This window comes from Schistocerca americana, chromosome 6 (genome assembly GCF_021461395.2).
Source record: "Schistocerca americana isolate TAMUIC-IGC-003095 chromosome 6, iqSchAmer2.1, whole genome shotgun sequence".
In the NCBI taxonomy this organism is placed as follows: Eukaryota; Metazoa; Arthropoda; class Insecta; order Orthoptera; family Acrididae; genus Schistocerca; species Schistocerca americana.
In genome coordinates this window covers 176080987-176225165 of record NC_060124.1, presented here as the reverse complement: position 1 = coordinate 176225165, position 144179 = coordinate 176080987, and positions in this window count along the sequence as shown.

Genomic DNA, 144179 nt, shown 5'->3' with positions numbered 1-144179 from the left:
ATGACCAGGTCCTTGTTCGCATTTCTCGTGCAGAAGGCTGTGTCGTCTGCGTACTGTGCAGTGTGCACCAGGGGGGCCGTTGGTGCGTCCGCAGTGTACAGACTGTACAAAACGGGCCCTAGGACCGATCCCTGTGGCACCCCAGCACGAATACGCCTTTTGGTGGAGGTGGCAGTTTCTACTTTGATGCTGTGTTCTGCATATCTATATAGCTGCTTCGCCGTCGTCCGCTACTGTCTGTAGGCCGGCCAATCAAGTTCCTCCGGATGGGTGTACCGCGTCGGTGGTGGTGGGGAGCGGGGGGTGGGGGGGGGGGGGGGGGGAGGGCGCGCCCGGCATCGAGACCTGGTGGCTATCCAATCTGTCTGCGGACGCCGCTGCCTTCAGATAGGAGCGTTCAAATGGTTCAAATGGCTCTGAGCACTATGGGACTTAACATCTGAGGTCATCAGTCTCCTAGAACTTAGAACTACTTAAACCTAACTAACCTACGGACAGCACACACATCCATGCCCGAGGCAGGATTCGAACCAGCGACCGTAGTGGTCGCGCGGTTCCAGACTGAAACGCCTAGAACCGCTCGGCCACACCGGCCGGCCTCGGAGCGTTCCTGACGTATTTTGTCAGTTGTGGGATTCTACGCTGCACTGAGCTTCAAAACCGCTATCCCTGTTTACTGTTAAGGTATCTCCACTGCCTCTTTAAAGATCGAGTCCCAGGAACCGTTGGCGCTGCACAGCTTCTTCGTTTGTTCGAATTCGAAGGTGTGTCCTTCGATAATGATATGTTCTGATACAGCGGACTTGTTTGTCTGTCCTAGTCGTACGTTCCTGATGTATTCAGCACAGCGCTGGGTGATACGTCGTCGTGTGTGTAGGATAGCCACCGGGTTTCGACACCGTTTCGCGACACGCCCCCCCCCCCCCTCCTACCACCACCGTCGCGGTACCCCCTTCCGGACGAACGTGATTGGCCGGCCTACAGTAGCGGACGACGGCCAAGCAGCTATATAGATATGCACAACAGAGCATCCCGACACTTCGCCAACAGCGAATACCGCCTTTACAGATCGGGAACGACTTCGTTAGCGACCCCGACGCGAAAGCCAGCGTCCTGGCTGACGCATCTGCAGCGAACTTCACATCGGTGGCCGACGTCATCGACGACGACCACATACGGCGGGTCCACGAGCAACTACCAACCTTCCGCGCGCAAGGGAGGAAGGCGACGTTATCGAGCCGATAACGGAGGAGGAAGTTGCTGTGCAGCTTCGCTCGCTGAACCCCAAGAAGGCTAGAGGCAGCGATGGCGTCACAAACCTCCTGCTGAAGAACCTTCCGCCGGGATTACACCGGCAACTTGCCGATGTCTTCAACGAGATTCTCCGAACAGGTGTCTACCCCTCTGCGTGGAAACACGAGGAGGTCGTGGCCATTCAGAAATCCGGCAAGGACCCATGCCAGGCATCGAGCTACCGACCCATCAGCCTGCTCCCGTCCGTCTCGAAAGTTTTCGAAAGGCTGTACGCTAGAAGACTGATGCGACACGTCACCCAGGAGGGCATCATCCCGTACGAGCACTTCGGGTTCCGAGAAGAGCATGCCACTTCCCACCAGCTCTTGCGGAAGGTAGAACCGGCGATGAGGGCACTGGAAACAAGGGAATACTTTGGGGCAATGTTCCTCGACGTCTCCCGAGCGTTTGACTCGGTGTGGCACGACGTTTCGAGTTCAAACTTTTTGAACAAGGGATACCGACGTCCCACGTGACGTTGCTGCAGTTGTACCTGTCTGAACGAACCTTCCACGTGAGGGCTGACGACGGTACGTCCACAGACCGCCAGATACGTGCAGGGGTGCCGCAGGGGTCGATTCTCGGCCCCTCGCTGTACACCCTGTATACTGCCGACGCACCGAAAGTGGCAGGAGTCGAACTGGCGCTGTACGGGGATGATACAGCCCTGTTCACTCGCAGCATGAACGCCCAAGTGCTGAGAAACCGCCTCCAACGCGGGTGCGACGCCTTGGGCTCGTGGGCAACAAAGTGGCGGCAGAAATTCAACGCCACAAGGAGCCAGGCAGTCGTCTTCACCCGAAGACTTCTGCCGCCAGGGCTTACGCCAGTCGCATCAGATCCGTGATGGAGAGCAAATAGGTCGCCTTCGCGCCCTGTATCCGCTGCTAAACCCCCAGTCGTCATTGTCACCGCAACACGGCATCGCGCTTTACCTAACATTGGTTCGCCCACTGTTAGAGTATGCAGCAGTGGTCTGGGGGAAAGCCGCAGATGCTCACATTGTGACCCTGCAGCGGATACAGAACCGCGCCCTGAAGACTGCTATGTATCTTCCGAGGCGCTTCTCGACGCGCCAACTCCACGAGGACACCGGGATCCTGCCTCTCCTAGACAGGTTTCGCGCCATCTCCAGGAAGTTCTACGAGAAGACGGGACGCTCCCGCAACCGGCTCATCCGTGGACTGGGCCAACAACCTCTTCACAGGCCAACCACGCGTTGGCCTGACCTGCTGAGGGATTAAGTTTTACTATGCCCTCAACAGAGTGAGTCTTTCTCTTTTTAAGGTTACACCAGCTAGGACCAATCAACAAGAGTGGTAATATATCTTTCTCACTTTTACAGGAACAGCAGGAATGACAAATTTTGTCTAGACTGCACCACCTCGAGCCAAGGATAGGCTCGTCTTTTCAGCGTCAGCCCGACACTTCGCTAGAAGATGATGGGTACGAAACTCATTGAAACGTTGCGACAAGACGACGCCACCACTCGGCTGATAACCCGAGAAGAATTCATCAGTGGAATACTCCGAGAAAGACTGAAATCGCATATCTTACTGCATTACTTATAATGAATCTTCGTTCGCTTGTAGAAATACAACTTAGGTAATCTTATGTTTACTGTGTTCAGTTTTTCGCTAATCATTTCTTCTCCTGTCCAGTTTTCCTACCACGACAGTTGCCGGACCACTCTGTAGCCGACCTCTCCTTACCGTTGTGTATGAAGTCGTACACAACAGAGGTGTTTCCGTATTTTTGTCCAACCCCTGTAAGATAGTCAATTAAAAGGCGGAATGGGAAGAAGAAGAAAAAGAAGAAGAAGAATATTTATTGACAGTGATGTTCCGCTCGGTTACTTTGACGTATTGTGAGAATATATACTTATATGGATATGGTGTCTGTTCTTTCGGACATGTCCGAAAAGACAGACACCATATCCATATAAATATATAGTTCTGGCAATATCGGCCGTGACTTCCTACTTCTGTGCGGATGCGCATATGTTCCCCGAGCTCTTACGGGACTTGGTTAGAATGTCTTCCACGAGTAATGAGTGTGTAGGGGTGGGACACTACGAATGTAGTGTGTGGATATGCAAGGTGGGAATGGGGGTCTCGCGGGAGGGGTGCGCGGGATAGTCCCTGAAGTCGCGCTATCCTCTGTGCCCTCGGTGGCTCAGATGGATGCCGTCACGGTAGCTCAGCGTGTTCCGTCAGAGGGTTAGCTGCCCTCTGTAATAAAAAAAAACTGAGTTAACCGATCAACGACGAATTGAAACGGGTGTCTTACGACGTCCGCCCCGAGCAGATGCAACGAACGAAAGCGAACAAAATGCGACAAAAAAAAAAAGGATGGATAGAGCGTCTGCCATGTAAGTGGGGGATCCCGGGTTCGAGTCCCGGTCGGGGAACGCATTTTCACCTGCCCCCGTTGATATATATCAACGCCCGTTAGCAGCTGAAGGTTTTAATGCAACTGCCGCGCGGGATAGCGGAGCGGTCTAGGGCGCTGCAGTCATGGACTGTGCGGCTGGCCCGGGGGAGGTTCGAGTCCTCCCTCGGGCATGGGTGTGTGTGTTTGTCCTTAGGATAATTTAGGTTAAGTAGTGTGTAAGCTTAGGGACTGATGACCTTAGCAGTTAAGTCCCATAAGATTTCACACACATTTGAACATTTTTATTAATACAATTCTAATTTAGTATTGTGAGAATGTCTCCATGTGAAATACATTTAGGAATGTTCCGCGATATTCAGAGCGAACTGTCCTTCATCTGACAAGGGATTAGAATACGTTTTGCAACAAAAGAAACAGCCTTCTGTCTATTACTCCTAAAAGTTTTTCGTTAAGATCTTGAAACAACCTGTAAGAGAGCGCATACATCGCCGCAGGGCCACGCACCCCACCTGTCGTATCGGCAGCCGAAGGCTGTGAGTCGGTGGCGGGAGGGGAGCGGCGGGTGTCTCTTCCTCTTTAAGGCCGCGTGTCGCCGCCTCCGCTGCAGAAGGCAGCGAGCAGTCGCCCGGCCGGCCGCGTAATTTATTTTTCGTTCTCGGAGAACACGCTGAGCGGAGCTGCGCCGTCCGGCTGTGATTCATACGGGCGCGCGCGCCTCTTGTCTCCGCTAATTGGCCCGCGGGTGGTCTCTCTCGAGGAGCTCGCTCCCCCCTCCCTCGGCGCCCGGTGCGTCGTCTGCAAAGCTGCCGTGTGTGCAAACACGGAACATTCTGCCAAAAAAAGAAAAAGAACACGTACGTATCTCTCCTTATTTTTAACTTGGCAGGATGGAAGAAAAAACCCGCTCACGCATCTGCTGTGAAATTCCTCGTGAGCGATTTCAGGGTACAAGAAAATCACTGGAAAAGCTGCAGTTGTTTCTGCTTCGACTTCGGCGCTGTCCTACAAAAAATTTCATAATCAAACTCTAAATTCATTGCGTACTGCAAAAAGTGACGAGTTACCAGCGATCTAATAACGAAAATTTTAATGAAGCTTCTGCAGCAGCTGTTTCGGCCATATGCCCATCGTCAGGAATACGAGCGCTCTGGATTTAAAAAAAAAAAAATCTTCTCCCCCCCCCCCCTCCCACACAACCAACCCGTCGCGATAATGCCGTAGTACATCGGCCTTATTTCGGAGAGGAAAAGACTAAGTTTCGTCAGCCTGCCATATCCCGTAGAAGCCAGCCATGGAGAGCTGTCAGGCGATGCAGATGTTTACTACGTTACGGTCTCTGTTATAAATAGTCCAAGCTATTTCCTGTACGATTTAACGGGTCAGTCGAAGTGCAATAACGTGTCGTAGTGTTCGTAAAAGCAGCAGTGCATTAGTGCACCCTTGTAAATGTCTCTATTGCTATCTTGAAAGAAGATTTGTCTCCGTAGCACACTTATCATGAAGCTGTTCTACGACAACAACTGAACACCGAGAATGAAGCGATAGGTAGTTGGAAGGATGAGTGGTAATATGCTGGACTAATAAAAGCATTACTGTCAACAATTTATTAACAATAAGGAGGAGGAGCAGATAACTGTGTAAAGTCTCGTCGACAACGATGTCATTAGAGACGAGGCACAAGCTCGGAATAGGGAAGCACTGAGAAAGGAAAAGGCCGCGCCCTTTCGATGAAACCATCACGGCATTTGCCTTAAGTGATTTAGGGAAAACACGGAAAACCTAAATCAGGATGGCCGGAACGGGTTTCAACCTTCGTCTCCCAAATGCGAGTCCAGTTTGCTAACCACTGCGCCACCTCACTCGGTATTAAGAATGAGAATCATCAAATAAATAAATAGTAAACTCTTAATGTGGAAGCTCTTACTGGTTCCTGAAAAAAACACCATGCAAGGCAGAATGAATAAATAATTCTCCACCAGAGACAAATACAAGCTTAATAACAACCTGAATGCCCCACGGCAATATTAAAAAACATAGAATCCTAAAAATTGAAAAATGATCAAGGCCTCCTGGTAAATGAATAAATAATAATTTTAAAAAACAATATTTACAGCCAACAGCCAATAATACTTTTACAGCAAGTAGGGCACATCTACTTCTACATCTACATGGATACTCTGCAAATCGCATTTAAATGCCTGGCAGAGGGTTCGTTGAACCACGTTCACAATAATTCTCTATTATTCCAATCTCGTACTGCGCGCGGGTAAAACGGACACATATACCTTCCCGTGCGAGCTCTGATTTCCCCTATTTTATTATGATGATCGTTTCTCCCTATGATGGCCTGCGTCAACAAAATATTTTGGCATTCAGAGGAAAAAATTGGTGATGATATTTCGTGAGAAGATCCCGTCGCAACGAAAAACGCCTTTGTTTTAATGATGTCCTCCCCAAATCCTCTATTATTTTAGTGAAACTCTCTTCCCTATATCGCGATAATTCTCTGAACTTTCTCGATGTACTCCGTCAATCCTACCTGGTAAAGATCTGATACCGCGCAGTAGTATTCTAAAAGATCGGACAAGCTTAGTGTAGCAGATCTGTTACATTTTCTAAGTGTCCTGCCAATAAAACGCAGTCTTTGGTTAGCCTTCCCCACAACATCTCCTAATGTACTTTCGAATTTAAGTTCGTCGAGGGAACGGTTGTGTTTCATTGTTAAGAATAGAGCTGTTGCATCAGCATACTCTGGAAGGAACCTAACTGGTGTACAGTCTGGACCAGAAGACTTGCTTTTGTTAAGTTATTTAAGTTGCTTCACTACTCCGAGGATATCTACTTCTACGTTACTCATGCTGGCATCTATTCTTGATTCGAATCCTGGAATATTTACTTCGTCTTCTTTGGTGAAGGAATTTAGGAAGAGTTAAAACTGCTATTATCATACACAGAATGCGAATGTGGAATATAGGCGAGGTCCGCAGGGGATTAGAAAATAAATGTAAGCCGGAATTCGCCGGCAACGGCTGGTTACAAGGTAGAGACTGAAAATCGCGTCACGATGGTACTGAAACGTCCCCTTTGAACAATTATACATGACTGTCCTTAAACTGACACACAATATTTTTAGCGCAACGCAATCTGACTTTCAAAAATCCCTGCAAAAGAATGGCCCTGAGTAACATTAAACTATACCTTTCACAAATCACTTACCTCACAAAAATCTTCATTACTCGAACTACTGCAGTACAGCGAGCGCCACTACTGCCAGCTAAACAAAAGATTCAAACTACGGAAGGCACTAACTACTGATAGGAATAGTTAGCAAATGAAAGATATTAATAGAGAACAAACAATGTATTTACCTTGATAGTCATAATATATATAGCAGTTCATGACAAATTACAAAACTCCGCCATCTCTCTCCCCACATCCACCACTGCTGGCGGCTCACCTCCAACTGCGCAACGTTACGCGCTGTTCGCAGCCTGCTGCCTAACACTACAATGGCGAGTATTACAACAATGCAAACTAGACACAGACAGCACACAGCACAGCCAGTGATTTTTATACATAGGTGGCGTTACCAATAAAAAAACCTAAACAGCCTACTTACAACAATGCAAACTAGAAACAGACTGCACACAGCACAGCCAGTGATTTTTATACAGAGGTGGCGTTACCAATAAAAAAACCTAAACAGCCTACTTACAGTACTAACGAAGACTTATTTTACACTGCGCAACTCAATTAAAGGAGCACATTTTCGTAACCCTGTAATTGTCTCCCACGGCCACGCGTAAGTATAGAATTCGGGTGAAAGGTAGGCACTTCTTTTGTAATGGTACAAATTGCGACGTTACCATCAGGCTCGGCGATGCTTCGAACAGCAACGAGTCGACACATGGTTTTCAAAAGGCCACAGCTCAGACGTTCATGCGAAGAGTAACGTCAGTTAACGATGTCACATTGGCCCAAAATTTCACCACAATTCTGCCCAATTGCACCACGAACATGCCATACGATGGCAGGTTCGGTAACAAGCGCTCGTACCCAAATTTCACCCCTTCTTTTGATGCCTCTGCGGTGGAGGTCAGAACAGCGACACGCAGCGTTGAAATTACTTGGTTTTCTTATGGATGGCCAATGAAAACATTTCAGACACACCGTCGCTCAGAAGCGATACAAGAAAACGTCAAGGCATCGCATAATCGCCATCAATGAAACTCCCCTTCCCTTGGGCAATGATTCCCACACATTTCTCCGTTGACAGTGTGAGGAGCAACAAGAGGAAGTTCTTGACTTTTTGACACTGCTGACACCTCCCAGACGTTTCAGCCCTTCTCTAAGGACATCATAGGCCAGCAGCCACACTGAACATGACCGCACTCCTTTGGAGTGCAGGGGGACTGCAACTTCATCATTCGATGAAATTGAAATGCGATTCAAAGCAGCAAAGGGTGCTTGTACTTTACCAGGCCTCCTGTGTCAAGCCCTCTTGTGGCTGTGTGTGTGAATCGTGCGACACTGACACATGTGTGAATACAGTGGCTAAGTACTCCCAGATCAGCAACGTCCTCAGTGGCACCCGTCCACATTTACTGACACTTTTAAAAACATGCCTTTACAGAGAGACCCTGCAAATTGGTCCTAGGCGCCTGCAGGCACGCAACCACTTCACACCCCTCCAATCCCAGTTGCCTGCCTAGAGGTGCCTAGGACCATCTTACTGTGCTGATTCTACACTAAAAGATGAGCACATACACACCTTGTCACTGCTATGTCTTAGGTCAGGCTTCGAAGGTCGCCTGACCTCCTGTTACTTCTACACCATCTGCAGCGTTCCTGAATGACCTGTGTGTCTCTTAAGCGACTGACTACTGTTTTGTTCGTTGAGCTCATTTCTGTTACCTGCGTTGTCTTTCGAATTTCAGGCGCCTATTAAGATTCATTAGTATCATTATCCTCATTGGATCGCAAGCCAGACTGCTACACCGTGTCTCCTCTTCATCAATGGGTATAAAAGCTGATGCGAGGCCAACACGAGCAGTCTCACCATGCATATAGTGTCCTCAGTCTGAAGCCTTGAAACGTCCCCTTTGAACAATTATACATGACTGTCCTTAAACTGACACACAATATTTTGTTAGCGCAACGCAATCTGACTTTCAATAATCCGTGCAAAAGAATGGCCCTGACTAACATTAAACTATACCTTTCACAAATCACATACCTCACAAAAATCTTCGCTGCTCAAGCTACTGCAATACAGCGAGCGCCACTACTGCCAGCTAAATAAAAGATTCAAACTATGGAAGGCACTAACTACTGATAGGGATAGTTAGCAAATGAAAGATATTAATAGAGAACAAACAATGTATTTACCTTGATATCACCATATATAAATATAGCAGTTCATGACAAATTTCAAAACTCCGCCATCTCTCTCCCCACATCCACCACTGCTGGCGGCTCACCTCCAACTGCGCAACGCTACGCGCTGTTCACAGCCAGCTGCCTAACACTACAATGGCGAGTATTACAACAATGCAAAGCAGCCACAGACTGCACACAGCACAGCCAGTGATTTTCATACAGAGGTGGCGTTACCAATAAAAAAACCTAAACAGCCTACTTACATAGCCCCCATGCTCCCCACAAAAAAATTTTACAAATTGGTTTGGGCAGTGGCCAATACAGATTTGAAAAAATTTTTCATAATTACAATAACAAAGAAATCAAATGCACACACTTATTGATACAATGTTGGTCAAAAGCTAAAAATTTCTCACAGTCCATAAAGACAGTCCAGATTGCTCATCACAGTAAAAATGCAGAGTTTTTCTCAAAGTCTGAGCAGTAAAAGAAAATGCACACAGAAGTAGCGGATTTCCATGCAGTCTTGAAGAAGTAGTGTTGTCCTTCCAACGGAAAGACAGTGCTGACTCTTGACATGCATACAGGTAATGGGCCACAACAGAGCAAACCCACAGCAGAGTCAGTCGAAATTTTGAAGAGTATTGGTAGGTAGGTCATCACAGAGCAGACCCACTGTAGTCCTGGTAGAGATTACGGTATTGGTGGGCCACCAGAGGTGCAGACCCACTGCAGTCTTTGTAGAAATAATGGTATTGATGGATCATCAAAGATGTAGACCCACTGTAGTCCTTGTAGAGATAGCAAGCAGCCATCTGTTGTGACTGCAGGTGCACAATCACCATTGAAGAGTCTTGCGGATAATATAGCAAGTCCATAAACCACCACTTGTGCACTCACAAAGTTTTCGGAACTGTCCTTAGAACCAACAATGCTGTTATCCAGTCCCTTGCTGAATTATCAACATACGTGCAAACACTAACAGTCCCAACTTCTCACATATTGTCCATATACTATGACCAACAGAAACGTGTGCAGCGAAATGTAACTAACAAGTTAATAATATCATGAACTGGTGACAATTACAATTTTATAACATAAGAATACAATAACAAAGGTACAAAATACATCATTAAAGAACATAACAATACAGATAACATTTGTAATACAGGCTTTACAACAGAATAGAAATAAACATATACATCAGTGGAATTATGACATGAGTACATACATAAAAGATCACAATAACTTTTGAAACATCATCTTCACACATGAGCATTAAACAGAACAGAATTAATAATGTCTAACATCTTTACAAAGTAAATAACATATTATTAACGCCAATTATATTCGAGGATAACAGTATTCCTCATCATAGTGAATGTAGCTTAATATTAAAAGAAGAAAAAATTCTATGAAACTACACAGAGACAGGAAGAAAAAAAATACACAAGGGTACACAAACACATAGTGGGATAACACCAATAGGAAAGGACAGGGTTCGTTTTCAGTGTAACATTTGGTACTGCAGTCCAACCCAAAACTTCATATATGTTTCCTCTTATTTCATCCTTTGTTTCCACCAAAAAAATTCTATCTAAGCATGCTTTCTGTATTTATATGTTCACACATTTCTTACCTCAACATTTATTTCCAAGAAAATCCTACCTAAACCTGTTTTGTGTACTTTTTTTCGTATAACTTCTCAATGCATTTCTTCCAATTCATCACAACTCATTCTCTTAGAGGCTACCCCCTCTTAAGCTAACTTAAATCTATATGAAACGTCCCCTTTGAACAATTATACATGACTGTCCTTAAAGTGACACACAATATTTTGTTAGCGCAACGCAATCTGACTTTCAATAATCCGTACAAAAGAATGGCCCTGACTAACATTAAACTATACCTTTCACAAATCACTTACTTCACAAAAATCTTCGCTGCTCAAGCTACTGCAATACAGCGAGCGCCACTACTGCCAGCTAAATTAAAGATTCAGACTATGGAAGGCACTAACTACTGATAGGGATAGTTAGCAAATGAAAGATATTAATAGAGAACAAACAATGTATTTACCTTGATATCATCATATATAAATATAGCAGTTCATGACAAATTTCAAAACTCCGCCATCTCTCTCCCCACATCCACCACTGCTGGCGGCTCACCTCCAGCTGCCCAACGCTACGCGCTGTTCACAGCCAGCTGCCTAACACTACAATGGCGAGTATTACAACAATGCAAAGCAGCCACAGACTGCACACAGCACAGCCAGTGATTTTCATACAGAGGTGGCGTTACCAATTAAAAAACCTAAACAGCCTACTTACAGCCTCTACTCGTGATTGGAAAGTATCGCTATCGCACGCGGACTCGTTTTTCGCTACGCTGTTGCTACAATAACCATTTTCGCTGTATTGATATTTCTGTTACCTGCATTGTCCCTCGAATTTCAGGCACCTATTAAGATCCATTTGTATCATTATCCTCATTGGAGCGCAAGCCACACTGCTGCACCACGTCTCCTCTTCATCGATGGGTATAAAAACTGACGCGAGGCCAAAGCGAGGAGTCTCACCATGCATATAGTGACCTCAGTCTGAAGACTCTACTCGTAATTGAAAAGTATCGCAATCGGACTCGTTTTCCGCTAAGCAGTTGCTACAATAACCATTTTCGTTGTCTTGATACCTCGTTTAAACTCTGACCGAACATCTGCTTGAGTTTCCTGAAATTTTTCTAGTTTGCCCGCATAATACCTTCAAAGCCATCGATAGGTTACCTTGCCTTGATCCACTGCACATAAACTTTTCTTCACTTACATTGTCGAATTCGACGTCCTACATTTCACCATATATTTCTGAAAAACTTACAAGATAAATTCAGAAGATGAAGAAAAGGTTTAACGACCCACCAATGTCGAGCTCATGGCACAGTCTGCGACTGCGAAAGATGTGGAAGGAAAGCAGTCCTCCCCTTTTGAAAGAAACCATGCTCAGGCACTGAGATAATCGATCTAGTGAAACCTGGAAAACCTAAATTTGTTTGGCCGGACGGGGATCTGTACCACAGTGCCCCCGAGTAGCAGCCAGTGTCTTACCGTTGCACCACGTTGCTACATAGGTTGACTTCACAAACTGAACAAAAAGCAGTTCCTATTAGTTTCAAAACATTACAACTCAAGGGTTTAAATTACGTTGTGTACGAAACCATTGTTCCTATAAATGAAAGAAAGTTATACTATGACGTGCCATAATTACCGATGCTATTGCAGAAGCTGCATAAGCTGTGTTAGGAGGGAAAGTGGTGGGAAATCGATTTAGCGTTGTGAAATGACGTGTAGAGGTTTAGCAAAATCATCTAGCAAACCAAGGTAGACAGATTTCAGCTCCATCCATCCTAGAAATGAATCCATTGCCTTAACCTCATTACCCAGTATTCGGTAGTTAATTTCGAGTGATTCTAGACCCATATCGGCTGTGAGGTACAACTGATTTATCCACAACAGCACTAACTCTGTCACGGTAATTTCTTGAAGATTTAAGTTCTATTCTTCTACAGGAATATGACACGAACTAGTTTGCCATAGCGGTGTGCTAAATTTCATGAGACGCTTTAATACAGTAAAAAATCAATTTACTGAAAAATAAGTTTGAAGTCCACACACATTCCCGAATCAATCGTGTAGTCTGTAGCCGTGTGGCATCGCCCGCTCTGCCTGTGAGTGGACATGTGGCCGCTTTTTCAGCAAGGTCCGAGCAGGCACACGGGGGGAGGGGTTTATTAGTTATTGGGAGCTCCAACGTTAGGCGGGTGATGGAGCCCCTTAGGGAAACAGCGGAAAGGTCGTGGAAGAAGGCCAGTGTTTACTCTGTCTGCTTGCCGGGGGGTCTCATTCGAGATGTGGAGGAGGCCCTGCCGGCGGCGATAGAGAGCACTGGGTGCACCCGAGTGCAAATTGTTGCTCATGTCGGCACCAATGACTCCTGCCGTTTGGGTTCAGAGGTCATCCCCAGTTCGTACAGGCGGTTGGCGGAATTGGTGAAGGCGGAAAGCCTCGCTCGCGGGGTGGAATCAGAGCTAACTATTTGTAGTATCGTTCCCAGAACCGATCGCGGTCCTCTGGTTTGGAGCGGAGTGGAAGGCTGAAACCAGAGGCTCAGACGATTCTGCGGAGATCTGGGGTGCAAATTTCTCGACCTCCGCTATCGGGTGGAGAAATGTAGGGTCCCCCTGAATAGGTCAGGCGTGCACTACACGCCGGAAGCGGCTACAAGGGTAGCGGAGTACGTGTGGAGTGCACATGGGGTTTTTTTAGGTTAGAGAATTCCCTCCCTAGGCCCGACAAGACGCTTCCTGAGACGCGGCAAGGTAAGGCAAAATGCAACAGGGAATTACAATATTAATGTGCTAATAGTAAACTGCAGGAGCGTCTATAGAAAGGTCCCAGAACTGCTCTCATTAATAAACGGTCACAACGCCCATATAGTAATAGGGACAGAAAGTTGGCTGAAACCAGTCATAAACAGTAATGAAATCCTAAACTCAGATTGGAATGTATACCGCAGAGACAGGCTGCACAGTGAAGGGGGAGGCGTGTTTATAGCGATAAGAAGTGCAATATTATCGAAGGAAATTGACGGAGATCCGAAATGTGAAATAATTTGGGTGAAGGTCACTGTTAAAGCAGGCTCAGACATGGTAATTGGATGTCTCTATAGGCCCCCTGGCTCAGTAGCTGTTGTGGCTGAACACCTGAAGGATAATTTGGAAAATACTTCGAGTACATTTCCCCACCATGTTATAGTTGTGGGTGGAGATTTTAATTTGCCGGATATAGACTGGGAGACTCAAACGTTCATAACGGGTGGCTGGAACAAAGAATCCAGTGAAATTGTTTTAAGTGCTTTATCTGAAAACTACCTTGAGCAGTTAAACAGAGAACCGACTCGTGGCGATAGCGTATTAGACCCTCTGGTGACAAACAGCCCCGAACTATTTGAAACAGTTAACGCAGAACAGTGAATCAGCGATCAAAAAGCGGTTCCTACATCGATGATTTCAGCCGTAAATAGAAATATTAAAAAAGGTAGGAAGACTTTTCTGTTTAGCAAAAGTGACAAAAAGCAGATTACAGAGTACCTGACGGCTCAACACAAAAGTTTTGTCTCAAGTACAGATAGTGTTGAGGATCAGTGGACAAAGTTCAAAACCATCGTACAATATGCGTTAGATGAGTATGTGCCAAGCAAGATCGTAAGAGATGGAAAAGCGTCACCATGGTACAGCAACCGAGTTAGAAAACTGCTGCGGAAGCAAAGGGAACATCACGGCAAACATAAACATAGCCAAAGCCTTGCAGACAAACAAAAATTCCTCGAAGCGAAATGTAGTGTGAGGAGGGCTATGCGACAGGCGTTCAATAAATTCGAAAGTAAAGTTCTATGTACTGTCTTGGCAGAAAATCCTAAGAAATTTTGGTCTTATGTCAAAGCGGTAGGTGGATCAAAACCAAATGTCCAGACACTCTGTGACCAAAATGGTACTGAAACAGAAGATGACAGACCAAAGGCCGAAATACTAAATGTCTTTTTCCAAAGCTGTTTCACAGAGGAAGACTGCACTGTAGTTCCTTCTCTAGATTGTCGCACAGATGACAAAATAGTAGATATCGAAATAGACGACAGAGGGACAGAGAAACAATTAAAATCGCTCAAAAGAGGAAAGGCCGCTGGACCTGATGGGATACCAGTTCGGTTTTACACAGAGTACGCGAAGGAACTTACCTCCCCTTCTTGCAGCGGTGTACCGTAGGTCTCTAGAAGAGCGTAGCGTTCCAAAGAATTGGAAAAGGGCACAGGTCATCCCCGTTTTCAAGAAGGGACGCCGAACAGATGTGCAGAACTATAGACCTATATCTCTAACGTCGATCAGTTGTAGAATTTTGGAACACGTATTATGTTCGGGTATAATGACTTTTCTGGAGACTAGAAAGCTACTCCGTAGGAATCAGCATGGGTTTCGAAAAAGACGGTCGTGTGAAACCCAGCTCGCGCTATTCGTCCACGAGACTCAGAGGGCCATAGACACGGATTCACAGGTAGATGCCGTGTTTCTTGACTTCCGCAAGGCGTTCGATACAGATCCCCACAGTCGTTTAATGAACAAAGTAAGAGCATATGGACTATCAGACCAATTGTGTGATTGGATTGAAGAGATCCTAGATAAGAGAACGCAGCATGTCATTCGCAATGGAGAGAAGTCTTCCGAAGTAAGAGTGATGTCAGGTGTGCCGCAGGGGAGTGCCATAGGACCGTTACTATTCACAATATACATAAATTACCTTGTGGATGACATCGGAAGTTCACTGAGGCTTTTTGCAGATGATGCTGTGGTGTATCGAGGGGTTGTAACAATGGAAAATTGTACTGAAATGCAGGAGGATCTGTAGCGAATTGACGCATGGTGCAGGGAATGTCAATTGAATCTCAATGTAGAGAAGTGTGATGTGCCGCGAATACATAGAAAGATAGATCCCTTATCACTTAGCTACAAAATAGCAGGTCAGCAACTGGAAGCAGTTAATTCCATAAATTATCTGGGAGTACGCATTAGGAGTGTTTTAAAATGGAATGATCATATGAAGTTGATCGTTGGTAAAGCAGATGCCAGACTGAGATTCATTGGAAGAATCCTAAGGAAATGCAATCCGAAAACAAAGGAAGTAGGTTACAGTACGCTTGTTCGCCCACTGCTTGAATACTGCTCGGCAGTGTGGGATCCGTACTAGATAGGGTTGATAGAAGAGATAGAGAAGATCCAACGGAGAGCAGCGAGCTTCGTTACAGGATCATTTAGTAATCGCGAAAGCGTTACGAAGATGATAGATAAACTCCAGTGGAAGACTCTGCAGGAGAGACGCTCAGTAGCCTAGTACGGGCTTTTGTTAAAGTTTGGAGAACATACCTTCACCGAAGTGTCAAGCAGTATATTGCTCCCTCCTACGTATAACTCGCGAAGAGACCATGAGGATAAAATCAGAGAGATCAGAGCCCACACGGAAGCATACCGACAATCCTTCTTTCCACGAACAAAACGAGACTGGAATAGAAGGGAGAACCGATAGAGGTACTCGGGGTGATCTCCGCCACGCACCGTCGGGTGGCTTGCGGAGTGTGGATGTGGGTGTGGATGTGGATGTAGAATGGCAAAACATTTCTACGTTATTTCTCCACAGTTCCCTTTCTCCCAGGAGTTCCATTACCGTGAACAATGAAGGAGAACTTGTGTGAAGTCTGCAGTCTGGGAGAAGAGAGGCAGAAGTGTAGCTATGAGGGCGCGTCGTGATTCGTGCTTCGATAACTCATCCGGTAGATCGCTTGTTGCCCACGATGGGCAGAAGTCCTAGGTTTGTGTGTGCGTGTGTGTGTGTGTGTCTGTATCATTGAATTTAACTGAAATATATCTAACTGTGATACTGCCACACCCCTGCCACCCGTTTCTGGATTAAATATTGAAAGGGTCCTATAGTCCCCTTTCATTGTCACTTTATTTGCTTTCCAGTGCACTTTGCATCCTACAGAACAATTCGGGTGTTTTCGTTGCTAAATTTCGTACCGGAGAAGACTGAGCTATGATTCAATCAAGCTGTAGCCTACTTCTTTCTACGATTTGCAAGCATCATGTGGTAGCTATGTTGGTTCTTTTCAGACTTGCAAATGCGTCTGTAACGACATTATAAGTCGTCCATGTTTTTATATGTAATTCAACTCACTACTGTGATTTTATAAAATGTTTATCCCTTGTTCTCCTATTCCAAATCTCTCTGGCATGCGTGAATTAATGAATGTGGGTGTGTTTCATTTTGCTGTTCGGTGGTTTAGTCTGCCGCAGAGAATCAGCGGTAGTCTTATAGAATGACCAACCCTTGTAGTTTTCAGGTAGGCAAAGAGGATTGTTCCCCTTGTGTGAAAGTTACCGTTATAGGCTGGTGGCGGAAGCCTCATCTGTGGGTTTTCCTGGCCACGGGATCGTGTGGGAGAAGTTTTTACAGTGAGATGGTCAGTCTGCTTCCAGCTCTCCGAGGGTCTGCAGCCGAGCTCTCTTCGAAAAAGGATGAGTTGATTTAACTGCGTGGCGCGTTGTCTCATAGTGAGAGGGGAGCTTTTAGCTTTTGGCCTCGAGTTTTGTCTTAAAGATTGTTTTGCTAGGTCGCAGTAAGGAATGCAAGGCTTTTGCAGACTTTCAGTTTGATTCCTATTGCAGACTTTGGTACATAAGAAGAACGTAGCACAAAGGTGTTCCATATGTTGAAGCGATCTCACGTAGGAAGTGCGCCCTCGGTTCAGTGTGAATGTTTGTGTGCCTGCGACTGCGTGTGTATACATTCTAATCTTTACCGAATCTTGATAATTTTTGCCTCTTTGTGAATTTTCTTTGTTTCATTACTATATGTCCGTTGGAAACCATCCACGTGAGTTAATATTAGGGTTTGTTGGTCCTCTGCCATTAGCCTTTGTCTATTCAAATGTGTCCTCTGTAAAATGTTAATTGTTCGCGACTGCGTGGTTTACTGATGCTAAAATTTGGCCGCGGTACTTAGAAATTGGGTCTCCGCGAATCACGTGGTCAAAGGAGTTAACTGTGAGCCCAACTTTCCGGTAGCTCCCTGTCTCGGTCCTCGAGTTTACTTATTGCTCTGATTTTGGAGTATTAAACACAGGGTTATTACAAATGATTGAAGTGATTTCACAGCTCTACAATAACTTTATTATTTGAGATATTTTCACAATGCTTTGCACTCACATACAAAAACTCAAAAAGTTTTTTTAGGCATTCACAAATGTTCGATATGTGCCCCTTAGTGATTCGGTAGACATCAATCCGATAATCAAGTTCCTCCAACACTCCGCACAGTATGTCCCCATCAATAAGTTCGAAAGCATCGTTGATGCGAGCTCGCAGTTCTGGCACGTTTCTTGGTAGAGGAGGATTAAACACTGAATCTTTCACATAACCCCACAGAAAGAAATCGCATGGGCTTAAGTCGGGAGAGCGTGGAGGCCATGACATGAATTGCTGATCATGATCTCCACCACGACCGATCCATCGGTTTTCCAATCTCCTGTTTAAGAAATGCCGAACATCATGATGGAAGTGCAGTGGAGCACCATCCTGTTGAAAGATGAAGTCGGCGCTGTCGGTCTCCAGTTGTGGCATGAGCCAATTTTCCAGCATGTCCAGATACACGTGTCCTGTAACGTTTTTTTCGCAGAAGAAAAAGGGGCCGTAAACTTTAAACCGTGAGATTGTACAAAACACGTTAACTTTTGGTGAATTGCGAATTTGGTGCACGAATGCGTGAGGATTCTCTACCGCTCAGATTCGCACGTTGTGTCTGTTCACTTCACCATTAAGAAAAATGTTGCTTCATCACAAGTTTCGCATTGAACGCATCCTCTTCCATGAGCTGTTGCAACCGCGCCGAAAATTCAAAGCGTTTGACTTTGTCATCGGGTGTCAGGGCTTGTAGCAATTGTAAACGGTAAGGCTTCTGCTTTAGCCTTTTCCGTAAGATTTTCCAAACCGTCGGCTGTGGTACGTTTAGCTCCCTGCTAGCTTTGTTCGTCGACTTCCGCAGGCTACGCGTGAAACTTGCCCGTACGCGTTCAACCGTTTCTTCGCTCACTGTAGGCCGGCCCGTTGATTTCCCCTTACAGAGGCATCCAGAAGCTTTAAACTGCGCATACCATCGCCGAATGAAGTTATCAGTTGGTGGATCTTTGTTGAACTTCGTCCTGAAGTGTCGTTGCACTGTTATGACTGACTGATGTGAGTGCATTTCAAGCACGACATACGCTTTCTCGGCTCCTGTCGCCATTTTGTCTCACTGCGGTCTCGAGCGCTCTGGCGGCAGAAACCTGAAGTGCGGCTTCAGCCGAACAAAACTTTATGAGTTTTTCTACGTATCTGTAGTGTGTCGTGACCATATGTCAATGAATGGAGCTACAGTGAACTTATGAAATCGCTTCAATCATTTGTAATAGCCCTGTATATCCTGTCCGGATTATTCAATTGTATGTGTGGTTTGTTATTTCACGTTAAGCGCGTAAGCTTGTATGAGTGGCCCTCGTTGAGGCGGTTTCTCCAAACCGAGGTTCAACTTTAAATGCAAGCGTGATTTTCAGATTTAGTCTTTTATTTGATCATTTCTCAACACAGCGGAACAAACCTCCTAGCTTCGTTGCATGTTGGTGTTGGGACTGTCCTTGGTGTTCTTTGAGTGAATGTGGGTCTGAACGCGAGTATTAAACCTTTCCCGTCCCCCTCTAATTTCGACCGCGATTCTAAATTAAGAGATTCTGTTGTGAATCGTATAGCGTTTCACAAGCAATCGTACGTAGTTGCCAGGCAACAGCAGTTATATCGATCTCTTAAGAAATAAATAATTTTGTTTCAAGCCTTATCCAGCGTACCGATGTTACGTCTCCTTTACCTACACCATTCACGTTGAGGTTTCCTTGTTAGCCCATCCATAGCGTTTCCATGCGCACAGGTCCAATAGTTAATGTCCCATTTTTATTTAAAACAAATTCTTTAGAGTAGGTCTTGTTTTCACGAATGTTGCTGGCTAAATGGTTCAAATGGCTATGACGACTATGGGACTTAACTTCTGAGATCATCAGTCCCCTAGAACTTAAACCTAACTAACCTAAGGACATCACACACACCCATGCCCGAGGCAGGATTCGAACCTGCGACCGTAGCGGTCGCGTGGTTCCAGACTGTAGCGCCTAGAACTGCTCAGCCACCCCGGCCGGCGAAATGTTGTTGCAAGCTGCTCTTCTTCTCAGTGTTACCACACACTTTAGTTTATTGGAATATTTGATTCATGTGAACAAGCCCTGGATCATACTAATAATTGCATCCCATTTTTTATGAGTGACATTACAATGAATGTTCTTTTATGAGCTTTTTCTGATGACTAAATTAATTATTTTTCCAACTCAGTCCAACCTCTTGTTTGTTGTGTGGCTAGAGATGGTGGCGACCCAATCTTTTACTTTGATTTTAATGTCAGATATCATTTACATATGCGTGTGGAAGTTTTAGCCATCAGAATATAGCACAGGGCTCTACTCATTTCATAAACACCACTTAAGTACAAGTCACTTACACATGCATTTACCTACGCCACCTACAATGTGCACAATGCATTGATTAACACTATGAAAGATGGTTGCTCTATCAGAGAATCCTCAGGTGGGGAATTTGCATTTTACCACTGAAAGATGTGAAATTTGGTAAGAGAGGCAACATCAAAGAGATGCTTCACACTGGGGGACAAAAGTCATAGGATAGCGGTATGCACAAATGCAGGGGGCGGTAGTGTCGCGTCCACAAGGTATAAAAGGACAGTTCATCGGCGGAGCTGTCATTTGTACTTAGGTGATTCAAGGGAAAAGGTATCCGATGGGAAAAGGTTTCCGACGGAAGTTAACAGACTCTTAACGCGGAATGGTAGTTGGAGCTAGAACCATGTGACATTCCATTTCGGAAATCGTTAGGAAATTCAATATTCCGAGATCTACAGTGTCATGTTGTGCCCAGAAGACCAAATTTCGGGCATTATCTCTCACCACGGACATCGCAGTGGCCGGCGGCCTTCACTTAACGACCGAGAGCAGCGCCGTTTGCGTAGAGTTGTCGGTGCTAAGAGACAAGCAACACTGCTTGAAATAAACGCACAAATCAATGTGGGACGTACGACGAACGTATCCGATAGAACAGTGCAGCGACGCTTGGCGTTTATGGGCTATAGCACAGACGACTGACGCGAGTGGCTTTGCTAACAGCACGATACTGACTGCAGCGCCTCTCCTGGCCTCATGACTGTATAGGTTGAACCCTAGACCACTGGAATACCGTAACCTAGTCAGATGAGTCCCGATTTAGTTTGTAAGAGCCGATTATAGAGTTCGATTGCAGCATAGACCCCACGAAACCATAGACCCAAGCTGTCAACAAGCTGTGCAGACTGGTGGTCGCTTTGTAATGGTGTGGGCTGTGTTCACATGGAATTGACTGCGCCCTCTTGTTCAACTGAACTTATTGTTTACTGGAAAAGGCTACGTTCGGCTACTTGGAGACCATTCTCAGCCATTCATGGACTTCCTGTTCCCAAAAGAAGATGGAATTTTAATGGATGACAGTGAGCCGTGTCACCGGACCGCAGTTGTTCAGAATTGGTTTTAAGGACTTTCTGGATAATTCGAACGAGTGATTTGATCAGTCAGATCGCCCGGTGTGATCCCATTAAATATTTATCGGACATAATCGAGTGGTCAGTGCGAGTACGAAATCCTGCACCGGCAACAGTTTCACAATTACGAACAGCTATAGAGGCAGCATGGCTCAATATTTCTGCAGGGGTCTTCCAACGACTTGTGGAGTCGATCCCAGTACGACACGATATTAGGAGGCATTCCATGGCTTCTGTTGCCTCGTTGTGAGTGTAAACTTCAGTTCATTTCAAGAAGCTTGAAACTGCACAAGCAACTAAATAAATCTCGACCTCATAATATTTACAAGCTTAGAATACGTACACTACTAGCCATTAAAATTGCTACACCACGAAGATGACGTGCTACAGACGCGAAATTTAACCAACAGCAAGAAGATGCTGTGATATGCAAATGATTAGTTTTTCAGAGCATTCACACAAGGTTGGCGCCGGTGGCGACACCTACAACGTGCTGACATGTGGAAAGTTTCCCAGCCCGCATCTCGTGGTCGTGCGGTAGCGTTCTCGCTTCCCACGCCCGGGTTCCCGGGTTCGATTCCCGGCGGGGTCAGGGATTTTCTCTGCCTCGTGATGGCTGGGTGTTGTGTGATGTCCATAGGTTAGTTAGGTTTAAGTAGTTCTAAGTTCTAGGGGACTGATGACCATAGATGTTAAGTCCCATACTGCTCAGAGCCATTTGAACTTGGAAAGTTTCCAACCTATTTCTCATACACAAATAGACGTTGACCGGCGTTGCCTGGTGAAACGTTTTTGTGATGCCTTGTGTAAGGAGGAGAAATGCGTACAGTCACGTTTCCGTCTTTGATAAAGGTCGGATTGTAACCTATCGCGATTGCGGTTTATCGTATCGCGACATTGCTGCTCGCGTTGGTCGAGATACAGTGACTGTTAGCAGAATATGGAATCGGTGGGTTCAGAAGGGTAATACGGAACGCAGTGCTGGATCCCAACGGCCTCGTATCACTTGGAGTCGAGATGACAGGCATCTTAGCCGCATGGCTGTAACGGATCGTGCAGCCACGTCTCGATCCCTGAGTCAATAGATGGGGACGTTTGCGAGACAACATTCTGCACGAACAGTTCGACGACGTTTGCAGCAGCATGGACGATCAGCTCGGAGACCATGGCTGCGGTTACCCTTGACGCTGGATCACAGATCCTGGGTGCACGACTGGCAAAACGTCATTTTTTTCGGATGAATCCAGGTTCTGTTTACAGCATCATAATGGTCGCATCCGTGTTTGGCGACATCGCGGTGAACGCACATTGGAAGCGTGTATTCGCCATCGCCATACTGGCGTATCACCCGGCGTGATGATATGGGGTGCCATTGGTTACACGTCTCTGTCACCTCTTGTTCGCATTGACGGCACTTTGAACAGTGGACGTTACATTTCATATGTGTTACGACCCGTGGCTCTACCCTTCATTCGATGCCTGCGAAACCCTGCATTTCAGCAGGATATTGCACGACCGCTTGTTGGAGGTCCTGTACAGGCTTTTCTGGATACAGAAAATGTTCGACTGCTGTCCTGACCAGTACATTCTCCAGATCTCTCACCAATTGAAAACGTCTAGCCAACTAGCAACTGTCTCGTCACCATACGCCTGTCACTGCTTTTGATGAACTATGGTATCATGTTGAAGCTGCTTGGGCAGCTGTACCTTTACACGCCATCCAAGCTCTGTTTGACTCAATGCCCAGGCGTATCAAGGCCGTTATTACGGCCAGAGGTGGTTATTCAGGGTACTGATTTCTCGGGATCTATGCACCCAAACTGCGTGAAAATGTAATCACATGTCAATTCCAGTATAATATATTTGTCCAATGAATACCCTTTTATCATCTGCATTTCTTCTTGTTGTAGCAATTTTAATGGCCAGTAGTGTATTATGAGGACCTCAAAACTGATCTACCCATGAACAAAGTTACTCTGTGGTGGTCAGGATTAGTTAACATTATCATTTATCTGACTCTGTGGAATTCAAGTCAATCTGCCTGTACGCATTAATTACAGTGTCTGTTTGTCTGTGCAGAAATCCGAAGAAACCCACGCAAATGAGGATGCGCTGACGAACCTGGGGCAGGGTAACTCATCATGTGTCTGAACGTCTAGTTCGTTATGGTTCTAACGTGCCGGAGCTACTGATTACGTCCTCCGCTATCGTCGTTGCGATACTAGCAGGACGGTGTTGGCCGCCATCAAGCGCGATGCTTACATCCCTCTGCCAAGCACTCCGACATGTGACCCCACTCTGCTAATGGAGACGACTGCTCCAATGAGAGGGCACCCCGCGAAGTACTGATACGTTCAGAGCCAAGTCCAGAAATGCTTTCTTTTTAATCGGTCAGCAACTAACCCCGGTCAGCAACTAGCCCTGGGCCCTTATTCCCACCACCCTCGGCTACCAGTCCTTTTCAAAGTTACGTTGACCTGCCAATGGTGTCAGTGTTTCCCCAACAAAATAACCCGCCGAGAAGAAGCGAAACGTTAAAAATCAATAACCTCGATTTCCTCCCCACTTTTCTAAAAAGACTTTGCACTATGTGTTACATTCATTCTCCTGACGTCCGATCTGTGACACCAGTCAGTGCCATCTCAAGCAAAAGCTATCATAAAAGACTGAGATCAAGACTAGCTGGCAACTCTGTGGTGTGTTCTGAACCTACATTATGTCAGAGCTGTATTGTAATCTTTTTTTTTTTTTTTTTTTTTTTTTAAACCGGAAGATGTTTATCAGCTGAATCCACTTTCCACAACATGGTCCTTTCGGCAGAGTTCCGTCGTCTGGGACGAATGCTTTCAGCTTAGCCTTCCAAATTGAATATGTGCAGTGCACTGTCCAATACGCCGGGCTCCAGTATGAGGCTAGCCGAGGCGACTTTTCCAAGAAACATGAGCGCAGCTATACCTTCACAGGCCCCTCACGGTTCTGCGAAACTTGCGTTCCCTCGCCCCACATGTCGCCACTCACGACGTGTCGCTTGCAGCTCCTGTCCTGTACCCGCAGTGATCCTCAGTCCTAAAGCTCACCCAGAAAAGCAATGAATATCACACCACCACGTTAAATCGAAGAACGTTGGGAAAGAGGAAACAAAGTCAATGCATACAATCACTGTATTCTTGTTAAACGTTTGTATTGGCAGAGCCTGTGTAACTCAACTCCCACCAAGCCAAATTACTTGCCAAATATGAATGAAAAGAGGTGAAATGGCTCTGAGCACTATGGGACTCATCTGAGGTCATCAGCCCCTTAGAACTTAGAACTACTTAAACCTAACTAACCTAAGGACGTCACACACATCCATGCCTGAGGCAGGATTCGAACCTGCGACCGTAGCGGTCGCGCGGTTCCAGACTGTAGCGTCTAGAACCGCTCGGCCACTTCTGCCGGCGAAAAGAGAAGAGCTGAATGACCTACCACTTGGAGTCCCGTTCAGCAACACAGATTCATTTCGCTAAGAAGTTAATTTGATATTTTGTTAGAGAAAATCTGAGAATGGTTTGTTGCATTCTCAGAGTAGTCCTTGAAATTACATCTGTTAACATAATATGATTGAGCCGTGCGCGACTCGTGTTCGTGTCGTTTATTACTTGACACCTTGTCTTTGTGGTACTGCCATCCCGTTTCTTATTCGATTTACTGGCGTCACTAAGTTGCTGGCCTGCCTTCCCATGAGTGGCAGCAGCAGCACTATTGATAAGAGCACTGTCGTACTATCTTTGGAGCGACCGCTAGTATATCCTAGCAGTGGTGCGCGGTGAGTTCAGTGGGGATGGAGCTCCAGTGAGGTCTGGACAGCCAGTACTCACCCGACCACTGGGTACACACACATGCACTGTTCGATGGAAGGAGACTTGAGCGGCGACGACCGTTGGTTGGTCGTTCAGTCGGCCATCTCATCAGGCGGGACGGAGCAGCAGTGAGGTCCGTACAGCCATGACTCACCCGATCTTTGCCGACACACATGACGTGAGTGCGGACAACCTTGGTTGGTCGTTCGGTCGGTCGTTTCATCGAACGACGTGTATTCGGTCGTCGACCGCTTCTGGGTTCTCTGTGTGTGTCGACTTGTGATTCGTCCTTGTTGTTCCACAGTAACTGGTTTTAGTAGTGTTAGAGTTGTTTGTGGAAGTGCTTCACAGAACCGTGTGTAGCTTGTGTGGTTTTGACTCAGTAGTTATTTTAATGCTGTCTGCGTGCTGGATGCAGTGAGTCGGTTGGGACGGAGCAGCAAGCAAGTCTCCAAGCCAGATAGGGGTTGCTGGCGGCGTGCACATGCTGTTGGCTCATGAGGTGCTAGCTGGGAGAGCGACAAGTTCGTTGTCCACTGAACTTGGACGCTGAAGTTGAGTGATCAGTTAATCTGTTATGAAACCTCAACTATTGTGACATCTCTTCGTTCATTTGTGGGTTGTTGCCCCCTTGGCCATTTGGGTTAGCAGCATCGTATGATGTGTTGGGGCCAGCGAAATCTTGCTGCCATCTTCCTATGTTGTGATTAATTATTAAATTGACTGTTACTTATCAGTGAAGTACACCAGCGGTTCTTTCTGCCCTGTGGCCGTTAATGTTCCAGTTACCTGCCCTGGTCGTTAGCGTAGTTTGTAGGCAATGTGCCTTTTCGTCGTCATGTTATTGCTGTCCAGCACGGCGTGTAGTTCGACAGCCTTTAAGTTGTTTGGTTCATATTTGCTTAGAGTGGTTATTGTTTCGCTGGCTGTTTTTAGACGCCAATTTCTGGACGCATAGTGCTGTTCGTATTCTCGTCCTTGGCCGATATCCTCTATCGTTGTGCCGTTGGTCGGACGGAAGGGAATTGGTTGAATCGTTGGTCGGTCCTTGGACCGTCCCTAGTTTGGGTTGCCATTCCATTACCTAACTTCAACTCTTGGCTGCCTGTCTTACTTCACCTTACGTTTGAGCTACCTTCCCAGGCCGACCATTGGAACACTTCTGAGTATCACTTGTTCTGTTTGTTTTAAATTGTGATTTTCATTTTAGTTGAACTATTGTGAGAAGCCTTTGGCTGTATATTAATTCAGTTTTTTTAAAATTTTACATAAAGGCCTTCAGCCGTGTTAAATTAAAATTTTAAGCATTGATTGTTTTAGAAAATTTATTTTTTATTCTTAGAAATTGTTCTGTCTGAAATTGTTTGTAATCAGGGCCCTAAGCCGTTAGTTGTTCCATGTGTTATGTGTGGCCTTCAGCCGAGGATTTGCGTGAACCTCTTAACAAGGCCTTCAGTCATGTGTATTCTCTAAAGTAATTTTTGTTTGTTTGTAAGAAGCAAGGGGTTTATTCTAAATTATTTATCTGACTTGTTGTTCAGGCCTTCAGCCGTTGTTTCAAATTTGCTCTTGGCCTTCAGCCGTGCAGTAAGTTAATGAGGTTTTGGACATTCTGTTGTAAGTTTAAAAAGAAATTTTCTTGCTTAAAAATTGGTTTATTAATGTGTCTTAATTATAGTTGTCCTTCAGACGTGTAGTGTAGGCCTTGTTTTCATTGCATGTCTTTTTTTAAATTTTTACCTTCTACTTTTAATTGCTTTTGATTTGTAAGCCAGGCTTTCAACCATTATTGTGTTGCTGTGGTTTTGGGGCCTTCAGCCCGGAAATCATCTCAAGTTTTCTTTAACTTGGCCTTCTGCCGTATTGTTTAATTGTGATCTTTTAAGCCATTGAGTAAATAAGTGGTTGTTAGAAAATAAAGTTGTGTGTTTGATTGTGCAACCCACAGTAACTGATTACGGTGCCATCCACAACCTTAAACTTATCCTATGCGCTCTCTGGTTACCTAGCAACCAGGTTCCAACGATGTATAACAAATTTTAAGAAATTTAATTTCTTGGCCGGTTTCGGGCACTTAATTCCATTCTTCAGAAGGTTATGTCTACTGCGTTATTTGCGAGTGTCAATAATAGAGTGCATACACCACAATGCCATGGTTTTAAAAAACATATGCAGGAGCAATAAGTAATACAATACTGAGAACGGTAATACAATAAGAGCTGTTACATGCCTAGATGCAGTTCACAGTGTGCGCGTAAAACTAGTACAAAGAAACGAAACTAAAGTGCAGACATCAGGCCAGAACATGAGCCAATCAGCCAATTGGCTCACACGAAAAGATATAGATGTTCGTTTTTCCCGCGCGCTGTTCAAGAGTGGAATAATTAAGAATTATTGTAAAGATGGTTCGATGAACCGTCTGCCAGACACGCAAGTGTGATGTGGAGAGAATCGATTTAGATGCAGATTTAGGTTTAGATTCGAATCACATCATGCTGTTTCAATTATAAACCTTTTAATACGAAGGTGTTGTATCGAAATGATAATACAAGAAATTTATGGAACTTTTTGACTAAAAGCAGGGATTGGTCGATGGGACACATATTGAGGCACTGTACTGGAAGGTAGTGTGGGTGGTAAAAACTGCAGAGGGAGACCATCGCTTGAACAGAGGAAGCAGGCTAACACAGATCTTGGTTGTAGTAGCTATCCAGAGAAGCTTGCACAGGATAGCGTGAGAGCTGCATCAGACCAGCTTCGGACTGAATACCACAACAACAGAAAAGGCAACAACAACAAAAGAAATAGCAGCGGCAACGCTACTATTGTTAATATGTTGCCCACTTTGTAATTATCCTTCTGTGGTATAACAGTCTAGTTTAGAACATTCGTCGAAGCTAAAAATTGTTCATAATAATAACTGATAATCGAACCACATCTTCTACCACAATGTTTTGTTAGGTGCGGCAACTTTTACATCGGCACTGCATAATAGCTGACAGTGTGGTGAAATGTTGGCATCAGTTGAAAACGAAACACTGCAGATGTATTGGTAGACTAGAAGTGGAAAGTCGGTCCTTTCACCATTTCACGGCGATTACCCACTTGGGAAGTATGCCAGCAATACACGTGTTGTGCGCATCACCCGAAGAGGACAGCCTCGTCATCCTCTCACAGCTGAGTCACTCACCTCCCGCCGACGGGCCCCGTCACGCCGGAACGCCTGCAGTGCATTCCGAGCGTGCCGGTACACGAAGCAGCGTCCTGCCGGCTGTAGCAATAAATCATAGTCGGAAATGCGAAAGAAAGTAACGTGAGGACAGAAAAAGGTAGATCCATACTCAGGATGTGAGTGCAGGGGAGCAGATTCAAAAAAATCTTGCGTCACTGCTCTAAGCAAGGTCCTAGGGGAGGCGATTCGCCATTGTCTACCTCCGACCTGCTGTGAAGTGTCAATCGTGTATGTGTCGCGTGCGAATAACGCCGATGAGAACATCTGAATTTTAATGCAGTAGCAACATGCAAAATATGTAAATATATACAGGGTGTTACAAAAAGGTACGGCCAAACTTTCAGGAAACATTCCTCACACACAAAGAAAGAAAATATGTTATGTGGACATGTGTCCGGAAACGCTTACTTTCCATGTTAGAGCTCATTTTATTACTTCTCTTCAAATCACATTAATCATGGAATGGAAACACACAGCAACAGAACGTACCAGCGTGACTTCAAACACTTTGTTACAGGATATGTTCAAAATGCCCTCCATTAGCGAGGATACATGCATCCACCCTCCGTCGCATGAAATCCCTGATGCGCTGATGCAGCCCTGGAGAATGGCGCATTGTATCACAGCCGTCCACAATACGAGCACGAAGAGTCTCTACATTTGGTATCGGGGTTGCGTAGACAATTGCTTTCAAATGCCCCCATAAATGGAAGTCAAGAGGGCTGAGGTCAGGAGAGCGTGGAGGCCATGGAATTGGTCCGCCTCTACCAATCCATCGGTCAGCGAATCTGTTGTTGAGAAGCGTACGAACACTTCGACTGAAATGTGCAGGAGCTCCATCGTGCATGAACGACGTGTTGTGTCGTACTTGTAAAGGCACATGTTCTAGCAGCACAGGTAGAGTATCTCGCATGAAATCATGGCGGTGAATCGAGGAAGTACAATACATACTGACGAAACTAAAATGAGCTCTAACATGGAAATCAACCGTTTCCGGACTCATGTCCACATAACATCTTTTCTTTGTTTGTGTGTGAGGAATGTTTCCTGAAAGTTTGGCCGTACCTTTTAGTAACACCCTGTATATCACGATAATGGACAAAATATGTAAGAAAGTATGTAAGAACACGAACATATATCCTTAAATATTTAACTTAAAATAGTAGTTTCAACGGGCATCAACATTTGAATTACTCCATACCCCATAGCCAACTATATTATATTAATAAGTATTGTATTATAATGTTCCACATATTCGTAAAGTACATTAGGAAGGAACATTCTACAAGCCTTAATTGTTTACTTTCAACGCAGATCTGAATAAAATAAAATAAATTTTTAGCCACATCAGTAGTGTTTGCGTTGTCTTCTCTAACCCAAGATCTTAATTTAGATGATAATTCTGACGCAAATGGAGGAATAACGGACACGAAGAGTCCCGAACACTTAACAGGTATTATTTGACAAACTTTCCTTGGCGCACACATTCCTATAAAAGTAGATCTGAACCGGTACAAGTCTCTAGTAGTCGGTAACTTCGGGCCAATAGACTTTTATTTGCCACAACGCCACACAAATCCAGGCTCCTTACTACACAATAATGGCTACCACAATGCTACAGACAGTACTGTTATACCAGAATGATTCACTCTGATTTGAAAGTTTCTAGGCGCTTCAATCTGGAACAGCGCGACCGCTACGGTCGCAGGTTCGAATCCTGCCTCGGGCATGAATGTGTGTGCCGACTTTAGGTTTTTTCGGTTTAAGAAGTTCTAAGTTCTAGGGGACTGATGACCTTAGATATTAAGTCCCATAGTGCTCAGAACCATTTGAATAATAATCACGTATTCCATAATCCACCTCAAAGTGCAACTAACTACGTTTATGGAACTAGAACGTGATTTTTAAAGATTAAGTTCTTCCTGATTTCAAGATTTATGATTGTAAGATATACAGGGTGTTTATAATTAAAGTTAACCTTTCAAAACGCTGTAGAACTAACGTCACTGGTCAGAATGTCGTCAAACTGCAACGGAATATTATCGGAGAAGGGGGAAAACGTATGGCCGATGAAAAAAAAAGTGTGAAAATTAATCGATAGATAGCGCTGTATGTGTCAGAATACGTAAATGAAAACACCTGTCTTGCGCACGATCCATTGAAATTCGTATAAACACACCGGATACACGGCTATTCCTCCTCTCGCGTCTGCGACTTTCGGCAAGACTGTCTCAATGTAGGATTGCGCTCTGTTTGTAAAGGTGTCTTACAAGACTGATTACTGTGCACACGTCGCTCTGCACAAGTTCCGGATATTGAAGGGTTTGGTCCGATGACTGCCGTGGGTCTGGAAAAAGTGATTCGGAAATTCGAAAAGACGGGTTCCTTTGGTTTGCAACCTGGCAGCCTTCTACACCTACGTCTACATGGATACTCTGCAAATCACACTCAAGTGCCTGGCAGAGAGTTCATTGAACCACCTTCACAATAATTTTCTATTATTCCAATCTCAAACACCGAGCAGAAAGAACAAACACCTTCATTTTTCCGTGCGATCTCTGCTTTCCCTTATTTTATTATGATGATTGTTTCTCCATGTGTAGATCGGCGTCAGCAAAACATTGGGGAGAAAGTTGGTGATTGAAATTTGCTGAGATTTCACTCCAACGAAAATTCCTTTGTTCTAACGATGTCCACCCCAAATCCTGTATCATGTCAGTGGCACTCTCTCCCCTATTTTGTGATAATACGAAACGTGCTCCTCATCTTTAAACTTTCTCAATGTATTCTGTTAATCCTATCTAGTAAGAATCCAGACCATGCAGCAGTACTCCAAAAGAGGATGGATAAATACAGTGTAGGCAGTAGATCTGTTACATTTTATGTGTCCCGCCAGTCGAATGCAGTCTTTCGGCTCCCTTCCCCCACAACATTTTCTATGTGTTGTTACCAATTTAAGTTGTTCGCAGTTATAATTTCTAGATATTTGATTGAATTTATGGCCTTTACATTTGACTGATTTATCGTGTAACCAAAGTTTAACGGATTCCTCTTAGCACTCATGTGGATGATCTCACACTTTTCATTGTTCAGAGTCAGCTGCCAATGTTGGCACCATATAGTTATCTATTCTGAATCGTTTTGCAAATTGTTTTGATCTTCTGATGACTAGTAAAGCCATCAGAAGTCTAGTACAGTTTACTGGACAATAAACGATAGCATTATCTGTAAACAACCTATGACGGCTGCTCAAATTGTCTCCTGAATAATTTATATGGATAAGGAACAGCAGAGGGCCTCTAACACTACGTAGGGTAACACCAGAAATGACTTCTATTTTACTCTATGATTTTCCGTCAGTTACTACGACCTGTCACCTCCCTGACTGGAAATCGTGAATCCAATCAGGTAACTTGCAACGGTACTTTCGCGTTCTCGCCAATACGGTACCAGAACGTTTAAATTCTACCACTGTAAAGACGGAAGATCCGCGATTCGGAATGTCAGAACTGTGCAGTAAGCAGCGGCAGGAACACCACCACAAAATCACGTAGCACTAACACTCCAAACCATCGACTCTCGGAGAGAGGTTTTAACCGTGTTCGACCCAATGGTAAAGTATCGAGCTATTTTTCTCCGAATCATACAGTTTGGGGGAAAGCAGTGAGAATAATTACTTTTGGAAACCTTTTATCAGACAAAGCCTGTTATAACAATAAACTGTTTCGCTTAATAAAACGGCCGCCAGCCCAAATCGGGCACAGTGTCTACACAAAAAGATGAAGTCAATTTTCGACACTGAATAAATAATTACTTTGACTTACTACGGTAACTTGGCAGTAAGTACTATAAATCCCACTTTCTGTTACTTATAGAATTTATCACTATACTTCAGTAATTACTTAAAGAACACACACACATATGTTTCAACAAGGATACAAAAAAATATTAAACTTAAAGCTATCATTCACATGATCAAAACTATTATTTAACAGGACTAAATTTCATTTCTTTAGGACTGTTATTTGTTAACGTTTTACTAACACCAATATTTGTCTGGCTTTCTTTGACATGGAGGAGCAACACGAACAATTACTGTTAAGATAGTTGCAGTTAAACAATTATGTTACTTTACTTTCAGAAATACTATTGAAAACTTATCCTCATGGCCATGCAAAGCGGTGGCCCTTAAACTGATACGTGCAAACTTTAGTATTTAATAATGATTTTCAGAATTTACTACCAAAACATTACTCTTGCCAGTAATTTACTATTATTCGAGCTTCAATAAACATCAGGATACTCGGAATAAATTCGTTTAGGTAAGGGCCCTGCTGAGGTAAACGACATACACTCCTGGAAATGGAAAAAAGAACACATTGACACCGGTGTGTCAGACCCACCATACTTGCTCCGGACACTGCGAGAGGGCTGTACAAGCAATGATCACACGCACGGCACAGCGGACACACCAGGAACCGCGGTGTTGGCCGTCGAATGGCGCTAGCTGCGCAGCATTTGTGCACCGCCGCCGTCAGTGTCAGCCAGTTTGCCGTGGCATACAGAGCTCCATCGCAGTCTTTAACACTGGTAGCATGCCGCGACAGCGTGGACGTGAACTGTATGTGCAGTTGACGGACTTTGAGCGAGGGCGTATGGTGGGCATGCGGGAGGCCGGGTGGACGTACCGCCGAATTGCTCAACACGTGGGGCGTGAGGTCTCCACAGTACATCGATGTTGTCGCCAGTGGTCGGCGGAAGGTGCACGTGCCCGTCGACCTGGGACCGGACCGCAGCGACGCACGGATGCACGCCAAGACCGTAGGATCCTACGCAGTGCCGTGGGGGACCGCACCGCCACTTCCCAGCAAATTAGGGACACTGTTGCTCCTGGGGTATCGGCGAGGACCATTCGCAACCGTCTCCATGAAGCTGGGCTACGGTCCCGCACACCGTTAGGCCGTCTTCCGCTCACGCCCCAACATCGTGCTGCCCGCCTCCAGTGGTGTCCCGACAGGCGTGAATGGAGGGACGAATGGAGACGTGTCGTCTTCAGCGATGAGAGTCGCTTCTGCCTTTGTTCCAATGATGGTCGTATGCGTGTTTGGCGCCGTGCGGGTGAGCGCCACAATCAGGACTGCATACGACCGAGACACACAGGGCCAACACCCGGCATCATGGTGTGGGGAGCGATCTCCGACACTGGCCGTACACCACTGGTGATCGTCGAGGGGACACTGAATAGTGCACGGTACATCCAAACCGTCATCGAACCCATCGTTCTACCATTCCTAGACTGGCAAGGGAACTTGCTGTTCCAACAGGACAATGCACGTCCGCATGTATCCCGTGCCACCCAACGTGCTCTAGAAGGTGTAAGTCAACTACCCTGGCCAGCAAGATCTCCGGATCTGTCCCCCATTGAGCATGTTTGGGACTGGATGAAGCGTCGTCTCACGCGGTCTGCACGTCCAGCACGAACGCTGGTCCAACTGAGGCGCCAGGTGGAAATGGCATGGCAAGCCGTTCCACAGGACTACATCCAGCATCTCTACGATCGTCTCCATGGGAGAATAGCAGCCTGCATTGCTGCGAAAGGTGGATATACACTGTACTAGTGCCGACATTGTGCATGCTCTGTTGCCTGTGTCTATGTGCCTGTGGTTCTGTCAGTGTGATCATGTGATGTATCTGACCCCAGGAATGTGTCAATAAAGTTTCCCCTTCCTGGGACAATGAATTCACGGTGTTCTTATTTCAATTTCCAGGAGTGTAGGTAGATCAAGGTTAAACACAAAGGTAAATTTAACACTTACATTCCACTGATTGAAGATGGATGGTTCACACTGTGATACACTTCTAAATAAAGTACTTTGGCTGTTACTAATGTCGAACGTGGCGTGAGGCTGTGCTGCGTAGTAACATTGCGCAGGTACGGCTCTTGATTTACATAGCTCCGTCATCCTCCTGGTGGCGACGATAAAATTACAATTTTTTTAGCTATTTATTGCCGTACTGCGCTAATCATGTAGAACACGTCCGAGGCCAAAAACCCAGTCTTGCAGGTAAATTCGGGGCCTCTAGTGCTTGACCAACATAATGCGTGTTCACCACTTACAGTGCAGCTACCGACTATATGAGCCACTTGCGCGCCATTTCTCACTCGCCGCCCCTCCACCTTTTTCATTCCGCCACAGAACGGAGTTCCGTTCTACCTATGATCCCTACACCTTTTCAATTTACACTTCTGCTTACAAAAAACCTAAGTATGAACCATCTACAATTGCATGATAGCATATACGTACAAAATTGACATAATTAATTACAGTTGTACTTGAAATATTACATAATTATTTACAAAACATGTTTTAATACATTTATTCCACGTACGTCAAAGAGGTTATTTTAAATAGATAAACTACACTTAACAAAATCTTACTCTCGTTATAGTATTTTCTTAATTTTTCAAAATTATTACGGAACAAAAAAAATTAAAATATACAAATTAATGGCAGTATTATGTTTACAATAGCATTACAAACTGAGACATTATTCCATAAGCACAATATCACTACAAGCCGCTTGTGTGCTACAGTGTAGAGGGAGGAAACGAACTGATTCGACGTCAGTGGAAATAGTGGCCACAGAAATGCAGGAGGAGACAAGTGATGGTGTGCAAACGTGTAGTGCACGAAGAATTGCCCAAACATTGAACATACCCTTGAGCACGGTGCGTAAAATTCTACGAAACATCTTTTCTTGCTATCCATTCAAAATTACCCATGTGCATTTTGCTTCCTGTTGACCTGCCAGCAAGAGAGACCTTTGCTTTAGAATTTCTTGCTCACATGGAAGTGGACAATGGTCGGCCTTGGAAGATTTTGTGGACAGACGAAGCCCCCTTCCATCTGACAGGATATGTCAAGAAACAGAACTGTCGAATAGGGGCAACGGAAAATCCACATGCAAATCAACCAGTACCACTTCATCCTGAAAAGGTCACTATGTGGTGCGTGTTTACAGCATCATTTATCACAGGGCCATATTATTTCGAAGAGACTGGTGCTTCTGGTCCTGGTACCTGTACCGTCACTGATAAGCGCTATGAGTGTCTTTTGCGTAGCCACGTCATTCCAGCTCTCCAACAGCGTGGTTGTGTGAATGGGATCATTTTTATGTAAGATGGCGCACCTCCGCACATTGCAAATCCAGTTAAGCAGCTGCTGAAGCGCCATTTCGGAAATGCCAGAATTATCAGCCGCCGTTTCCTTACAGCCTGGCTGTCCTGATCAGCTGATCTTAATCTGTGTGACTTCTGGCTGTAGGGCTATCTGAAAGATGATGTGTTGAGTGTTCCGACTGCAAACTTAGCTGCATTGAAGGTACGCATTGCGCAACACATTCTGAACGTGACACCGAAATCACTTCGATCAGTAGTGGAACATGCTGTTTCTCGATTTCAGCTTGTTGCAAAAAACCGTAGACAGCATATTGAACAGGTTTTGCGCCAGTCATACGGAAATTAATAATCCGATTTGATTTTGATTGATGCTTTTTATGCGATTTTTGGCTTCAGAACAATCGAAAGCGGGTGTTTCCCATCTGATGTGATATGACCTTGCCGTGGTGGACAGACAACTAAGAGTATCACACTTGTACACCCATGCACACTGAGTAGTACAGTTTAACGTCAACACCTTAGGCATTGTTGTATGATTCATTTGTCATTAGTAGTCGAACACTATTATATTATGATGCTTACAGCGCCATCTATTGCTACAATTTGTAACTATTTATTTTTGTTCTGCTATACGCTTTCCTCCTTCCCCGATAATATTCCGTTGCAATTTGACGTCATTCTGATCAGTGGTGTTATGTCTACAGCCGTTTGAAAGTTTAACTTTAATTATAATCACCCGGTATGTATCACTGACGTGAAAGCAGCGCGTTTGTGTGAATAGGAGTGTTGTGATGCTACTGTGTGCAGTTGTAGGTTTCCCTTGTGTAAAAAAGCATTGTTTGCTCTTTCTATAGAAACGTTAAGATCGATAAAGTAAATTTAATATTCTCATATTGGGAATGGAAAATTTGCAAATATTATTGTCATATTCCATTTTTCAAGTGAGAGGTCAGAACTCATATGATGGACTCTTTGTTCAAGAATACAAATGGGAAATGAAAACTGTAGATAGTTCGGTGGACTGTTGTTCATAAAATATAAACTGAGCAGCCAAAACATTATGACCACTGCCCAACGCGAGTTGGATGCCACCTGTTGGCGTTTCACGAACTGATACGATAAGGAAAGTACGCAAGCGTAGCAGAGACGGCTGGAGAATCATTCTAGAGAAGATGTGGATAGCAAATGGGGAAATCCACTGAGATAAGGGACTTTGACAAATAATGGATTGTTATTATTGTCATTACCCAGAGCCTGTGAGCGAATATCTCGAAAACGCCGAAGCTGGTCGTATGTTCACGTGCTACTGTCGTGAGAATCTACGGAAGGAGGTAGAAGGACAGTGAAGCTACCACTAGGCACTAAATGGTTGGACGTCCATGACCCTTTACAGAACATAGGGTTCGGGGGCTTGTCTGCTCAGTAAAGTAGAATAGATGGCTATCTGTGGCACCTCTGGTGAAAGAGCACACTGCTGGTGCACTTAAATGTGTTTCTGAACGAATCATTCAGCGCACACTGTTGAACATTGTGCTCCGTGCAAACGACTTTTACTTGTTTCTGTGTCGTCCCAACGACAGCGTCAGTTCCTATTGCAGTGGACAGGGGATCAGCGTGACGAATCAGCGTGACTGAACCGTGGAACAATGGAAACGTGTCACCTGGGAGGGGAATCACGTTTGTGACTAGACCAAGTCGATGATCGTGCCCATAAACGCCGTCATTCAGGGCGAACGCTGGCTCTACTGCTGGGAGCAGTATTATGCTGTGGTAGATCTCCTCTTGCGCTTGCATGGGACCTGTGGTAGAAATCGAAGACAACATGCCCCAGCGGACCCCTTGCATCCCTTGATGCTTGATATCTTCTAGAACGACGATGTCATCTCTTGCAGAGTAAGTGTACGTATCTCGAAGTCGGAATCGTGCTATAGTTTGAAGAGCATGATAGTGAAACCATATTGATATCTTGGCCAGCAAATTAAACCTGATGTGCATCCGATGGGACCGTTCTTGGTCGTTATAGGGCGCCATCATTGCGTACCTAAATCAGCGACCCATTATTTAGGAGAATTATGTGACCTGTGGGTAGACATGTAATGCCACACACCTCCACTATCCTACCAACGAACTGTCGGATCTGTGATACGCAGAATCAGTTACGTATTTCGTTTCAAAGACGGACAAACAAGCTGTTAAGCAGGTGGTCATAGTGTTTTGGCTCATCAGTGCACATACTACACTGCATCTGTGTGCCACGTGAAATTACCTGCGACGGAAGTTGTGTTTATGGTTATGGCCGTGTAAAAGCAGTTATCGTTGCAACTGAAGAATGATTCCACACATCAGCCAATAAATACTCGCCAACTGATGAGTCCTTGTTGAACTGTTACTACTGTTATTATTATCATTATTGTTGTTGATAGGATTGCTCATAGAACTCGTCACTCCAACTCCGACAGTCTATGAAGCGTTCCACCGCGATGTTCTTAGGAATCGTGAGAAGAAGCTCAGACTAATTACAGCGCGAGTAGCCGCATTGAAACAATCATTCTCGTGGCGATTCATACTTGAAAGGAAAGAGAAGAAACCCTGATAACTGGTACCACGGTAAGCACCGTCTGAAGTGCGATTCACAGCGGTTTGCAGAATACAGACGTAGGTGGAAGCTTTTCAGGGAGGATACGACAAGAAAACGTCCACAGAAGTGGTATACGAGCGGCGGGGATATTGCACCATTGTAACGCACGACCACGTACGACCTACGTCATATAGGGATCTTTGACTGGAAAGACGATGACGGTCCGCCCCCCACGCGCCCACTCTCTAGTCAACAGATTTGGCTCCGCGTGACTCCGTACTCTTCCCGTAAGTTGAACGCCATTGGGTTTGCTGCTAGTCTCGATTTTCTTTTATTACTTGTACGACTCGTTTCGGGAAATGATTCCCATTTTCAGTTTCGTTTTTCGTGTACTACGCCATTTATGGGTTGATGTTTACGACGTGTAATGTGCTTCATTGTTCTATTGCCTTTACTGTAACATGTAAACATTCACGATTAAGTAATTAATTATGGCTATTTATATAGAGTTAATGAGGAATTTGGAAAAAAAGAACAATTTTTTGGAGCCCACTGATGCAGGAACTCAAAAATATTAAACATAGCTCACATAATTTACAGTGCACAGTACACTTTGAAAACAGTAAACGTATATAAAGAAAACAGTCACAAAGATATTTTCACGTATAGCCTACAGAGATAATGCTACATATCGTCCACAGCGTACGATGTAGCCTACTATTGTTTCGGACTGAGTATATTTTTCTTACTTAATCTGAATGATTATTTGCTTTACATAATTTACGAGGTTATTTATTTCTGTGAATCACTATTTTATAGGCTTGTTTAATTATACCATCGAATCATATGAAGAAATCCTCTGAGTCACTTTCCAGTTTTTCATTTAATATTTTGTCTTTATATTTTTTGTTATGTGAATATGTTTCGAGTTCTTCCATCAGATCTATTTCATGATGTTTATTTAATCGGTGGAGTACTTTGATATTTTGTTATATTTGCAAATGGGTATCCTGTACTGTGTACGTGTGTGAAGTCTCTAACCTGCTCTGTGTACCTGGCGGGAAATCGCGGCCTGTTTGTCCTAAGTGGGAATCGGGGTATCACAGCATGTTATTTTATGTATTCCAGAAGGTGAATATGGATCAGATGATTATAAATCTTACTATGCATCAATTTATGTTGTAGTTTAATATATGTATAGCATTCAATTTCTACCTTGTGGTTTTTGAAGATTTTTACAATATCGTCTAATAAAATTCCAATATATATGATGCTAGATATACAGTCGTCTTGATCTTCTTTTCTGTAACGTGGATTGTATCTGGATCTTTTTTCACTCTGACCAGTTGAGTCAATTTTGGTAGCAGTATAGTTGTTGGCAGCTGCAATCTGTTTCACTGTATTTATTTCCTGTTGAATGTTTTCTTGTATCGAGGGTAGTTTATTTGGCCTGCGCAGCATTGGCCTATACACTGCCTGTTTATAAATGTTTGACCGATATGTAGTTGCAAAGATTACTCCGTTAGTATTGTATTTTTTCAATAAATTTTAAGTGTGCATGTATTACTATGTCTTTCGATATTTCTCTCGTGTTCATGTTCCACTGTAAATTAATTTTCTAATGTAGACTACTGAAGCAAGATAGAACGTCCACTTTGTCCTTGGGATCTCCTTTACTAGCAGTAATGTGTGATCTAAGTATCTCCCTCAAAGTTCAGTTTTCTGTAGGCAGCACTCTTGGTTGTTAAACAATTTTTGTTGCAAATGATCTACGTATATGTCAGCTATTGTACCAGGTATACATGATCCCAATGCTTGGCGATGTGGCTGCTTATAAATGTTTGGCATTACTGCAAAGTAGCTAAAGAGGCGAAGATTTGTACAGTGGAGGATATTCAAGGTGAATCACAAAGGACAGTAAGCACCCTAACAAAAACATCTACGTACATCTATACTCCGCAAGACGGTTTGTGGCACAGGGTACTTTCTGTACCACTGTTGCTGCCCTTTTTTCCTGTTCCAGGCGCGAATGGTTCCAGGAAAAACGGATGCTGGTAAGTCTGCATGGTATCTCGAATGGTTTTAATTTTACCTTCACGGTTCTTTTGGGGGAAATACAAAGGCGTCTGACTCTTCTGGGGACGCATGCTCTTAAAACTTTGACAGTAACTCACACCGAGATGCAAAACGCCTCTCTTACACCGTCTGTCACGGAGTTGGCTGAGTATCTCCATGAGTCGTCACTAAAAGAACCTGTAACGATACGCTGTGCTCTTCTTGAATCTTCTCTGTTTTCTCTATCAATCCTATCTCGTACGGACTCCAGACTGACGAGCAATGTTCAAGTATAGGTCGAACGTGTGCTTTGTAAGTCACCTTCTTTGTGGGTTGACGACGTTTCCTGAACATTCTTCCAATAAATCTCTGTCTATTATCGGGCCTTAGCAGCGCTTAGTTTTATGTAGTTGCTCCGTACACATACTCCTAGATATTTTGTGCAGGTGACTGCTTTCAATAATTGTTCCGCAAACGTGTAATTATCATTATTGAGTCTTTGTGCCTATTTATGGGCAATACGTTGCATTAGTTCGTGTTGCAGGTCAAATGCCAAACTCTAGAACCAATTCCCTGTTGGTCTTCCAGGATTTTGCTACAATTTTACACCGTTGCGACTTCTCTGCACACGGCATCTTCATCCGTGATGGGTCTCATGGTAATTTCGACGTCATACCTAGGTCACTTATATGTATTGTGAAAAGTAATTGTCCTATAACACTCTCTCGGCGTATGCCAGAGGTTACACTTACGTCAGAAGATTTCTCTCCGTTGAGAATCACGCACTGTGTTCTGTTTGAGTCAAAAGTCCAGTCACACGGTTGGTCTGCTATTGGGTACGCTCGTATTTTGTTCGTTAGGCACCAGTGCGGAACTGTATCGAATGTCTTCCGGAAATCAGGGAACACTGCATCTATCTCGGCTTCTGTGTATACTGCTTTCTGGGTTTTGTAGACCAACAGAGCGAACTGCCTTTCACACGAAATCCATGATGTGTTGAAAAGTGGCAGAAAATTTCGAATCGCTGTATTCACTACCAAGGGGACTACTTTGAAGGTGACGATGCAGAATAATATCTATGTGAGACGTCAGAAATACTGATAGCCTTGGGAGAGACAACCACCGCAAAACTCTTCCATATTGTATGCAAGATGCTCGAAACGGGAAAATAACCCTCAGACTTCAAGAAGAATATAATAATTCCAGTGCCAAAGAAAGTAGGTGCTGAAAGGTATGAATATTTCCGAACTGTCAGTGTAAAAAGTCGTGGTTGCAAAATACTAACACAGAGTTTTTAGAGTAGAATGGAAAGACTGGCAGAAGTCGACCGCGAGGAAGATTAGAGTAGGTTGCGGAGAAATGTAGGCACACGCGAGGCAATACTGACTCTACTACTTATCTTAAACATAGATTAAGTGAAGGCAACTCGGGTTTATATCATTTGTAGACTTAGAGAGAGCTTTTGACAGTGTTGACTGGAAAACTCTCTTTGAAATTTTGAAGGTAGCACGGGCAAAGCGCAGGAATCAAAAGGCTATTTACAACTTGTACAGAAATCAGACAGTAGTTGTACGAGTGGAGGGGCATCAAAAGGAAGAAGTTGAGATGGGAGTGAGGCATGGCTGTAGCCTACCCCCGATGTTATTTAATCTGTACATTGATCAAGCTGTATATCAAACCAAAGAAAAACTTGGAGGAGGAATTAAAGTTCAGGGAGAAGAAATTAAAAATTTGAAGTTTTCCGATGACATCGTAATTCTGTCAGAGTCAGCGAAGGACTTGCGAGAGAAGTTGAAAGGAAAGGGCAATGTCTTGAAAGGAGCATGTAAGAATAATATGAACAAAAGCAAAGCAAGGACAATGAAATATAGTCGAATTAAATCAGATGATTCTGAGGGAACTAGATTAGGAAACGAGAAAAGAGAGCAGATGAGTTTTGCTATTAGGGCAGCAAAATAACTGATGATGGCTGAAATAGAGAGGGTATAATATGTATACTCGCACTGGCAAGAAAAGTGTTTCAAAAGAAGAGAAATTTGTTTACATCGAACATACACTGAAGCGCCAAAGAAACTGGTATACGCATGCGTATTCAAATACAGATATATGTAAACAGGCAGAATACGGAGCTGGGGTCGGAACAAGTGTCTGGCTCAGTTGTTAGATCGGTTACTGCTGATACAATGGCAGGTTATCAAGATTCAAGTGAGTTTGAACGTGGTGTTACAGTTGGAGTACGAGCTATGGGACACAGCATCTCCGAGATAGCGATGAAGTGAGAATTTTCCCGTACGACCATTTCACGAGTGTACCGTGAATATCAGGAATCCGGTAAAGCATCAGATCTCCGACATCACTGCACCCGGAAAAAGATCCTGTAAGAACGGGACCAACAACTGAACAGAATCGTTCAACGTGACAGAATTGCAACCTTTCCGCAAATTCCTGCAAATTTCAGTGCTGGGCCATCACCAAGTGTCAGCACGCGAACCATTCGACAAAACGTCATCGATATGGGCTTACGGAGCTGAAGACCCACTTGTGTACCCTTGATGACTGCACGACACAAAGCTTTACGCCTCGTCTGGGCCTGTCAACACCGACATTGGACTTTTGATGAGTGGAAACATGTTGCCTTGTCGGACGAGTCTCGTTTCAAAGTGTATCGAGAGGATGGTGAAACGTCCCCTTGGAAACATTAAACATGACTGTGCTTAAACTGACTCACAATATTTTTAGCGCAACGCAATCTGACTTTCAAAAATCCCTACAAAAGAATGGCCCTGACTAACATTAACCTATACCTTTCACAAATCACTTACCGCACAAAAATCTTCGTTACTCGAACTACTGCAATACAGCGAGCGCCATTACTGCCAGCTAAATAAAATATTCAAACTACGGAAGGCACTAACTACTGATAGGCATAGTTAGCAAATGAAAGATTTTAATAGAGAACAAAAAACGTATTTACCTTAATAGTGTTGAAAAATCATAATATACATAGCAGTTCATGACATCCAGTCTTACAAATTTCAAAACTCCGCCATTTCTCTCCCCACATCCACCACTGCTGGCGGCTCACCTCCAACTGCGCAACGCTACGCGCTGTTAATATCCAACTGCCCAACACTACAGTGGCAGACAACAATGCAAACTATCCACAAACTGCACACAGCACAGCCAGTGATTTTCATACAGAGCGCTACGTGGCGTCACCAATAAGAAAACAGAAACAGCCTACTTACATAGCCCCCATGCTCCCCACAAAAAGTTTTACAATTTGTTTTGGGCACTGGCCAATACATATTTGTTGAAAGTTTTTTCACAATTACAGTAACAAAGAACTCAAATGCACACACTTACTGATACAATGTTGGTCAAATGCTAAAATTTTCTCACAGTCCGTAAAGACAGTCCCGATCATTCATCAGCCGGCCGAAGTGGCCGTGCGGTTAAAGGCGCTGCAGTCTGGAACTGCAAGACCGCTACGGTCGCAGGTTCGAATCCTGCCTCGGGCATGGATGTTTGTGATGTCCTTAGGTTAGTTAGGTTTAACTAGTTCTAAGTTCTAGGGGGACTAATGACCTCAGCAGTTGAGTCCCATAGTACTCAGAGCCATTCGAACCATTTTGATCATTCATCACAGTAAAACTGCCGTTTCCTTTCTCAAGTCTGAGCAGTAAAAGACAATGCACACGGAAGTAGTGGATTTCCATGCAGTCCTGAAGAAGTAGTGTTGTCCTTCCAACGGAAAGACAGTGCTGACTCTTGACATGCTGACAGGTAATGGACCACAACAGAGCAAACCCACAGCAGAGTCATTCGACGTTTTGAAGAATATTGGTAGGTAGGTCATCACAGAGCAGACCCACTGTAGTCCTGGTAGAGATTACGGTATTGGTGGGTCATCAAAGATGCAGACCCACTGTAGTCCCCATTGTAGTGTTGGGCAGCTGGATGTTAACAGCGCGTAGCGTTGCGCAGTTGGAGGTGAGCCGCCAGCAGTGGTGGATGTGGGGAGAGAAATGGCGGAGTTTTGAAATTTGTAAGACTGGATGACATGAACTGCTATGTATACTATGATTTTTCAACACTATTAAGGTAAATACGTTTTTTGTTCTCTATTAAAATCTTTCATTTGCTAACTATGCCTATCAGTAGTTAGTGCCTTCCGTAGTTTGAATATTTTATTTAGCTGGCAGTAGTGGCGCTCGCTGTATTGCAGTAGTTCGAGTAACGAAGATTTTTGTGCGGTAAGTGATTTGTGAAAGGTATAGGTTACTGTTAGTCAGGGCCATTCTTTTGTAGGGATTTTTGAAAGTCAGATTGCGTTGCACTAAAAATATTGTGTGTCAGTTGAAGCACAGTCATGTTTAATTTTTCTAAGGGGACGTTTCAATGGACGTTTACAGGTATGGAGACAACCTCATGAATCCATGGATACTGCATATTAGCAGGGGACTGTTCAAGCTGGTGGAGCCTCTTATGCTGTGGGGAGTGTGCAGTTGGAGTGATATGGGATCTCCGATACGTCTAGATGCGACTCCGACATATCGTTGCGACTTCTCTGCACACATCTTCATCCGTGATGGGTCTCATCGAAATTTTGACGTTATCCGTAGATCACCTATATGTATTGTGTAAATTCATGGTCCTATAACACTCTCTCGGGGTACGCCAGAGTTTACACTTACGTCAGAAGATTTCTCTCCGTTGTGCATTCCGACGGACTTGGGTAGTTTCAGTAGAACAATGCGACATCCCACACATCCAGAACTGCTCCAGGAACACTGTTCTGAGTTTAAGCACTTCAGATGGCCACCAAACGCCGCAGACATGAACATTATTGAGCATATCTGGGTTGCCTTGCAACGTGCTGTTCAGAAGAGACCTTCACCCCTTGTACTCGTACCTATTTATGGACAACCCTGCAGGATTCATGGAGTCAGTCCCCTCCAACACTACTTGAGAGATTAGTCAAGTCCACGCTACGTCGTGTTGCGGCACTCCTACATGCTTTCGAGGGCCCTAAACGAAATTTGGCTGGTGTACCAGTTTCTTTGGCTCTTTAGTGTAGATTTGAACGTTAGGAAGTCTTTCTGAAAGTATGTTATGGAGCGTAGTCGTGTATACCAGGTGATCAAAAAGTCAGTATAAATTTGAAAACTTAATAAACCACGGAATAATGTAGATAGAGAGATAAAAATTGACACATATGCTTGGAATGACATGGGGTTTTATTAGAACCACCCCATATTGCTAGATGCGTGAAAGATCTCTTGCGCACGTCGTTTGGTGATGATCGTGTGCTCAGCCGCCACTTTCGTCATGCTTGGCCTCCCAGGTCCCCAGACCTTTGGGATTACCAGAAGTCGCAAGTGTATCGTGATCGACCGAAATCTCTATGGATGCTGAAAGACAACATCCGACGCCAATGCCTAACCATAACTCCAGACATGCTTTACAGTGCTGTTCACAACATTATTCCTCGACTACGAGTACAGCTATTGTTGAGGAATTATGGTGGACATATTGAGCATTTCCTGTAAAGAACATCGTCTTTGCTTTGTCTTACTTTGTTATGCTAATTATTGCTATTCTGATCAGATGAAGCGGCATCTGTCGGACATTTTTTGAACTTTTGTATTTTTTTTGTTTCTAATAAAACCCCATGTCATTCCAAGCATATGTGTCTCTATCTACATTATTCCGTGATTTATTCAATTTTAAAATTTATTCTGACTTTTTGATCACCCGGTAGAACTGAAATTTGGACGATAAACAATTTAGAGAAAAAGGGAAAGGAGGCCTTTGAAATGTTGTGCTACTAAAGAGTACTGACGATTATATGGGTAGATCATGTAACTAATGAGGAGGTATTGAATAGAACTGGTGGTAAAAGAAATTTCTGGCGCAACCTGACTACGAGAAAGGATTGGTTGATAGGACGTACTCTGAGACCTGGTACAAGGCGACGCTAGTGAAAGTGGAAGGAAAGCAGGAGGCGACGTGGGCTGTGGCAGAGCCTCACAGTGGTTGCGGCAGGTCCGCCGCCGCCGCCGCCGCCCACGCGGCTGTAGGCCTGGGAAGTCCGGCCGGTGGGGCAGGTGGGCGCTGCCGCGTTCCCTGCCCTCCGCCGCCCACGGCGGGCAGCCGCCGCCGCGCCACACCCTCTCCGCTCCTCCACATACCGCGCCGCTGCGCCGCGCGTCTCTTCAGGCGCCCACTAACCACTCAGGAATGTCGCACCGACTGATGCAACGGTGCAACGGCACCACTCAGTCATCAGGGAGCGGCGTCAGCACTGGAGGTGAAGTTACCGTGTTATACGAAAACAGTGATCCGTTTCCCCTCCTACTACATAAATGAACGGGAAGAAATTTTTCTGCAGTGACGCACTACTAAGTCGGACACGCTTTTTGTTTCTTTGACTCATGAGTCTTCTGGTGTGGTGCGACCAACCGTGAAATTCTCTCCAGTTCCAAACTCTTCGTCTCAGAGTAGCATTTGCAACGTACGTCTCCATTATTTGCTGGATGTATTCCATCTCTATCTTCCTCTGCAGTTTTTGCCCTCTACTGCTCCCTCTAGTACCATGGAAGTCATTCCCTGATGTCTTAACAGATGTCCTATCATCCTGCTCTTCTCTTTGTGCCGGCCGGAGTGGCCGAGCGGTTCTAGGCGCTTCAGTTTGGAGCCGCGCGACCGCTGCGGTCGCAGGTTCGAATCTTGCCTCGGGCATGGATGTGTGTCATGTCCTTATGTTAGTTAAGTTTAAGTAGTTCCAAGTTCTAGGGGACTGATGACCTTAGAAGTTGAGTCCCATAGTGCTCAGAGCCATTTGAACCATCTGAATCTTCTCTTTGTCAGTGTCTTCCACATATTCCTTTCCTCCTCATCTTTAGCTTATCAGTCCATTCGTCTGTAGCACCACATCTGAGATGCTTCTGTTCTCTTCTCTTTCAGTTTTCCCACAGTCCATGTTTCACTGCTGTACTATGCTGTGCTCCAAACGTACATTCTCAGAAACTTCTTCCTCAAATTAAGGACTATGTTTGATACTTGTAGACTTCTCTTGGCCAGGAATGGCCTATTTGCCATTATTAGTCTGCTTCTGATGTCCTCCTTGCTCGGGAGGACGACGGTTAAATCGAGCGTCCGGCCATCCTGATTTAGGTTTTCTATGATTTCACTAAATCGCTCCAGGCAAATGCCGGGATGGTTCCTTTGAAAGGGCACGGCCGACTTCCTTCCCCGTCCTTCCCTTGTCCAATGAGACCGATGACCTCGCTGTTTGGTCTCTTCCCCCAAACAACCCAACCCCCTCCTTGCTCCGTCCGTCCTTGGTTACTTTGCTACCTAAATAGCAGAACTCCTTAACTTCATCTACTTCGTGACCATTCATCCTGATGTTAAGTTTCTTCCTGTTCTCGTTTCTGCTACTTCTCATTAGTTTCGTCATTCTTCGATTTACCTCAGTCCATATTCTGTATCCATTAGACTGTTCATTTCATTCAGGACACCACGTAATTCTTCTTCACTTTCACTCGGGATAGCAGTGTCGTCAGCGAATCGTATTATTGATATCCTTTAATTCCGTTCCCTGAACCTTCTTTTTTCCATCATTGCTTCTTCGATGGACACACTGAACAGTAGGGTCGTGAGACTACATCCGTGTCTTGCACGCTTTTTAATCCGAGCGCTTCGTTTTTGGTCGTACAGTCTTAGTATTCCCTCTTGGCTCTTGTACATATTGTATATTACCCGTCTCTCCCTCTAAACACTGCAGACGGGAACAGATATTATAATGTATCCAACAAATAATTGAAGACTTGCGGACAATATCCTCAATTATTTGTTGGATGTATTACAGGTTCAAAATGGCTCTGAGCACCATGGGACTTAACATCTGAGGTCATCAGTCCCCTAGAACTTAGAACTACTTAAACCTAACTAGCCTAAGGACATCACACACATCCATGCCCGAGGCTGTATTCGAACCTGCGACCGTAGTGGTCGCGCGGTTCCAGACTGAAGCGCCTAGAACCGCTCGGCCACATCAGCCGGGGGATGTGTTACAGTATTTGTTTTTCTCTGTAGTTTTTACCCTCTACAGCTCCCTGCCATGGAAGTTATACCCTGATGTCTTAAGAGATGTCCTATCATTTGTCCCTTCTTATTGTCAGTGTTTTCCGTATCTTCCGTTCTTCGCCGATTCTTCGGAGAATCTCCTCATTCCTTATGTTACCAGTGCACATAATTTTCAACATTCTTCTCTAGCACCACATTCAAGACTGTTCGGTTGTGCTCTGTTCCGGTTACCTAAAGTGCGTGATCCACTAACATGCAGTACTGTCTTCCAAACGCTCAATGTCAGAAATTTTCTTCCTCAGATTAAGGCCCATGTATGAAACTAGCAGATTCCCCTTGGCCAGGAATTTCCATTTTTTCTCTGCTAGTTAACTTTTTATGTCCTCCGCGCGTCGTCCGTCATGGATTATTCTGATTCTTGTTTAGCAGAATTCCTTAACTTTGTGTACGTTTTGATCAACAGTTTTGATGTGTTTCTCGCTATTCTCATTTCTGACACTTCTCATTCCTTCCGTCTTTCTTCGGTTTACTCTCAATCCATGTTCTGTACTTACTAGGCTGTTTATTTCTTTCAACAGATTCTCTAACTTTCCATCACCTTCACTGAGCATAGCAATGTCATTAGTGAATCAGATCAATGGATAGTGTCTTGAAAGGAGGATATAAGATGAACATCAACAAAAGCAAAACAAGGATAATGGAATGTAGTCGGATTAAATCGGGTGATGTTGAGGGAATTGGATTAGGAAATGAGAGACTTAAAGTAGTAAAGAAGTTTTGCTATTTGGGAAGCAAAATAACTGATGATGGTCGAAGTAGAGAGGATATAAAATGTAGACTGGCAATGGCAAGGAAAGCATTTCTGAAGAAGAGAAATTTGTTAACATCGAGTATAGGTTTAAGCGTCAGGAAGTCGTTTCTGAAAGTATTTGTACGGAGTGTAGCCATGTATGGAAGTGAAACATGGACGATAAATAGTTTGGACAAGAAGAGAATAGAAGCTTTCGAAATGTGGTGCTACAGAAGAATGCTGAAGATTAGATGGGTAGAGCACATAACTAATGAGGAGGTATTGAATAGGATTGGGGAGAAGAGAAGTTTGTGGCACAATTTGACTAGAAGAAGGGATCAATTGGTAGGACATGTTCTGAGGCATCAAGGGATCACCGGTTTAGTATTGGAGGGCAGCGTGGAGGGTAAAAATCGTAGAGGGAAACCAGGAGATGAATACACTAAGCAGATTCAGAAGGATGTAGGTTGCAGTAGGTACTGGGAGATGAAGAAGCTTGCACAGGATAGAGTAGCATGGAGAGCTGCATCAAACCAATCTCAGGACTGAAGACCACAACAACAACAACAACAACAACATCATTGATATCCCTTACCCTGTTTCGTCTATTTCCGTCATTATCTCTTCGATGTGTTGGTGAAACAGTTGGTTGAAAGACTACATCACTGTCTTAAACTATTTCACGTCCGAGCACTTCGTTCTTCATCTTCCACTCTTATTGTTCCCTCTTGTCTCTAGTACATATTGTATATTACCAGTCTTCCCTCGTGGCTTACTTCTATTTTTCTCAGAATTTCCAACGTCTTGCAACATTTTACATAGTCGAACTGTTTTTCTACGTCGATAAATCCTACGAGCGTGTCTGGATTTTTCTTTGGTCTTGATTCCATTATGAAGCACAACGTCAGAACTGTCTCTCTTGTGCCTTTAACTTTCCTAAAGCCAAACTGTTCGTCATCTAACAGTTTTCCAGTTTTATTTTCCTTTCTTCTGTATACTAGTTTTGTCAGCAGCTTAGATCTTAATCTGATTGGGCGATAGTTTTCTCACTTACCTGTCCTTGCTGTCTTTGTAATTTTGTGGATGATATTTTTCCTAATGTCTGATGGTATATCGCCAGTCTCTTACATCCATCAACTTGGATAGTCCTTTGGTTGCCATTTTCCCCAGTGACTTTAGAAATTCCGGTGGAATGTTTTCTATCCTTTCGCCTTATTTAATCCCAAGCATTCCAAAGCGCCTTTAATTTCAGAATGTACGTTGGATAATTCATCTCTTCCATATCGACACCAATTTCTTCTTCTGTCATCAGACAATTACTTCCCATAACAGAACCTTCAGTATATCGTTTCTCCCGATCTTTGTGTGTGTGTGTGTGTGTGTGTGTGTGTGTGTGTGTGTGTGTGTATGTCTCTTTCTCTCTCTCTCTCTGCGTTTGACGGTGGAATTCCGTCTGCATTCTTAATGTTGCCGCCCTTGCTTTTAATTCCACCGAAGGCTGTTTTAACCTTTCTATGCGCTGAATCAGTCCTTCGCATGATCGTTCTTTTTTACATTTGTTCCCGTTTCTCCTGACCCATTTCACCTTGGCTTCCCTGCACTAACACTAAACACCCAAATTTGTAGTTCGTCAAAGGTTGTATGTGGAGGGCGACGCCGAAGGAACTATGACAAGAAGAGGCTTGCTTTCCTTGTCTCATCTGAAGCTGACGATGGAAGCCGAAACCGGTCATTGTGAATTACATAGCATACGTTATCATGGCGGACATTCATGGTAAAGTGACGCAGGTGACCTCTGATTCGTTGCAGACTTAATGTCTTTAGTTAATATATTTCTGTAATGGAATGGGCAGTCTAGGCCCTGCCTGAACCACATGGAACTCCTTTGGTATGAATCAGAAAGTCGACTTTTCTCCAGATCCCAGCATCCAGTGTCACTCTATCTTCTGCTTTTCGGTTTTTGAATAAGAATCGACTGCCATTCCTCCACAGTCGTTCAAACACCTCCATGAAAGTTTCCTCGCTAGAGTTCACGCCGTCGAGAAGGCGAAGGGTGGACACACCCCACATTCATGTCCACTAACTGTTCCGATCAGATAGTATATATGCGAACGGGACCCAATAGAAAACGAAAACGTTGGAGGTCCGTGGATTACTCTCCAGCAAGGTGTATGTGTGAATCGACCATTTTGCGCTGACACCATTTCATATAATTGAAAATATACCGATTTTAACTCCATGGATCCATTATACTGATTTTAACTGCATGGATTCATTCTGTTGAGTTCAGTGCAGTTAATCTGTTTCCTTCTCACTAGTGCCGAAATAATCGTCGCAAGAGATTCGTAACGGAGATGATATTTTAAAATTTATCTTTTACTTTGCCGTTTCACTTGCACAATTATTTCTAGGATGTTACTAGTTTCGATAAATATTTCATCATCCTCAGACGTGTGTAGTGGTACAAGCCGTCCGTCGTATCCATATGAAACTACAACGACATCTACATGGATACTCTGCAAATAACATTTAAGTGCTTGGCAGAGGGTTCATCGAACCACCTTCACAATTTTCTATTATTCCAATCTCGTACAGCGCGCGAAAGAATGAACACCTATATCTTTCCGTACGAGTTCTGATTTCCCTTATTTTATCGTGGTGATCGTTTCTCCCTATGTAGGTCGGTGTCAAAAAACATTTTCGCATCCGGAGGAGGAAGTTGGTGATTGGAATTTCGTGAAAAGATTCCGTCGCAACGAAAAACACCTTTCTTTTAATGATTTCCAGCCCAAATCCTGCGTCATTTCTGTGACACTCTCTCCCATATTTCGCGATAATACAAAACGTGCTGCCTTTCTTTGAACTTTTTCGATGTACTCCGTCAGTCGTATTTGGTAAGGATCCCTCACCGCGCAGCAGTATTCTAAAAAGAGGACGGACAAGCGTAGTGTAGGGAGTCTCCTTAGTAGGTCTGTTACGTTTTATAAATGTCTTGCGAATAAAAGGCAGCCTTTGGTTAGCCTTCCCCACAAGGTTTTCTATGTGTTCTTTCCAGTTTAAGTTGTTCGTAATTGTGATACCTAGGGATGTAGTTGAATTTACGGCTTTCAGATTAGAGTGATTTATCGTGTAACCGAAGTTTAACGAGTTCCTTTTAGTACTCATGTAGATGACCTCACAGTTTTCGTTATTTAGGGTCAACTGCCACATTTTGCACCATTCAGATACTTTTTCTAAATAGTTTTGCAGTTTGTTTTGATTTTCTGATGACTTTATTAGTCGATAAACGACAGCGTCTTCTGCAAACAACGGAAGACGGCTGCTCAGATTGTCTCCCAAATCCTTTGTATAGATAAGGAACAGCAAAGGGCGTATAACACTACCTTGGGGAACATAACAGGATATGACATTATTCAGTAGTTCCATATGGTTGCGATTGCTTGCTTACCCAACTATATAGATAGTGAAATATTGGGCTTAACTAGTCAGTTATAGGAATAAGTGTGCAACTCAGAGAGCAAAACAAATGATAAATTTTGAAATCTCTCAGCATTGGGATTCTGTCTGCCTTTATATTGAGCCACTTTAATTTGGTTCTGAGACAAAATGTTGCAGAAAAAAATATGAAGGTAGAATTTCCATAATATTCTTCTGCATTGTAGGCCACGTCATATAGTAAAACGATGAATGAACATTTCGACCAGTAATGGAAGTTACCTCCATCATACTGTGTAGTTGTAGTTTTACATATTATGATGAAGGCGACTTGCAATAGATTCCGAAACGTTCGAACATAATTTTAGGTTATGAAGCGACCTACAACCCGAAAGAACTTTATGGACACTGATTGCGGTCGTTAAAGCTGAAGAACGATGGAATTTTAACAGCTCACTGCTGGATAATATGCTGTCATTGGTCAGCGCAGCTTGACGTCACAGGAGAGATAGCAAATGCGCGGACATCAATTCTACGTTGGCGTAAGCCGTCACTGTGATCTTGTTCCTCGGTGTGTGTTTCGTACTTATTATAACCAATTATACTTTTGAGCTCTTAAACATTTTGGAACAATTACTGCTCCAATCAATTAAGCTGGAAGCGATATAGTAACATGGTTAAAAATAGAAGAGGCTTTGGCGTGTATCGCAGTTGTGTATTTTTATCGTTTGTAATTACTATCTGATATTCTGAGTACTATTTTAACAATATTACTCTTCCATACAGGGGTACTAAGTTAGCGGAATTTCTTCTAAATTCGACGGTTTTTACACACTGTTCGGCGGGTTAAATTTTTGCATTTAGTGGTCAACAGATTTTTGAATGGAATTGTGGGTTGTCTGCAACAATATTTTTCTGTTTAACTCAATGTTCCATTATACAATTAGAAACTGTAATTAGTGTGAAAAATCCAATACTCGCAACGCTATAGCTCTAACTAACAATTACGATTAAATTATGACGAGGATACAATTTAACCTCCCTTCTTCCTACGAATCCATTTCGATGAAACGTGCAAATTACACAATACCTATGAAATATCACGCCGTCTATATATACCAACCAGCCCTGAAAGACATACGTTTGTTATTTGTATGCATGATTATCGTCACACGATTCGGCCATAGTCGTAGTGCTATTGAAAAATGGCTTGCTTATGTTTTCCTGTCAAGTTTAAATCCTGAAAGTCTACAAGGTCAGAAAATAACAAATAAATCAGAATACCTCTCAGTGCTTTGATTTCATTCTCTGATAACCGCTAACGGCCTCAACATTAAAAACTGTGAAAATAAATTTAGAAGAATTTTGGAAATTTTTCAGCTGTGACTGATTCTCCAAGGATTTTATAAAGGAGGTTGGTCTCTTTAGCAGTACAAGAAGTATGGGGACATGATACGTAATGACTGCTAGGGAATTACTTTTCCAGAGATTGATATGTTACTGCATTCAACGATATTTAAAGTAATGACACTCCCCTGAAATGTTAACGCTATTCTTTTTTCTGACTGCTTTAGGTGTTGAGGACAGAATTCAGTCTTCTGTCTCTACTGTCATCGATGTCTTTATAAAGGCAGAAGACTGCGCTCAAAAAAAATTAAAAATATGGTTCAAATGGCGCTGAGCACTAAGGGACTTAACATCTGAGGTCATCAGTCCCCTAGAACTTAGAACTACTTAAACCTAACTAACCTAAAGACATCACACACAGCCTGCCCGAGGCAGGATTCGAACCTGCGACCGTAGCAGTCGCGCGGTTCCGGACTGAAGCGCCTAGAACCGCTCGGCCACCACGGCCGGCACTGTGCTTCAGATAACGTCCTCTTTGTTTCTTACGAAACATCGAATCTGCCGTGCTGTGAAATGCTGTGACGAAACCTGTGGCGTCCAGAGTTCAAAAATAGACAAAGTAAAATGGAAAACTACGATTTTTTTTATTTTTGAATGTGTGCCCCTTGCTCATCCCTTGCTCCTGTAGAAGCAAGGTTATTAAAAGTGAGTCGAAGGAACGCACCAACTAAACTTTGAAGCCACGTTTACAAACACACAGCAGAGACGTCAAACAGTTGTAGCATTGCTAGCACTCCAAGCGGTTACATTTCACGTTGCAATGAACAGACGACGAACAACTCTTACGATCAAACCTACGGCGAGGCTCTAGATTTGATCATATTTGTTCCCTATTACACTGTCAATTTTCTTTTACATAAATATCTGACATTCAACTTTGACAGAGAAATATGATACTATAATACTGGCCTCAGCCGCAATGTCCGGGTTGACATCGTGTCTTTCCAGTGACGTCACAGCGGGCAGGCCGAGTTTCGCGCAGAAAACTGGAATAACATTATCTGATCAAAAATATGCGAACACCTATTAGTGGACATTGGTATGGGAGATGACCTTTCTGATGGCTTGAACTCTGCTGGGGACACTTTCAGTGATTGTAGAGGTGTCTGAATGTTTGTGACTGAACGGCAACCGATTGCTCCTCAGGAGCCGAAACCAAAGAAGGTAGTGATGTAGGACTCTGGGGTCTGAAACTGGGTCTTTAACTCATCGCAAAGGCGTTGCATTGGGTTCAGGCCTTCAGGTCGTGACTCAGGGCTTGCTAGTCTATTTTAGGAACGCTATTGTCCACAGACGCTACTTTGTTACGGAGTGCTCTGTCATGCTAATGCAGTCATGTTTCTGTACTATACGTAGTATAAAATGCCGTAAAATGTGATCATGTCCTTACGCGTTTAGCGTTTTGTTAAGGGCAGATGTATTTCAAAATTGCGGAAAAATTCGAAACTTTTTATTGCGTAATTTATTAGATTGATTCTTCAAGATTAACATCGCACACTTTCATAATCGAAAAGTTTTGATCCTTTACCGAGTAACATGAAACGTCTGACAGCTAGCAAAGCAAATTTTAAATCTGACTAGAAATCATTTCTCCTGGGCAACTCCTTCTCTTCCATTCACGAATTTATCTTTAAAAACTGATAGCCAGACAAAAAAGAAAAAAAAAACAAAAAACTTGTTTTTAAGTGTAGTTGCACGAGTGGGACTAAAATAATAATGTAAACATTAGTATTAACACTAACCATGTGTACATATCCTGTAAACTGACTCTTTACACATCGTTTCGATAAAAGAGTCGTCCAAATGATATTTAGAACATGTCATTAACTAACTAACTAACCAACTAAATATGACATGGTTCATCACTCGTTTCCAGTCATCCACTGACCAGTAGCGTCTCTCCTAGCACCACCTCCAGCGTCATTCAGCACTGAGCACAGAAATCTGTGTCTTATGAAGAGCTGCTTGATTCCTTCCGCTGATTTCATGCGATTTTATACAATCACCTCTCTGCAATGTTCGATGGTCCTTATTCGCCAGTACATGGGGCCTGCCTGGTTGTGGATTCGGCGTAATTGTTCCTTCAGGTTTGCGCTTCACAATCACATCGCTAACAGTCGTTTTGGGGAGCTTTAGAAGGACCGAAATTTCCATGACGGATATGATGTTCCGGTGACATCAGACGAGCAGTCCATGTTCGAAGCGACTGGGCTCTCATGGCCGATACACGCTGCAATCACTACTGACAACGCAACACTCCCCGCCTCTTTTTGCAGGCGTGTCCGGCTCTCGTGAAAACTAGTGGTCAGTTCTGCATTACGTGGGGCTGTCCGGATACGTTTGAGCAAGTAGTGTACATCTCCCTGATGAAAGCTTACAAATGTACACGAAATCCCGTTTTTATATGACTGCTGTGTGTATCAGGGTGATGTCACGAATTGTCCCACACAAAAAATATGAAGGCCCAGTGTGGACCTATGTGTATTTACAACTGCGTGTCACGGAATGAAGTCAACGACCAGCTCCTCTTTTGCAATATTTGTTGAGGCATTGTGCATAGAAGGATGATCAGCCCTGCTTCAACCGGTGAGACTAATATGAGCCCTATTGACGTCTAATTGCACTGAAAGAAACTCCTGATACGACCTCTACAACAGGTTCCTACAATTGGTAACTTCCCAACTTCTCAAACAGCGGACCTGAAACCTTAAAGTTTCAAAATGCGATTGTCAGTAATGAGATTTAAAATAGGCCGATTTTCACAAGTTCATTAAGTCTAGTCAGATCCTAGTTGCGTCCATTGTTCTCGCTAGCCTTATTCTTCTCTCTATAGCTGAGAAATGCAAAAAAAAGCTTCCGTCGAATAACGGGACTCACTTCTGTTGCATCAAAATTTTTGTCTTCCAAAACCAGTAGTATCGATAAAGTTCCTTAACTCCCAACACTTTTAAACACAGCTTTGTCGTAACTTATGCGTTGTAATTGTGGTCTTTAAGACAAACAGAAGTAGAACGCATAGGTGCAGGAGGAATTTTGTTTGCGGGTACTAAAATCATATTAAAACAGTGAAGAATTTCCTATTGCTGTTCCGCAGCCGCATTAACGTGTTCTGTTACTAGAACAGCTGCGGGTCGGAGAGGCTACAGCACTTAATACAACGGCTGTGGACAAAACAAATGAGCGACACAGACCACGCCGTTTATCTGTAGCCTAAGAGCAGAGCGAGTGTCGGCAGCGCGACGGACAATGGCTGGAGATACGAAAGACACAGGAACGATAGTAACAGTACCAGGACGATTGTAAGACGGAGCAATGAGGAAGTCAGGATGCTCTGTAGCGCACGCGATACGCTCTTGAACGCCATTCGTTGATAATGGAGTAACGGGCGAAGTTACTTTTCGCAGTAACAGCCATACATCACTGGTCATTGTTGAGGGTAAATAATGTTTTTTTGTTGTAATAAATATGGGCCATGTAGTATCATTTAATGACCGAAACTGTTGCCATATCGGGTGGTTACAATGTAGACTGTAAATACTGTATTGTAGCGACACTTGATAGATATTTCTAACACGTTAATGCGGAACCTATTTACGCTGGAAAGACATTAGTTCCAGTTTCACCACCAGGTGCAGTTCTGGCGTTGTGAACATAAGAAAGACGTATAGAAATGTTTGCATAGTATGTAATGGACTAGGAAGGGAATGTGAGCAGAAAAGGTAAAACGAGTGAGAAGGGCAATTTGGTATCCCGCCTGGATAGACGGTGCGGGGGTCTGAACCTGTGAACTGACTCCGCTGCAAAGCGAAAATCTCATTCTGGAAACATTCCCCAGGCTGTGGCTAAGCCATGTCTCCGCAATATCCTTTCTTTCAGGAGTGCTAGTTCTGCAAGGTTCGCAGGAGAACTTCTGTAAAGTTTGGAAGGTAGGAGACGAGATACTGGCAGAAGTAAAGCTGTGAGGACGGGGCGTGAGTCTTGCTTGGGTAGCTCAGTTTGGTAGAGCAGTTGCCCGCGAAAGGCAATGGTTCCGAGTTCGAGTCTCGGTCCGGCATACAGTTTTAATCTGCCAGGAAGTTTCATGTCAGCGCACACTCCGCTGCAGAGTGAAAATCTCTTTCTGGAAACATCCCCCAGGCTGTGGCTAAGCCATGTCTCCGCAATATACTTTCTTTCAGGAGTGCTAGTTCTGCAAGGTTCGCAGGAGAGCTTCTGTAAAGTTTGGAAGGTAGAAGACCACAAATTACGGCCACGTTGGAGCTGTCTCCCAAACCACATTGAGTGTACGTAAAACCATGAAGAACGCAAAGCTCTCGTGGCTTGTCCCCTTCCATTTTTTTTTTTTTTTTGCCTCGATTCAACTTTTTCTCGCTAAGTTTCCTAGTGGTGACGGCCAATTAACGTCATTGGTGGAATGAAATCTGCAATGAGAGCTTTGATTTTCTTCAAAAAGAAACTGGGTGATAGGGTTGGCGCACTTTGTTAGGTGTGGGACGGTGTGTGGCGGCAGGCTACCTGAGTATTTGCAGCACCGGCGCAGTAGCGACTTGTCCAATTAATTTCACCCCTCCCAGCTTACACTGTCGCCTTGTCGCCATACACAGCCACAGCTTGCATGTGTGATCTGTATCAAGGGCTCTCATTCCCGACCAGTATTGTTCGTAGTGTTAAGGCATGCTCTCACTCTCAAAGTTTGTAGAGCTCTATAACGTGACAGTTAATCCTACTCCTGTACACGAATTCATCCAACATTGTTCTGATTTATAATTCATACAGTACTTGTGCCTTGTAATACTTTAGGAATTCTCGCAATAAATCTTTTTGTGACACCAGTATCTTTGCATTATTTAGTAGTTAAATTTCACTTTTATTATCATGGCCCTTTGCCAGATACGAGTGATAGATATTAAACTAAATAAATAGAATTACGTCGAAGGCACAACTCTTAAACTGACTACAAACAAGAACATATCATGATTTCCTCCATATATTGTCTTTTGAGTGATAGGAACTATGGTAGTTAAAGAGGGGTAGAGTGTATTAACCTAAATAATACGTATTTCTTTAATGAATGTGGGTGACATATCCACCTCTCAACCCCGACACCTCGCAGCCACTCCCAGAATTGGAAATAATATCGGATGATTAATGCTATTACAGGCTGTCGCTGCCAGATAGGAAATGAAGTTTTACAAGTGCACGGCTTTAGTTTTTCTGTGCAAGAGAATTTTGGCAGTATTACTGGCTGTATCGTTTTTTGAATTGTCTCTGGCCTTTATGTCAAACATCAGTTCAAACTGACCTCAAAAATTACTTGACAAGAATATAGTAGAAAATTTTCTGTCACTGTCAGTACTTAGCAGTCAGTTTAAGAGGAAACTTCCTGGCACATTGTAATAGTGTGCCGGACCGAGACTCGAAATCTGGACTTTTGCCTACCGTATGCAAGTGTTTTACCGACAGAGCTCCAAGTGCACGACGCAGGAGCTGTCGCACAGCTGTACTTCCGTCAGTACCTCGGTAGAGCACTTGCCCGTGAAGGGCAAAGAACCCGAGTTCGAGTCTCGGTCCGGTACACAATTTTAACCTGCCATGAAGCTTCATATCAGCCCACAGTCCGCTGCAGAGTGAAAATTTCCTTCAGCTTAAGAGGAAGTTGGAAAACTGGGAATGGCCGCTACTAAATCTAAAATCAATAAATCTGTAACCATAGTGCTGGACTGGCTGAAAATTAAACAGCGTTTGCAAGGTGCTCCGAAGTACAAAAATCGAGTGGTATCTCGTGAATCCCTGCGGGAGGTAGAATGTAAGTTCAAGCGATATGTGGTGTGTGCAGCATGTGTGATTAATGTCAGCAATTACAACGCTTTGGCATTCGCCAAAGGTTTCAAATGTGTACCACCTATTTGGAAAAGAGTAACTTCCGTTTATGTGGCTGTCACTTGACCGAAAATCCTAAGACGTTCTCGTCTTATGTTAAATCTGTAGACGGATCGAAGCCGTCTGTCCAGACACTCTGTGACTATAATGCCACTGAAACAGGGAATGAAGAAGAAAAAGTCGTAATACCAAACGTGTTTTCCGAAACTGTTTCATAGAGGAAGATCACACGCTAGTTTCTCCTTTAAATCTTTGCACGAAGGATCCAATGAGAGACATCGACATAATTGACCAATGGATACCAGAAGACCATGAAGATAAAATTGGAGATATAGATTCGAACCCACATGGGGCCATACCAGGAATAGTTGTTCCCTTGACTCATACGTGACCGGAACAGGGAAGGGGATGTGACAATGGCGCGCAAAGTACCCTCCGCCACACACCGTAAGGTGGCTTTCGGTGTACAGATGCAGATGTAGATGTACTGGAATCATACGCTGTTTGTCAGGGGAGTAGGCACGTTTCTAAATCTGCTTTCAGGCAGTCTGCGTGGAAAGAAAATTTTTGACTGTATGAAGCATCATCAACCGTCCAATTCTGGAACGAGAAACTAAAAAGTCGTGATGCAGTGCGGTCCTATCATCCCAGGTTGGGCGTCCTTGCGCGGCCGGATGTCTACGTCAAGTCAATTTCCATCTGCTCTGTTTCTGCTCGCCGCTTCAACCTCGCCAAACGGGTTCCTCGGTTCCTCACGTCCGGTTGCTTGCGATAGCAAGCTGCCATGTTTTTCACCACACTACCATGATGGACGAGCTACCGTGTGGGGAACGGATTCGAACTGTCAGTCAACAATTTAATTTGCCCTGACAACTTCCTAGGTGGTCTCGGAATGATATGTACTTTCACATCACCATGAAGTGCGTGGCAGAGGGAACTTCTTTGAGCAGTCTTCTTTGAAGCAGCGTAAAACATTTCCTCGTCCTGTTTCAGCCTTGTCATCATGAAGCAGCACTTACACACAACGCCCTCAATCGCTTGGACGTATTCTATTTCTGTCTTTCCCTACAATGTTTACCCTTTATGGGATTCTGCAGAAGCATGGAAGTTATCTTCCACGTTTTCATTTCGTAGCCAATTTTGTGCACAGCCTCCTCCTTTATTTCATAATTAATCTAGTTTATTTTCAGCATCCTTCTTTAACAACGTATCTCGAGCGCTTCAACTGTCTTCTTTCCCATTTTTACAAAGTTTGTTAGCCACCTCCACTCTACGCTGTGCTCCAGACGTACGCTCTCGGAATTTTTTTTCTCACATTAAGGGGAGCCGGTACGATTTATCTCCTCCATGTTAATTTTAGCAAATAGAAGTAACATTTTCTCTAAAACCATTTAACATATTGTTCTGAATTTTGGACTACATGTTCAGTGAATATTTCTCTACAAAGTTATAATGCCATGTTAAGAAATATTTATTCGTTTTTGTTTTACAATTTTTTGAAACAGATGCTTAATTTTTTCTCTAAAATTTTGCACTTTTTCTTCTATAACTCTTCAATTATACAATTTTTTTTGCAATTTGTTATAAAAATGAAGAAAAAGAAGTAAACAATATTGTGTATAAATTTAATTGATATACTCTTAGCAGTTTTTGAGAAAATGTTCCTCGAAGATGAAAATGTTAAAGTTACAGGAAATGGCTTCCAATGTTTTTTAATACATTCCTGCCCCATATGATGGATTATCAGAATCCTCTTCATTTTCCAGTGTTAGTTTCCTATTCACTGGTCTTTTCTTCCCTTTGCTGCAAGTTGTAGGCTTTTGTCTCTTCTTCGTGCATCTCTTATTCTTCCTTCATCAATTAGGTGCATTGTGGAAATGGTGTTGTGTCCTGGTTGGAAACCTAAACGTTTCAGCACATCACATTTGATAATGTTTCCTACATTGTATGTTGCCACTGCATAATACATTCCAAAATGCAATGTTTTTATCTGTACAAACACTCTTTTGGGAATCCTAATCCAAATTAAATTATTTACACTTTCATTTAGATTTTGTGTTTTCCATATAAACACTTTTCCAATAAATTTGGCTGTAATAAATCTCTGAATATGGACTTAATTACATCAATTACAACATTTGGCAAACTGTTTTTATGGGCATATTCCTTTCCTGATTGGGACTTACACCATGAGTCATCACCTGTGGGGCACAGTGCATGTTGTGGGTGCTCATTTGTTGCTGCAGTATGAAAAAATAGTGCCATACCGCTCTCGTCATATGCTCAATGTTTCTTGTATTTTGCCTAATTGCACACCCATAACACCTCTGCAATCTATCAATTGCTTCATTTCTCAATCTTCCTCTTCCTCCAAGGGTCTTACCATCACTAAGTTTCTGGGATCCTATTGTCTGCTTTAGTTTGCGCAAGCGAGCCCCATGCGCTTCTTGCACATGTCCAATGCACCCCTGTTTTTTTAATGTGAATTTCATTGCCATAAGGTTTGAGTTCCTCTACAGCTTTATATCCCTTAGAATCACATCTCCTAGATAGTTAGTGTATCGTACATTATACCACTCATGTGATCTGGAAAAAATTGCTTTCACTCCCTCTACTTCCATCGCTCCACTCGTGCCGTGAAAATTTGCTTCACTATGTTCGTCCTTGGTATTGCCCTTACATCTACAATGTTTTGAGAGAATTGCAACATCAATTACTTTGCAACTGTCCCCACTGATGGCTGTCACAGCTCCATTTAGAGATTTACGACCTCTATGTTGCCATGATCCATCTAAAGCAACAGTCAAATCTCTGCAATTCCCATTATCTGTCACAGCTTCTTCAACTGATTTCTTCATTGTTGCTTTAGCAATATCTTCAGCAGAAGATCCCACCAATTCATTATAAAATCCAAACTTGGTTGGTGGTTTTGGCGAGTTCATAATCCCACATAACATTGTTCCTGCAGCACTGCCCTTGCCAATGCTAACATTTATATCATACACCTTCTTTCCACTATTACCACTACGAGGAATACTGTTAGAATTAGAAAACTTCTGCAGCACGATTGTTAACCTTCAATACCATGTTACATGCCAAACCAATGTGTGAATTTATTTTCAATTCCAGTCCTCTTTCTTTGCAAACTTGGCATAATACGTTATGTTTCAAAATATTAGAGAGCAAGGAAATGTTAATTATTTCGTTCACATCATTACTGTCACTTTCATAGTTTTCAAGTCCTTCTTTGCTGTTACAAAGTTTCTTGCTGGAAGAAGTTCTATCACATTCATTTGGAGTAGTCGGTGAAGCAGTCTGAGCAGCCTCTGCCTTTGAAACAACAAAAGATTTCTTCTTCCACTCATCATGCCTTTTCTTAGATACTCGATTGCTGAAATGGGGCATACTGATATCCACAAACCAAGTAGGTAAAACAGGTACGAGCAAAATTCGTCAAATACGCAAAATTGAACAACTAAACAACACAAAGCAAACTCCACAAGTCAACACACACGTTATAGCGTTTCTGTTTACCAATATGAGCCGTCACTTGTCACAGAGATAGAGCCATACAACGTTGGAAAACAAAACACTGTCTAATTCCGCAAAGATACCCTGCTTGCAGCCAGCGAGCGGCGCCGTCAGAGGTGACACACCAAGTCGCTACAACCGTTTACGCGGCGCGTCAACTTTGCAGAGATACAAAATCACACTTAAATCCACTTGGAAGTGTGAAACTTGATTTGTTTTATTCAGAAGACTCCAAATAATTTTATAACTATAAAAAACAAAAAACGTTAATTTTGTCATTTTCATCGTTCCGGCTCCCCCTAAGGTCTGTGTTTTATACCAGTAGAAGAAATGTAGGTAGGAATGCCTTCTTTTCCAGTGCTTTTTTACAACATCTCTGCTTCGACTACCGTGCTTTGTTTTGTGTCGAAGGTTGAACAGTTTCTACACTTCGTCTACGGCATGGTCTTCACTTTCTGGTGTACGTCAGTAATCTCATTTCTCCTACTTTCTTTGGTTTAGTCTTATTACAAATCCTGATTACACTGTTCACTTACTGTAGGTTACAAATGTCATCAGCGAATCTTGTCATCCATTCATCTTCAATTTTTGCTTTTTATTCTACAATACATTAAGATTTCTTCTCGTCCCAATCAGGGATGGAGCGAGAAAATAGTGCCCACATTTAATGGAGACTTGGGAATGGTTGCTACAATTTGTTACAATAATATTTCCACAAGAAAATGTTGGACTTTTAATACTACGCATCTAATACACTCTAAGGAAAAGAACAGGACGCACCACGGAGGAATTACCCGAACTGTAGACGTGATGCGCATGTACACACAAACAAATGACTACAATTTCAATAATAATGGACGATTTATTTAAGAGATGGGCAAACTCAGGAACTTAATAATGCGTTGGTTCACCTCTGGCCCTTATGCAAGAAGCTATTCGGATTGATATGGATTAATAGACTTCTTGGATGTCCTGTATAACGGATCTTTTACGTTGGGATAAATTTATTTTATTTTTTGTTAAGATGATTTCGTTAAATAGCTGAATAAATTGTAATTAGGAATAGTTTAACTAAGCAGGGGAGAGAAGATAAAGTCAAAGAGATGTTCATTGGGCGGACATTGTCGTAATGTAACGTCATTGCGTTGTTCGGTTTTAAAACAAGTCGTTTGTGTTGCGTTGTGCTGTTCGGTCGTGCGCGTATCTGAAACGAATTAATTCTGGGACTAGAATAAACTTTCACAAAATAGTTACGATTCGATGTTCCGACAAAAGGGGTTAATTTCAGTGTTAATTTGAATTGTGGGCGACAGGATTAGTTTTGACAGATACGTGAAAACGGACGTAACGGAAGTTGTTCGCATATCATCCTTGAACGTGACTTTTTATTTAATTAACGATTGCGGGCTCATTAAAAGCTATTATCTCATGATTAGGATCAATCCCTCTTTCCTCCTAGATAGTGATAATTCATTAACATTTACGTCATAAGAAAAAGGATTATTAATAAAAGTGATGTCAAATGACAATTACGTGTTAATCCGTTTGTGTGGAACCGACGTAATATCTCTGAAATGACATTGATATATAATTTGGGTTAAATACTGAACTGAGATAGGAAGTAAATTGAAGTTAGTGAACATTTGATACTGAGACTATAGAAGCAGAAGCGCTTAAGGTTTCTCTGCTCTAAAATGGCAAAATAGGTACGAACTTTAACTCAATAGTCGACATTATGTATTGCAAAGACATTAGCATTTCATACTTATTTTGACGACGCGCTGTTAAACAAAGGAACGTTGAGTCTCTGTACAAGTAATAAAATTAAATCTAAAAACATAATTAATAACGGCGAACTCCGCTTTAACAAACTGTATTGCGTGTTGCCATCGGGCAATAACTGCTCAACCCTGGAGACTTACGTGGTGAAATTAGAAGTCAGGCATATAAAACAAACTTAAAAATCCATTCAAGCTACAGTGGAGTCGGCACAACACGACGTGGGCAGTTATACCTCCTGGGGTATATTGTGCCAAATTCTGCCCAACGGAAGCGCGGTATAGCCAAAATCCAGAGCTGATTGTAGGGCCCTGCCCACAGTGCACCACACTTTCTCAACTGGGAAGCAATCCAGCGACCCTGCTGACCAAAGTAAGGTTTGACAAGCACGAAGACAAGCGGTAGAAACTCTCTCTGTGCGCGAGCGGGTGTTATCTTGATGAAATGTAAGCCCTGGATGGCTTGCCATGCAGGACAATAGAATGGGGTGTAGAATATCGTCGACGGACTGCTGTGCTGTAAGAGTGCCACGAATGAAACCAGAGGATACTGCTATGGAATGAAATGGCATCCCACACCATTACTCCTGGTCGTCGGGCCTTACGTCGGGCAACAGTCAGCTTGGTATCACATCACTCTCCAGGACGTCTCCAGACATGTCTTTGCTGGTCATTGGGTCTCAGTTCGAAGCGGGACTCACCAGTGAAGACAATTCTATGCCAGTCAATGAGATGCCGAAGACGTCTCTGGAGATGCACGGACGGTAGGGGGATAACAAGCTGACTGTCGACCATATGGCCTGACAGACAGGAGCAGTGGTGTGTGGTGCCATTTCTTTTCATAGCAGGACCCCGCGGTTGTTATCTGCGGCACCCTTGCAGCACGTCATTACGTCGACGATATTCTATGCCCTGTTCTGTTGCCCTTCACGGCAAGTTATTCTGGCCTTACATTCCAGCATTTCACGGAGTTGTATGGTGACTATAATTTCACACCTTACAAGCACTCATCCACATACTTTGCCGTGAACTACAACCACAATTAGGTACCATTTCATAGGTTGTACATCGTATATATGAATATTTAAAGGAGACTGACATTATCACTTACGTCTTGTGAATAACTGTTAACGCTTATTGCACGAAAGGTGACGGAGTATCTTTAACAATAGAATGGCATAATGAATGATTGCTCAGAGCCATTTGCACCAGCCAGAAAGGCCCGTACAGGACCTGAAACATGCGGTTGTGCATTATCCTGCCGAAATGTAGGGTTTCGCAGGGATCGAATGAAGGGTAGAGCCACGGGTCGTAACACATTTGAAATGTAACGTCCACTGTTCAAAGTGCCGTCAATGCGAACAAGAGTTGACTGAGACGTGTAACCAATGGCACCCCATACCATCACGCTGCGTGATACGCCAGTATGGCGATGACGAATACACGCTTCCAATGTGTGTTCACCGCGATGTCACCAAACACGGATGCGGCCATCATGATGCTGTAAACAGAACCTGGATTCATCCGAAAAAAAATTATGTTTTGCCATTCGTGCACCCAGGTTCGTCGTCGAGTACACCATCGCAGGCGCTCTTGTCTGTAATGCAGCGTCAAGGGTAATCGCAGCCATGGTCTCCGAGCTGATAGTCCATGCTGGTGCAAACGTCATCGAACCGTTCGTGCACGTGGCTGTTGTCTTGCAAACGTCCCCATCTGTCGACTCAGGAATCGAGACGTGGCTGCACGATCCGTTACAGCCATGCGTATAAGATGCGTGTCATCTCGACTGCTAGTGGTACGAGGCCGTTGGGAACCAGCACGGTGTTCTGTATTACCCTCCTGAACCCACCGATTCCATATTCTGCTTCTGTTGTTCCTGACGCTTCATCCAAGCCGTGCTGGACATCTTCAGGAATGCTCTTGGTTCTTCCTTCCGCAAGACTGAGCAGTTGGAAGAGCACTACTGAAGATTTCCAACGCAGCTTTGGGTGAAACGCCAGGAAGAAAAACGTTTCACAGACCAGGGCCATACAGTCCGATAGATACGCCAGCCGTAAGGACAACCGGTCCTGAGAGCCTTCTATGTGTGATATCATGTATGTATGGAGGGCAGTGCTTCAGTTTTAAGTGAGAGACGGAACAAAAAAAAATTCCCCACAGTAGGAAGAGTACCCGGTCGTCTTCAGAGAAACGAAATATCCAGTCGTTTTTACGGCCCCGAAAGACAAAGTCATAAAGAATCCCAGAGGACGGCTCTGAAAGAAGGGTGTGTGTTGTGCAGCCAGAGAAACGCGAGCAGGCGGCTAACGAGCCGGAATGCGAACAAGGCCGTTCGGCGCCTGAGGAGAGGCTAATGAGGCCCTCACGACACCGTTTTCTTTGCCAGTCAGGCGATATCGACTTTCGTGAGCGATCGAACGCTCGCACTTCCGCCGAGTTGGCGAATCGGCGGGAACAGGACCGCTGCACACGTCATACCTAGAGTTTCACTGCTAAACAATTGCAATAAACATTGTTCTGAAAAAGTCTCTATATCTTATACAAATGTATGTGTGTATGTACATGTGTTCAACATTTCTTCCTATACTAATGGATCGATTTTAACAAAACTTTTTACATGTATCACTTGATATCTTGAAAGAACCACCCACATATCAAAGGGGTGAGGATAGGGATGAAAAAGGAGCGTAGCACAGCGAGTGCAAAATATCCAGATAATATTCGTCCAGTATTTGGGAATGAAAGCACCTAGCGACTCGCAATATGCACTACACACAAAACGAAACCTTTATGAGACTCTTCCTCGTTCATACCTCCTAACAAAATGATGACAACGAAGAAGTTTATCATAAATGTAAACGACATTGTCCGTGGAACGCAGCGATCTGGTGCCAACTTTGATTAAAACAACAGTCGAGATGGCAATAGCGTTTGCTTATAATGATCGGTTTCGGCTTATGTTAATGCAATTCTCATATTTTTTTGGCCCCCTATGGCTAGTGCTGTCGGCTCCTCGGTTCTTAACGTGGTACCACGATCGTTGTACCACCAGCCATAGGGGGAGGGGCCAAAAATATGAGAATGGCATTAACGTAAGTCGAAATCGATCATTATAAACAAGTGCTATTAAATTTTCGACTGTTGTTTTAGAAAAAATTTATCGCTTACTACGCTTTCGCTGTTGATGCAGTAAAACTGCCGCATCAGGTATCACGTTTAAATTTATTAAATAAGCCACGACTGCAAAATGCTAACACGAATTCTTTACAGACGAATGGAAAAATTAGTAGAAGCCGACCTCGGGGAAGATCAGTTTGGACTCCGTAGAAATGTTGGAACATGTGAGGCAATACTGACCCTACGACTTATCTTAGAAGCTAGATTAAGGAAGGGCAACCTACGTTTCTAGCATTTGTAGACTTAGAGAAAGCTTTTGACAATGTTGACTGGAATACTCTCTTTCAAATTCTGAAGGTGGCAGGGGTAAAATACAGGGAGCGAAAGACTATTTACAATTTGTACAGAAGCCAGGTGGCAGTTATATGAGTAGAGGGGCAGGAAACGGAAGCAGTGGTTGGGAAGGGAGTGAGACAGGGTTGTGGCCTCTCTCCGATGTTATTCAATCAGTGTATTGAGGAAGCAGAAAAGGAAACAAAAGAAAAATTCGGAGTAAATATTAAAATCCACGGAGAAGAAATAAAAACTTTGAGGTTCGCCGATGACATTGTAATTCTGTCAGAGACAGCAAAGGACTTGGAAGAGCAGTTGAACGGAATACATAGTTTCTTGAAAGAAGGATATAAGATGAACATAAACAAAAGCGAAACGAGGATAATGGAATGTAGTCGAATTAAATCGGGTGATGCTGAGGGTATTAGATTAGGAAATGAGACACTTAAAGTAGTAAAGAAGTTTTGCTATTTGGGGAGAAAAATAATTGATGATGGTCGAATTAGAGAGGATATAAAATGTAGACTAGCAATGGCAAGGAAAGCGTTTCTGAAGAAGAGAAATTTGTTAACATCGAGTATAGTTTTAGGCGTCAGGAAGTCGTTTCTGAAAGTATTTGTATGGAGTGTAGCCATGTATGGAAGTGAAACAGGGCCGATAAATAGTTTGGACAAGAAGAGAATAGAACCTTTGGAAATGTGGTGCCACAGAAGAATGCTGAAGATTAGATGGGTAGATCACACAACTAATGAGGAGGTATTGAATAGAATTGTGCAGGAGGGGAGTTTGTGGTACAACTTGACTAGGAGAAAGGATCGGTTGGTAGGTCATGTTCTGAGGCATGAAGGGATCACTGATTTAGTACTGGAGGGCAGCGTGGAGGGTAAAAAACGTAGAGGAAGACCAAGAGATGAATACACTAAGCAGATTTAGAAGGATGCAGGTTGCAGTAGGTGCTGGGAGATGAAGAAGCTTGTACAGGATAGAGTAGGATGGAGAGCTGCATCAAACCAGTCTCAGGACTGAAGACCACAACAACAACACCTCTGCACTACTAACTCTGTTCGCAATACATTTCGCTTAACTTACACCTCTGAATGAACCTGCAAAATTGTGTCATTGTAAGACATGTACGCTGCCGAGTCACATTACTGTCACCACCTCTCAAAAGCCTGAGTATCCGTCTTTCTGCAGCGCGGACCACCGCGAGTCGTGCAGCAAGAGAGTCAGTGGTGTTTTGGAAGATAACGACACGGATGTGGAGCAGAGTCGACTCCAGTGCCGTGGAGAGCCGCGCTATATTTCTCGGTTGAGGATCCACGCCGCGAAAGGCTCTATGAAAGTGGTCCCTCAGACTCTCGACTGAGTAGAAATGGGTCAGTTTGGTGGCCAGGGGAATCTGGCAAACTCGTCCTAGTGCTACTCGAATCGCACACGTACACTGTGTGGAGAGAAGGCATCATGTACAAAATTCTCCGAGTAATTCTCTGCAAATCTATAGCTCGCTTAATAGGCAGCATGCTCAATGATAGGGCGTTCCAAATAAGTATGGGCACTGACTAGAGTTCCATCAAAAAACTAAAGAACGGTTTACCACAAGGATCAGTGCTCGCACCACTGTTATTTAGCCTCTATATTGCAGACCTGCCGGAAACACAATCAAGAAAGTTCGGGTATGCTGACGATTGGGCCCTCGCTACAAGATGTAGCACAATTGAAGCATCTGAGGACATCCTTAACGAAATATCTGAAGATAACGAGTGAATATTTCCCTAAGTGGAGACTTCAACCTAATGCTTCCAAAACAGAGGTTAGTTGCTTCCATCTCAACAATAAACTCGCTCGAAAGGAACTCGCTATTCAAAACACCATTCTCAGGCACAATAAAACTCCGAAGTACTTGGGCATGACGCTAGACAGAACACTATCTTTAAGGAGCATCTAACAAAGACTGCCGAAAAATTAAAGACAAGAAACAACATTTTTCAAAAGCTCTGTGGTACTACCTGGGGAGCAACGGCCTCCACTCTCCGCACCTCTGCTTTAGCAATTGTATTCTCGGCTGCCGAATACTGTGCTCCGATTTGTCTAAACAGCCCACATGTAAAAAACGTGGATGTCCAGTTGCATAACACTCTAGGGATGATTTCTGGAGTAATTAAACCCACTCCAACGCAATGGCTCCCAATATTAAGCCACATCTCGCCGCCACACCTGCGACGTACTGACGCCCTTGTACGTGAATACAAAAACATTATGTGAAATCGAAGCCTGCCAATCCACCAAGACATTGAGGCTGCAAACACTAATAGGCTTCGATCTAGGAACCCGCCAACAAGGACAGCAAGGACCTGGGTACAAGAAGGTTTCAGTATCGCAAACGCATGGTCTGAAAAATGGAACGCAACGCAAAATCATAACATGCCTTGCATCACACAAAAGCCACTTGGTTATGACTTGCCACGCAAAAAGTGGTCCACTCTAAATCGGATTCGAGCTCGTCACGGCAGATGTGCTTACTCCCTGTATAAATGGGGTAAAATACCCTCCCCTCAGGGTGACTGCGGAGAAAATCAGGCCATCAGCCACATTCTTGAAGAGTGTTCCAGAAGATCCTGTAATGGAAGCCCCGACGATTTCCTGCTCGCAACTCCAGAGTCGATAGATTGTATTAATTGACTTGATGTTTGTTTGTAATCCTTAAACTTTGTTATATTAGTGATGTTTGTTTGCAATTTTTGACGTTTGTTATATTAGTAATTTGTCTGTTTCTTTCTGATGTGTCTTTATTGCCATACAGTAAAAAAAAAAAAAAAAGCTAAACAATCGAATAGAAAGGGTCTCAATTGGGTTTCCAGAGTTTTATTCGTCAGCAATCGGTTTTGGCTCTTTCCTCAGTCTTCTCCCCACCATTATGGCTATCAGTTTATAATCTTCGCCGTTTAGCAAAAGCTTCCACCTTTTACCCGAAAGCCGGCCGCGGTGGCCGTGCGGTTATGGCGCTGCAGTTCGGAACCGCGGGACTGCTACGGTCGCAGGTTCGAATCCTGCTTCGGGCATGGGTGTGTGTGATGTCCTTAGGTTAGTTAAGTTTAAGTAGTTCTAAGTTCTATGGGACTTATGACCTAAGATGTTGAGTCCCATAGTGCTCAGAGCCATTTGAACCATCTTTACTCGAAAGCCAATGACCATGCCCTCTTGGCCGTTTGATAAATCGCTGCATTTCGACAATGACTGCGTCTGTTGTGCGTCTCCCCGGCATGCTTTATGCACCCTCCACTGCTACTGCTGCTATCTGCCGTTTGTCAGTTTGCGGTGGTCACATTAATGTGACTGGAGTGAGTGGTTCAAGTGATATGAAGCTGTATGGTATGCCCGCACACCCACCGTCGTCGCGACTGCACAGATATCGATTCGACGTTTCCACCCGGCAGCAGAGCTGATCACAAAAGTTTGTGTATATATATTGTCGCGGCTAGTTAAGAACCATTCCCTGCCGTGCGGGTCGGGCATAAAACATCTATGAATCACGTTGTGAAGCTAGTTGTGTGAACTAGCAGTTGAAGATTGATCGCGTTTTTCCAGAGATAATTCATACACTTTCAACCACGACGGATCCAAAGACAGTTTTGTTTTTTATTACTCTTGAGTAAGATATCAATTGAGTTCCTGTCTATTTTTACTAATTTGTTTCCCTGAGTAATTTGATTTAGTTACTTTAGCAGTCTGCATGCATTCGTTGAATCCTATTAAATCTGTTTGTAAAAAGGTTTATCAGCTTCCTTCAATAACCCTTGAATGTTCACAGATATTATTCTCTATGTACTAGCTGATTATGGAATTTAGTAAATACTGGGAATGTCTCGTATATTTCTGTTTTATTGACACAATTAAGTTCTTAAATTAATGATAGATGGCACTGGGGGATCAATGAAAGGTGAGCTGATCGAAGTCTGTATTGTTTCGGTATGATAACAAACAGTAAATACCACATTCCCTCGTGTACCAATCACCAAAGATATGATTTCCCATGAAACTGTCCTTTGCCATTAATGTCCGATAAATGATAAATATGTGTCTGGGCCCCACAATGTCTAAGCTTCTCAATTCTCACGACACGATATTAATTATGGGTTGGAATCCTTTCAATGTCTGTTCACCACAAGTTTAGTCTTTTAATGGGCACTATTTTTCAGTTCTCGTTTATTAGTTGAATCATCTTGACAACGAGCGCCAAAGATACTAGTGTGATAAGATCCAAACTATTTTCGGTCCCAATAGAATGGAATGGCTCTGAGCACTATGGGACTCAACATCTGAGGTCATCAGTCCCCTAGAACTTAGAACTACTTAAACCTAACGAACCTAAGGACATCACACACATCTACGCCCGAGGCAGGATTCGAACCTGCGGCCGTAGCGGTCGCGCGGTTCCAGACTGAAACGCCTAGAACCGCTCGGCCGGCTCGGTCCCAATACTCTTTAATAATACACATACAGCGAATTATGTCCTAATTCAACATAGAAGTTTTCGTATTGTCAATAAATCTCTACACAATCGTAAGTATACGATTGTAGCGTTTCGTTTAACACGTACAATCTCCATTCACTTGACTATCATTGTTCGTACACCCAGTCACCTCTAATTGACTCCGTCTCCGAATTTACCCCAAAATAATCTATTCTCCACGACTCCAATATCTAATCCAGTTCTAAGAATGCAATTTAATTAGGTTTCTAATCCCAAAATTCCGACTATCACGGAAGAACTGCGAACACACTCGCCACCACTGAAAACAAAAACTCAAGTGACCTAACAACGCTGCGTATTGGTTTACATATCACATACAAAATAAAACACAGCTCTGTTATGTCTTCCTTGCATTGCCTTTGTACTACTTTGCGTTACTCTATTTCGAATATCTACTCTTTGTAAAATTTTAATTAACTAGTACATCGAAATAATACTACCGTTTTTTTGGCCCTTAGGTCATTTCGTATTACAGAATTTAATGTAATACTCGTTTCTGTATAAAGGGCGGTTACAATGGTGATGGCCAAATGACAACAATAATAACATTATTAGTAATAATAATAATAATAATAATAATGAAATGTGATATGACGTCCGAAACAAGGAGATCTTGAAAAACTAGGTTTTCATCCAAGACGGAGCACAAACTATCCCTACTATAAGCATTGTGTTTGCTAATCAAAAGCTTTTCAAAACTTTTTGTCGCTTACGCGCTTCGAATACAAGGGCAAACTGAAATGTAATGACTTCGAATTTTTTGTGCGAAAAAACTTTTCCAGTAAAGCAAACATCATAAACATTACATTTACTCGTTCTTGATGTCTATATATTTGTTTCTCAATATAGTCACCATGGCGACCAACTCATTTCTCTCAACGAGAGAACACTTTGTTGATACCGTCACTGTAGAATATTTGACGTTGTTGACGTAGTCACTACCTCAGCTCTGCTTGCATCGTTCCATCACTGTCAACGTGAAGTCGTCGAAGGCGTTCGTTGAGTTTTGGAAACAGATGAAAATCGGTTGAGGCCAAAACGAAACTGCATGGAGGATGAGCGATCACAGTGAACTCAAGGCGTCGGATTGTTGCAGATGTCGCAGCGTTAGTGTGTGGTCTAGCATTGTCAAGCTGAACGAGACGGCGCTCCATGTGTGGACTCAATCTTCGAATTCCGAGCACGATCACAGCAGACCGTTTCTCACACGCACCGACGTAGTTACGTTACAGACTGCCATGTTACACGCTATAGCTCGGAGCCCTCTAGAGGCAGAGGGCTGCAAATATGTCAACATGGAAAGTAAAGATGTAGAATGTTAGCAGGGTTTGTTTAATTTAACAAAGTTTAAAACTCTGCAAACGCAAATTCGGAGGCAATACTTTTAGGACGCCCTCGTATGTAATATATTTTTAGTCATATGTAGAGGAATGATAAGTTTTAAGCTGCTTTATACAGGGGAGTTCGACTCTTAAAAAAGTAGGGGCTTTGGAGGTTATTTACTACCAGGAAACAAACACTGTAGGTCTAAGAACCGTCTACATGACATAGGCTTGGGAATGAAAGGGGGGTGACACTGAAGCTTAACTCAGGAGTGCTGATTATCCATCCACAGTGCCGAGTGGGTCCATCGGCACCGTCCGACCGCCGTGTCGTCCTCCGTTAATGGCGTTATTGGGTGTGGTATGAAGCGCCGTCCAGTAAGTATACCTCTCGCCCTGCCGTTATCAGTTTTCGTGACCAGGACCTGCTACTACTTGGTCAAATATCATAGCTCCCCAACTGCTATGACTGAGTGCAGCCCGTCCCAGTCCCCCCACCAAGGCAAAATCTCTGGCAGCATCGGGAATCGAATCCGAGACCTCCACATCACAATCAGCTGTGCCGACCAGTCAGCTACTGAGATGAACTGAAACTCAAGAGCACCTGCAGCAACTGCAATCAAATCTGTTAAGTCTTTGACGCTGCCAGGTAGGTTGACACGCTAATTCTCTTCTTTTACATCCCTAACTCAGCCCAGGACATACCCGCCTGTTTTGTGCAATGATAGCAGCATTTTTCATTCTGGTGTATGCAGAGGGATCCTTAAAAATGTAGACACTTTCGGTAGTTTATATGTCTGGAACAAAATGACATATCATCGCAATTTTGCGTGGTAGCGCAGCCCATTGATTTCTCAACAGATCTTGGCTCGCGTTTTCCAGTAGATGACAGTGCAACGATGAATGAGGTAAGACTGTCGTTTGAACCACGCAAGGCCGTATTGAAGTGGTACTGGAAGTACGAAAACATGACGGAGGTACAACGGCAATGACGTAAAGTGTACAGGAGTCAGCCACCAACACTTGCAACAATTTACCGCATTCGGAATGAATTTGAGGCCGACAGAACTGTTCAGGATACGCATAACGAATGGTCTGGTCGACAAAAAACGTCAGCAAGTCCAGCTTCCAGAGTTTGCTGGGAAGCAGAGTGCACGTGAAAGCAGTGTAAGTCGATCAAGCGTACGACGAATTCTGAAGGCTGCAAAATGGAATGCATTCATTCCAAGATCGCTCCACGATATGAACGAGGATGGCCTAGTCGAAGAATGGAGTACTGCGAGTGTTCTGAAAGCTTGCTTCCCTAGGATGAACGGTTTGTAGGGATGATTATCTGGTCTGATGAGGTGCAATTCAAGCTGAACAATACTGTAAATCGCTACGACTGCGTGTACTGGGCTCCTGAAAATCCTCGAACATGTTAATCTACCGGGTGTTAATGTGTGGTGTGGTCTGTCACCGCGCAGTTTGATTAGCGAGCATTTCATTGAAGGTACTGTAACTGGAGAGATGAATCTTCACATGCTGCAAACGTCAGTTTAACCTGCCATCCGTGAGGTGTTTAGAAATGAAAGATTTTACCAACAACAAGATGGCGGTCCGCCTCACTACCATAGAGATGCCAGAGCCTACTTGGATGAAAATGTACCAGGACGATGGATAGGATAGATCGAAGAGGAACTGTTGGGTGTCCACCACAGTCGGTCTCCAGACCTTACACGTCTTGATTTCTACCTATGGAGGACCTTGAAATAGGAGCCAGCTACGCTGAACGAGCTTCGGGATCCCATCGAGGCGTCCCGTGCAGCCATCACACCGGTAACAGTGACAGCGGTAACTGGGTCAACAGTTCAGCGGCATCGACGTTGTTTGGCTGCTAATGGGGGGTAACTTTGAACACGTAAAATAACCTACACCCGCGAAACAATTGTAACGGTATGTCATTTTGCTACATTAATATCGACTATCAAAGAGTATCTACATTTTTCTGGACCCCTCTGTACATCAGCACGTATTCTACGGCTGCCGCTGCTTCTCGCTTCTTGGTTTTCATTGTTTCTTGACGTTCCAGTCTCCTTCAGTAATACCTCTCGCCGCTATTGCTTCCGCGGCGTCATCTTGGCCGGATCTCGAATGTCTGGCAAGCTTTTTTCTTTGATGTGGCGTCCATTGCCATATTCGTTATGGCCACCCTGTGTCTGGCTCACTTTGTTACCGTACCAGAGCAGACGCTTCGTTTCTGTGCAGTCTAGAATTATTCTGCTTGCGACGTTCATGATCTCTCTGATTCTGCCAGTTCTAACATGATCAAGCCTGGAAATCCACGACTCCGCCTCCAGTAACCCACATAGACAGCCAGCAGGCGGTCCTTTTGCCTTCGAGTTAGCTCCAACAACTTTGTGGCATACGTCGCGATATTTTCAGTAATGATTGTTTTGTTATGCGGGTTATGCTGTTGTTTCAGAGAAAACCATTTACTTGTTTCATGACTCACTTGTCCTGGCCAATTGTATTGTTTATACGCCAGTCGTCCATACCTGTACTGTTTGAAGGCAGTGTCACTCCAACGTACGTAATGTTACGACACCCTTTAACAGCATCACAATCCAATTGTACTATGTCTCACCTTCAGATATTATGCGTTAGGTATGTTTATAGTAAGCCCCTACTTTTCGTACTCTTCCTTTAATTTGCGAAGCATTAACGTCCCAGCTACTACCACCTTGTTCTCTGCATCTCCTTTTGAAACATTTCAACTCTTCCTCTAAGTAGATCTTAAACAACGTAGGTGCGAGTGCCCATCCCTCGTGTAGTCCTTTTATCAGCTGAAACTCTTGACATAGTTGGTTTTTCATTTTCACCATTGCCGTACAGCCTTTGCAGAACAATCTGACACCTCTCACGTAACCAACTTCGATTCCATCAGGAACCGGTGTGCACAGCGACCGTAGACTATAAGGAAGGAGGGACACACAGCAGATAGTCGCAATCCCGTTAGCTTTTTTTAAATTTTATTTGCGAATTGACCACTTAGGATCACGCCACAATTTCATTTCTTCTTTGTCTGAAGTTTCCTCTTTCTCCAGTGCTCTTTCACATGGACACTGTGCTGTTGCTTCTGTTCATCCGTCCAGACTCTTCCAGTCTTCTTTGTTCTTTCGACTTGAAATCCTTCCAAATTTTGAATCATGGTCCGAAATATATCCCCATTTAACATCTGAACTTCCTGAATGTTGGACCTTCCCACATCTTTACAAGCTTCACTAATCCATACCGTTGCGGTTCTAGGTGCTACAGTCTGGAACCGCGCGACCGCTACGGTCGCAGGTTCGAATCCTGCGTCGGGCATGGATGTGTGTGATGTCCTTAGGTTAGTTAGGTTTAAGTAGTTCTAAGTTCTAGGGGACTGATGACCTCAGAAGTTAAGTCCCATAGTGCTCAGAGCCATTTGAACCATTTGAATCCATACCGTTGTTGTGTTCATTTTCCACAGGTAGTTGACTATCCTTTTGGTTAGTCTGGTTTTTTTCCATTCTGTACAGGTGCCCTAGAAATGATAATCTTCTCTTTTTCATGGTCTCCGAGATTTTCTTCACTTTTTTGTAGATTTCATTGTTGCTCCGACCTTCCCGGCAATTTCAACCCGGGTTGGACCCATGATTTTCCGTAATATTCTTCTTTCTGATATCTCCATCTTTTCCAACTTGTAGTTGATTGAGAGGCATTCGCTGGTGTACAGGCACTCTGTTTTTACCAGAGCACTGAAGTGCTCTATTTTGGCATTAAAACATATGCACTTTTTGTTGCAAATGTTTTTAGTTAATCCGTTAGCTCTCTCAAGTTTTTGAGATCAGGCCCCCCACAGCAAATTTCTCCAGTCCGTTGTCTTGTATGTCTTCACCGAGATATTAGTTTTTATTATTCTTGCAAATCTAGATTGCGGCTATAAATAGCCTTCTGCCTATACACCTGTGAGAACATATGATGACATGAACTGGTGCGAGCCTGTTGAACTGTAACGCAAATGCACTGAAGATGGCTGTTTGTAGCCGAAACCTAGATTTGCAAGAATTACAAAAACTAATGAAACTGCAACTGACTGCTGTGTGCCTCTCCTGCCATTCACGTAGCCTGAAGACAAACCATTGTCGATCATCTTGTCCACAACTTGTTTAGTGGACTTGTATCTGCTGTGTCGTCCGAACAAGACACAGCCAGCTCAAAAGCACCACAGGCGCAAAGATGTGAGCTGGCTCCAGGGCCACAAAGACTCGCCACTTGAACGTGTTCCACCAGGGCCAAGGGCGGAGATGAGGATGAAAGTATCGACTTCGCCTCGGCCAACTGCCGGCCGAGTACAATCCACCAATGACCGGACGACACGGACACAAGCCTACTCGAAAGACAGAAGAGCAGCTCTCGTCCACGTGGTTATAGATCATCGTCCAGGGCTGACTTAGACAGGGAACGTCGTTTAGTGAACTCTTAGAATTGAACGGACAGTTGTTGTAATTGCATTTGCTATGTACTGTGAATTTTACCTACGATTATTTTGCACTTAGCCATTAAGTGCCTTTTCATTTGTGTTATATTACGAGGGTCGTTCACTAAGTAATGCCTCACATTTTTTTTCTCAGAATGTATTTATTATTGAGAGTCAGAATCTGGTGACATTATACAGGGTGATTCAAAAAGAATACCACAACTTTAAAAATGTGTATTTAATGAAAGAAACATAATATAACCTTCTGTTATACATCATTACAAAGAGTATTTAAAAAGGTTTTTTTTCACTCAAAAACAAGTTCAGAGATGTTCAATATGGCCCCCTCCAGACACACGAGCAATATCAACCCGATACTCCAGCTCGTTCCACACTCTCTGTAGCACAGCCCGCATCTCGTGGTCGTGCGGTAGCGTTCTCGCTTCCCACGCCCGGGTTCCCGGGTTCGATTCCCGGCGGGGTCAGGGATTTTCTCTGCCTCGTGATGGCTGGGTGTTGTGTGATGTCCTTAGGTTAGTTAGGTTTAAGTAGTTCTAAGTTCTAGGGGACTGATGACCATAGATGTTAAGTCCCATAGTGCTCAGAGCCATTTGAACCATTTTTCTCTGTAGCATATCAGGCGTAACAGTTTGGATAGCTGCTGTTATTTCTCGTTTCAAATCATCAATGGTGGCTGGGAGAGGTGGCCGAAACACCATATCCTTAACATACCCCCATAAGAAAAAATCGCAGGGGGGTAAGATCAGGGCTTCTTGGAGGCCAGTGATGAAGTGCTCTGTCACGGGCTGCCTCGGGTAGTTTGGTTTTCAGCCTAGTCAACAGCGCCTCAAGCGAACAAATGTACAACTAAATGAAACTTTATAGCTCCCTTAATTCGCCGACAGATAGTCCTTAGCTCTGCCTTTTGTCGTTGCAGAGTTTTAAATTTCTAAAGTTGTGGTATTCTTTTTGAATCACCCTGTACATCGACATGTCTTGCCCATGACATGCTTTTCTACGTAATCTGCATCACGTTCTATGGCCGTACGCCAACGTTGTGGAAGAGAATGTATTCACTGCTGGTAAAGGCTCTTGTCCTGTTGGCGTTGCCATGTTTTCACTACATGACTGACACTCTTGTCAGCTTCAAAGTGTTTTCCCCCCAGAGAGTCTTTAAGCGGCCCAAAGAGATAGAAGTCCGAGAGTGTCAGGTGTGGACCATTGGGTGGACGAGGCAATGCGGTCCAACCAATTTGGCGACGTGTTCCCGGGTTCTCAGACTTGTGTGGGGGCGTGAATTATCGTGTTGGAGCAGGATTTGTGCTGGATTCTTGTCCGATCGAACACATTGGAAACAGTTCTTGAGTTTATTCAGAGTCTTCACGTATCCCTCTGAGTTGGTGATTGACCCTCTTGACATCATATCCACGAGAATGACGCCAGCACAATCCCAGAAGACTGTCACCATGACTTCTCCGGCACAGGTGGCTGCCTTGAATTTCTTTTTTGGTGAACTCGTATGATGCCACTCCATGGACTGCCTTTTTGTTTCCTACGCAAAGTGGTGCACCCAGCTTTCGTCCCCCTGTCGCGTCCCACTGAGGAGTCCTGAGAAGGAGTAGGAAGGACTGCACGAATACGCGTCATGGAACTTACCGACAAGTTAGGTCGAGAACAACTTCCGCTAGTGGGTCTCCTGCTCTTCACTTGCTTGGGTGAAAAGTAGGCTACACTCCTGAAAATGGAAAAAAGAACACATTGACACCGGGGTGTCAGACCCACCACACTTGCTCCGGACACTGCGAGAGGGCTGTACAAGCAATGATCACACGCACGGCACAGCGGACACACCAGGAACCGCGGTGTTGGCCGTCGAATGGTGCTAGCTGCGCAGCATTTGTGCACCACCGCCGTCAGTGTCAGCCAGTTTGCCGTGGCATACGGAGCTCCATCGCAGTCTTTAACACTGGTAGCATGCCGCGACAGCGTGGACGTGAACCGTATGTGCAGTTGACGGACTTTGAGCGAGGGCGTATAGTGGGCATGCGGGAGGCCGGGTGGACGTACCGCCGAATTGCTCAACACGTGGGGCGTGAGGTCTCCACAGTACATCGATGTTGTCGCCAGTGGTCGGCGGAAGGTGCACGTGCCCGTCGACCTGGGACCGGACCGCAGCGACGCACGGATGCACGCCAAGACCGTAGGATCCTGCGCAGTGCCGTAGGGGCCGCACCGCCACTTCCCAGCAAATTAGGGACACTGTTGCTACTGGGGTATCGGCGAGGACCATTCGCAACCGTCTCCATGAAGCTGGGCTACGGTCCCGCACACCGTTAGGCCGTCTTCCGCTCACGCCCCAACATCGTGCAGCCCGCCTCCAGTGGTGTCGCGACAGGCGTGAATGGAGGGACGAATGGAGACGTGTCGTCTTCAGCGATGAGAGTCGCTTCTGCCTTGGTGCCAATGATGGTCGTATGCGTGTTTGGCGCCGTGCAGGTGAGCGCCACAATCGGGACTGCATACGACCGAGGCACACAGGGCCAACACCCGGCATCATGGTGTGGGGAGCGATCTCCTACACTGGCCGTACACCACTGGTGATCGTCGAGGGGACACTGAATAGTGCTCGGTATATCCAAACCGTCATCGAACCCATCGTTCTACCATTCCTAGACCGGCAAGGGAACTTGCTGTTCCAACAGGACAATGCGCGTCCGCATGTATCCCGTGCCACCCAACGTGCTCTAGAAGGTGTAAGTCAACTACCCTGGCCAGCAAGATCTCCGGATCTGTCCCCCATTGAGCATGTTTGGGACTGGATGAAGCGTCGTCTCACGCGGTCTGCACGTCCAGCACGAACGCTGGTCCAACTGAGGCGCCAGGTGGAAATGGCATGGCAAGCCGTTCCACAGGACTACATCCAGCATCTCTACGATCGTCTCCATGGGAGAATAGCAGCCTGCATTGCTGCGAAAGTGGATATACACTGTACTAGTGCCGACATTGTGCATGCTCTGTTGCCTGCGTCTATGTGCCTGTGGTTCTGTCAGTGTGATCATGTGTTGTATCTGACCCCAGGAATGTGTCAATAAAGTTTCCCCTTCCTGGGACAATGAATTCACGGTGTTCTTATTTCAATTTCCAGGATTGTATTTAGTGGGTTAGAGTACGGAACTAGGCAGGAATATCGGGTATCCGGGGAGGATATCATAAAATGGGAGATAGGATTGCTATTACTGGAAGCACCTCCTGACATATTCCCTATGTGCAAGCCTATCTACAAAGTATCTACAATGTATTATAAGACTTCCTATTCTTCCATGAGCCTAAGTCTTGTGGCGCAGAGGCGAGCGTGCCGGCCAAAGCGTCGACTACATCGGATTCTTCTACGTCCAGCCCCTGCCACACAGTGGCACTCGCAATCCTCCTCCCGACGACTATTCAACAAAAGACCATTCCAGTAGGGTGGGTAGCCCTTTTATAGGCGCCCTAGCCCACGGTCCCATCCTTCTGGAAGTTTCTACCCTTAGGTATACGGATGGGGCTGAGGACGCGAGAGCGCGTGACACCCGCATGGCGTACACGCATGATATTTCCTTACTGACTGTGTGCAAAGATCACTTTTCCTCGGTTACTCCGAGCCTCATGATGCTACAGAGTCCGCCCTTGTTGGCAGAACAAATAGTAAATAGTGGCTGCATCCGGTCACATAGGTCCTTCTGCTGCTCTTGCTAAGAATTTATGTTCTACTATACTACTAAATTTAGGGTGTCCTTCTGCTGTTCGCGACACCCCATAACGATTTGTGACAAAAAGGCCTCTCCGTCGGTCTCAAAACGCAGCAACAATTCGGATGAAATGGCCATTTTTTAAAAATTGTGGTCCGCTGTGAGCATTCGTAGATCCCATCGTGAGCATCTCTTTGAATATCCAAGAGTCTCGATCATTGCAGACGCACTTCCAATGCTGACCGACAACTTTAGAGCCAATTGTCGAGTTGTGATGCGCCGGTGGGCGTGAATAATGGCATCCGCACAATTCAGCATGTCTCGAGCATTGGCTGTGACAGAACGTCCCGAGCTTTGCCGACTATGGAGCTCTGTTTCTGCATTTTCTGAGGCTGTAACTTTCTTTACCCATCGACTAACCTTACTCCTATCAACTGCGGCATCACCATACGCTGCACACAAACGGTTATGGACGTTCGCCACGGTTTCTTTTTCTGCACACAACAATTCAATAACAGCACGCTGCTTGTAACGAGAGTCGTATGTAGACGCTGTATTACGGCTTTGCCATCTGTCAGAACGGTTCGAAACTTCACCGACGCACCGAACAAACATCAAATGTGAAGCACCAACAAGGACGTTGGTCTATGTACACTCCTGGAAATTGAAATAAGAACACCGTGAATTCATTGTCCCAGGAAGGGGAAACTTTATTGACACATTCCTGGGGTCAGATACATCACATGATCACACTGACAGAACCACAGGCACATAGACACAGGCAACAGAGCACGCACAATGTCGGCACTAGTACAGTGTATATCCACCTTTCGTAGCAATGCAGGCTGCTATTCTCCCATGGAGACGATCGTAGAGATGCTGGATGTAGTCCTGTGGAACGGCTTGCCATGCCATTTCCACCTGGCGCCTCAGTTGGACCAGCGTTCGTGCTGGACGTGCAGACCGCGTGAGACGACGCTTCATCCAGTCCCAAACATGCTCAATGGGGGACAGATCCGGAGATCTTGCTGGCCAGGGTAGTTGACTTACACCTTCTAGAGCACGTTGGGTGGCACGGGATACATGCGGACGTGCATTGTCCTGTTGGAACAGCAAGTTCCCTTGCCGGTCTACGAATGGTAGAACGATGGGTTCGATGACGGTTTGGATGTACCGTGCACTATTCAGTGTCCCCTCGACGATCACCAGTGGTGTATGGCCAGTGTAGGAGATCGCTCCCCACACCATGATGCCGGGTGTTGGCCCTGTGTGCCTCAGTCGTATGCAGTCCTGATTGTGGCGCTCACCTCCACGGCGCCAAACACGCATACGACCATCATTGGCACCAAGGCAGAAGCGACTCTCATCGCTCAAGACGACACGTCTCCATTCGTCCCTCCATTCACGCCTGTCGCGACACCACTGGAGGCGGGCTGCACGATGTTGGGGCGTGAGCGGAAGACGGCCTAACTGTGTGCGGGACCGTAGCCCATCTTCATGGAGACGGTTGCGAATGGTCCTCGCCGATACCCCAGGAGCAACAGTGTCCCTAATTTGCTGGGAAGTGGCGGTGCGGTCCCCTACGGCACTGCGTAGGATCCTACGGTCTTGGCGTGCATCCGTGCGTCGCTGCGGTCCGGTCCCAGGTCGACGGGCACGTGCACCTTCCGCCGACCACTGGCGACAACATCGATGTACTGTGGAGACCTCACGCCCCACGTGTTGAGCAATTCGGCGGTACGTCCACCCGGCCTCCCGCATGCCCGCTATACGCCCTCGCTCAAAGTCCGTCAACTGCACATACGGTTCACGTCCACGCTGTCGCGGCATGCTACCAGTGTTAAAGACTGCGATGGAGCTCCGTATGCCACGGCAAACTGGCTGACACTGACGGCGGCGGTGCACAAATGCTGCGCAGCTAGCGCCATTCGACGGCCAACACCGCGGTTCCTGGTGTGTCCGCTGTGCCGTGCGTGTGATCATTGCTTCTATAGCCCTCTCGCAGTGTCCGGAGCAAGTATGGTGGGTCTGACACACCGGTGTCAATGTGTTCTTTTTTCCATTTCCAGGAGTGTATATTACTGACTTTTTAAGAAACGAACGACCCTCGTACAAGTAGTGTTGCAGACATCGTTATTCATTTGCGCGACTTTGTTACCAATTTGTTGGAGTGTTGTAGAACCTACGTTCTCCTGTCCTGTTACGTGACCCTGGGGCATAGCTGGTTAATAGTGGCTGGGAGAAATTGTCTTAGTGGTGTGCTGCACCAGAAGCCGTTTCACGAACTCACAAACTCGGTCTACCGTGACAACAGTGGCAACTCGGAATCCACAGCACTAGGGACGAGACCTTTACATAACTGGCGACGAGTGTTTGCAAAAGTATCATAAGATTTTTTGGAAGTCTTAAAAGAAAAGGATAGGCGATATACCCACCGTATTTATGGATTTCCGGAAGGCTTCTGACACTGTACCATACAACCGGCTTCTGGTAAAATTGCGTGGCTATGGAATGTCGTCCCAGTTATATGACTGGATTCGTGATTTTCTGTCAGAGAGGTCACAGTTCGTAGTAACTGACGGAAAGTCATCCAGTAAAACACAAGTGATTTCTGGCGTTCCCCAAGGTAGTGTTATAGGTCCTTTGCTGTTTCTTATCTTTATAAACGGTTTGAGAGACAATCTGAGCAGCCGTCTTAGGTTGTTTGCAGATGACGCTGTCGTTTATCGACTAATAAAGTCATCAGAAGATCTAAACACATTACAAAAAGATTTAGAAAAGATATACACTACTGGTCATTAAAATTGCTACACCAAGAAGAAATGCAGATTATAAACGGGTATTCATTGGACAAATACACTACTGGCCATTAAAATTGTTACACCACGAAGATGACGTGCTACAGACATGAAATTTAACCGACAGGAAGAAGTTGCTGTGATTTTCAAATGATTAGCTTGTCAGAGCATTCACACAAGGTTGGCGCCGTTGGGGACACATACAATGTGCTGACATGAGTAAAGTTTCCAACCGATTTCTCATACACAGACAGCAGTTGACCGGCGTTGCCTGGTGAAACGTTGTTGTGATGCCTCGTGTAAGGAGGAGAAATGCGTACCATCACGTTTCCGACTTTGATAAAGGTCGGATTGTAGCCTATCGCGATTGCGGTTCATCGAATCGCGACATTGGTGCTCACGTTGGTCCAAATCCAATGACTGTTAGCAGAATATGGAATCGGTGGGTTCAGGAGGGTAATACCGAACGCCGTGCTGGATCCCAACGGCCTCGTATCACTAGCGGTCGAGATGACAGGCATCTTATCCGCATGGCTGTAACGGATCGTGCAGACACGTCTAGATCCCTGAGTCAACAAATGGGGACGTTTGCAAGACAACAACCATCTGCACGAACAGATCGACGACGTTTGCAGCAGCATGGAGTATCAGCTCGGAGACCGTGGCTGCAGTTACCCTTGACGCTGCATCACAGACAGGAGCGCCTGCGATGGTGTACTCAACGACGAACCTGGGTGCACGAATGGCAAAAAGTCATTTTTTCGGATGAATCCAGGTCCTGTTTACAGCATCATGATGGTCGCAGATGTGTTACGACCCGTGGCTCTACCCTTCATTCGATCCCTGCGAAACCCTACATTTCAGCAGGATAATGCACGACCGCATGTTGCAGGTCCTGTACGGGCCTTTCTGGATTCGGAAAATGTTCGACTACTGCCCTGGCCAGCACATTCTCCAGATCTCTCACCAACTAAAAACGTCTGGTTAACGGTGGCCGAGCAACTGGCTCGTCACAATACGCCAGTCACTACTCTTGATGAACTATGGTATCTTGTTGAAGCTGCATGGGCAGCTGTACCTGTATACGCCATCCAAGCTCTGTTTGACTCAATGCCCAGGCGTATCAAGGGCGTTATTACGGCCAGAGGTGGTTGTTCTGGGTACTGATTTCTCAGGATCTATGCACTCAAATTGCGTGAAAATGTAATCACATGTCAGTTCTAGTATATTTGTCCAATGAGTACCCGTTTATCATCTGCATTTCCTCTTGGTGTAGCAATTTTAATGGCCAGTAGTGTAGATGTAAGCAGAAAGAAATATGGGGGTGAGGGGGATTGTGTTCGGCTCCTGTGCTCCCCCCACAAGTTGGCCCGTCATGATGGTTGATGACACAGAGAAAGAGGAAGAAAAGCGGGATGTTGCAAGTGGAATTGCTGAGGTGTGGTGGTATGCTGGCAGCGCAAGCAGAGCTGACAGTGTGCTAACGAAACGGAACGCGGAGCCCTGTTGCGTACGCTACGGCGGAACTGGCTTTCGCTTTCTTCCAGCGGTCGTGAGTCACGGCCGGATACGCTTATCTGGCCAGGCAAGCAGACACTCGCTCGCGTCGGCGGACATTCCTGGCTATTACGAGCCGCCGAGCGTCCGGGAAGCGGCAGGCGCGGCCTCGCGGGCAGGGCAGCCCGGAGGTGGTGGACCTGCCTCCGCCCGCTGACGACATCAGCACTCGGGTGTCCGCATTGTCGCGTGACTCACACGGCGGCTGCTGCGACATTAATATTTCTGGCCGACCCGCTGCCGAGCAGATGTCGAGGACGGCGCGAGGAGCGCGCCCGTCGAAAAAGCAGAGGACGCGGCGGCGGCTCCGTCCCGTTGTCACTTAAAAGGAGTTACAGCCGTACACGATTCCCTGCCGCGTCGCCGTCGACTCGCGACAGCCGCAGTAAACTGCTACAAATTTACAGCACCGTAAATCAGCGGGGGAATCCCCGTCCTGTCCGAGGCCCGCAGCGCCTCATTTTATGAACGCGCGCCTGACGTACGACCTTCCCGAAAGCGGAGCAGTCGCCGTCTTACTACACGGCTGTTGCTGAAGTAAATGGTTCGTGACTCTACACAAACAAAATGGCGCCGAATGTAGAAAACCGTCTCGCCATCCATCACTCCCCCAGATAATCGAAACTTCGCCGGGTCAAATAGGGGTCGAAATCAAGGGACACCTATTTTGGCTCACGTGCGAACGCTCAATAGTTCCTGAGAAAATGATAAAACTTTGACGCTACTCCATCATTACGCACGCGCAACGTTAAGCGGGTAGATCCGCCGCGAACGGTACTGATTAAAGCTCTGTATAAAGGAAAGTATGGCCATCCTATTGCCCTGTGTTTGCTGCTGTCCGCAGTTCATGTTTGGCTGAGACCGCCTCACGTGACACTAGCAGCCACTGTGGCCCCATGCGTTACGTATGAGACATAGGAAGCGTCGTGTATTTTCGAAGTTTTAAGTAGAATAGTGTTTCAGTGCTGTGCTTTTGGCTGTTCGTTTCAAGGCGAAAAGGGAGGAAAATGTACAGCATTACTTTCAAATGGTTCAAATGGCGCTGAGCACTATGGGACTTAACATCTGAGGACATCAGTCTCCTAGAACTTAGAACTAATTAAATCTAACTAACCGAAGGACATCACACACATCCACGCCCGAGGCAGGAGAATTACTTTCGAAGGGAGATATGCAACTAATATGGTTTAAACTTATATTTAGGATGCTCACAGCAATAAACTGTACTTTGTTCCACACAATATAATGAAAAAAAAAAGAAAGATTTGCACTATGAAAGTACCAATACTACGACCTTTCAGTGAGTAATCATTAACGTTACCAGGAGATTATTATTACTGTTGCAACCTTGTCGCTAATCTACATCATATTAATAGGAATTCACTTGTTACTGTTTCCTACAGCCTACTTTTGATCGTAGGCCTAGTTTTATTTTTTTTATTTATCTATTTTTTATTTTTTTAAATAAAATGTGTGTGAAATCTTATGGGACTTAACTGCTAAGGTCATCAGTCCCTAAGCGTACACACTACTCAATCTAAATTAGCCTAAGGACAAACACACACACCCATGCCCGAGGGAGGAATCGAATCTCCGCCGGGACCAGCCGCACAGTCCATGACTGTAGCGCCCAGACCGCTCGGCTAATCCCGTGCGGCCTAGTTTTATTCGAACATATTTTAAAAGTATTGCACTCAATTGTACTTCCGTAATCATTCTCCTAATGTCACACAACAATCTGCAGACAAAATTATACGTTACAGATCTGACAAAAATACACTTCTGGAAATGGAAAAAAGAACACATTGACACCGGTGTGTCAGACCCACCATACTTGCTCCGGACACTGCGAGAGGGCTCTACAACCAATGATCACACGCACGGCACAGCGGACACACCAGGAACCGCGGTGTTGGCCGTCGAATGGCGCTAGCTGCGCAGCATTTGTGCACCGTCGCCGTCAGTGTCAGCCAGTTTGCCGTGGCATACGGAGCTCCATCGCAGTCTTTAACACTGGTAGCATGCCGCGACAGCGTGGACGTGAACCGTATGTACAGTTGACGGACTTTGAGCGAGGACGTATAGTGGGCATGCGGAAGGCCGGGTGGACGTACCGCCGAATTGCTCAACACGTGGGGCGTGAGGTCTCCACAGTACATCGATGTTGTCGCCAGTGGTCGGCGGAAGGTGCACGTGCCCTTCGACCTGGGACCGGACCGCAGCGACGCACGGATGCACGCCAAGACCGTAGGATCCTACGCAGTGCCGTAGGGGACCGCACCGCCACTTCCCAGCAAATTAGGGACACTGTTGCTCCTGGGGTATCGGCGAGGACCATTCGCAACCGTCTCCATGAAGCTGGGCTACGGTCCCGCACACCGTTAGGCCGTCTTCCGCTCACGCCCCAACATCGTGCAGCCCGCCTCCAGTGGTGTCGCGACAGGCGTGAATGGAGGGACGAATGGACACGTGTCGTCTTCAGCGATGAGAGTCGCTTCTGCCTTGGTGCCAATGATGGTCGTATGCGTGTTTGGCGCCGTGCAGGTGAGCGCCACAATCAGGACTGCATACGACCGAGGCACACAGGGCCAACACCCGACATCATGGTGTGGGGAGCGATCTTCTACACTGGCCGTACACCACTGGTGATCGTCGAGGGGACACTGAATAGTGCGCGGTACATCCAAACCGTCATCGAACCCATCGTTCTACCATTCCTAGACCGGCAAGGGAACTTGCTGTTCCAACAGGACAATGCACGTCCGCATGTATCCCGTGCCACCCAACGTGCTCTAGAAGGTGTAAGTCAACTACCCTGACCAGCAAGATCTCCGGATCTGTCCCCCATTGAGCATGTTTGGGACTGGATGAAGCGTCGTCTCACGCGGTCTGCACGTCCAGCACGAACGCTGGTCCAACTGAGGCGCCAGGTGGAAATGGCATGGCAAGCCGTTCCACAGGACTACATCCAGCATCTCTACGATCGTCTCCATGGGAGAATAGCAGCCTGCATTGCAGCGAAAGGTGGATATACACTGTACTAGTGCCGACATTGTGCATGCTCTGTTGCCTGTGTCTATGTGCCTGTGGTTCTGTCAGTGTGATCATGTGATGTATCTGACCCCAGGAATGTGTCAATAAAGTTTCCCCTTCCTGGGACAATTAATTCACGGTGTTCTTATTTCAATTTCCAGGAGTGTATAAAGCTTGCGGAATCATATAGCCACTTCTATTTACTAAGGAACCACGCATATGTATTTGAATCCAATGCTTTATTTCGTATAACAAAAGAGACATTGGGCGAATTTTCGTAGTACCGAGTAGCAGGAACAAGAAGTAAGTCAATGTAGAGCTTCAAATTAGCGATGGATATTTCCTTGCACTTGCGAACTAATATTGGTTCACTTTTGTCCTGTTGACTATTGGACTGGACCAATTTAACGCTAATCACGAAAACAGCTGTTCAAACTCGATACCGCAACAAGAACTGCGAAAACTGCTTTTGCTATTAATAAAGGACAGCAGGGAAAACCTGTTTCCTGCTCGCCACAACAAATGCTTTTCGACTCATTTAGTTAAATTTGTTGAGATTTTTTGTTGCTAAATATACGACACGTTCCGTTTCAAGCCACTGATCAGTTTCAGCGGTGCATGAGACGGCTGAGTGCACTTATTTAATATACACGGCTGAATATGCTGCTGAGGTCAATGTATCATCAGCGGCGCAGCGGACCCAAAATGGCGGCCACTTGCAAGCTGCCCATACTTTTCCTATACAGAGCTTTAGTACTGGTCTAGCGCGACAGCCATCTAGCAGTAGAACGGGTGAGAGTACGAAAATTAGCACACACATTATCCGCGCGCCAGAATAGAGAGCGGCTCGAAACTGCTGCCAGTCTGCGCATGCGCACTAGGTACCGATAACTCGTGCATGCGTAGAAGGGGGTGCCGCAGTGCTTCCTGCTTGTTATTTGCTTATTGTTCGATGGCTAGTAGCTAATTTCAGATTTTCGTGTTGGGGATTTTCCGCGTTTTTTTTTTCAGTAACCAGGTTTTCATAAACGCAGAAAAAGCTTTTTTTTGGCAGTAGACTTTCTTTTATACTAGCTGTCTGTGAAAGTATTTTTTCTTTTGATTACTTCGTATTATAGAAGTGAAATGTGTGACCCGCTGTATCGTAATACGGTACTTTGGCAATCGTTTCATTCTGAGTAATATGCATATAACGTTACACGGTGATTTTCGACACTTCCTTACGAAAGTCCATGTTTGATTTGATTGCATCTCTTGCTTTATTTCAGCATGCCAGAAAAGAGAAACTGGCAGTGATGGCGAGAAATTCCGTGCAGTTTCGCGCAGTGTGACAGACGAGGACTGCAAAACTCTTAAGTAGCGCATTGCACGTTGCAGTCCATTTTCCAAACTTGGAAAAATAACGCAAGAGCAACTTTAAGTATTGGTCCTTTAAAGTGTTTCACATTGCAGGACATATACCCACAAGAACTTTTGAAATGGTGGGCTGTACTATTCTGTGGCTAAAAGCCAACTCTTAAAAGATTCCCCAGTCGGCACGAAACGTAATGTTACAACCAGCCTGCAATATGACAGGGCATGTACTGGTATTTTATCAGTGATCTAGGCTGGTATGATCACAAAACATATAAACATGTGATTTAATTCTTACTTTCAAGAAGGTGAGATAGCCTCCCTCATGACAGTGTCACACCTGCAAATTCCATCTTTTATCATAGACAGCATCTTCTCGAAGCAGGCCATGTCCATCCTCACGAAGTTCCGAAATTCTTGCTGATCTTCGGGCCTCAGCTCTTTCGTAAACAATATAATCCCCTGCCTTCATTCATTCTTTTCTGCCAGGGTCGAACTCAACAACGTCTGGCTTTTGGTTTCGTCGTCGTTCTGCCCTAATCCGAAGATTTACTCTCACTGCCTGGGCAATAGCTCCAAAAACAAGTGGGTCCTCCATGTGCAAATTTTAATTTAGATATGCATGTACCTGTGGAACCAAGTGTCTAATATAAAACTAACTGCTGAGTCTGTAATTCAGAACAGTAGTAAGCTACATAATAGAATAACAATTAATTAATAAATAATGATAAAAAACAATTTCTTATTAAATAGGAACCCTGAGCTCACATAAATAATTTGAACGAACATTACAAGAGATCAGATGGTGCTACGTTTCGCGCGTTATTGCCGTCTGCTGCGCATGTGCGCCAGGTATATCACGTGTGGATGGTGTAAAAATAAGAGGTCTACCTGAACCAGCCTGTAGTTACAGATATTCAGGCTTGGGGCGCTGGTGCATAGATGTACGGTTTATGCCCGTCGTGTAATATGGGCTTTACGCTGCTGAGCTGGTAGCGTAGCAGTTAAGAACATGGTTCGAATCTGTCCGCCCAGTGTTCACACAAAATGGTTCAAATAGCTCTGAGCACTATAGGACTTAACATCTGACGACGTCAGTCCCCTAGAACTTAAAACTACCTAAACCTCACTAACCAAACTAACATTGCACACATCCATGCCCGGGGCAGAATTCGAACCTGCGACGTAGCGGTCGCGCGGTTCCAGACTGAAGCGCCTAGAACCGCTCGGCCACTGCGGCCGGCTCAGCCGCGCGGTATTAGCCGAGCGGTCTCAGGAGCTGCAGTCATGGACTGCGGCTGGTCCCGACGGAGGTTCGAGTCCTCCCTCGGGCACGGGTGCGTGTGTGTTTGTCCTTACGATAATTTAGGTTGAGTAGTGTGTAAGCTTAGGGACTGATGACCTTCACAGTTAAGTCCCATAAGATTTCACACACATTTGTGGCCGGCTCACATCAAAACTCGTAATTTTTTCCCCTTTACTGGTCACGGAAGTATGTGACATTAATATTGACAAAGGAAATGAACAGTTCGAGTTTCTAGGTATTCAGATAGATAGTAAACTGTCGTGGAAAGACCACATTCAGGATCCTGTTCAAAGACTTAATGCTACCATTTTTACTATTCGATCGGTATCTGAAGTAACTGATCGTTCATCACTGAAAGTACTCTACTTTCCTTATTTTCATTCGATTATGTCGTATGGTATTACATTTTGGGATAACTCTTCCCATTCTCAACGGACATTTTTGGCTCAGAAACGGGCGATTCGGGCAAAAAGTGGTGTAAGTTCGCGACTCTCTCGTCGATCCCTGTTCACTAGGATGGGTATTCTGACATTGGCCTCTCAATATATATATTCTTTACTGTTGTTTTTTGTTAACGATATCAGATTATTCCCAAGAATCAGCAGCTTTCACTCTGTCAATACTGGGCAGAAATCCAGTCTGCATTTGGATCGCACTTGCTTGACCCTTGTGCAGAAAGGTGTGCAGTGTACTGCTGCATCCATTTCAATAAACTACCACAAGAATTCAAAAATCTTAGCAATAATCCACTCGCTTTCAAATCGAAACTGGAGAGTTTCCTCATGGGTCACTACTTCTATTCTGTCGAGAATTTCCTTGGAAATTTAAACTGATTCCTATGCTATATTGTTGATTGCGTTTACTTAAACTTGTGACTTGTCTTTTTTGGGTTCATAGAGATTTTATTTTATCTGTTATTACTTATATATTGTAATTTCATGTACTGACACGTTCCAAGACCCTGGAGATTTGCACCTCAGTTTGGTCCTACGGATCTAGTAGTCTAAAATAAAAAATAAAATAAAAGGAAGTATGCATTTCAAATCTTATTTATTTATTTACATAGTTTACACGCTCATTGGAACACTAAACTTAAGCATTATACAACAGAGCCTACAGTGAATAAGTTTAGGTCTTCGCAGTCAACAGTTTCTTCCTTTTCCAAAACTTCTTCAATCGAAATCGTCTGGATGCTCGTTCTTCAGCAGATACGACGTACTTCTTCCGTTGTGATGTTTTGAATGTCAGTCCAATGTATTTGTTCTTCAACAGCCGCTTCTCTTCTCTATGTTCAATCTGATGACTGTTAATATTCATTTCATTTAGATCCATTTGTACTTCTTTAACCCAGTTGTTTTATGTTTCAGTGTTCCAAAAGTACTTAAAGAGTTGTTTCAGGAGTCTAGTATTCGGTACGCGAGAACTGTGACCACAAAATGCAACTCCTCTTCTTCGCATTGTATCAGCAAATGGATTCACTTTCTTAGTAGACCATCGAACTGGGCAAGAGTTTCCACTGACCATTAACTTGGTGTCTTTTATTGATAATCGTTCGGAGTATTCTTCTATCAACTTTCTGCAGTTTATCAGTTGTTCCTTGAGTGTTTAGTTTCAATAATGTTTCATTTGAATACGTTGTCGCCGGTTTAACAACGGAGAAATAATGCCGAGGTTTAGCATTTATTGAAAGAGATCGTTTCTTGTAAGTTGCTCACGTAGTTCTCTGTGCTCAATGTAGTTTTAATGTTCTACTGTTTATTGATGCTGTTTCATTGGCATTGCAAGTAGTGACTTCAACGACATATTTTAACTTTTTTATCATCTTAATTTATTGAGCATTGTGAAGTATAATATGGGGTGTGCCAACTGGTAAGGTTGACATCATTTCCGTTTTCTAAAAGAAAATTGTAGTCCCATCTTTGCCACTAATCGTTCTACTTCTTCTATGTGAAATTCTGCTCCAACGATACTGTTTGCTAACAACACCAAATAATCTGCAAATGCAAGATAGTTAAGTCGAATCTTTCTTCAGATCTTAACAGATTGTGGATATATCTTGTTTCATTCGCACATGATTTTCTGCAGCGCACAGTTAAATAGTAATAGAGACAATCCATCACCTTGTCGAAGGCCAATTGGAATCTCAAAAGGTTCAGAGATTTCGTTTGTATATCTTACTCTAGATTTAGTATTTCGAAGAGTGACCGCAATAAGGTTGACATGCACCTGTGGAATGTCAGAAGTTTGAATGTGGTAGGAAAACTAGAAAACGTGAAAATGGAAGTGTAAAGGCTAAGTTTAGATCTAGTGGGGTCATTGAAGTGGAATGGAAATAAGTTAAGGACTTCTGGTCAGACGATTAAAGGGTAAATTAACTGCAGCAGAAAGTGGTACAACGGGAGCAGTACTCTTTATGAACAGGAAGGTACGGGAGAGAGTGAGTCAATGTGAACGGTTCAGTGATAGTATCAGATTCTTCAGGAACCAACGTTGACACAATATTCGGGCATACATGCCGACGTCGCAGGCAGAAGACAAAGATACAGAGAAAGTATATGAGGATACTGAACGGGTAATTCAGTACATAAAGGGAGATGAGAATGTAATGAAGATGGTGGATTGCAATGTGGTTTTAGGGGAAGGAATAGAAGAAGGAGTTAGGGGACAACATGAGAATGGTTGTTTGAACGAGAGAGGATATTAAATGAGTTCTGCAATAAGTTTCAACTAGTAATAGAATTCAACTAGTAGTAGAATCACAAGAGTAGGTATACGCTAGAACCTCGTTTATCTGGACTACGTTGGACCTTATGTAATTTGGACTAACGAAAACCCTTATAACCCGGAAATATACTACATGCAAAAACTCTAATATGGACTAAAATATACAAACATTTTATTTTGGATCCAACAGAAAACACGTTTTTGGCAATTAAACTCTATAGTTACTGTAGTCTTCTCAAGTTTACTTACTGAAATAGTGTGTAAGTTTCTTCTGTTTCAGACTTGTGTGGCGTTTGAGAACGGCACGATCGAGTAGACGCATCACTAACATCAGTTCGGCTGGAGTTGTTTCCGGCTGATGTTTCAGGTAAACTATTACTTTTTCCCGCTGTGCCGTTGCCTCCGCATGAGGCATTACCTCTTCCCCTGAAATATTACTTTCCTTGACAACTTCACCATCACTGTCGTTCTCTGTATTACAACAGGCGACAATACAAATTTCGTCATCAGTCGTCATGGCGTAATAAGCATCACTGTCATTCTGCAACCACGCGTCTACGTCACAATGGTCTACATTCGAACAACCAGAAATGTTTGAATATTTTAAGGGATTCAGAGGTGTTGAGGACTTCACAAACTTCAGTGGTGGGATTACAAATATCAGGCCCTGCTGTTTTCCACGCTTCAGAATCCATAGCTCAGTAACTTGATCCCAAGAAAATGCAACGACAAGGATCATTTCTTTGATATTTACCAATTTCAGAAATCATGGAGACTCTTCCCTCTTCTTCAATAATTTAGCCAAGAGCTGTCTTCCGCATGCACGTTTGATGTTCGTCAGTTAATCCAGTCTGACACAGCTGATGTTCTTACGCCATATTATGTAGCTATATTTTTCAGCAGTTCTACTTTGTTTGTTATGTTTAGTGCTTCCAACTTCTTACCCATCGAACCAACCACTTCCTTCCGCTTTGAAACCATTGTACTCGCACACAGTCAAACCAGTGGAGCAAAGTGTCCTTGATAACTGTTGCACTTTTAAGTTGATAACTATAGAACTCAGGTACGGTAATGTACTTAATTTCTTCACTATTCCTGTTATGAACACCAAAAGCACAGAAATAAAGCCGCAAAAGTGAACGTAATCACAATCGACAAGTATAAACAATCAAATCTTAACTCGCGACAACAACAGAATAAAATGGTGCTTATGCAAGCGGTCTCCGCCATCGTGAACAAGTCTGCGGAAACGATCTGACAATGTGACTGCTCAAAAAATCCATTTTTTTTGCTTGCTATGCGTAGTAACTGAATTGTGAAGGGACGTGGAACGTGGCCAGTCTATTATGCAATGCGCATTAAAGAAAAAGTCCAAATGTTAGTAAAACAAACAATTTTGAAATCAGGAGAAAAGAATAATTCGATCTTTTGGTAATTTTCACTCCAAATCCCTTGAAAAGAAATAAATGTATCAATGTGATTAAAATTAGAGAAAACGCACTTACATGAACTGATACCAGAAATGCTAAACATCCCATGCAGTAATTAACATTTGAGAACTGGAAATTAGTGCTGGATATGAATTCCAACACGGAAGTCCAGCTTACACTAAGCAGTTACATTACTCGTTGAGGCAAATTCATCATTTCTCACAACACACTGGAAACGGTTTACTGAGAGCTACGAGAATGAAGAGCCACAATTGATACAGAATATAAAACTTCATGGTAGATGTAGCGGCTCCTTGGCAAAGCCGATACTGTGCAGTAATTGGAAAGCTTAATAATAAAGTCAGTCTTCGACAGTTTTCCTTAGCTAGCTACATTCTGAAGTCACAGCTTTATCATAAGGGCTTCAGTTGTTAAGTAATGACCGTCTAGTGTGTTGACATCACAATGAAAATCGTTACAAAACTAAAGCCTTGATGACGACACTGTGATTTCTACAGAAAGGCGAAGTAAAAAACGCTCTTGAAAAGAAAGTAAATGGTTTTTATTATTACGTTTTACAGAATTTGTCCGCCCCTCGTGGTCTCGCGGTAGCGTTCTCGCTTCCCGAGCACGGGGTCCCGGGTTCGATTACCGGCGGGGTCACGGATTTTTCCTGCCTCGAGATGACTGGGTGTTGTTGTGTCGCCTTCATCATCATCATTCATCCCCATTACGGTCGGAGGAAGGCAACGGCAAACCACCTCCATTAGGACCTTGCGGGCCTCCCGCATCGATCCCCTACGCTCTGTAAAGAAGCATGGGATTTCATTTCCCTTTTTTTCATTTACAGAATATGAAACGTTAATTCTTTGACTTTTTTCCTTTTAAAACCTTGATTTTGCAATTAATTGCTGTCACATTTGTTCGCACATAGTATTATAAAATATGACCGCTGAAATACCATTAACACAGCTCAGCAACAGAGCACAGCCTCGCAGCAGGCAGGCACTATTGGCTGTTGGGAAGTCAGTCTCGCCGAATTCGTTCGTTCTCCACCACTCTGGTGGGCACTAATGAAGATTTCCCCAGCCGACGGAATGCACATCTGTTTATCGTCGGAACAGGATTTGCACGTACAAATCCAATAATTACTTCACGCTAATGGAACGTGAAGCGGGTAGGGAGCAGAGAGGCAAAGTCCTCAAACATGCTGCAGCGCGTCGGGCTTCTCAAAACACTCCACAATTCTCAGAATTTTACGTAAGCCTAATTCTTCCCAGAAAATAATTTATCCTTTCAAACTCACCATCAAGCACATTATGTAAAATTACAAAGTATTGCAGTTTACTCGCGAAACCTGAAAAGAAAAAAAAAAAAACTTATTGCTTTATTTTTATGAAGCAGTGTTTCACATATTTACTTGTGACACTGCTTTTGAGAACTCGTATTATGCTTCCATTTTCACACAATTATGTCGGTGATGAGCCTTTTGGTTTAACTAAGAAACAAATCAAATAAAGTACTATGATATATGCAACTAAAAATAATTCAAATAAAGTAATATAATATATACAGCTGACATGAATTAATAATTACGAAAAACGTAATGGAGACTCAACTTACTATTTTGGAATAACGTAAATTCTGTTACTGAACAGTTCCCTATCTTCTTCTAACAAGGTACCCCAAGTGAGAAATGCCGTCGGCACAATAAAAGCTACAGCAGGCTTTCTTGGGAAACACCCAAAATATCGAATTTTACGGCTGTCAAATTTGGTGCGTCTCCAACGTCTCTGTGTGGACACAGGTGGGTAGAGTGTCATGAAGCTGTCCGTTAGTTCGCTGAAAACTTTGATGTGATGGTGGAAGCGTTGGACCAAATGGCCACATGGAGACACTAACGACAGCTAGCACAACATCCTGTTTATCATTAGCTTTAAAGGATTCTATGTCCATTCGGGATTCGATGCAAGGAAATTCAAATTATCTGGAACTGGTTTCGAGTGAACGTATCGTCTCTCATCTCAGTTCAGACTGCTAGACGCGAATTTCTTTCCAACGTGCTTGGAGCAGAGAAGAAAGGAAGACTTCTAGTCTCGGAGCTATAGTGTCTGCACCTCGTCACTGAAATCATCTGACCCACGGGTCTAACCATGTGGCTACTTCGGATGCAGTATATTTTGGAATATGTGTCCTTGACTAAAAGCTGGTTGACATTGTGCAGAGATTTTCACATGCAGTTTTCGAAGTGTTGAAGCTTCCAGCTCTTGTCCGAGACGCAGTCGTACCCATATTGTCAGAAGAGGAGCAACTGAACTGTCACCAACCTTTTCCAATATGCTTGCAATAATCAGCAACAACATCTCTAAGGAATCCTTGCTTCACTCTGAAGCCACCATGTGGTGACAGAAAGGGACTGACTGTATAAGTTGGCTATAATTTCGCACCTTACAAGCACACATCCACATACTTTGCCGTGATCTACAAACATCATTAGGTATCATGTGATAGGTTGTACATCGTATATATGAATATATAAAGGAGACTGACATTGTCACGTACGTCTTGTAAATAATTGTTAACGCTTATTGCATGAAAGGTGCTGGAGTGTCTTTACAACAAAAACGGCGTAATTAATGATTGCCTATACTAGTAGAGGTTGGAACGCCAGTGGAGATGAAACGGCAGGCTGAACTGAAGCTCTGGGTGGAAGGCCCGCACAGGTGTAGGTCCTGCTTAAACACAGGAAATAGCAAGACGGACGTCATAGCACCTAAGCGCTGGAGGAGTCGCGACCGACCGATATTGTCGCCGAACCGGAAGGATTATACTTCGGAAACGCTGAAAATCTTGGACGCAGGTGAGAGGAACGAAGAAGCGGCACCTCAGAAACCACGCAGGCTGGGTTATTTCCAAGGATTTTTACTCAGAAGCGTACCATTGTACGAGTATAGGTTTTTCCTCGCAAACTTTCCACGGTGGACCACAAATGACTAAAATATGGTTGGTGGCGTCGGAAGAATCTGTAGAGAGAGAGAATATTCCGTGGTTTCGGGAATATGATTTGTTTTCGGAATTACGATGGTGGGGACCGAGCCTTGCTGGGAAGACAGCATTGGAGAGACGAGGCCTTCCGTTTTGAGCTCTTGTGTGTAACGGTCGCTCAGTATCAGCTTCTTGTTGGTACGGACGGATTTGCTGTCTTTCCACTCACGAGATTTTATAGTTACAACGGTTAGGCACTGTACCACTGTACTGTTGTGAACTTATACGATTCTGAACTTCACCTCCGGGTTGGAAGCCGTCGTTGAGTACGCAGCGTTCAGTGATTGAGATCACTTCTTCTGCCCATACTTAAGTAGAGATGTTATCTGAACTCCGTCCTTGTGACTGGGAGTTCGCGTTTCTCGTCTGGAGAACACAAAGAGGAGAAGACACTATTAGAGTATGGTAGTCAGAGGACCGCCTTCAGCCGTCCTACTCTTTGAAAGAGTTTATTTTTTGGCCGGAGTTCTTCCATCGTCGCAGAAGTGTACGAGAACCATCACTCCGACGCACCGGAAGCAGTACATTCGGTGATATTGCTAACTGCTTTGGCTTATTAGGGGCTATAAGGCTAAACAGCTGTGATCACGCAGCATTTATCTCCACTGACGTTGAACTCCATTGTTGATCATCTTTAAAAGTAGTGTCTTTTTGTGTTTGGTACATAGATGATGTCAGCCATTTCATGTTATTTATATTAGATCGGGCAGTCATAATAAAAAGGGCAGAGTTGGTCAATGGATGAGTAATTTTAGTTAGGAAATACACTCCTGGAAATGGAAAAAAGAACACATTGACACCGGTGTGTCAGACCCACCATACTTGCTCCGGACACTGCGAGAGGGCTGTACAAGCAATGATCACACGCACGGCACAGCGGACACACCAGGAACCGCCGTGTTGGCCGTCGAATGGCGCTAGCTGCGCAGCATTTGTGCACCGCCGCCGTCAATGTCAGCCAGTTCGCCGTGGCATACGGAGCTCCATCGCAGTCTTTAACACTGGTAGCATGCCGCGACAGCGTGGACGTGAACCGTATGTGCAGTTGACGGACTTTGAGCGAGGGCGTATTGTGGGCATGCGGGAGGCCGGGTGGACGTACCGCCGAATTGCTCAACACGTGGGGCGTGAGGTCTCCACAGTACATCGATGTTGTCGCCAGTGGTCGGCGGAAGGTGCACGTGCCCGTCGACCTGGGACCGGACCGCAGCGACGCACGGATGCACGCCAAGACCGTAGGATCCTACGCAGTGCCGTAGGGGACCGCACCGCCACTTCCCAGCAAATTAGGGACACTGTTGCTCCTGGGGTATCGGCGAGGACCATTCGCAACCGTCTCCATGAAGCTGGGCTACGGTCCCGCACACCGTTAGGCCGTCTTCCGCGCACGCCCCAACATCGTGCAGCCCGCCTCCAGTGGTGTCGCGACAGGCGTGAATGGAGGGACGAATGGAGACGTGTCGTCTTCAGCGATGAGAGTCGCTTCTGCCTTGGTGCCAATGATGGTCGTATGCGTGTTTGGCGCCGTGCAGGTGAGCGCCACAATCAGGACTGCATACGACCGAGGCACACAGGGCCAACACCCGGCATCATGGTGTGGGGAGCGATCTCCTACACTGGCCGTACACCACTGGTGATCGTCGAGGGGACACTGAATAGTGCACGGTACATCCAAACCGTCCTCGAACCCATCGTTCTACCATTCCTAGACCGGCAAGGGAACTTGCTGTTCCAACAGGACAATGCACGTCCGCATGTATCCCGTGCCACCCAACGTACTCTAGAAGGTGTAAGTCAACTACCCTGGCCAGCAAGATCTCCGGATCTGTCCCCCATTGAGCATGTTTGGGACTGGATGAAGCGTCGTCTCACGCGGTCTGCACATCCAGCACGAACGCTGGTCCAACTGAGGCGCCAGGTGGAAATGGCATGGCAAGCCGTTCCACAGGACTACATCCAGCATCTCTACGATCGTCTCCATGGGAGAATAGCAGCCTGCATTGCTGCGAAAGGTGGATATACACTGTACTAGTGCCGACATTGTGCATGCTCTGTTGCCTGTGTCTATGTGCCTGTGGTTCTGTCAGTGTGATCATGTGATGTATCTGACCCCAGGAATGTGTCAATAAAGTTTCCCCTTCCTGCGACAATGAATTCACGGTGTTCTTATTTCAATTTCCAGGCGTGTATAAACATTTGTAATAAAGATTGTTTTTAATATACAATAAATGCATAAGCAGCAACAACGTTTATCATTTAATATAATTAGTTCCCTTAATCATTCCTTTATGTTGAGGTTGTAATTTATATGTTAAAGAGATCCTAAGATCTGCTTCAGAGGGTAGTCAGACAGGGCCAAATCTTCATTGGAGCGTTTATTATTTTCCGTTGCGCACAGTCATTTAACACCCGCCTGCAGTAGCATCTTGGAACTGAATGAACAGTCATCCCAGTGAGAAGCTTCCGTCATCAGCTTTTGACGCGCTGCAGGCAAGGATGTTTTCAGGCCGAAGTGACACAGTCTGCCGTTTGGGGCTCCAAGCTGAGAGGGGCACCAGAGGCGTCACAACTTGCAAGATTTCTATACAGGACGTATCACTCTTCGTAGCAGCCACTTGGGGTGCCAAGCAGAGAGTTGCGTCTTGGATACAGCACGTATCACAATTATCAGTGAAAACTGACCTCGGTGAAAGTGGACGAGGGAAAAGAATGGGGGAGGGGACGCCAAATGACAAGTTGCTTGTGTGGAAAAATGTTCGTGAACCGACCCTGGCTGCAGTCCTGGAGCATGGACGACTACCAGCTTGTACATGGTCTCCCACATGGCCGCGCGGGGTAGACGCGCTGTCTTAGTCGCATTGTCACGGTTCGCGCTGCTCCGCCCGTCGGTGGTTCGAGTCCTCCCTCGGTCGTGGGTGTGTGTGTTGTCCTTCGCGTAAGTTAGTTTTTAGTTAGATTAAGTAGAGCGTAAGCTTAGGGACTGCTGACCTCAGCAGTTTGGTCCCATAAGACTTTCCCACAAATTTCAATTTTCCCACTTGTCAGCGACAATACCAGTTAGCAGTGCTTCAGCTAAGACGTCAGTTTCTTCTCTTCGTAGGCTAAAGAGTTACACGGGGTCAAATGTGGACCAAGCCCGACTGAGAGGCTTAACTTTGCTACACATTTACAGAGATGTTGGTGTTAAGATGTAAGTAGGCTGTTTAGGTTTTTATGTTGGTAACGCCACGTAGCGCTCTACATGAAAATCACTGACTGTGCTGTGTGCAGTCTGTGGCTGGTTGACTCATTGTTGGAATATTCGCTTGTGTAGTGTTGGGCAGTTGGATGTGAACAGCGCGTAGCGTTGAGCAGTTGGAGTTGAGCCGCCAGCAGTGGTGGTTATGGAGAGGGAGATGCCAGAGTTTTGAGCGGACGATCTGGAAGTGTGTCCGCGAGAAACATTGTTTGTTCTCAATCAAAATTTTTCATTTGCTAACTATACCTATCAGTAGTTAGCGCCTTCAGCAGTTAGAATCTTTTATTTAGCTGGCAGTATTGGCGCTTGCTGTATTGCAGTAGTTCGAGTAAGGAAGATTTTTGTGAGGTAAGTGATTCATGAAAGGTATAGGTTATTGTCAGTCAGGGCCATTCTTTTGTAGGGTTTATTGAAAGTCAGATTGCGTTGCGCTAAAAATATTGTGTGTCAATTTAGTGTTGATCAGAAAAAGTAAAGAGAGAAATGTCTGAGTACGTTCAGTTTTACTCAGCTGTCTCTGTATCAAATAACGTAGAAGTTTACCAGCACAGTAATTCATAATTTTCTAAGGGAACGTTTCAAAGACAGTGCATGTGAAAGTGTTGTTAATAAAACTTCTCTAAGACTGAACTGTATGTGACTGCTTTAGTCTTTAATAAAACTTGCATCTGACTGCGTATTTAACTGAACTGAACTTTATCTGACTGCATGAAAATATTTTTGGAAAATTAATACTCAAAATACACATCTGACTGCATGAAAGTTTAGTGGTAAAAAATAAATGAAAGTCACCAACCTGCATCTGACTGCGTCTGTGGACTTAGCTCGTGCACCCCTTCCCGTTTAGCCGATAATAAAACATATATTCAACTCAGCCGTAGTGCAATGGCATAAAATTATCATTCTAGATAACTTTACTCATTTTGGCCCTGTTTGTTACTTAATAAAAATTCTGTCCTGATCTGAATAATTTGACAACTGTGCAATGGAATATAGATTATTTTACTCTGATAAATGAAATTATTGGCTTTGCTCATGGGAACTTTACTTTAATGTACCTTTTGGTTCAATGCAAGCACAGGATGCGGAGAACGACATAAGGTGTGAGATGAAACTCTAATTTTATCTAAAAAATATTTATTGTTCAAACTTTCAAGGCACATGTGAAAAACTAAAAAAAACTTCTACATGTAATTGGGAGTTTCGTCAAAAGTAAAAAAATGAATTTGCTGTGTTAACCGGTAAGATCGTCCTTCGACTGCTATTCTTCTAGAATTTAAGCACGAGAATTTTCCGAAGTTGTATTTAACAATCTTCTAGTCAAATTCTGAGGGATGACTGTTTATTTCTCGAATTAAAAGCTGTATTACTGCAAAGGGTGTACTTTTCTTTTTTTATGTCAGCCCTAAATATCCTAAATCTGGTAATTGGTAAGTAAAACTACCATTAATAGCTTACTTAGGTAGTAATCTACGACAGCTTCACATCATTGGAAAATTTGTTTGCCACCAACCACCTCGTTCCCTGGATTCCATCCCGGATCCGTCCCTGCATCGTAGAGACTGTCTTTGTGCTCTGAGGTTGCTATTTTTGATCGCCATCTTTGAATTTGATCTTATAGAGACTGTCCTCATATTCTCAGGTAGCAATCATGGATTGTCATCTTGGACCGTGATGTCGTAGAGACAGTCCTCGTGTTCCCAGGTCCGCCATCTTGAAATTTTTTAATTTCACACCAACAGCACGATGCCGTACTTGAATTTATTGCCATTCTGTATGTAGGACAACAGCTCTACTTCCAACACTGACAGCTTAGAAGTGGGGAAAATCTGCAGCACAGCTGAGCTACAATTTTTCAGTCTCCTGCCATATCGTACACAAGGCCACTGGACTATGTCAAAGGGGAGAAATCTGGCGACAGTGCATGACATCATTAATGGCATCTGAGGGATGAGGAAATCTGGCAACAGTGCAGACTGTCCACTAACTGGTACAGCCATACTACTCTTGGTCGGATGACTATACCTGCAGGTCTCCTTTCACGACTATGCCAGGAAAAGAGTAGAAAGATAATTATATGAAGCAACGTTTATGCTTTCCATATAAACTCCTTAATATCATCAGGACACGGTATATTCAGTAGCATCGTCCCTAATGTGCTTTTAAACTCTGAAAAGAAGATGTCATGGGGCATCTTTCTAAATGTATTCCAAGCGACCTATGCTTTGATTTTTTTTTTTTCAGAGAACCACTGGGTCATTTAGTCCTTCTTTTTTTTTCGTTGTCGGTCTTCTGACTGGTTTCATGGAGCCCCGTAGCAGCACTCACAGACAAACACGCTCAGCTGTTTGTGGTATGTATTCCAGTCTCTTTCGTGTACAATTTTTGCTCGCTACAGTTCTCTCTAGTAACATGGTTCTTATTCCACAATGTCGTAACACCTGTCTTATTACATCGTCCTTTCACTTCATCTACGTTTCTTCGACGTTTCTGGTGGATACCCTTCGTTGCCGATTCTGCGAACCTTCTCTCGCCAGCCGACCTAATTTTCAACATTCTTCTGTAGCACCATATGTCACAGGCTTCCATTCACGTCTTTTCCGATTTCACCACAATCTTCGATTCACTACGATGCGATGCTGTGCTCGAGACGTACATTCTAAAAAATTTCTTCCTTAAATTAACAACTATTTTTGATACTAGTAGAGTTCTTTTAGCGATGAACGCCCTCTTTCTTGTGTTAGTCTACTTCTTGCTTCGTCAGTTATGCACTATTTTGCTTCCAAAGTAGCACAATTCCTTACTTTTGTCTACTATGTGGTCCCAGTTTAAATAAGTTTAACGTTAATCTGATTTCTACTGATCCTCATTCCTTCTTTCTTTGCTTTACTCTCCATCCTTAACTGTTCACTCCGTTTAATAGATCTTTTACTTTTTCTTCGTTTCACAGAGGACCCAAGTGTCATTAATGAATCGTATCACTAATATCCTTTCGCCCTGAATTTGAATCTCACTCTTAAAGCTTTATATTACTTGCGTCACGGGTGAATCGCTGTACAGGAGGTTAGAAAGACTGAACCCTATCTTGTACCCTTTTTACTACAGAACTTCTTTCCTGGTCCTCTATTACAATTGTACGTTCATGATTCTTGTGCGTATTCTATATTACCGTCTTTCCTACCCCGCTTTTGTGAGACTTTTAATCTTCTTGCACCATTTTATATTGTCGAAGTCTTTTTTCTAGTTCTCTGGTACTTATACTTTTCCTAAAGCCGAAATGATCGTCATTTAACAGATCCTCAATTTTCTTTCCATTCTTCTGTTCGTTGTTCTTGTCACGAACTTGGATGCAGAAGCTATTTAACTGATTGTGCAATAGTTCTCGCACTTGCTTGCTTTTTCCGCCTTCTAGATTATGTGGACGGTATTTTTCCGAAAGTCTGTTGGTATGACTCATAGATCCTACAAAGAAACTTGAATAGTCGTTTAGTTGTAACTTCATCTGTGTTCCAGAAATTCCGACTGCCTTCTGCCTTATTTGATCACAAGTGTTCCAACGCTGTGTCAAACTCTGTCTCACATAGCGGATTCCATGTCTCTTCCAAATCGCGCCCATTTCTTCTTCTATTACGACATCAGTCAATTCTCTCCCACTCGCACAGGTCTTCAGCTTGCTGTTTCCAACTACTTGCTCCCTGCTTTGCATTTAAGAGTGTAAGTCTTTTTGCACTTTCAATGTTGACGCCTTTGTTTTCAGTTTCACCGAAATATACTGTAATGATTTCTCTTCTCTTTACCCGTGTTTCCAACAAACGTTTAGTTTTGATTTGTTCAAATTTTTCCTGCTACCTTTTTACAATACGCATTGCAGAACTACCTAACGTCGGTAATCTAGAGCCGTTATAAACATCGAAGTACTGTTTTCGGAAATAGACAGCATCTAACGGTGAGAGTGCTTTGGATTATTTTGACTATTTGCAACGTGTATAATAAGAAATAGACTGGACTTAATAAATCTACTGAATTGGAGAGAGAGATATATTTTTGTGAGACGAGTAAGAGCAAAGAATAACTCCGATGAAATATAGCTTACTAACACCAAATAAATATACAGGTGCGGTTAATTTTGGAAGGCTGGTTGTATGGGCTAACCTAGATGTAGTAGTCAACAACAGCCACACCTGTAACGAATCTCTAGCTCTCTACAACAAACCATGATGTATTGCGTCCAAAGCCGGCCGGTGCGGCCAAGCGGTTAAAGGCGCTACAGTCTGGAACCGCGTGGCCGCTACGGTCGCAGGTTCGAATCCTGCCTCGGGCATGGATGTGTGTGATGTCCTTAGGTTAGTTAGGTTTAAGTAGTTCTAAGTTCTAGGGGACTGATGACCTTAGAAGTTAAGTCCCATAGTGCTCAGAGCCATTTGAACCATTGTGTCCTAATTATGTCAGTGCCTGATTTTAAGTAGGTGATTAAATTTACGCATGAGGAAGACCTACATGCTCTACGCAAGCTTCTTCATTTCTGCACAGCTGCTGCAACCCTCATCCACATGAGTTTGCTTACTATAAATCCTTGGCCTCCCTGTACAATTTATAGCAACCACACTTCCCCCCCGCCCCCCCAAACCCTCACTAGATGTTCAGTCCACTGGTTTAACCTGCAACAGATGTCAAAGGCTTCTGTTCTTTTCTTGTCTTGACCAACAAAGAGGCGCTGCTCTCAAGATGTACACATAAAGATAAATTTTAAAGATGGAAAACTTTGTTAAATTCGGCTGTTGTCTTGCAGTTCGGCATGGGAATGAGGTTATTTAAGAGCATACATTGGATTCCTGGTTTACAATCCTTCCAAATGATGTCAAAACAGGTGTATACCTCCACTTGGGGGAAAGTATTTACTTCAGTGTATATGACAATATACGTATTGCTAATGTGGTCCCTTTAAATATGACTATTAACGAAAACTGAATTTCTATATTGTAAGGTGGCAACGGCCTTGCACCTTACATGAGTCTATTTAACGTGACACTTTAGGTTTTGTTGGAGTAATACTCTAAATTACGGTGTAGGAAACGATGTAGGAAATCTATGTGGAAACGCAACGGCACGCGAGAATTCCGCGATTTTGTAATTATGAGATTTTGCGGAAAGGCAGTACGCGAGACAGAGCTCGGCTACAACCCCAGCCAGCCGCCAAAGGCCACAGCCTAATGGTATGAATGGTGAACTGGAGGATTTCTGTAATCCGTTTAGAGAGGCCACAGCGGCCGCCAACCTCTGAAGGACGCGCGGCTGCAGGTGCTCAAGCGTTTACCAAAACAGAGAAGTGGATATCTGGACGGGCTTTCCTGTGCGTGCTCTCGCCTATGTCCCACTAATTTTACACCTTCGAGTAACTCAAGTGGGGCAGGCCAGGAATTCCGAATAACAAACTTTCAATGCAAGACGGGGGATCTTGCCGGGAAAAATGAGTGGACTCTTGGGAGAAAACTTCCAGTAAACGTGTTATTGTCCAGAGCTGTCGTTCTTCCCAGCCGGCGAGGGCGGAGTTTACTTGTGAAATTTTGTAGAAATAAAAGAATGGTGGAAAAGAGTTCTGTTCCCAGGCCGTACATTGGTCGGCACTGGCAAACTGGATATTTTGAGAGCTTCTAGTGATGTGATTCGCTCGGTAAAAGTTGAGGGGAGAAAACAAAGGTGAAGAGCGATCTTGCTGGTCTCTCGGTAAGGGTCTTCCGTTCTGGGCTCTCGTACTGAGAGGACGTTAGCCAAGTCGTCTCCCGTCTTGGTCTTTCGTTCTGAGTGGACGTTAGCCACGCCAGCTCTTTGCTGCTGGGAAGATCGTTGCAAATAGAGAAGTTTATGGACAGCGGTCTGTTGTCCGAGTAGTGTAGGAGTGTACTTTCCGAGACGCCACACGCCAACCGCACAGCCGCGCCGTCGCCGCCGGAGACCGCCGCTGCAACAGAAGGATTACGGCGAGATCGCTCCCGCTTCGGCCTGTGTTAGGAGTAACGTTAAATAGATGGATCACGTATAATTTCTGTCTCCACAGAGGTTTCACGGTACTTTGGGGTGTAGTGGTTCTTCGTATTTTACGTTTTGTGTCGATGTCGGTCGGTCAGCCAAGTTACAAGAGATCGCCTTTTGGATCAATTTTAACACAGTTCACTGCCAATGCCAGTCTGGAGGATAATTTGTAAATTGTTCATTGTGTTTCATTCAGCATTGATCTGAAGGTTATAATAAAATTATTGTGATTCAGTAGGGCCTTTACTTTCAGTAGTTGATCCTGAATTCACCCTTTTGCTTTGTTTTATTTTTGTGTATGTGTTTGATGTCATTGGACACCCTAAGTGTTCGTGATCGTTCATGTTTGGAAGTAAAAACAGGTGTGATTTATTGTCAACGCTGCCACCACAGATTAATTCGGGGTGTCAGGGCCACATTTAAATCTAGCGTTATCCATTTTTGCGTACAGTTCCACTCCCAGTTTCTCTGTAAGTTGTTTGTCAGGGGCAAACACACGCAAAAATCGGACAAGCAACGGGTGGCGTGTTACAGTATCTACAACAACATCTATATCCATACTCTGCAAATCAAGTGCGTGGCAGAGGGTGCTTTTCCTTTAATAACTTCTTAGGTTTAACCCTGTTGCTTAGACGCTTTTGTGCGTTCTGTAATCGGTTTAATCTCAGTTTCGTGCACCCTACTGGAGCGATATGTAGAGAGTTGTTGCATATTCCTAGATTACCCACTTAAAGCTGGTTCTTGAATCTTTGCAAGTACGCTTTCAATGAATTCTTTGCGTCAGTCTTCAAGCCCCTGGAAATTAAAGCTTTTCCATGGGTCAACAAACCTGCGACTATTCGTGCTTCCTTACTGTACGTGTTCGATATCCCCAGTTAGTCCTATCTAGTATGGGTGCCACCGACTTGAGCAGTATTCTAGACTAGATCGCAAGAGTGATTTGCAAGCGATCTCCTTTGTAGGCTGATTGCATTGACCTAGTATTCTACCAAAGAACCAAAGTCTGTTACCGGTTTTTCCTAAAACTGAGTCCGTGTGATCGTTCCACTTCATATCCCCCAACCTGCTGCACTCAAATGTTAGTATATATTTATTTTATTCAGTTCTACACGTCTAGTTCGGTAGGACTAAGCAGAGGAGCAAATATCCGTGTTCAACAAACGAGTTAGAACACAAAATTAATATCAGAAATGTCAACAATAGATTAAAATAAAATTTATACGAATTTCATGCAGACGACAAGCTGCCGAGTATATGCTAGCATAATCAACGACTTAATAAACGTATTTGCTTAACTTTTTTCTTGGAATTTCACGACAGAAGGGACGGATTTATTTTTTCAAAATAAAAACAGTCTTATTTGAGAAGTTCTTTAATACGAATATCGCGTTTCACCCGTTTGGACATCATCAAATCGTATTAAAGTAGCTGCATGTGTAACACACCCGTCATAAAACCATATAAAATGGAAAATAGACAGAAAACTAATTGGATCTGTAGATATCCAGCTACACACGAATCAGATCACGTCACATCACATGTACATATCCAGTTACTTTTGCATCCATTTTTCATTTTGTATGGGTGTAATGGCTTTAATGGCCCTAATTTCGATTTAAGTGTTAGGAAATCGTTGCTGAAAGTATTTGTATGCAGTGTAGCTATGCACGGAAGTGAAACGTGGACCATGAACAGTGTAGACAAGAAGAGAATAGAAGCTTTCGAAATGTGGTGCTGCAGAAGTTTGCTGAAGATTAGTTGGTTCGATCACGTGACTAATGAGGAGAACTGAATAGAACTGGGGAGACAAGGAATTTGTGGCTCAACCCAACTAGATGAAGGTATCGATTGATAGGACACATTCTGAGACATCAGGGGATGACACATTTACTATTGGAGGGAAGTGTGCGATGTAGAGGGAGACCAAGAGATGAATACAAAATAAGCAGATTCAGACGAGTATAAGCTGCAGTAGTTATTCGAAGATAAAGAGGCCGGCAAGGTTAGAGTAGCATGAAGAGCTGAAATCAAACCAGTCTTCAGACTGAAAACCACCACAACAACAACATGGCTTTATGACGGATGGTTTACATATCTAGCTACTTTTAAACGATCTGAAGATTCCCCAAAAGGGCAAAACGTGTCATTGACATTAAATAGCTTTGCAGCCAAAACTGCTTTTACTCTGAAATTATCGAAAACCGGTTGCTCTGCCATACTGCCACAATGGAATAGAAAAATTTTAAAAGGAGTGAGCCGTGAGCAAATTCTACAGTTCGGCCACGAATGTGTGTATGTTAGTGCTTTAGTCTTGCGGTAACTTATTGAAAATGGACGCAGCAGGATACTGTACGCCCTTCTGCACGAGAGTCAAGAAGATGTGATCAGATAGCAGATTGAATTTCTGCCTAGTATTAACCCAGTAAAAGCTAATAAATCTTTGGAAGAAGCTCGTACTGTTAACAAAAAATAACTTTAATGAAGGCAAAATTTTAACTTATTGCTGTTGTAGGAGACTATGTTTTTGCTCAGTTTTGACATTTCTGAACAGTTAACGCAAACCTTTGAACCTGACTGAAATCTTAGAAAGGGCGCTATCTGCAAGCGATGGCGAAATTTCGGTACGTCCGAAATGCGTAGTTATCTCACCGCGTTTTTTGACCAACACTTCACTAAAGTAATCCAAACTGACCGTACTACAGAGGTAAGTTACGTGTACAGCATCATCGAGTTTGTAAAGTGGAACACGTTGCAATGCCAGTTTATCGCTATGAACAGAAACTTTTCGTGAAGTCGCAAGCTTCGTCTGTAGCTGCTCTACACTCAATGAGTGTTTCCTCGAAGGGGAAAAAAAAAGAAAAAAAAGAGGATAGAGCACGGTCCACGTTACTTACTTTTTAGGGGCAGCCAGTGTTTTTCCGCATGTTCCTGCGACATTTCGGAACAAAGTCAACAACACCGAATAACGAGGAAGCGCTCGAAAGTCATTTTCGACTCAGTCTAAATACAGTAATGTCTGCAGCCCGTTGCGCACTTGTCTGTAATCGAAAGCCGCATTGAATAAACCATGTTTGTTTACGCTTCTTAGCCCACACAATGGCGCAGGTACTTCCGCGCCAGCTGACACTAGCTTCCCGAATACCCTTTGTTCCCGCGTCGTCTTTGTGGTCTTATCAATGGATTTGTTTTCCCATTCTAGTTTCCTCAAGGCGTGCGCTGAGAACAGCTCCGCGATAACTTTGTTCAAGCGTGGTTCTACCCTTTTGAAAAATCGCATAATGAGCAGCTTCGTACGCACAATTGATCAATAAAGTCCGTTACGAAGCATTCTAGTGGGTGAATCGCATTGCATTTGCTCTAGAACTGCAGAATAGTCTTTATCATTTTCTTGTTCCTGAAGCCAGCTCTAAAACGGGCTAGCAGGGAATGAAAATAACAGAAGTAATTGATTTAAGCAACCTACAAATTGTGCATCAAAGCATTAGTCACTGAAATTTTCAGAATTATGATGCAGCTGTCCGATAGGATGCACTGCTTATGCTACATTCGAAATTCTCTAATCACTGTCACAATCGACGCTCCACCTTTCGTAGTTGAAAGTTGGTGAGCCATCAGACAGTCCTCTTAACAGAATGAGATTTTCACTCTTCAGCGGACTGTGCTCCGATATGAAATTTTCTGGCAGATTAAAACTGTGTGCCGGACCGAGACTCGAACTCGGGACCTTGGCCTTTCGCGGGCAAGTGCTCTACCATCTGAGCTACCCAAGGACGACTCACGCCGACTCCTCACAGCTTCAGTTCTGCCAGTACCTCGTCTCCTACCTTCATAACTTCACAGAAGCTCTCCTGATGTCTGTCTTTCCGGGTCTTCTGCATCTCGGAGAAACTCGTTCCAGGTTTTGTGTGTCTTCTCCTTTATTTGGTCCATCCACCGTCTCGATGGTCTACCCTGCAATCTTTTCCTCTCGACTTTGCCTTGGATGATCATCTTTCCGAAATTACCCTCCTGTCGTTGAACTATGTGACCAAAGAACTGCAGGATTTGTTGCCCTGAGTTTTTCGGGGTTTGATTTTTTAGTCCGTTTGTCCATCCATGATATTCTCGGCTACTTACAATATGTTCTCATCTGAAAAGAATCAATTCTTCTGCAGACTCCTTCAGTTATTGTCCACGTTTCAGCGCTATGTAGGAAACTGGAAACGCCAGAAATTTCAGCACTCTCAGTTTGGTTTGTCTGGTTAGGGCTCAGTCTTTCCATATCACTGTCTGCTTCGATGCAACATTTCTACCCAGAATAGTTCTACCTCGTATGTCCTGTGTAGAGCCACCCTCTTTCTGGACCACTGTGCCGAGGGGACAAACTGATCAGCTTCTTCATATTCTGGTAGCACATCAGTCGATGATAGTGATTCACCTCTTGTCAGTTTTCATGATCTCGGTATTTTTTTTATTAATTGACAATCCAAGTTTCTCACTTTCTCTCTCTCTCTCGTAGCCGGCCGCTGTGGCCGAGCGATTCTAGGCGCTTCAGTCTGGAACCGCGCTGCAGCTACGGTCGCAGTTTCGAATCCTGCCTCCGGCATGGATGTGTGTGATGTTAGGTTAGTTAGGTTTAAGTAGTTCTAAGTCTACTGATGACCTCACATGTTAAGTCCCATGGTGCTTAGAGCCATTTAAACCATTTGAACCACTTTCTCTCTTAACTCTGTCCAACCGTTCTTTCATTCCCACTTGTGATTCTGGATACAATGTGATGTCATCAGCGAATCTTAAATTATTGATTCTTCATCCTCCAATTTGGATTCCCCCACTCCCCCCCCCCCCCCCCCCCCCCCCCGTCCAGCCGTGAAAACTTTTTCGCATAACATATTCTCCATAAAAGTTAAACAGAACCGGTGAAAGAAAGCCCCTGGTTTACTCCTTTACATGATTCAAAAGGACTACTGTACATACTCTGTGTGTAACTCTTTTACTATAAATTAAAATAATCAGGCCGCACTATGACAGTATTTTACCATTTCAGCCAGTATACAGCTACATGAATAAATTAAATTACGTTAAATGACTTAAGTTTATATCACTAATAATAGGCGTCTTTTTGATAGCAGTTCCAATGCTAAGACTGGAAGCCTTCTGTCGCCGAAAGGAAAATAATACATTATCTGGATGAGTAACATGAAGATAAATGTGTGGGATACAAGTATACAAGCAACCTGAAGCACGAGCAGCAGAAAGACACGGCTTAACGTAAAGACGTTGCACATTAAGACAGCTCTTCAATAATTGTTAAACAACTGTTTCATGCCATCTTCGAGCTACATCGAAGATACAGCCACAAATAAGCTTCCGAACATTCTAGGAGCAGAGGCTTTCACAACCGGTGTCCATTCCAACAAATTTATTCTTGGTGTGTGACTGTCTGATATGCAGTAAAACTATCGAATTTCCGGTTGCTATTGTAGGCATGGTGAGCCCGAAGAAGGTTTTCGTACAATAATAACAGAAACGTAGGTAAATGCTACTCATATGGCACGGTCACACAAGAAGAAGAATGTTATTGTTGTAGTAAACTTTACATTATTGGTTCAGTCCTCCTTTCCAATTTCGGAGGAACATTTTATTCATCATCTCTGTTTCAGACATAGCCTATACCTCACAGATGCTCATGTGACTAAAGCCTATAATAACTGCATGGTAACAGCCTCCGACTTTACTTGACTATGATAATGTGCTTATGACTCAATTTTCTCATGTTGGGAGTAGTAAAGGGCGATCTGTTTCAATTGTAAAAAACCATTCAACAGCCGAGATCGCATAAGATATTTATTTAAGACAACCGATTTCAACATGTCCTGTGTAAAAACGCATGGGTTACGTTCGCCCTTATTAGTGCTGAGCATCCTACACGAGAACTTAATAATAACACCTGGTAGTTACTGTAAATATACGTGTACGATCTATTAAGAAAAAAAAAATATGTTGTAGATGAGCCGCGAACGTCGACGGAAAAACAGATGGTAAGGGCGCGATTTCAGCGATGCAACAACTCACCTTCGCTGGGACCAGAGATGCTGCCTGAGCGACGCAGTAGCCGGCCGCTGTCGTAGAGAACCGACAGCAGCAACGAATAATTAATTAATTGTCAAAAGTTGGAGTGGCGCTGCGTGTTTGTTCGTTTTTAATGGTTACTATGATATTACATAAAGAGTTAGTTAGTTCCCGAGTAGACCTCTCACCGACTAAGTGGCTATATCGGTGTGCGTCAAGGTCTGATAGTAGAGCGACCCACTCCGTGGTGTTGTGAGGCACCGCAGCCAGCGGTTAAGGCTTGGCAGAGGGAAAGGACTTTGGATGGGCAGTACCAGTATTTTAATTCGGGTACAGTTCGCGGAGGCAGCGTGGCTATTTAGTCTGTTAGGCCCCTGCTCATATACATGGCTGTGGCAACGAAATATACAGAGATTCTGTGGGATTTTCTGAATAGTCGCTGGTGATACACTGGTTTTGTCGAATTTGGGTGCACGAGCTATCAATTGATTGTCGTCTTGTGGGCAGTTTCGGTCCTAAAGTCTGCTGTGGTAAATCCAGCGTGAGCCTGGTCAGAGAGAGAAGTAGATTTGTAGGTGCTGAGTTTTTGGGAATCGGTGGAACCGATATCCTGTCCGTGTAGTACGATTAGTGGTCGCGGCTCGCCCAGAGGTAATTGGGTTGTTAGCCGTTTTGTCGAAGTGGTTTGGTAGTGGTTGGTGTGTGTGTCGAGAAGGGAAAGCCTCGAACACATGTTCGTAGTTGTTTAAATACCACTATCTTACAGCGGACCGAGAACTGGCTCGAATAAATACGAACGGTTTCACTATATTGTGATAAAGTGCACCAGTAGTTGAATGGATAAGCGACGAGAAAATGAAGGAACCATTTTACAAGTAGCACGCAACTAAACAAAAACTTGATTAGCCAAAGTGACGAGTGACCGAATTCAAGTAGAGAACTTAGCGGGTCGCGTATTGTCAACGCCTGAAGAGGTTCAGAATTGTTTTAAATTGTCACTTAAGGTTAGATTTCTAGTGGCGGTGGCACTTAGGGTTTTTGTTTAATTTTTTTTATTACTGAATTTCCGTGTTGTGGGGTGTAGTCTTTGATGGCACTCGCTCACTTACGTGGATGAAATTGCATTGAAATACCTAGAGAAAATAAATTCAAGTTTCTTGGGTTAACATAAACCTTACGTGTATTTAATTAATATCTGATGTGTGAATATACATATTTTACGAGAAAAGAAAAGGGTGAGTTCCAGAGATCTTAATACCGGGTTGCAGGACACAAGTATACGCTGATATTTGTAAGTTTGCCTAATCAAAAGTTCATTGATTGAGTGGAACTACGATAAACCTACAGAGGGTAGATATTCTAAAACGTTAAAACGATTTCATTGATGGAAAGAGTGTCTAAGTAAATGAAAGTAGTACTGAAGTTGTCGTAATTTATTACAGAAAGGTCAACAATTACACCAAGGACAAAGATTATTAAATCTGTGGAGTACGTGACGTCGTATTATTTACGTAGCAACGCTGGGCTAAGTGGAAAAAGATTTAGTGGTAGCATAAACTATTTGAGTTCTTATCGATAGTGGTGAAAGTGTCTTAATACAGACTGGTCAAACACGACGGTATATGGAATAGGAATTTTGTAAGAAATTAAAAAAAAATTACTAGTCTTTGCCAGAGATAATGTACTGCGTTGTGAGAATCTCGACATAATATGAACAGGTACTGTATTTAAAGAGAATTGATGCTTGGATTCGACCAGTAGCTTAGATAACGAGAGTTGTTATCTAAATCGGCCTATCTCTTAATTACTGCTTGATATTGGTGATCATTGTCATTAGAATGTTTGGATGTGTCTATTCGTAGTGTAATCGTGTCATTGTTCGATCTCGACGTTGTGCAAAGTAAGGGTGCTATCTTTCATTATACGATATTAGAGCCTGCTGCTCAGTCAGTGGTTGAGGTTGCCGCAGTAGTAAGGGTGATCTGTCTTCAATTTGTTCCTTGAGAATGCGATTACGGTACGATCTAGACTTCGAGTAGTCGCCAGGCGCTCCACTACGACTGGAATCTTCTAAAATCAGATAGCGATCCGCAGTCATAACGTCGACTGTGAAATTAAAAAACTGTACCTAATTAAAGCTGTATTGGTCGATTGATCCGCCCAAGTATTTTGCGCGGCAGGAAGCGATACATTAACGGCATAGCGACGTTGGTACAGTACGATCCATCGTCGTAAGTTCTATCTTGGGTACCGCTAGTCGGCGCGTTACAGACAGACTTCGTTGTCATTTTCAGGTCTTAAAATCTTCTCATTGTAATACATGTTCATTTTGCGCTGCATCTCACACATTTGGTGTCAACTAGATAAAAATCAGTACATTGATATCATGTGCGCGAGGTGCTTAACATCGGTGATGTGAGGGGAAGCTGTGTTAGCACCGTCCACCACCTGTCAGCGCTACATAAAACTATAGGGGCTGAACCAGAAATATTCCACACTCTCACATTAAATTCCGCATTTTTTTTTGCAGCGATGTTCTCTGAGAACATATGTGTTACAATACTTATTGAACGCCACTCGCAATAATTTCGTGTGTTTGTAAATATTTTGCATGTTTTTGACTACCGTAACATTGGCACTGCAAAGGTTCAAAAAAATGGCTCTGAGCACTATGGGACTTAGCATCAGTCCCCTAGAACTTAGAACTACTTAAACCTAACTAACCTCAGGACATCACACAACACCCACTGCAAAGGTGTTTGATGTTAATTAATGAAATCATTACGAACTTTTCTGAGCTAACATTCATTGCGAAACAGCGATTAATCACGGGAATTTGCTTCACAAAACCTGAAGGCAAGTAGCTTTACAGTGAGTGGCGTCATTCAGTACATCTTATGTGACGTGTTGCTAACCAATGGCCATTACTGGATTTGTTAATTGTAAATAATATCAGTGCATTTGTAATTAACTCAAAATCATTTAATCACACGTGGCTTTTACATTCAAGCTCGCAAGTGTGCATTTTTGTTCCGCTACTGCTTTCCTGCGCACTTGTAATTATTCTGTGATTTCAATTCCAATTCAGTCATTAACAGTTTTTAACTTTTGCACACCTCTGAGCTAGAGATCATAAATTTTTAATCTGCAGTCCAAATTTTATACTATTTCAGTTACTTGTTCAAAATTACAGCTAACTTATTACCATGCGAACTTTTTTCCTTTCTTTGTTGTTCACGATAAGTACCCGTACGAAAACTACCAAGTCATAACACTGGTTGCATACTTTCGGTTAGCATTATTCTTCTAAATGATGACTTTTCCTATTGAATAGGGAGCACCAGGTACACGGGTCGTTAAACCGTTTAATATACCGAAGAGTGAAGGCAGGTTATAACTGCGACGACTTGTGTCATCAGTGAAACGTCACATGACCGTATGTACCAGCTTTCCACCATCTCCAGTACCCCGAAGTGGGCAATCTCTTCTTTTAAGAGAGATAATAATACCAGAAGGAAAGTGCTAGTATCGAAGCACAGAAAAAGGTGAATATGTTACTGTTCATTTAAAAGACGCTGACTGGAATTGGGGTACTAGCTGCCTCATTCTATCTTCCTCAACAGCTCTAAAAATTTTCTCTAAAGTTTTGGCATGCGATCATATTCACGTCAGATTCTCACAAGTTTCCCTAACTGTAACTCACTCATACCCAAGTAGCACATGTCCATTCACTTCCAGTTGCCACTTCTCAATCCCTCATTCAAGCTAACTCATTGCCATTATCTCTGTGTCTCTCTGTCACTGTCTCCTGTGCCAAGCCACAGTCTCCTTCGTTTTGTCCTACTACTACAGTCTCCTGTCACTGTCATCGTCTCCCTCTTGCTGTCCTTTACTGCTAATATCCCATTCCTTCGATTCTACTGCTGCTATCTCTTCTCACTGTCACTATCTCTCTCTCTTCCTCGTTGTCATTGTCATACATTCTGTCCCTCATTATCACTGGCTCTCACCCACTTCCACTTTGTCTTTCTCTTTTTTTCCTCGCCCCTTGGCACTGTGTCCTTCCCTTTTTTTTCTAGTACTGCTCTGTCACTGTGTATTTTCTTCCTCTCACTCTATCTTTGTCTTCTTCCTCCTTCTATGACACAAGCAATGTCTACTATCTCCCAGTATTTATTACCTTCCCGTCTCTTTGCCATTGCTAGTACCTTCATCTCGCTGAGCATAAAAAAGTGCAAATATATTAGCTTGTCAACAATTTTGGGAAAATTTTTGAAGCTGCCGAGTAAGGTAGAATGAGGCAGCTGATACTACATTTTTCACTCATATTCACATTTTTTGTGCTCAGATAAGAGCATTTTTCGCTAATTTCCTTCTTTTCTCTGCTGCATCAGGGCATGTAGCTCATATTAAAAGAAATGTATCGGTCAGTAAAATTTAGATAGTTTACTTACGTGAAACTACAATAACGCAAAACTAGTTTTACACCCCAGACCGGATTTTACGTGCAATAAAATTTTGCATGTGTTTCAGTATTATAATAAGGGGCTCCCAGATGCTAACGGAGACATTGCACAGCATATTTCTCCGGACTACGTCACTTTACACTCTACGTTTTCGACTGACACGGGATTTTACGTGCGCGTTTTACGTGTGCAACGAGGGTGAGTTTGAACCCCTATATCTCCGAAACGAATAAAGATATGAAAAATGTTATCACGGTTTTCGAGATTGGGATTTTACAAACACGCCATTAAAATTACAGCCATTTTCTGTGCATAGTCGTCTCAGAATTCGCGGCTGGGTTTTGGTACCCAAAAACAAGTGCTTGGGGTGTTTCTAGACGACGGATAAAGATTTTTGAAAACGGGGAGATGGCTTTTCTAGATAAATGTCTAGTGAATGTACCGTTAAAATGTAATTTGCTGCTGTTATTTAAGTTTCGCCTCATACAGGATTTTACGTGTAGAAGTAGGGTAAATTTGAAAGTATGTATCTCGGAAACGGATAAAGATATCAAGAAAATTTTCAGAGCTGTTCGAGATCGCGGTCTTAGGAATAAATCGGAAAAATATCAGCCGTTTTCTGTGCATGGCCGTCTCAGAATTCTGGGCTGGGTTTTGGTCTGCTGGTGATGGAGAAAATATAGTGGAAAAACCCTTGGGGTTTTCCGAGGAACCGAGCATGAACCTACAGTGTCTGCATAAGTACCATCAAGACCAACGTACACAACTTCAAATGCAAGAAGAACGAACCGATTTGTCCCATTTGCCTAAGCAGGAGGAAGTGTGTACTATTTATACTTTGACCCAGTACTGTAGGATAGTTACACTAAGGCGATCCTTCTGTTGGGTATGCCCAAGGGCTACCCAAAGAACTTGAGCCTATGTTTTTATCACCAACAGAACCCGCGGTATGAGCACCGGGAAATTCCGGTTTTATGCGCAGCGTTCTGGATTACTGGGTGGTCCATTGATAGTGACCGGGCCAAATATCTCACGAAATAAGCATCAAACGAAAAAACTACAAAGAACGAAACTTATCTAGCTTGAAGGGGGAAACCAGATGGTGCTATGGTTGGCCCGCTAGATGGCGCTGCCATAGGTCAAACGGATGTCAAATGCGTTTTTTAAATAGGAACACCCATTTTTTATTACATATTCGTGTAGTACGTAAATAAATATGAATGTTTTAGTTGGACCACTTTCTTCGCTTTGTGACAGATGGCGCTGTAATAGTCACAAACGTGTACGTGGTATCACGTACCATTCCGCCAGTGCGGACGGTATTTGCTTCGTGATACATTACCCGAGTTAAAATGGACCCTTTACCAATTGCGGAAAAGGTCGATATCGTGTTGATGTATGGCTATTGGGATCAAAATGCCCAACGGGCGTGCGGTATGTATGCTGCTCGGTATCCTGGAAGACATAATCAAAGTATCCGGACCGTTCGCTTGATAGTTACGTTATTTAAGGAAACAGGAAGATTTCAGCCACATGTGAAAGGTCAACCACGACTTGCAGCAAATGATAATGCCCAAGTAGGTGTTTTAGCTGCTGTCGCAGCTAATCCGCACATCAGTAGCAGACAAACTGCGCGAGAATCTGGAATCTCAAAAACGTCGGTGCTGAGAATGCTACATCAACACATCGACTGCACCCGTACCATATTTCTATCATCAGGAATTCCATGGCGACGACTTTGAACGTCGTGTACAGTTCTGGCATTGGGCACAAGAGAAATTACGGGACGATGACAGATTTTTTGCACGCGTTCTATTTAGCGACGAAGCGTCATTCACCAACAGCGGTAACGTAAACCGGCATAATATGCACTATTGGGCAACGGAAAATCGACGATGGCTGCGACAAGTGGAACATCAGCGACCTTGGTGGGTTACTGTATGGTGCGGCATTATCGGAGGAAGGATAAAAAATGGCTCTGAGCACTATGGGACTCAACTTCTGAGGTCATCAGTCCCCTAGAACTTAGAACTACTTAAACCTAAGGACATCACACACATCCAAGCCTGCCGCAGAATTCGAACCTGCGGCCGCAGCGGTCGCGCAGTTCCCGACTGAAGCGCCTAGAACCGCTCGGCCACAACGGCCGGCTAAATGATAAGTTCACAAAGGTACATGTATCACATTGGAACAACTGAAATAAAATGTTCAAACGTACCTCCGTTCTGTATTTTATTTAAAAAACCTACCTGTTACCAACTGTTCGTCTAAAATTGTGAGCCATATGTTTGTGACTATTACAGCGCCAGCTATCACAAAGCGAAAAAAGTGGTCCAACTAAAACGTTCATATTTCTTTTCGTACTACACGAATATGTAATAAAAATGGGGGTCCCTGTTTAAAAAAAAAAAAAACGCAGTTGATATCCGTTTGACCTACGGCAGCGCCAGCTAGCGTGCCAACCATAGCGCCATCTGGTTTCCCCCTTCAAGCTAGACAAGTTTCGTTCTTTGTAGTTTTTCGTTTGGCGCTTGTTTCGTGAGATATTTGGCCCGGTCACGATCAATGGACCACCCTGTATATTAGGTACCCATGCTGTGGCACGTATGTCGATTTTCGTCCAGAGAGCTTTTGTCTGCCTGTGGTCGGCACCTCACCTCCTTCCCGTCGCAGAGCAGCTGCGAACTGGTCGCGGCCCGCACACTGGATCGGCGGTCCCACAGCGCGGGCCGCAGCTTCCGGCAGCTGGCCTCGCCGCTGCCTCCGCAAAGGCGTCTCGGCCGCTTCCGCCCCCACCTCCGCCCCCGCGAGTGTGGACACAGCCATAAGCACTCTCACCCGGAGCCGGCTTTTCCGTGGACACCGGCTGGCTGCGAAAACACGCGCGGCCCCAGAAAGACACGGGCGCAGGCGCAGGGCCCGCCGCTGCGTCACGCCCTCGCCAAATAGGGAGCAGCCGGGCCGCTAAGTGGCCGTCCGTTTGCTTGCCGCCTCGCAGCCCGTCCTCCCCCACTGCCGCCAGCGGAGGCGAGGTCGGTGGCCCACGCTGCCCTGGCGGCGCTCGACATGGACGCAACCCGTTCGAGCCCTGGAGATGAAATGAATGTTGCACCCGCTAATTAATTTCGATCTATGACGACCATCTTCAGGACCAAACAATTTTACAATCACATCGAGTAATGTAAATGTGGTACGGTCAGAGGAAATAAACCAAAAGAGTAACTGTCATCCCTCATCTTAAAAAAAAAAAAAATAGAAAACGGAATAACTGTGGTTGTAAGGTGTCAGGCAAATCCATCACCTTCCATGAAAACCCTGACATGATAGCAAATCCGGCAGTATGTCACATAGCTCCGAATAAATCCTGACATTGAATTAACCAAAGTAATACGATCAACGAGTGAGCAAATGGAATACCACAGACTAACACAATAACGCCTAAATGCATGTCATACCTTCCCACCGTGAAACGGACGCTGTTCCGAGGGGAGAAATGAGAACAGAAGCCGAGAGCAGAGTCGTGTAAGCTAGGAAGCCCTACGATAAGGGGCGGACACCCACGTCGCCAGCCGACCGCCAAGACCACCCCCAGCCCATGTTAAAAGATAGAGCCCTCCAGAAGAACAGTATAGATCTTACGATAAAACTAAAAGGGCCACACCAGCTGAAAGTTTTAGCGTGAGACTATACGCGCCTCTGTTACGTTGCAAACATTAAAAAATATTGCCCCACCACGAAAAGTATAACGTTTCTCATTGGATAGAGAGAATTTTTGTAGGCGGAGCTTAAGGTTAACATTGAGACCCTGATCGGTCAGTTGAAAACACAGTCAGATAGCTTTTCTTAAACCAACTTTGGTAAATTGTAGTAAGGAGAAGTCAGAAAGAGTTGCTTCCGAGACGACGAGGTGTGTGGAGCTGCGCCGCCCGCCGCCCCCTGACACTGCCTGAACACCGACAAGGTAACGAACCCACGTGATGCCGCATAAGGCTTCACTCAGAACTGCAGAAGTCTCATCTATTACATCCCCTTTTTACGTAATGCTAGTGTCGATCGTCAATTAAAGCTCATGGTATTCACATTTGCTACTTGAAGTTAAAATCTGAAATGCGATGATTTTTCTGTTGTATAATTATTAGGAAGCCACATCAGCCACTGTAATTTACGACAAGTTAAATAAGTATTAAAGATAATTGACGGTCACTGTAGACCATTTTCGATAGTTTTCTCTTTTATGAAATTTAATTTAAACATAGATTATAGATGTCATATGGCGTAGGTCATCCTTCGATCCGTTGTAGAACTTGGAAACCCATTCAGGGAATATTCGTTCACATTTTTGTTGAACGCAGTTTGTTTTTATCATCCTGTATTAAAATATTTCCTTTTATCAATAGTGCAATTTATAGACAATGTTTTGTGAGTAGAATAAAAATTTCGATGGTAAACTTAACTACTTTCTCGGTGTTATTTTACCAGCTAATTAAATATAGGAAATCCTTGAACCCCTTCCACAAAATTTAGTTAGTGTTAAGATTCTTTTACAGGGAATGCAGTGTAGCTGACACTGAAATAATTAAGTATTTGATTATATCATCGCTAATGTCACTGAACTCTTCTGAACTCTACATGTCATGTGTGGTCTGGCGTCTCCTTACCAGCAACAGGTCCCAGGTTCAAACTAGTCAATTCCCTAAAAAACACGCTCAGAGCATCGTTGCGTGAAAGTGGTAGGGAGACACGACTTAGAACAAACAGACACCACGCAGGATGTTAGATGGTTATTGTAGAGGGCGTTCGACAAGTAATTCAACACATTTTGTTTGACCACGTTAGGCCATACGTGTTTGTTGTACCCTGTACATGAGAGAAGGCCAAGATATCAGCTCGCAGGCTGTGTCCTGGCACGAGTGGCGTAGTGCTTAGTCTCGCTGCTCATTTCCCCCACCACCATGCCACACTGTTTGTCCCCTTGAAGAGGCAAGAGGGACAAACGACGGACGTGCCGCATTTAAATAGCAGTGCAGTCGCATTACATGCGACTTGTTTTTATAATTCACATTTCTCAACAACACAGATTTTTAAACAAGTATTATTTATTAAACATTTTGGCGCCGCTCTGAAGACATAATTCTTGTCTGGTACAAGCTGAACTCTTACAGACAGATGCAGACAATTTCACACATTTTCGCACTCAAGTTGACACGTAATTGTGACTTACTTAGTTTCTTAATCAAATAAGGTCTTTCACACAGTTATGTCCATCGTAACAAAACACGCTTTCGGAACCTCATTATGGAGACGTAGAAAGTCTACCTAAGGAAAGCATTGTAGACGTCCTGAACAGTTTTAACGTAAAAGGACATTTCATTAAAATGGGAATTATCTTGCATGTCAATCAGGTACATCTGCAAATGAGCGCGGTCGGTTTCAACTGAAATGGCAATCGATCTCGAAAACAGATGTGACATTGAGAGTCTTCTCAAAACTCTTAGGAAACTATGCTTGTAAGTCTTTCAAGGCCAGAATGATTTCTTCAGAGCTCACAGTTTCTTTTACGGTAGTGACCTGCGAGAACTGGACTGCGTTTGTGAAAATATGCCCCTCAGATAATACGATTTCTTTTTTGAGTGCATCGCCATCGAATGAGAAAGTAGATGTTTCTCACCTTGCAATGGCGTAATTTTGGGAGTGTACAGCCAAGTCAACTTAACATTGCGAGGTCTGCAGTCCATTGCAGATGTTCTAATTTTTCATTCCTGCGCTCCGTTTTTGTTTATAAATACAACAATAGCGAGTATTATATCGAAAAATCGTTTCAGGCATGCCCCAACGTACTTAGCAGTATTATATAAAGACTCAATACTATTCGTTCAATCCATCGAAAACTGTTGCAACCGACAATGGAATAATGTGTGCAACTTAAAAAATGTCACTTTTCATCACGTGCTCCATGGCTGCATATTTATCGCAAAGTGGAACTTGATGTACTGAACAATGAATCGAGTCTGGTGATAGTTGTAATTTTTTGCTCTTTCATTCTTAACTAAGCCTTAAAATTGTTTCCGCACGGTACTGTAATATCATTTCATGCTAAATTTGCTGGAACCGTCGCTCATGTGACTTGTAACATAGCTATTTTTTAATGATGTTATTGGATGCGTTAATATTTGTAAAGTAAAATGATATTTTTGAAGAATTGTGGTGAGAGAAACAGTTGTTAGGCAACAGTATCTGTATCTGCGATGGGAGCTCTGTGGAGTCGTAGAATCTTTGACAGCCAGTAGTGGATAGCTGCGGTGTGCAGCAGGCGGGGTTTGTAGAGTGTACTGTGTAATGCATGAACGTACTTTTGGAACTACGTGAGTTGCAGATTTATTACGATGAGGAATGATGACTCAGAACAATGATTAGTTAGCATACGGCCATAAAAAAATTTTGAAATGAAGGACACGGTATAAATTGATGAGGTAAAAAGTTTATTTTCATTTTTGTAGTCTTGTATTGCTGATCCACTTCACCCTCGTCACAGACGAGTTTTGATAATTATTGTATTGATTGATCTGAGTTAGCTTACAGTACCATGGAAGTTATTAGATCAAATAAACTTTCATATTAGAGTTCCTTCCTAACTGAAATATGAGAGCTTGAAGGTTAAGTCAAGTGTTACATTGGCATTCCGTGTCGAGATTGTGAACCCAATTTCCATGGGCCAACTGTAGTTAGTTTTTAACAGCATATTTGTGGTTGCCAAGTCTTGCAGTATTGCTGTTTCTGCTAGTGCTTCATTTTGCAGGTGAGATTGATAATACGTAATTGTTTCGTTTCCTCTGCGCAATGTAGGTTCTGTCAGTTTCTTTATGTTACCAGGGCCTATATCAGTGCAGATATTTTCACGTGTTTCAGGTTACATTCTTATACAAGTCGACATTACAGTTTTTTTATGCACTTACCTTTTTTTCAAACAGCTCGCACTGACCAAATCTACTGAGCATGAAATTATTGGTTTGTTTATACATAAGATCCGTTTTCACACACAGGATTTTTTTCAGTTTCATGCAAGTGACGTGGTTTTGAGCTCAGTAGCACATTTAGGTTGTTAGTTCACATTTCCAGGTTTGTATTCACGATAACACACACAGAAGTAAAGGCTACTAACTTACAGACTTCATAACAGACACTGAGAATTCATATCCCTCTCTTATGTCATTCACATTCATTTTAAAAAGGCTTGTGGCGATAGATCTCTAGACTACCTCTTTTTATGCTGAAAGGGTACAGTACCGCCCGACATTGAAAATAGGTACAACATTCTTCGTTATTCTTGTCAGAACAACATATTTTTTGTAGTAATAACTCAATTTCACTTAATACACCGAAGCCGGATACCAGTCTAGGAACGAAGGACAATTTATTTATTTAATTGATCACATGTGCACTCCCACAAAATAAATCCCTATATCCAATTTGGTGAGATCTGCGAAATGAATGAATGTATGGTCGTCTGCTAACCGCAGATAGTGAATGTGCAATATATGATCATCTTTGAGACGGTCCTTTGGTCACCGTTGGTGGAACCAAAGAGATGAAATTTACATGAGCTTTGAGCGCCTGAAATGTGGCTGACCAATACGGTAGCAAAAGTGCTTCCCCACCTTGACAGAGGTGCGAGCTGACCTGAAGAATGGCCATGTTTCAGCACTCTGGCGCTGGATCTTGTGTTGGTAAGACCTGTCTTAGGTGTGCTCCATAAAGACAAAAGAGTGGCAAGTAATATTAAGGGAATCATAGTAATCTTCGGAAGTGGCACAGTTAAACCACGTGTAGCAATAAGTTGAAATACTTTCGAGTGCTAGTACTAAGTTGGAATACTTGTGAGTGCTAGTACTAACTTGAAATACTTCCGAGTGCTAAAGTTAAGCTGAATTACTGGCGTGTGTACTATAAGTTGGAAATATTTAAGAAATGGCGTGTGCAGGACTTGAAATTAGAGACGAGTACTTCCACATGGTGAGTACTGTGTGAGTCTCAATCTGTGTATGAGACAAAGGATAAAGAGAAGTACTCGTCCATGGTATCAGTTGAGGACTCGCGTGTGTGACGAATATGTTTTTAATATTACTTTGCGTGTTATGTTTCCGTGTGACGCTGGGTTCAAACTCTAATACTCTGAGAGAGAAGCAAGGTGAGTCAGCCGTCTATCCAGCAACGCCACTTGGCTTGCATTGCACAGGAAGACGTGCATATATCCTCCAGAGTTCGTAGTAGGAAAGAAAAGTTACGAAGTGGGGCAGTGTCATGTGAAACTGGGATGAATACTAACTGGAGTGGGAAAGCTGAAAGTGAAGTGATTCTAACGTTGTGACCATATTTTGATGTATTGTATATTGCCAGTGTGATGTATTTCATGTAATTTAAGTATGTGTGGTTGGCATGGGAGAGTAGCAAGACAGGTTCAGAGGCAGTGGGTTATGCATGTTCCTTTTTGTACCGCTCGGTCTGGAGTAAATTTTCGTGATGATGGGTGTGAGAGTCGAAGTGTGAGATACAGCAAAAGATCCACCACCCTATCCAGAAAGTGCACTGTAGCGTTAGATAATTATGAGACCATAAGATAGAGAATCACTAATGTAAAGCGATGCCCACTGGGCGGAGTTTCTCATGTGTAACTGTAGTCTAAAATGTAATGGTGTGTTTGGGTTATAGAATTTATCGGAATAAAAAAGAAAGTGAAAAGAAAAAGATTGGTGGCCTTTTTCTTCGGATAGTATGTTGTCATGATATCCAGAATTTATAATGTGTGCGCCATTCGTATTCAGTGTGATGGCCACGTATTGATCACAGCCGTTGAGTAAGAAAGAAAATGTGGTGTTGCCAGAGCGTGTGTAAATTTGTAATAGTCAGATGTGCGTTATCCGTTTCCGTTGAGTAATATTCAAACAGGAGAATAATTTGTAGCTTAATTGTGGGTACTAGAGCTCATAATCACTCGATGAGAAATAAGAATGAATCCACTCGTTTGGCAGACCACTCATCTTGCAGGCCTGACTGCTTGATGCCATGAGCAAGGCATGTGGGTGCCTCTCAATGCAGACATGCACTGTACCTGTGAACGTTCTTCATACCATGAACAAATAGCGAAGGGTAAACAGCGCTGACACCAGAATTCTGGCGAACTGAAGGGAGTTGTGCCGAACGAAAAATGGCACTCCGCAATACTAACTGTAACGTCGCGCTGACCGAATACTTCCGCGAAGAAAGCGTCCTCTGGCTTTTCTGAGCACAGTGCATACAACTGCACGATTCTCCTCAAATCAAAACAGGTCTGGAAAATGAACATCACACATTTCCAGGAGGCGGAATGTCAGCTGCTCGTGACAGAGACTTGGACGACTGGCAAATGGCGGCTTCCGCACCTACAGACCTATTTTAGAACGGTTGTTAGAGTGTGCCAAACCCTCCATACGGGTGATCCTGGTGCGATACCGTAAGGACACTGTAGAATGGCCCCGACACACAACTAGGTACTACTACACCATCCTCCAAGACTTAGACACCCAAGGAACCGTCCCGGCCATCCAGAAGGAGGGGCAGCTTACTAACACACTTACAAGGGAACATCCCCATCGCACCCCCCTCAGATTTAGTTATAAGTTGGCACAGTGGATAGGCCTTGAAAAACTGAACACAGATCGATCGAGAAAACAGGAAGAAGTTGTGTGGAACTATGAAAAAATAATCAAAATATACAAACTGGGTGGTCCATGTGTAATATAGGCACTATTAAGGGCAGTTTCAGACTATGAGCGCCGTGGTCCCGTGGTTAGTGCGAACAGGTGCAGAACGAGAGGTCTTCAGTTTAAATCTTCCCTCGACCGAAAATTTTAACTTTTTATTTTCAGTTTATGTGAAAAACTCTTATGTTTTCATCACTTTTTTGGGAGTGATTATTACATCCACAAGAAAACCTAAATCGGGCAAGGTAGAAGAATCTTTTCACCCATTTGCCAAGTGTACTAGTTAGGTGGGTCGACAACATATTCCTGTCATGTGACGCACATGCTGTCACCAGTGTCGTATACAAAATATCAGACGTGTTTTCCTGTGGAGGAATCGGTTGACCTATGACCTTGCGATCAAATGGTTTCGGTTCCCATTGGAGAGGCACGTCCTTTCGTCAACTAATCACACGGTTTTGCGGTGCGGTCGCAAAACACAGACACTAAACTTATTACAGTGAACAGAGACGTCAATGAACGAACGGACAGATCACAACTTTGCGAAAATAAAGAAAGCAAAATTTTCAGTCGAGGTCAGATTTGAACCAAGGACCTCTCGTTCCGCAGCTGTCCACGCTAACCACGGAACCACGGCGCTCGTCGCCTCACAGTGCCCTTAATATTGCCTATCTTACGCATGGACGACCCAGTTTGTATATTTTGCTTATTTTTTCGTAGTTCCACACAACTTCTTCCTGTTTTCTCGATTGATCTGTGTTCAGTTTTTCAAGGCCTATCCACTGTGCCAACTTATAACTAAATCTGAGGGGGGTGTGATGGGGATGTTCCCTTGTTAGTAGCATGGACTGTCGGAAAACCGGAACAGAAGAGAGTGGAAGCATTTGAGATGTTGTGCTACAAACGAATTTTGAAAAGTAGGTGGGCTGATAAAGTAAGGAATGAGGAGGTTCTGTGAAGAATCGGACAGGAAAGAAATGTGTGGGAAACACTGACAAGGAGGAGGAGCAGGATGATAGGACATCTGTTAAGATATCAAGGGATGACTTCCATTGAGCTAGAGGCAGCTTGGTCCCGGCGGAGGTTCGAGTCCTCCCTCTGGCATGGGTGTGCGTGTTTGTCCTTAGGATAATTGAGGTTAAGTAGTGTGTAAGCTTAGGGACTGATGACCTTAGCAGTTGTCCCACAAGATTTCACTCACATTTGAACATTTTGAGAGGCAGCTGTAGAGGGCAAAAACTGTAGAGGAAGACAATTATTGAAATACATCCAGCAGATAATTGAGGACGTAGGTTGCAAGTGCTACTCTGAGATGAAGGGGTTGGCACAGGACAGGAATTCGTGGTGGGTAGCATCAAACCGGTCAGAAGACTAACGATTCAGAAAAAAGTAACGATATATATACTGCATGGTCACCGATGGTATCTGTTCTTTCGGACATGTCCAAAAGAACAGATACCATCTTAGTATACACATATAGGTAAGGCTCACCGGCCACTTGACCATCTTCTTCTTCTGTGTGAATGCACAAACAGTGCCCGAACTCTTACGTGAATCGGCAACGCGCCGCGAGTAATGAGTGTAATGGGCGGGGGCACTACGAATGTAGTGCGGGACAATACGCTGAGTATGTGGGTTTCGCGGGAGGCGTGCCAGAGATAAATCCCTGCAGTCCAGCTATCCTCTGTGTCCTCGGTGACTCAGATGGATGGAGCGTCTGCCATGTAAGCAGGAGATCCCGGGTTCGAGTCCCGGTCGGGGCACACATTTTCATCTCTCCACGTTGACGTACGTGCCTGTAAGCAGCTAGGGGTGTTCATTTCATTGTAATTTCAAAAGTAACGATGTCCCGACGTCTTCTGCAGGGAGTCCTCATGAGAACGCCTCTAAAGGACTCACCGAACCACGAGACAGCTCCTTAGCCGCTTTCAGTGTGGATTCCGAAAATTTCGGTCCACGGTCGACAACCTGACGCTCCTAGAGGCGGCTATTCAGCAGGCTTTCCTCCGGCAGCATCACTGTATCGGTATCTTCTTTGATATCAGTAAGGCATATGATACTACTTGGAGACACTGTATTCTTGCACAACTGCATCAATGGGGCTTTCGTGGCCGCCTCCCCATTTTCATTCGGTCTTTCCTGTCTCAGCGGTTTTTTCGGACCCGCGTTAACAACACACTGTCTGATCGCTTTGAGCAAGAGAACGGTGTCCCCCAGGGCAGTGTTTTAAGCGTTACCCTCTTTGCCATAGCCATCAACAGTATAATGTCTACAGTGAGGAGTCCAGTACAGTGCTCCTTGTTTGTGGACGACTTAGCTGTTTTCTGTTCCTCCTCCAGTGTTGCAACCGTGAGCCGTCGGTTGCAGCTAACAGTGCGGCGGTTAGAGGAGTGGGCTGCAAAGACGGGTTTTCGGTTTTCTGCCGAAAAGTGTGTTTGTGTTCATTTTAATCGTTCTCGTCATTTTTTTACTTTGGCTGCCTTGCATATGGGGGATACTGTCCTACATTTTAGAGACACAGTGCGGTTTCTGGGCCTAATTTTTGACTCCAGGTTGTCATGGCTGCCACACCTACGTGACTTGAAAGCCAGAACGCTGAAGGCACTGAACATCCTCAAGTGCCTCAGGCACAGGTCTTGGGGCGCGGACAGGGCGCGTCTCCTACAATTTTATGGAGCTTCTGTGCGTTCACGGCTGGACTATGGGTGCACAGTATATGGGTCAGCGAGGCCATCTTATTTGCGGATCCTTGACGCTGTTCACCATGCTGGGATCCGACTGGCCACGGGTGCTTATCGGGCCAGTCCCGTAGCCAGCCTCTGTGCTGAGTCTGGCGAACCGCCACTTACCATCCGGCGGCAGCTCCTGCTAGTGCGCCAGGCTTGTAAGTTTCTTGCAGCTCCCAGATCGCCTGCTCACCATCTTGTTGCCCATCCACCTCTGGACCGCCTTTTTTCCCGCCGTCCCCGGGCTACGTTGCCGTTTGGGATCCGGTACTAGAGTCCCTCGGTGTGGAGTCTGTACAACCCCAAATCCAAGGTTTTAACCGCCTGCCACCCTGGTTACTGAAGAGGCCCGGAGTGATTTTAGATTTATTGCAGTACAAGAGAGATTGCACTCCTGCCACCGTTTTTAATGCATCATTTTCTGCCATTTTATCTGAGCACCACGACTATGTAGCTGTTTTTACGGATGGGTCGAAACAAGGGGATTCTGTTGGTTGCTCAGTTGTTTTTCCATATCGTGTCCTCAAGGTCCGACTGCCTCAGACTTTTACTGTCTTTGATGCAGAATTGTTTGCGATCTTGCGGGCACTGGAGCACATGAGACATTCTTCCTCTCCTAAATTTCTTGTCTGTTCTGATTCACTCAGTGCCCTTCACTCATTGCAACGTTTGTATGCGGCAGACAAAATTGTCCAGGCCATCCAGGATGTCCTCCTCCGACTACAGCGACTGGGGAAGGTTGTAGCTTTCTGCTGGGTTCCGGGGCATGTTGGCATTGCTGGGAATGAAAGGTCAGATCTCGCAGCCAAGGAGGCGTGTCTCGCCCCACAAGTATCTCAGTGTGCTATCCCCTTGCACGCACTCACCTCGCTGTTGAGCTCACGGGTCATGCGTCGGTGGGAGGATGAGTGGCTGGAAGTGACTGACAATAAGCTCCGTATAGTCAAGCCCACAACGCGTATGTGGTGTACTTCCTTTCAGCCCCGTCGACGGGACGAGGTTCTCCTCACTCGGCTTCGAATAGGCCACAGCCCTATGACGCATGGCTTCCTGCTCCGGCGAGAGGACCCTCCAATGTGTGGTGCTTGCGCCGTCCAGGTCACTGTGCGCCACGTTTTAATGGATTGCGTTTTATTTTCTGACCAGCGGGTCGCGGCTGACTTTCCAGCGGACCTGCCATCTCTTTTAGGCAACACTCGGACAGATGTGGTTAAAGTTTTAAAGTTCTGTGCCCTGTCAAATGTTTTTACAAAGATTTTAGGGAGAGGATTTTAATTTGCTCACTGTGTGACAAGCTCGCCCATATTTTATGTAAGTGGCCAGCCAATAACAATTTCCTGCGACATTCTTGTTGCTATGCTTCCCCTTTCCTTAGGTTTTACTTTCTTATGTAGCATTTTCCTTCTTTTCCTGCTTTCTTTGAGTGTGTGCTTTAGTTTTCTTAGGTCTGTCCACATTCGTTCCTTTTAATGTGTGTCAGGGCGCTGATAACCTCGATGTTGAGCGCCCATAAGCCCCAACACACCACCACCACCACCACGAGATACCTACCATGCACCACATTCCATCCGACGACGACAATAACCAAACTCGTCACGCCACAGTAACACACCCTCATCCACCAATTTGGAATAGTCACCGCTTTCTCTATCGCTACCAAAACCTCTACGCCGTGCGGTTAGAGGCGCTTCAGTCTGGAACCGCGTGACCGCTACGGTCGCAGGTTCGAATCCTGTTTCGGGCATGGATGTGTGTGATGTCCTTAGGTTAGTTAGGTTTAAGTAGTTCTAAGTTCTAGGGGACTGATGACCACAGAAGTTAAGTCCCATAGTGCTCAGAGCCATTTTTAGAACCAAAACCTCTACGGCGCAAGGTCTTGTCTTACATCACCCGCACGATCTCCGACAAGGAGAATACCCAACTGATGGAACTGATCACCAGAGTCGATGTGGAGGCAGCCATCGACAAGGGTATCATTAACAAATCCCCTGTGTGGATGATCCGCTCCTGGACATCGAAAAGGCTTTCGATTGTCTATGGCACAACGGCCTTATACGCAAACTCAGCGAAGCAGGGTTCCCCGACGGGCACGTACGTCTCATACACTCATATATCACGGACAGGAGTTTCAACACCGACGTGCAGGGCAAACAATCGACACGATATGGTATCCAGGAAGGAGTACCCCCAAAAAATCTAAGGTCATCTGTCCCCTAGAGCTTAGAACTACTTAAACCTAACTAACCTAAGGACTGCACACAACACCCAGTCATCACGAGGCAGAGAAAATCCCTGACCCCGCCGGGAATCGAACCCGGGAACGGGAAGCGGGAACGCTGCCGCACGACCACGAGCTGCGGACGGAGTACCCCAAGGAAGCATCCTAGGGCCCTTACTGTTTAACCTCTACATTAACGACCTCCCAGCTACACACAACACGACGGTGCCGATCTACGCGGATGACACCGCCATCCTTTCGCAAGATTGGAAGCCGTCTAACATTAACTCACGACTACAGACTGCACTCCGAGCGGCAGAGCCTTGGCTGGTGAAATGGCGTGTTAGAGTAAGCGTCGACAAGTGCGAAGCCGTTCTGTTCACTAGAAGACCGAAACTACTGCGCAAACATCAGCACTGCAACCCAATAACACTACATGCACGCCCAATACGTTTCCGTGAGAATGTCAAACACCTCGGTGTCTGGCTGGAGCAGAAACTACTCTGGGGGGGACCACATTCAACACGTGACCAACAAAGCAATCGCGAGGCTCAAATAACTCTACCCTATGCTTAATAGGCGTAGCACACTGAATAGGAGGGCGTCTAGGTCCATGTACATGACACTCATTCGACCCCTGATGACGTACGCAGCCCCTGTCTGGGAATACGCTGCGCCCACTCGCCCGCGCCGTCTGCAGTTCATACAGAACAAAGTACTCAAAATCATAAGCAACGCTCCGCGCTACACACGCACCACGGACCTTCACCGGGAATATCGGCTGGATACCATCTTGCAGGTATTCTAAACACTCTCCACACGGCCGGCCGCGGTGGTCTCGCGGTTCTAGGCGCGCACTCCGGAACCGTGCGACTGCTACGGTCGCAGGTACGAATCCTGCCTCGGGCATGGATGTGTGTGATGTCCTTAGGTTAGTTAGGTTTAAGTAGTTCTAAGTTCTAGGGGACTAATAACCACAGCAGTTGAGTCCCATAGTGCTCAGAGCCATTTGAACCATTTTTGAACTCTCCACACGACTGCACAATAACACGAGACACTCGCGCAACCCGTTTATCCTTTGTATGGGTAACTACGACCACAACCATAGATGGAAACATAATAGGGTAATTCATCAAGCCAAGCTAAAGTTTTCCGGGCACAAAAACGTGCAGTCAGAGTTACTTGTGGCGTGAACTCAAGAACATCCTGCAGAAGCCTGTTTAGGGAACTAGGGTTACTAGCTACTGCTTCCCAATATATTTATTCCTTAATGAAATTTGTCATTAAAAATATATCACTTTTTCAAACCAACATCTCAATTTATGGAATCAATAGTAGAAATAAGAATAATCTTCACAAGGATTTAAAGTCACTTAGTCTTGTACAAAAAGGTGTGCATTATTCACGAACACACATTTTCAATAACTTGCTAGCAGCCATAAAAAGCCTAACAACCAATGAAATTCAGTTTAAGAGAAGCCTAAAGGATTTATTGGTGACCAACTCCTTGTACTCCATTGATGAATTTCTTAGTAAAACCAACATATAACTTCCGCACAATTTCAGTGCAGTAATGTGTTCATTGTAAATATGTGTGTGTGTGTGTAAGTAAAATCTAACTTCTGCACCATTTCTGTGCAATAATGTGTTCATTGTATCACAGTAGTTGTATTACACATTTATTACCTTTGAAACGTCCCCTTTGAACAATAATACACGACTGTCCTTTACCTGACACACAATATTTTTTAGCGCAACGCAATCTGACTTTCAAAAAAATCCCTACGAAAGAATGGCCCTGACTAACATTAACCTATACGTTTCACAAATCACTTACCTCACAAAAAGCTTCGCTGCTCAAGCTACTGCAATACAGCGAGCGCCACTACTGCCAGCTAAATAAAAGATTCAAACTACTGAAGGCACTAACTACTGATAGGGATAGTTAGCAAATGAAAGATATTAATAGAGAACAAACAATGTATTTACCTTGATATCATCATATATAAATATAGCAGTTCATGACAAATTTCAAAACTCCGCCATCTCTCTCCCCACATCCACCACTGCTGGCGGCTCACCTCCAACTGAGCAACGCTACGCGCTGTTCACAGCCAGCTGCCTAACACTACAATGGCGAGTATTACAACAATGCAAAGCAGCCACAGACTGCACACAGCACAGCCAGTGATTTTCATACAGAGATGGCTTTACCAATAAAAAAACCTAAATAGCCTACTTACATAGAGAAAACATAAACAGAGTACTTACATAGAGAAAACATAAACAGCCTACTTACATAGCCCCCATGCTCCCCACAAAAAATTTTACAAATTGGTTTGGGCAGTGCCCAATACAGATTTGAAAAAATTTTTCATAATTACAATAACAAAGATATCAAATGCACACACTTATTGATACAACGTTGGTCAAAAGCTAAAATTTTGTCACAGTCCATAAAGACAGTCCTGATCATTCATTACGGTAAAATATAGTGTTTTTCTCAAAGTCTGAGCAGTAGAAGAAAATGCACACGGAAGTAGTGGATTTCCATGCAGTCTTGAAGAAGTAGTGTTGTCCTTCCAACGGAAAGACAGTGCTGACTCTCGACATGCAGACAAGTATTGGGTCACAACAGAGCAAACCCACTGCAGAGTCAGTCGAAGTTTTGATGAATATTGGTAGGTAGGTCATCACAGAGCAGACCCACCGTAGTCCTGGTAGAGATTACGATATTGGTGGGCCACCAGAGGTGCAGACCCACTGCAGTCCTTGTAGAAATAATGGTATTGATGGATCATCAAAGATGTAGACCCACTGTAGTCCTTGTAGAGATAATGGTATTGGTGGGCCACCAGAGGTGCAGACCCACTGTAGTCCTTGTAGAGATAATGGTATTGGTGGGCCACCAGAGGTGCAGACCCACTGTAGTCCTTGTAGAGATAATGGTATTGGTGGGCCACCAGAGGTGCAGACCCACTGTAGTCCTTGTAGAGATGGCCAGCAGCCATCTGTTGCGATTGTGCAGGTGCACATTCACCATCGAAGAGCCTTGCGGAGAATATAGCAAGTCCATAAACCACCACTTGTGCACTCACAAAGTTTTTGGAATTGTCCTTAGAACCAGCAATGCTGTTATCCAGTCCCTTGCTGAATTATTAACACACGTGCAAACACTAACAGTCCCTACTTCTCACATATTGTCCATATACTATGACCAACAGAAACGTGTGCAGTGAAATGTAACTTACAAGTTAATAATAAGATGAACTGGTGTCAATTACAATTTTATAAATTTACAACATGAAAATACAATTACAAAGGTACAAAATACATCATCAAAGAACATAATAATACAGATAACATTTGTAGTACAGGCTTTACAAAAGAATAGAAATAGACATATACATCAGTGTTACAGGAATTATGACATGAGTACATACATAAAAGATCGAATAACTTTCGAAACATCAACTTCACACATGAGCATTAACACAAAACAGAATAAATAATGTCTAAACATCTTTACAAAGTAAATAACACATTATTAATGCCAATTGTATTTGAGGATAACAGTATTCCTCATCATAGTGAATGTAACTTAGTATTAGAAGAGAAAAAAGTTCTATGAAACAGTACACAGAGACAGGAAGAAAACAAATACACAAGGGTACACAAATATATAGTGGGATAACACAAAAGGGAAAGGGCAGGGTATGTTTTCAGTGTAACATTTGGTACTGCAGTCCAACCTAAAACTTCATTCCATAGATCTTTCGTCTTATTTCAAAATTTGTTTCCACCAAAAAAATCCTATCAAAGCATGCTTTCTGTATTTATATGTTCACATATTTCTTACCTCATTATTTATATCCAAGAAAATCCTACGTAAACCTGTTGTCCCTAAACCCTACTTTTTTGCTCATATCCTCTTTCAAAATACTTTTTTTGGCCAAACCATTTTCTTATAGCTTCTCAATGCATTTCTTCCAATTCATCACATCTCGTTCTCTCATATAGCCTACCCCATCTTAAGCTAACTTAAATCTACTGAGCTCAGATGCTAAACTAAGGGACGAGGCAATGCAGCAGCACAAAACAATTAACACAAGCAGCAATGACAAAAAATACAGATTGGCAAAGCTAGCAGCAGCAAATGTAATAACTTATATCAAAACATGACATAGCTCAAGCAGAAAAAAATATTACACTAAAAATGGCCATGTCTAATACCTATGTCACATCTTAACACTAGAGTGATGCATCACAATTTATTCTACAAAAGAAATTACCAAGTACTTGAAAAGAAAATTATGAATGCAGTTCCTGTGAAGGTAAATGTCGCTTTGTGCTCCCTCATTTTTTTGAAAAAAATTATTATATACTCGATCTGTAGACAGAAAATATTTATATTAGTACATCTATAAAATTTTATTTTAACCAATGCTGCAGTGCAGCTAGAAACTAGATATCAAATGAAATAAGCAACTATGTACAAAGCAAAGTGTAAGAACATCGTTCAATAGTCATGTGGCATTTCATAAGTAGTAAAAAAATCTCTCATCTAGAAAGACAGTAGTCATAGTCAGGTGTGTAGACAAACTATTTCTTGTCATTTCATTAGGCATTTCAGTAAATATCAGAAAGTACGATATGTTTCCAAGTAATTAGCGTGTCGGATTTGCGATGCTTTCTCTAAAGGAATGACAATGGCCAGGATAATGGCCTCCCTTTTTTTTTTCCTTCCTGTGCTCTGAAAGGCACGCGCCAATGGCCCTCTCTCCAGGCGTCCGACACAGCTGGGTGCCCACGACGCATTACGTGCAGGTGGTCACTTAACTTTCTTACGGAAATATTTACGACAGCAGTTTCCGCTACAGTGACAGTCTCACATAAAAATATTTCACAGGTCAAGAATTAGCGTTGCAAATCTGTAGAAAGAAAATCCTATAAATATAAGTGTCCAAATAAAATATTCGTCAGCATTGTGATACAGTCACGCATTTACGCACATTTCATAACTCTTAAAGTACGATTCTTGGTTTCCAACATACTTCTTATCCCTCATATACGGTAGCAACATCTTATTGATCATAAACATATCTCAACAGCATAGTACACATCGTCGTCGTAATAATAACATCATAACACCTCAGTCAAATCTCAAAATCGTCGTAGCTTCCTCCAATAATTTCAAAACCTAAAAAAAATTCTCTGCTCATTTCAATAGTGTCATCTACCTCAAACGTACTTTAAAATCATGCTCCCTTACCAAATACATCATTCAAAGCTCTCATAGTATCACAATGATTTCGAAAAAATATGAACAGTTTACAAAGTACAGACAAAATACAGTTTCATAAGTGTGAAGTTACCCAACTGTGTATTGCGTAAACATGTGTCACTGATGTAGTAACAAAAAAATGTTTATTTCTCAGTTAAATGATCAGATAGCTGTGTAATTTATGTGTTAGAGAAATATGGTACCGATGTGTAATGTTGTATAAGCAAATACCATATTAGCTAGGGTTCCTTGTGGTTGCCACACACATGGTACACAAAGTAAGCGTGTACCCCCCTGAGGATTAATGTAATTATACCCTCAGGTGTTACAGATTACACCAATGGAATGAAATGTATCACGGAAAACTTTCTTTGTAATTAAAAAAAATCTTTAAAAATAAATGTTTTAAGTACAAAATTAATCACTCAAATACGTGTACTGTAGCGCTAAATGTGCGTCTTGTTGCAACATAATCTCTGTGGAAGTGTCGTAGTTATCGTCCTCCGAAAGCTAAGTTCTGCAGAAGTCAATGTACTTACCTCATAATACACAAAAGTGAAATGCTTTGAGTATAAATGTCTTAGTTATTACGCTTATTGCCGTGATGAAGAAAGTACTGTACAGTAACGTATTGTTGTGCTACGGAAAAGGCAGTCTCATTGTAGCTATACTACAAAAGTTACTACTAAAACCTGTTTTACTTTCCAGAATAAAACAGAAAACTGTGCAGATATAAAACAGAAACACTGCAAAAGCAACATTGTAAATTTTCACTCATTAGTAGCGTCGTGATAAAACCGTGTAGTTGTCACATAAACTAACCACTGTGTCGTCTGGTATCTCACAGAAAGTACTTTAAACCCAGAATGTATTTTCAAGTAAACCAAAATGTTGCATTAAAATCTCATTAGCAGTACTGGTAAATGTTCTAAGTATGTGAGCCTTATGGTCGTTACGTAATCGTGCACCTAACAAGCAAGAATGTACAAATACAACACTGTGTCGTCTGTTCACTACAACAATGCATTCGTAATTTCTGTTTAAAAATGTTCCCTAGGTTCTAGACTGGATATTTAACTTCAAACATAGTTGTATGTTAACAGTTTCTTAAGTCTGACACAGCATACTAGTAATGTAAAGTGAAAAGTTATATGACAAAGACAAAGTCAAAAAGCAGATTATCTTTCAATAAACGGTTTTACATGTGAAATGTGGTGTAAACCTTTACTCTTCCTAGTACGCAGAGTTTCAACTTCAACGCAATTATCATGTGGTATACGTCGGATTCTGTAAGGTCCATTGTAAACTAGAAAGAATTTGTGACTCAAGTGTTTCTTCTTATGTGACAATGAATGAGCTTTAATGAGAACTTTCTGACCAATATACAATTTCTTTGCATTTGCTTTACCGTGTAGTTTTCTCCTTTTGTCTGCTGCAGATTTTATATTTTTAAGAGCCAAATCAATTATGTCTTTGTGTCGAAGTTTACGTGTATTCGGGAAAGGTACAAGCTCTCTGATTCTGTTCGGTGGTTCTTCATTCTTCAGTACAAGAGTAGGTGGTAAAGCAGTGGAGTCGTGAGGCATTTCATTCAGCACGTTTTGAAATAAGTGTAAATATCTGTCCCAATGCTGATGCTTTCTGTGACAGTAAAGTCTGCAAAGCTTATTGATTTCTTTCATAATCCGTTCGGAGGGGTTACAATGTGGTGAGTACAATGAAATAAAAACAGGTTTGATTTTATGGTTGCGAAGCATGCGTGACCAAACAGCAGATCTGAATTGAGGTCCGTTATCTGAAATGACTTTACTAACGTGTCCAACTTCACGTAAGAAATTTTTAACAAAGGCGTTGGATACAGACCGTCCAGTGGCTTTACGTAACGGTGTAAAAGAAACAAATTTTGAAGTAAGTTCAACAGCGACTAGAACGTACGAAAATCCATTAGATGTTCTGACAAGCGGTCCCAAGAGATCAACAGCAGCAAATTCTTTTAATTTAGAAGGAATAATAGGAAACAACGGAGCACGATGTGAGACAGTAGATGGTTTCGCCTTTTGACAAAGTTTACAAATAGACAAGACTCTTCGAATTCGCTTTTCCATATTGTTAAAATAACAAGTCGTTCGAAGAATATGATAACATTTTCGTGGGCCAAAATGTGCGTAGCTGAAATGAATGTACCAAATGAGCTTATTAGCAAAATCGTTAGGAATGCAAAGTACCCATAGCTTGTCATCAACAGTGCAGCGTTTGAACAGTATGTTGTTTCTAACCAGATAATAATGCCGAATCTGTGTGTGTGTCTTTTCATGCCATTTGCTCTTGATGTCTTTCCAAATCGGATCTTTATCTTGTTCATGAGCAATGTCCTTTAAAGATGTGGTGATGAAGTTTTCAAAGGCGACTTTCTGAATGTAAAGAATACTGAAATTTTTCTCAATGTTGCCTTCTGTGTTACTTTTCTCTGAGCCAGCCGGCGCACGTGGGTGCCTGCGGCGCGAGTCATTGTCTGTCTCTTTGTTGGCGCGCGTTGTTATTGGGATTAGGAGACCTAACTTCTACAAATTCGCCTTGACGAGAGGGCCCAGCTCTGTTAGAATCCCGCCAGTTCTGATGAAATTCACGTCTGTCGTTTTGTCGGTAGTTTACACAGTTTCTTGTTTGTCGGTCATGTGGTGGAGAATTTCTCCCTGAATCGTAACTCTGCGCCGAACTGTTGCGTCTGAAGTTATTCTGCCTCCCTTGATAATACTTGTTTTGGTTCCCATATTGTCTGTTTCTCTGATTGTCTCTGTGATAGTCATTACTACGGAAATGCGATCTTTCTCTGTAACTATTATTACTCTGCCAGCGGTTGTCATATGGGTGGTGTCTGTTTTGGTCACGATTTGCGTTGTAAGAATAGCCTTTTCGTGTCCAGTTATTATTTCTTTAATTGCGGAATTGCGACTGATGTGATCTGTAATTGTTGTGCTCCTGCGTTCCGTGATTGTCAGTGTCACTTTCCAGTTCTTGTAACAGTCCCTGAAAAGCTTCAATGTCGTCTTTGCAACGTCCTGCCAAAATAATATGTCGTAAATGTTCAGGTAATTTGATTAAGCAAATGCGGATGAGTTCTGAGGGGCTGTATGGGTTTGTCAGGTACTGATTCTTGTGCAACATGTCTTCAAAATATTTCACAAGACTGGAGAATTCAGATTGTTCGAAATGTTTCATCATTATGATGCCATGTTTTACGCGGTCTTGTGTGGCTTGAGACCAATATGCTGAGAGGAAGGCATGGTGAAACTCTCCTCCACTGTGGCAATCGTGAATGACCGATCGCATTCTTACAGCTGGTTCATTCTCCAAGTAGCCACACATAAATTCTAACCTGTGCTCCAATGACCAGTTGGGAGGAAAACAATGAGAGAATTGATGGAGCCACGCTTGTGGATGAATGTCGTTGGCAGAATTCTTAAACGTTTTGAATTTACGTGTAGTAATGAACAGCTTATAGTCAAAATCATCATGTCGGCGAGTCGCATGTCGGTCACTGTTACGTCGCTTCGGCGGTTCCAACTCAAAATTCGGTGCACATTGCCAATTTCTTTCATAACTTCCGAAATGCCCTATGTTATTATTTTGTGGCTGTTCCGTATTTCTATGTCCCTCTTCCCTTATTGGGGCGAGAGTGTCCTCTGAAATACGTAATTCTTGTATTACCTGTGTTAGCTGATCTTGTACTTCCCGGATTTCTCTTTGGTGTTGCGTATCAATTTGATTCAGATTTTGTTTCAGTTTCCTAATTTGTTCGCTCTCTTCTGTGTTATTAAAGACTACCGGTTTTGTGTCATTCAGATTATCATCTACCTTCGCAGATAAATTATTTAGCTGATCCGAAAGTTCAACTACTTTCTCTGATAATGAACTAATTTCCTCCATGTGTCTTTCTACTGTGTCCTTTAAGTTTTCCTAAGTTTTTGTAAGTTGCGTAACCGAATCGGTAGATGCAACTGAGTCAATTTTAGCTTGCAAGGTCTCATGATTTTCATGAACAATAATTTGCAGTTCTTTTATGGCTGCTTCGTGATTCTGTAATGCATTTTCATGCCGCGAAAAAATAGGTTGAAAATGCTCACAAATTTGTGTTTTTACGTCGTTACAGACTTTTTGACATTTCGATTCGATTTTATGTAACTCAGTAGTTAAATCTTCACGTGTTTGTTCAAGTGTGGTGTCTAACTTTTGAAGATTTTGTTCCATTGTGTCTAACTTTTGAAGCTTTTGTCCCATTTGTTTCTGATTTTGTCCCATTTGTTGCATTAACTGTAATAACAATGCACTGGTGTCTGAAACATGTCCCTCAGTGCTTTTCGGCAGTGAATTTGCACCGGCAACATTCACATTTTGACAAGCGGAAAACGTGTCTTGACTCATTTGGGAAAACGGTGAGGACGCAAAACCTGAATCTACAGTGTTTGCAAAATTGTGTCCTGTCATTTCGGATTCCTGAGGCGAGCTGTTGCCGACCGATCGATCGATAATGCTTCCCTC